Consider the following 138,788-nt stretch of genomic DNA (forward strand, 5'->3'; position numbering starts at 1 on the left):
GATGTCCCTTTTGTGTGTGTGTGTGTGTGTGTGTGTGTGTGTGTGTGTGTGTGTGTGTGTGTGTGTGTGTGTGTGTGTGTCCTTAGAGTGTTTCTGTACCAACTCCAGGAGCCTGTTATTCACCATGACAGCAGAAACAAATGCAAGCACCTGCTCATGACTTATAAATCCTTCAAATGTATAACTCTCTGTGTGTGTATCCACAAAACTTTGTAGACACTTGTTCAAGGTTCATATGTACCTTTTTAACATCCCATTCCACATTTAGTCCCCATATGTGGGGGAATAAACTCCACTCATCTGGGAAGATGTTCCACTAGACTTTAGAGTGAGTTTGTGAAGATTATTGATGTGAGATTTGTTGAGATGCAGTCAGCATTCTGATTCGTTCCCAAAGGTGTTTAGTAGGGTTGAGATCAGAGCTCTACATCAGGCCATTCAAGATCTTTCACTCCAACTCATGTTAAGCATATTTTCATGGAACAGGCTTTGTGCATAGGGGCAAAGGTTTGAAGTCCTAAAAATTTGGTTTATATATAATTTGTGTCAATTCTCACTCCTTAACAAGTCAAAAGACTGTCATGTGCTTCATTCAAGACAGAAAACTTCATTTTGAATACACTATGTGGAAATTTTCCACTTCTACGTGCCAGCAGGTGCCTTGTGATTGGTTAATGTCACTGTGATTGAGAGGGGAGAGAGATATTATGTCATATCGTCACTCGCCAAACTTCAACACCATTAGACTAAACCATAGTTATTATCTATGATCACTAAATAGTGCATAACCTACGAAGACTGCTATAGGCTCAATTACAGATGGTCCCCGAGATAAGATTTTTCTTTAGGCTCTAATGATGACTATATTGATACGACAAGATTGTACAAATATATACAATTTTGCGTGTAATTTTCAGTTTCAAGATTCAGGTTTATTTCTATATTGCTTTCACAATGGACATTGTCTCATAAGTGAATAAGTGAAATGTGTATTTATCCCCTTCTTTCTTTCTTTCTTTCTTTCTTTCTTTCTTTCTTTCTTTCTTTCTTTCTTTCTTTCTTTCTTTCTTTCTTTCTTTAACGTAATTAAAGTAGCAGTAGACTTCTTTTTCTTCTTCTTCTTCTTCTTCTTCTTCTTTTTTCGGCCTCTTCCATTAGGGGTCGCCACAGCGGATCATCTGTCTCCATACCCCCCTGTCCTCTACATCTGCCTCTTTCAAACCAACTACCTGCATGTCTTCCCTCACCACATCCATAAACCACCTCTTTGGCCTTCCTCTTTTCCTCCTTCCTGGTGGCTCCATCCTCAGCATTTTCCTACTTATATACTCCATGTCCCTCCTCTGCACGTGTTTGATAGTCTTCATTAAAAAAAAAAACTAAACATGCATATTGTGTCAATGGAAGGTCCTCATATAGATACAGACGTGTCTGTGTGTGTAGGTGTTACGTTTAATTGCTGACTTAGCAGTATGATGCATTTTAAGAATATGCCTCATCAAGAGTAGGAATTCTGATATTTACAGAACAGTGTGTGTGTGTGTGTATGTGTGTCTGAGATCATACATCTGTGTTTGAGTCAAGACTGCATATATCTACTTTAAGGCATTTCTACACAGTCTGATCTCTAACTGTGATTCCTAAAGTGCTGATTAGAAGCTCCAGGCTGCTCGGTCAGGCCTGTAAGCGTCTATGTTAGGGTGAAGAGGAGAAGGAAGGAGAGAGCGACGGCTTTATAGGGACGAGCAGCATCAGAGATGAGGAGGCTGGAAAAATCTGAGTAATATTTCAGTATGTGGCTACATGTGCCGTGCTGCCAGAAGCACAGAGGCAAGCCACTGGAATGAAGGGGAGGGGGGTTTAAAAAAAAAAGCCACAGCATAAATAAAGAAGCTTGGAGATGCTAAAAAACGCACTCTGAACTCGAAAAAACGCTGACAAAGAAATTCCCATAACTTGCTTCTCTTTAAACGAGCAACCAGCTCAGATTTTCCCCTTATTTTCTTTTTTGTTGGATTTGAATTTGTTTTGATCTTCCCGTCCTTGTCTGTCTAATCTATGTGTTTGCATTTCTCCTAAACAAAAAGGAAACCCCTTCTGCATTTCTGCTTATATTTATTTTTTCCTCTCACGTTTTTCGTCCTGCTTCTCATTCTTCTTCGAGAGCGCAAATTTGAGCGTCGCTTTAAAATGTACGGAATATCAAAACTTTCGAAGGCATGCTGATATAGAAGAATAAGCAACAGCAAAATGGTGGGGTGCAGCCAGATGGAACGAAGAGTTACAGGTTTTTTTTCTTAGTAGAACATCTTCAAAACATGTTCTTTTAATTAACTAGAACTAATGCAACTTGTCATATAAGAGAGAACCTGCGAGCTGGAAGCCATCTTGTTGTGATTGAGTGAACCTTTTGCATTTATTTTCTGAGCACTGAAAATTGTTTCATAGACACGGAGCATTTATAATAGACAAAACAAGAAATAGAAGAACCTAATGCTTAAAATGTATATATATATAGTCCCCAAATTATGATTTAGATGCATTTCAATGACACCATCTTAACTTATATATCGTAAGTTGAGACAGTAGGAGTCTTAAAGAAGCTGATCAGTATTGGGGGGTTTATACTGAATAATTTAACAAATTGCAGCACATACTTTAGCAAAACAGAGCAATTTACCGTACTGTACTGTATAAACTATAAAGTACTGGTAGGTCCTGAGTTACAAAGGTTCGACTTATTTTTTTTTCGATCTTGCGATGACTATAGTGATATGAAGATATTTTGTGCTGCATCAAAATCTTCGCACGTAATTTTGGGACGCTGCCCGGATGAACGCATCTCCAGACTTTTGAGATGCCTTACTCTTACCAGCGGGCACATACCTTTTCTGTGTATTTGGTATCCAAAGACCAATTTTAGCTTTTTTCTTTCTCCTTTTTTCGGTGTCGCCGGATATTAAAACAAAGTGTGTCCGGCTCCGCCTTTCACTCGCGAGCCAGCGCTCGTCCATGTAGGATGGTACTGAAATTGCAGTATAGAACCCCATACTGATCACCATTCTTTAAGACTCCTGGGTAGATAAGGCCATGTCTCGACTTACAATATTTTCAGGTTATGGTCCGGTCATCAGAATGCATATCCATCTTAAACACACGGACGAGCAGCAGTGCGGGTTTGCGAGTGGAGAGTGGCGCATAAGGTGCTACGTTTGCCTGCCGCAATGTAACATATTTGTACCATTTCGTATTTCTATCGTCATCATAAGTTCGATAAATTGTATGTAAAGCCATCGTAAGTTGGGGACCATCTTATATTAATATTAAACACACTTCTATTGTTAATTGCACATCACGTCATGTGATTATAACGGGCTGGATATACAACGTGGGGAGTTTAAGAAACATAATTTGGTTGTAAGCAGAATGCAGCTGTGGAGAAGTTATCTATTTTTACGAAGTATCACCTTCAAATTATCCCCTTGCACAGCAAAACAAAGCTCCCAGCATTTCTGCAAACTTCTGGAATGTGTCATGGAAGTCTTCGCTCCGGCGCGTGACAAGCGATTCGGCCCGAATCTCCGCAATGGTGTCAAAACGGCGACCTTTGAGCCGGATCTTCATCTTTGGGTAGAGGCGAGTAGGCGTCGGTGCGGAAGTGAGATCATGTTGTTGATCCAGCGAGAAACTGATGCGTGAGGAGAGTTTGGTGACTGGGTTCACACGTGGTCAGAATAGCAGAATAGCACCAGATGCACAGCTTACGATGTACAAAGGAAGATGTCTTTTAGCACTCTGGCTTATGTAGGTCGGTGCTCCCTGTGACTGTCCATGCTGCCATCTGTTGGCGTGTTACAGAACTAGTCTAAAACCTTTTTGATACCACCTCGTATGTAGCAGACATCTGGGTGACTGTCCAGCAGTGAAGTGTGTAGGACGGTAGAATTCGGAAAGAACACTATGTACTGATGTGAAGAGATGACCATGTTTGAGTAGTTAATATGAGAAGAAATGGCTCATGTGCACTCATTTTTCTAAGCGATTTCTCTTTCAATTTAATTCACTTCAGTTTTATTTGTATAGCGCTTTTCACAGTGGACAATGTCCCAAAGCAGCTGCACAAAGATATAGAGATTATAAAATTTTTCATTTATAGGTTTAGTGCAGCTAAGTTTATCCCCTATAAGTGTATCTCTAATGAGCAAACCAATGGTTATGTGGCAAGGAAAAACTCCCTGAGATGGTATGAGGAAGCAAACTTGAGAGGAACCAGACTCCAAATGGAACCCATCCTCATCTGGATGGCACCGAATGTCCATTCAAAACAGTTTCATCATTGTTGAGGTGTACAGTTAAGTAATGGGCGCTGAAATGCAGGACCGATCATGCAAACTGCAGTCGTAAGTCATTGTAGTAGTGTTTATATAATTAACAGTCCAAATCCATCCTCATGGTTCCTGCTCGGTAACTTCATGGATCTTTAGGCTGTTCAATCAATCTATGATTGTAAAGACGATGGAAAGCATGCACGGGTACTGAGATTTTGATCAAACTGACAGCAAAACTCATGCTTTCAACTCTTACTGGTTCCTATTCATTTGCTTGCACTCGTTCTTCAATGGAAAGCCTGTCGATGACGCAGGTCCTCGTCCTGTTCTGAAAGAAACTCTAATCTTTGGCGCTTTCAGGAGCTTGTTTGTTGCGGTTCCCAAAAACATGAAGCATGAATCACCCCTTAAGTAGCTATTTAAGCAACCGGAGCTGATGCAGTCGGAGAACAGGTGACATGGGAAAAAAGAAGAAAAAGAAGGCCTATGAAACTCCTTTGCGCTATAATTGTGGAGACCAAATGACACCTCGTAAGAGAGTTATTTGGTTAAGCTCAGTGGCTGTATAACAAACAATAGTGCCTTTGTGACTTGAGACAGTTACGTCGGTGTCCGAAAAGTCAGATTCAAAGCTCACACTCGTCTATATTTGGCAGGATGGCAAAACAAACAAGACGTGAGATTTAATAGAAGGAGCAGGTTGTTGAATTATGGCAGCACAAGAAACAGAATTGAATAGCGCATGAATTAAAACGTCCCGAGTCCTCCTTAGAAAGCAGCCGATACTCTTATTCTTCTAATTTTAACATTCTGGAAATGATGCCCTCATTTCTATTTACACAGCCACACATTGTGAACGAGCCCCAACTGCGATGAAAGTAGCAAATACTCATTTTCTTTCATCTGAACTATTATTTGAGGATCTTCAGCGTTTAATCCGAACTGGAGGAGACGTTGTTGCACATAATCGAATTCGTCTTTTTCTTAGTGGATGAAAGTCATAATCATAATCATATTTGTATAGCTTGAAGGTCTGTGCATTCGCAGGATTCCCAAGCTCACTGTCCCTGACTATTGATTAACCATCTTGTAGGTAGGGTTTGTTATCAGGACACTGGTGAGCGTAGCTTTTCTGCTTTGGCATGGAAAATGACCTTGTGTTTGCTCGTTTCCAACGCTCCAAGGCTAACGGATGATGGATGATTTGCGCTCAGCCAGCGCAGCTGTGATGTCATGAGTGTGGGCTAGCAGGGAGTGGGTGGTACATGATTAACATGGGTCACGCCACTGCGAGAGAAGAGAACTTTTTTTTTTTTAAAGTGTTTATGCATTTCTTTTTTGTGAAGGGACTGATATAGACATCAGGCTTTTTACTACTCTTAACCAAGTCCCTGTTCATGATTGACCAATGATTCAATAATAATACTAATAACAATAATGCACTCCGAGTGCGTGGTGGAGACTAAACAAACTTGCGGTCCACCACTTAATATGTTCTTGAGGGAACTCAGATTTTAACTCAGCTAAAAAAAATATTACAAATATTACAAACCTAATTCCAAAAAGGTTGGGACACTGTACAAATTGTAAATAAAAAAGGAATTAAATAATTTACAAATCTCATAAATAAATATGCTATTTACAATAGAATATAGATAACATCTTAAATGTTGAAAGTGAGACATTTTGAAATGACGTGCCAAATATCAGCTCAATATGGATTTCATGAGAGCTACACATTCCAAAAAAGTTGGGACAGGTAGCAATAAGACACCGGAAAAGTTAAATGTACATATAAGGAACAGCTGGAGTACCAAGTTGCAACTTATTTGGTCAATTGGCAACATGAAGAAAAAAAGAGCCTCTCAGAGTGGCAGTGTCTTTCAGAAGTCAAGATGGGCAGAGGATCACCAATTCCCACATTGCTGCGGCGAAAATCTTCTTCTTTCGGCTGCTCCCATTAGGGGTCGCCACAGCGGATCATCTGTCTCCATACCACCCTGTCCTCTACATCTGCCTCTTTCACACCAACTACCTGCATGTCTTCCCTCACCACATCCATGAACCTCCTCCTTGGCTTTCCTCTTTTCCTCCTACCTGGTGGCTCCATCCTCAGCATTCTTCTACCAATATAATTCATGTCCCTCCTCTGCACATGTCCAAACCATCTCAATCTCGCCTCCCTCACCTTGTCACCAAAACATCCTACATGCGCTGTCCCTCTAATAAACTCATTTCTAATCTTATCCATCCTCGTCACTCCCAACGAAAACCTCAACATCTTCAGCTCTGCTACCTCCAGCTCCACCTCCTGTTTTTTACTCAATGCCACTGTCTCTAATCCATACAACATCGCAGGTCTCACCACAGTCCTTTTAACCTTCTCTTTCATTTTTGCAGATACCCTACTATCACAAATCACTCCTGTCACTCTTCTCCACCCACTCCACCCTGCCTGCACTCTTTTCTTCACTTCTCTAACACACTCTCCATTACTTTGCACTGTTGACCCCAGGTACCTGAATTCCTTCACCTTCTCCACCTCTTCTCCCTGCAACCGCACAACTCCACTGCCCTCCCTCTCATTCACACACATGTACCCTGTCTTACTCCTACTGAGTTTCATTCCCCTTCTCCCCTTCATTCCCCTTCTCCCCTTCCTCATACAATACCACAACTCCTCTCTTGGCACCCTGTCGTACGCCTTCTCTAAATCCACAAATACACAATGCAATTTCTTCTGTCCTTCTCTATACTTCTCAATCAACATTCTCAAAGCAATTGCTGCGGCGAAAAATGGTGGAGCAATATCAGAAATGGAGTTTCTCATAGAAAAATTGCAAAGAGTTTGAAGTTATCATCATCTACAGTACATAATATCATCCAAAGATGCTACTGTAATGGAAATCACAACATGGGCTCAGGAAAATCTCCAGAAAACATTGTCGGTGGACACAAATTCACTGTGCCATTGCCAGAAGCCTGCATCTCTGATGGTATGGGGTGACATGAGTGCGTGTGGCATGGGCAGCTTACACATCTGGAAAGGCACCATCAATGCTGAAAGGTATATCCAAGTTCTAGAACAACATATGCTCCCATCCAGACGTCGTCTCTTTCAGGGAAGACCTTGCATTTTCCAACATGACAATGCCAGACCACATACTGCATCAATTACAACATCATTGCTGCATAGAAGAAGGATTCTGGTACTGAAATGTTCAGCCCGCAGTCCAGATCTTTCACAGAACATTTGGTGCATCATAAAGAGGAAGATGTGACAAAGAAGACCTAAGACAGTTGAGCAACTAGAAACCTGTATTAGACAAGAATGGGACAACATTCTTATTACTAAACTTGAGCAACTTGTCTCCTCAGTCCCCAGATGTTTGCAGACGGTTATAAAAAGAAGAGAGGATGCCACACAGTGGTAAACATGGCCTTGTCCCAACTTTTTTGAGATGTGTTGATGCCATGAAATTTAAAATCAACTTATTTTTCCCTTTAAATGGTAAATTTTCTGAGTTTAAACATTTGATATGTCATCTATGTTGTATTCTGAATAAAATATAAAAAATTTGACACTTCCACATCATTGCATTCTGTTTTTATTCCCAATTTGTAGTGTCCCAACATTTTTGGAATCGGGTTTGTGTGTGTGTGTGTGTGTGTGTGTGTATGTATATATGTATATATGTATATATGTGTATATATATATATATATATATATATATATATATATATATATATATATATATATATATATATATATATATATATATATATATATATACGTATATATACGTATATATATATATATATATATATATATATATATATATATATATATATATATATATATATATATATATATATATATATATATATATATATACGTATATACGTATATACAGTGAGGAAAATAAGTATTTAAACACCCTGCTATTTTGCAAGTTCTCCCATTTAGAAATCATGGAGGGGTCTGAAATTGTCATCGTAGGTGCATGTCCACTGTGAGAGACATAATCTAAAAAAAAAAATCCAGAAATCACAATATATGATTTTTAAACTATTTATTTGTATGATACAGCTGCAAATAAGTATTTGAACACCTGTCTATCAGCTAGAATTCTGACCCTCAAAGACGTGTTAGTCTCTCTTTAAAATGTCCACCTCCACTACATTTATTATCCTAAATTAGATGCACCTGTTTGAGGTTGTTAGCTGCATAAAGACACCTGTCCTCCCCATACAATCAGTAAGAATCCAACTACTAACATGGCCAAGACCAAAGAGCTGTCCAAAGACACTAGAGACAAAATTGTACACCTCCACAAGGCTGGAAAGGGCTACGGGGAAATTGCCAAGCAGCTTGGTGAAAAAAGGTCCACTGTTGGAGCAATCATTAGAAAATGGAAGAAGCTAAACATGACTGTCAGTCTCCCTCGGACTGGGGCTCCATGCAAGATCTCACCTCGTGGGGTCTCAATGATCCTAAGGAAGGTGAGAAATCAGCCCAGAACTACACGGGAGGAGCTGGTCAATGACCTGAAAAGAGCTGGGACCACCGTTTCCAAGGTTACTGTTGGTAATACACTAAGACGTCATGGTTTGAAATCATGCATGGCACGGAAGGTTCCCCTGCTTAAACCAGCACATGTCCAGGCACGTCTTAAGTTTACCAATGACCATTTGGATGATCCAGAGGAGTCATGGGAGAAAGTCATGTGGTCAGATGAGACCAAAATGGAACTTTTGGGTCATAATTCCACTAAACGTGTTTGGAGGAAGAAGAATGATAAGTACCATCCCAAGAACACCATCCCTACTGTGAAGCATGGGGGTGGTAGCATCATGCTTTGGGGGTGTTTTTCTGCACATGAGACAGGGCGACTGCACTGTATTAAGGTAGAGGATGACCGGGGCCATGTATTGCGAGATTTTGGGGAACAACCTCCTTCCCTCAGTTAGAGCATTGAAGATGGGTCAAGGCTGGGTCTTCCAACATGACAATGACCCAAAGCACACAGCCAGGATAACCAAGGAGTGGCTCTGTAAGAAGCATATCGAGGTTCTGGCGTGGCCTAGCAAGTCTCCAGACCTAAACCCAATAGAGAATCTTTGGAGGGAGCTCAAACTCCGTGTTTCTCAGCGCCAGGCCGGAAACCTGACTGATCTAGAGAAGATCTGTGTGGAGGAGTGGGCCAAAATCCCTCCTGCAGTGTGTGCAAACCTGGTGAAAAACTACAGGAAACGTTTGACCTCTGTAATTGCAAACAAAGGCTACTGTACCAAATATTAACATTGACTTTCTCAGGTGTTCAAATACTTATTTGCAGCTGTATCATACAAATAAATAGTTAAAAAATCATATATTGTGATTTCTGGATTTTTTTTTTTAGATTATGTCTCTCACAGTGGACATGCACCTACGATGACAATTTTAGACCCCTCCATGATTTCTAAGTGGGAGAACTTGCTAAATAGCAGGGTGTTTAAATACTTATTTTCCTCACTGTATATATATATATATATATATATATATATATATATATATATATATATATATATATATATATATATATATATATATATATATATATAGATATATATATATAGATATATATATAGATATATATATATATAGATATATATATATATATATATAGATATATATATAGATATATATATATAGATATATTTATAAGGTTTGCGGACACCTGGTCAAAAGTATGTTACGTACAAAAGTGCTTTGACCATCACATTCCACATTTAGTCCCAATTTGCTCTTATAATTTCCATTCTTCTGGGAAGATGTTCCAGTAGATTTTGAATTGTGCTAATGGACATTTTTAGGCGAGGTGAGGAGGTCTGGGTGCAGTCAGCATTTTGGATTCATCCCAAAGGTGTTCAGTAGGGTTGAGATCAGAGCTCTATATCAGGCCATTCAAGATCTTCCTTTTCAAACCATGTAAAACCATATCTTCATGAAGCAAATGCAAAATTTGATTATACCACATATATCATATAATTTATTATATCACATATATTGATATACCACATGATTTTACCAAAGACATTTTATAGTGTGCCTCCAGCTTTGTGGTAACAGTTTTAGAGAAGAACCACAAGTTCTAAAAGGTCAGGTGTCCCAATACTTTTGTTCATATAGTGTATAAATACATGCGTGTGTGTGTGTGTGTGTGTATGTGTGTGTGTGTGTGTGTGTGTGTGTGTGTGTGAGAGAGAGAGAGTCTGGATAATGTCTTTTTTCTCTGAACTATGGTGATCCATCTCACTCACTGTGTTCCTCCAGTCCCACCTGTCTGCCCACCAGGGCTTTGTGGTCACACACTAACCCTTTTTTCCTCTCCGTCTCACTCTGGTCTTTCTTTATGACCTAATCGCTGCTTGGTGCGTGGTGTTGAAGTGCTGCGTAGCCGGTGTGGGTGGACGTCTTGTTCTGTTCGCCTGCTGGAAATTCACACTGCATGTCTGAACAGAGATTTGTTTTTTTTGAGAGCGACTGCGTTGATAACGATTCTGCTGTTTTGTGTGTGTGGGTATGTGGGTGTGTGGGTTGGGTGGGTGGAGGTAGGTGGGTGAGTGACAGAAGGTGTGTAATATTCAGAAATGTCTCGAGAAATGTCATAACTGTTTAAGTGTATACATTGAGCTTCCGGATGTGTGGTTACTATTTGTGTCAAGGTCATGTGTTATCTAGTGCTTTTGTCTCCACCCTACACAGATCTGTCACTGTTTGACTACAGTGCCTACATATATAGAGGATGTGACTCATTGAGTTTCAGGCCTACACACACAGACACACACACAAACACATGCAGATACACCTCACACGTTAAACTCACTACATTTGACTTACTTCCTTTGATCCCAGAGACTGAAAGGTTTACGAGTATCTCTAAGCTGGTTCTTTTATTTTAACAGTTGTCTCATGAAGCTCAATGTCTTTTTCGTCACCTGGTTTATTATTCACTGTGGACACAAAAGGATTTTTTGTCACAGATTCTCACTTTTTGTCACAGATTCTCAACCAGGAAGTGTTTATTATAGAACCTGGCACAAATTTTATTACTTGTATTAATCGAATAATTAACTCCGGATACTCAATGGTTTGTGGATTAAAACACGAAACGGTTTGTGGATTAAAACACAGGGAAATGAGACATGAAACAATCGAATAAATTTGTAGTGTGCTATTTTCATACAACAACAAAACAAAACTTAAAATGTAGCCAAAAACTTGTGTTTTATTTGTAATTAAATGAAACATAGCAGATTTTTTTTTTCTGTTTATAGTCACGTTTAATGTTGCTGATCGTTACCTGAAAATCAGGTCAGTTCTTTTATTAGCAGCTTTACGCAGTCATTTACTTTCACTTTTCTCGTGGAATAAATTAAGCTGTACCTAGAGAGGGAGCGCAAACCGCAATGTCCTCCTTCCTAAACAGGAAAAGAGGAAGGAAACGACTCTTTCTCAGTCTGTTTTATAACTCAGACACTGGAGACTCCTTCCAGACTTACATTTATATTTTATGCCAGACCCTTATCCAGAGCGACCTACAGTTATCTCACTTATACAGCTGAGTATTTGAGGGTTAAGGACCTCGATTTAACCCAACAGCATTTTCATCAGAAGTCCAACATCTTTTTCCCAGAGCCAATCCTTTCTTAAATGAATAAATGTCTTCAAGCAGACATTTAGCAGCTATTCAACACAACTCAAGCTTTATTGTCATTCTTCCACATACACAGTATTTAAACGAACGAAATGTCATTACTAACAGGCCAAGGTGCATAGACTGACTAAACATAAATAAAGAGTAAACATGAAACATATCAGAGTCAAGGTACGATTAATATGAGGTAGATATGATAAACATGAGGTTGAAATGTAAGTAGTGTAAGAAGAATTTATGAAGAGTTAAATTTTTTCCTGGAATTGCTATTTTGAGGCTTTTCCAGTGATGAAATATAGTTGTAAATGTAGAAACTCCTAACACATTAAGATTTATGCTGTTATATAGAAATATCAAAACCTCTTGAGAAATCTAAACCCGAGAATTCAGCAAAGCTGTAATGTCGCCCCCCGTGTTAAGAATGTTGACGGTTCGGTATAAAATGGAACACGTACTCATACACACACGTGTTCACTGTGTAAATTTAGATACTATAACCTCTGTAAAACACATATTCGGAAGATCCTGTGATATTGGATTGGGACGTCATTATACCCTGATTTTTTTTTCCAGCACTTATAAACCTGTTTCAGCGTGGGAATTTGTTTTGCCATCTTGTCCTCGCTTGATTGACTAACATGTCCGGGCAAATGTGGGCAGGGCAAATGTGAGTCTGTGGGCGGGGCTAGGAAACACCGAAAGCATGCATCACTCACTTTGCATTCAGAGTGCTCACAGGTTAAAGGATTTACCAGTAGAACAGGAAGAGTGTGACTGAGAGAGAGAGAGAGAGAGAGAGAGAGAGAGAGAGAGAGTGTTTGTGTGTGTGTGTGTGTGTGTATGTGTGGAAGGGGGATGCGTGGGTACGATGAGTACACCCTGGCCAGTTCTAGAGTGCGTTCTGGGAGTGTGAGTGTGTGTGTTTCTGAGGACAGTCACTCACACATGTCTCTCTGTGTTCTCTTGCAGTCAGCAGCTGTCTCCGATGGCGGTGAGTAACCATCAATTTATTCTTCTCACATCTCCTCTCATGTCACTTGTTAGTTCTTCTTCCTCGCTCACTCTAGAGCGGCATGATTTCTTCCTCTCTTTTTAATTTTTAATAATTTTTCATCAGTGCCGTAATAAATAGTTAGGAGGTGTAGCTTAGTGGTTAAGGCATTGGGCTTTGGATCAGAAGGTCATGAGTTCAATTCCCATTCTCGCTAATCTCCCACTCCTTGCCCAGAAACCTCGTTTGATTATGCGGAGGCTTTGCCAGTGATGAATTGTAGTTATTACTATCGAAACTATGAGCCTATTAGATGTACGCTATAATAGAAAAATCGAAAGCTCCTGAGAAATGAAAAGACAGAATTCAACAAAGCTGTGACGTCATTCTCTTTATTAAGATTGTCGTTAAATGTCGTCAATCGTAAGTGTTAAATGCCGTAAAATGTAAAGAAAGCTTTATTTTAAATTAATTAATATCGAGCAGATTAAACGCAATTCTAATGTCTTTTAAAAGAAATAGCAATGTACAAAATTTCGCTTTCCGAATCCATCTAACGCTCACATGTGACTGAATTACAGTATTACTACTATACTTCTATCTATAAGCCATATTATAGAAGTCTTGTTGTCCCTTGAGCCTCTGTATTAATTATGACTGTATTACACAACACTTACTGTATTTAAATATAATGGCTTATATTAGATGCCGATGTTTTACCTCCTCTAAGAGAGAGTGATAGAGATGAGCTGATAAGCTGATAGTGAGATTCTCGCCTGGATGAAAGGGAACTCATCCCAGGCTGCATTTAAATCGTTGATAGCTCTTGATTAGATGGTCTTTGCTTTTCTTTGTCATGTACAAGCCAATGAGTCGCAGGTTTGATCGGCTGATATATATATATATATATATATATATATATATATATATATACAACCGATCAAACCTGCTCACTTGAATCCTCTTAGTGTCTGGTGTTTAGGTATGAGGTAAGTGTAAATGTCATGTTATGTAACACATTGTTTGTTACGACAAGTACCCGAGTTCCTCCTGAGACTGATTAAGAGGAGTTATTGGCCGCTCGAGACGTTCTTGCCCTTGCTCTCCTCTGCTTCGCTTTGCCCCACTTTCACACCACCCAATTAGCACGTGTGAACACCGTGCCAACATCGGCGTGATCATCGTTAACCGTGCGCCCCAGCCAGGCGCATAACAAAGGCGTCGGGGGAGCGGGTCAGGATCCGCCATGATCCAAAGGCAAAACTGCATGTAGGCAAGTGGTGAAGAGCGAAAACACTGTTATAAAAAGCCTTTTCGCTCTGACTTCCAGTTTCTCCGTTACATGACAAGCTGCATTGCTTATTATTATGAACTGTAAGAGATAAAGAGAGCAGTATAGTTGCTCTAACGTAGGTGATAACAGGGCTTACTTATGTCAGGCATTCTATCACTTTATATATAGCTTCGGGGTTATACAAAGCACCACCCCTACACTGATTTCTTTTTCTATAACACCTCCAAGTGTTATATTTCTTGCTAATTATATTCACCTATGTGTGAGTGTCTGTCTCAGTCATAACAAACATCTCCATTTCTGTGTAGGTGAAGATTCCATCACATTGTAAATCATTCTCAATCTCCTTACTATCAATAGGATCAGTATTTTAGGAAATGTTTAGAACCTGCCCAGCCTTCACTGCTGTATTTATGCATATCAAAGGGTTTTTACTGCAGCTACTAAAAATCATCAATAAGAGCAAATAAATCAGCAACAGACAGATCGGGTTTAGAAAAGCCGAACTGTTTTTTGTGTTTCTATCTGATCGCAGATCAGTAGGAGTATTGAAGTAATGTACAGGTCATGTGGTGACCTTTATAGTGTATTAAAATATTGAGTGTGGGTGAATAGACAAAAAAAATATCTGTGTGTTTTTATTATGAAAAAATACCTAGAGAGGAAGCACAAAATGTAACTTTTTGGAGAAAAGGAGGAAGAAATGACTTTACCACTGACTGTTACACAACTCTGACACTGGGATACAGAGATTACACGAATTAGTACCGAGGTACAGTACAGTGACCAGGGTCATACAGAGGTTTTTCAAGACGGATTCTACTCACAAGGGTCCATCAAAGAAGTTGAGACCTTGTGCTGTATCTCAGGTGCAGAATCTGCTTAAAAAAAAAACAGACGCATGAGTGCTGCAGCATTGCTTTAGATGTTGCAAAAGCAGAAGGTCCGCTTGTCAGTGCTCAGAACATATGCTCACACTGCAGCAAGTCTGCTATAGAAGCTGCACATTGACTACTCTAAAATATATCCACGTTTCCTTTCTATAGTATTGTCCCTTATATTATAAAATGGTTGCTAAAATGTGAGCGGTGTACTCACTTTGAAATACTGTAAATAAATATATATTAAAGCAAAAGGAGCTCCTACCAAGTATTTAAGTACATATACAGTAAATGAAAATACCTTACAGAAAGCCAACAATTTACAAAAATGTTTTGATTGGTCTTATGAAGTATTAATTTTTTTTTAAATAGTGAATTAGTGGATTTTTGTTAAATGTGAGCCAAAATCATAAAAATCAAGAGAAATAAACACTTATCTATCTATCTATCTATCTATCTATCTATCTATCTATCTATCTATCTATCTATCTATCTATCTGTCTGTCTGTCTGTCTGTCTGTCTGTCTGTCTGTCTGTCTGTCTGTCTGTCTGTCTGTCTGTCTGTTCACTGCAGAGTTGCACCAACTATTGCTATGATGAATGCCACATTCTACATTTTATTTATTAATAGTTTAATAAAATTCTGGGGATGGTCTGAGAGACAAGTTAGATCTTGTTGTTACTTGCTGCAATACACAGTAAATCTCTCTCTCTGTCTTTCTGTGTCCCTCTCTGATTAATTTGCTTTAAAAAAAAAAACGCAGTCTGCAATTTCCTCAGAAATTACAGGGGTTTATTTTAGAAATCTGTTTATTATTAGTGTTAGATTATATGGCGTGTCTGCTTAACAAGTCCTTGTGAATGAACTGTTACTATAAAAACACAAATTTATTAGAAGAAGCACATTGATATAAACTCATCAGTATTTGATGCATGGTGGTTTGATTTGGTTTTAGTGTTGGAGGTGATGGAGCTTAGGAATTTGCTGGAGATCTTTGTCATCATCCTGGTGAGAGAAAAACAAGTGTCTGAGTTTGGCGTATTGGTTAAAAATTGGAAGATATATCTCGCTTGTGGATTTACGTTGCAGTCACACATAGATGTCATAGTTTTTTTTTTTTTTTTTTGCAAATGTGTGAGAAAACACAAATTTCTATGTCTCAAAGACTCCCCCCCCCCTTAGTCGAAAGCAACAGATTTACCCCCGGCTGTTACAAATGCTGACACTGGAGACTCCTTCTCTAAATGAAACATATGCTCATTAAGCTGGACAAAAGTTTATGGACACCTGACTATGATTGATATGTGCGTTTGAAACATCCTATTCCACATTTAGTGCCCATTTGCTTTTATAATAACCTCCACTTTTCTGGGAAGATGTTTCACTAGTCTGGATTTTGGAGTGTGCTTCTGGAGATTTGTTCTCATTCAGCTACCAGGGTGTTAGTAAAGTCCTATGCTGATGTAGGTGAAGTAAGGAGGCCTGGGGTGCAGTCAGCATTTACATTCATCCCCAAAGTTGATCAACAGGGTTGAGATCAGAGCTCTTTAGCAGGTCACTTAAGTTCTTCCACTCCAACCCATGTAAACCAGATCTGGCTTTGTGCACAGGGGCATTGCCATGCTGGAGCAGGTGTGCGTCCACCAGTTCAAGTGGGGGGGGGGGGGGATTTTACGCTACTTCAACTTTGTGATAACAGTTTGGTGCCAAGCCACATAATACAGATATCTTAATACTTTTGGTATTACTGAATTATTGAATTATTACTGAATTATTGAATTATTACTGAATTATTATTTATTTATTTTTAGATTAAATGCAAATTTTCTCATATTACCACCATGTTATTGTAATTCTCTACAGTGTAATCACTGGATATTATTAACAGGGCAACACTGAAGCTTGAGATTGTAAATATCTAAAAAAAAATAACAATATTACCTAATCAGCGCCATCTGCGAGCGTGTTTCTTTTTCATAAGAATTGTGAACCATACACAGGGAATTTATCTGACATTTTTCCTTACCCATTCCTCGAAGCAACTTCCTGACTATGTGAATGACCTTGTAACCCTGGAGAGGTCAGCGTACGATCACACTTCTAAAGAAATCACACTTTAATTGCTTGCATATTCGTCAAAAAGTATATAATGACTTCCTGGTGTTTAATGAAAGTGTGTGTAAATGTGTGAGTGGTTAGCATGCTGTTAGAGCGCTATATTAGCCTCCTCATTAACATTGCAGGCTCATGTTGCTTCCGTCATTAATGTTTCCCTCGTCCAGCAGCGTTCAATTATTCAACGTGCGATTGGACAGGGCTTTGTGCCGGACGTACCGTATTTCGTGCAGGTGTGTGTTCATGCGTGCTGCTCGACCGTGGCTGCACCTTCAGCTTTATGTTGTGCGATGTGGAATAGGTGCGTGTACAATTACCGTAGGGGCTTTTAATGGCTAATAGTCCAGCGCATGGAAACGTAAGTGTGATGGTAGGCAGGCATGGATGTAAAGGCCTGGAGTCCTGCTGGCATGAAGTACCTGGTTAGGTGGCATCATACAGGCTCATACCAGCTCTATCCAGGTAAGACTTCCAGAAACAGTTTGAGAAAAGACAGGATCTTGATAGACAATGGGGTGTAAAAAAACATATTATTAGCAACAAACCTATTATTTAATGTTAAAATATTTTTTTTGTTTTTAATATTGTTGCTACTGTTTTTTTATGTTATAGCAAACAGTAATAAATATCATAGCACTTATCCTGTATAATGGAAACTGACAATATTGTCATATTGTGCATGATTTGTATAAATCAGTTACTCCAAATGCAAAATTCCTGTTCTTTTTATAATCTTCTGTAAAATTCAAAGGTTTTGCTTTTAGCATATTAACCAGTAGCAGCATGTCGAATTTTAGCGAACCTTTCACTTGGAAGCGTCACGTTGCAACAAATAAATGGCATCGTTAGTGTTTTCGAATTGTGTGATGTTTTGTTTGTTGTGACGTGTTAAAGATTTTTGCATTTTGGTTCTAAACATTTGAGTGTGTGTCATGGCAGCACTAAATTTGTATTGTGCAGGATTAAGTGTACTTGTCAGTTTTTAGAACCTGGTAGATGTTCATTTAAGAATATTAATAAAAAAATGTTTTCCCCTGAGAAAAACCAAAAACTCATTTCAACACATTTCAATATCCTGAAAGTGGGGATGAGGGAAATCAGTGTTTAAGATGTTAGCAGTGGTGGATGAAGTTCACAAACCATGTACTTGAGTTGAAGTAGAGATATAGTAGGTAGTAAATATGACTTAAGCAAAAGTAAAAGTGCTCCCTTTAAACTTTAAAGTAAAAGTACAACAGTATTTGCCTTCAAATGTTTTTATTCAAAGCTCTATGATTTATTATGACTATAATGTTCCCATTATCATTTTTATCACAAGACCCTTTCTTACTAATCAACTCCGTTTATGTGAAAAGACTCTGCTACTCTCAGTACAGCAATCTATAAAATGAATGATATAAATGAGTCAAACACTGATTGATATCTATTCAAATTACCATGAGCCCAAAACCTTTTGTTTACCTTCTAAAAAAATCACGCAAATGAGGCTAAGGGTGTTGTGGCAAGTCAGAGTCAGGAGTTTCTTCCATCATTTATTCCTGTCAAAATGTTTTGCTGTATGTTCGTGCTAAGTAGATACCACCAAGCGCCAATCAAAACAAGTTCAAAAGTTCAAGTGATTGGCGACTTGCTGTGTTAAGACCTGTTCAGTTTGTATCCACTCAAAAATAAAAAGAAACAATTGCAAAATGTAGTTGAGTAAAAAGTAAGATATTTGACTTTGAAATGTAGTGAAGTTAAAGTCTCCCCTAATGGAAATACTTCAGTAAACTACAGATATGCGGAAAAGCTAGTGAAATACATTTACTTCATTACTGTCCACCACTGGACGTAAGAATCCTGATTGTAAAGCTTTTCAAATCCTATGCCCATCACTATTTGGCCTCTACTTAGTTGTAGAAATTAGATCATTTGGAGTCACTCTGGATAAGGTCGTCTACCGAGTGTCATAAATGTAAATAATAAGACGTTGGCTTGGAAAGTCAGAAGTTTACATCCCAGCACCACCATGCTGCCTCACTGCTTGAGCAAGGCCCTTAACCCTCAATGGCTCAGTTGTATAAATGAAATAAAAATCACTCATAAGAGCGTCTGCCAAATGCCATAAGTGCGAATGTAGAAATCTCAGAAATTAGGAATCATACAACAAACTGAACCATAAAACAAAACAAAAAAAAGAATAATGACAACGTGGCTGTAAACAGTTATTGAACTACGAGATGCAATGAAATTCAGTTTTTTTCTTTAGGATTAACTTGTTACCAAAAGAGTTAAAAAAAAAAACAAACAAACTGAGAAATAAAAAAGTACTGAAGATTGTATAATCGAGCTCGAGGCTTTAGAAATGACAATCCACAGACGCTTCAGTTTGCCAAGTAAAATAATCGCTTCCATCTGGGTATATAAAAGCAGATACTTTTTTAACCATAAAAAGCTTTGAATCATTACCAGCAGGCCTGCAGTGCAACCCCAGCTAACCTAGAGTGTGATAGTTGTTATAGTTATTCAGAAGTGCGTGTGTGTGTGTGTGTGTGTAGCCACTGGAGGTAATCTCATAAAAACATTATACATAATGTTGATTTGGAGCTGTTGCATGGTTTTATCATTTTGGACACTGGACATGATGAAAGGCCATTAGGAGATGTGCTTCTAAATATATTGTGCTCACTGAATAGTTCTCTGTACCATATAAAACATAATAACAGACCTGAAACAAACTGGTGGAAGAGATTGATTAATTTCCGCACAGAAAAAAAACAGTCCAACATATTATAGAACAAGGTTTCTGACACCTGAACGTAAGAACATCCTGTTTCACATAGTCCATGTCCACACTAATAGGTTTTCATTAAAAAAAGGCATTTTTTCCCTCACGGTTTTGGCCTGAAGTCCACACTGAGACGACGTAGGTTTTGAAAACTCATTCTAAAGTTGATCAATTTGAAAACGGCGTTTTTGCATTGCAGTGTGGACTGTAAAAACAGAGGCTTTGTAAAATCGCATTTTTTAGTCATTGGCGCGATGTTTGAAAGAGCCGGAAACTAAGTAAACCCCAGGTGGAAATGACGCAGGTCGAAGTGAAACGCGTCAAAACGAAAGAGTGAACGCAGAGCATTTTTAGACGAAAAATTTGAATCAAGATTTTGAATTCATCCGTATTAGTATAGACGTATCCACAGTGCCCATTTGCTGTTATAATAACCTCCACTCTTATGGGTAGATGTTTCACTAGATTTTGGAGTGAGCTTGTCTTGATTTGTGTTTATTCAGCCACAAGGGTATAAGCAAAGTCAGATACTGATGTAGGGTGATGTGAGGGTGTCTGGGGTGCAGTCAGCATTATAATACATCCCAAAAGTCTTCAATAGGGTTGAGGTCAGTGCTCTCTAGCAGGCCAAGATGAAGATCTTCAACTCTAACCTCTAGTGATATCAGAGTTGAGATATTTTGGTGTTTGTTAGCCTGGCTGCAAAAAGGAGAAAAAGCTAAACGCATGTTCTCAGATGTACACATCATTTGTTTCCTCAAAGGCTGGGCAATGAGGACCTGCTATGCGGCTAATGAGAAACAGAGCACTAACGACTGCCTTGTGAAACTTTTAGCATCTGGTCGGAACTTTCTGTTGGATGGGAATCAATCTAGGCATGTGTTTTTTGTGTTTACTCTCACTAATGATACCAATAACAATATCAGGCTGAAGATTACTGATTATGCTGGCTTTGTGCACAGGGGCATTGTCATGCTTGAACAGATTTGGGGGCTCCTAGTTCAAGTGAAGGGGAAATTTGAATGCTATCGCACCCAAAGACATTTTATATACGATTGTGTACCTCAAACTTTGGGGAAATATAACACATGGCTGGAAAAGCCCCAATACTTTTATACATGTAGTGTATTTTCTTATACATTTGACAAGCCCAGATATCAGAATTTAGAGTTTGTTTTAGGGGGGTTTGATGCACAAGGAGCAGTAGCTATAAGGGAGGCAGAGACTCAGATTTTACTTTTGATCAGAAAGTCATGAGTTAAAATTCCAGCACCACCAAGCTGGTATGGGCCCTTGAGCAAGGCCATTTAACGCTTACCTGCTCAGTTGTATTGTAATGATATAATTGTGATTATAGGGTTAATGAGAAACAGATCGCTAATGACTGCCTTGTAAAATCCTCAGCACCTGGTGGGAGCTTCCTGTTATGGAGAAGCTTTGGATATGTGGAGTTATTGTGAGCTTTTTTTTTACACAAAACCCTACTTACCGGTACATAGGGATCCACCAGTTGCTCACATACAGATTGACCCGGTCTAACAGTGACACAGGAACAGATTGGGACTCTTTTAGGCCGATATTTATCAGGCTTCAGCACTGAAACGTCTGTAACATGTCATCAGTAGTGATTGAGATGCCACACGAAGGTGAACCAGGTGAACATATTTATTCGATCAAACCACGATAATTTTTTCCTGAATTCCTTTAAGGCATTTTTTTTTTTAAGTGAGTAGACTGAGCACACATTGTCCAGTCAAAGTATTATAGGAAATGACAGACAGCCGAAGTGTGAACTCTTTCTGAGTGTAATAAACCATTTCAGTTTAGCATGTTTTTATAAAATGTGGATAAATAGCATGATGTCAGTACAATGTTCCGGGCGTCTAAGTGTGTGTGTGCGCACGTGTGAGCATGTGGTTTGTGTGTTGTGTGTATTTATGTTGACGGTACGTATTGTAGGTATTTGTACAATGTGTGTATAGGATGTGCGTCTGTGTGTGCGTGTGTATATACTTATATTGTGTGTATGTATTTGTATGAGGTGTGTGTATGGGTGTGTGTGTGTGTATAATCTATGGTGTGCATATGTATTTGTATGATGTGTGTGCGTCTGTGTATGATTTTGGTGTGAAAGTGTGTATATGTATTAGTATGGTGTGTTAGTATGGTGTGTGTATGTGTGTATGCATGTGTTGTGTGTATGGTGTGTATATGCGTCTGTGTATAACTATGGTGTGTGTGTGTGTGTGTGTGTGTGTGTGTGTGTGTGTGTGTGTGTGTGTGTGTGTGTGCATGCGCATGCGCATGCATGTCTTGTGTGTATATCTTTGTATGGTGTGTATGTCTACAGTGTAGGTGTGTGTATATCTATTTGTATAATGTGAGTGTGTGAGTATGTTGTATGGTGTGTGTATGTCTTGTGCATGTATATGGGTGTGTCTGTGTATGTCTTTGGTGTGTTTGTGTGTTTGTATAATGTGTATAGTAGTATTCCCTATTATTAGGTTACAGCAATGCATTTAGATATATATTATATATGCAGTATTTTTTTATTTCTTGTTCTTGTCTATCTTGACGTTTTTCAATATTTATTGAGTCTGTTTCAAGAGATTATCGTTGGGAGTGACGAGGATGGACAGGATTAGAAACGAGTTTATTAGAGGGACAGCGCATGTAGGACATTTTGGGGACAAAATGAGGGAGGCGCAATTGAGATGGTTTGGACATGTGTAGAGGAGGGACATGGGGTATATCGGTAGGAGAATGCTGAGGATGGAGCCACCAGGAAGGAGGAATAGAGGAAGACCAGTGAGGAGGTTCATGAATGTGGTGAAGGAAGACATGCAGATGTAGTTGGTTCGAAAGAGGCAGATGTAGAGGACAGGGGGGGATATGGAGACGGATGATCCGCTGTGGCGACCCCTAATGGGAGAAGCCGGAAGAAGAAGAAGATTTAGTCTGTTTCAAACTTGCAATAGTAAACACTAAATACATCTAATATCTCATCTCGCACTAAGTAAATAAGTAGGAATTGTATCAGAGTACATTGTTACTCTGACTTTAAACTCTCTGGTTCTTGGAATTGTCTGGAATCGGGTTTTGTTTATAGCTTTCTGAGAAGTGCTAAAAATAAACCTTTTGTGGAATATTTACTGAATGCTTAAGATTCAGCTGTTATTGTTGCAATTGTTGTTGATGTGCAGCAGCGACACTAATTGTGTACTCGTGTGCGTGTGTGTGTGTGTGTGTGTGTGTGTGTGTGTGCAGAGCTGAACAGTGCCGATCTGAAGGGCTGCGGCAGTGACAACAGCCTGAACAGCAATGCCAGTCTCCCAAGTGTGCAGTGCCACAGACGGCACCCAGAGCGTCGCGTGGCGGCATGGGCCGTCTGCTTTGAGCGTCTGCTGCAGGACCCCGTCGGCATCCGTTACTTCTCAGTACGTCGCAGTTCCAACATAATTCCAACATCTTTTATCCTTCGAATCCCCTAATTCTGAACTTACAGCCTTTAGGAGTGAACAGATGCCATGTTTCTAACAAAAATAATTGCAATTTCAGTAGCTTTATAAGAGATTGGAGAAACGAGCTGGTACTGAGAATGGAATTTTTGTTTAAATATAACTCGGCCTGCTCTAAACATGCCATTAGTGCTTGCCTAAAGAAGAGCACAGCTGGTCTAATGTCTCTCTGCTGGTTGCATGATTAAAGGGGGTGTTGTTTTTCTGACTCGGCAGGAGTTTCTGAAGAAGGAGTTCAGTGAGGAGAATATCCTGTTCTGGCAAGCGTGTGAATTTTTCAGCCATGTTCCAGAAACGGACAAGAAGCAGGTACACAGCTTTCCAGCTTCCCTTCACCTGAAGCAAAGCGAAACGCTTGAGTGAAACTCCCACACAAAACACTTGCCTGAGTTATTCATGTACAAAACATTCTGGAAATTCAAGCTCTTGCGTCTTTCGCGTACTTATAATATAATGTTTTTTACTGCGTGAGTCATAAGTGTTATTAAAGCTAGATGAAATCCTGGCCGTCGCAAACGCCGATCCGCTTTTGACTACGTCATGACCTGTGACCTTTAGTTATCCCAGAAGGCGAGAGAGATCTACAACAGCTTCCTGTCCAGTAAAGCCACCACGCCGGTCAACATCGACAGTCAGGCGCAGCTGGCCGACGACATCCTCAACGCTCCACGGCCCGACATGTTCAAGGAGCAGCAGCTACAAGTACGTAAGAGTCCACACAAAGAGCACTATGCCATTTCAATAAACGCCTGGACCAGAGAGAAGTACGGAACATTGAGTACTCAGTGGAAATGAGAGGTAATTAGAGCTCATTAGACTGCTGCTGCTGTCAGCTTTAGTCCGAAAAATTTCCACAAGGTTTTGCAAAATCATTTTGTTAAATGCTCTGAATATCACAGTACTGCTCGATCCTTCCATCTGATTGGCCAGAAGGTGTTGACACTCTGTGACAAAAGGCAAAAAGTAGTGTAAGTTAATTTAATGTACGGGTGTAACGGTAAACAAAATTCACAGTTCGGTCCGTACCCTGGTTTTTAAGTCCCGGTTCGGTGCAGTTTGATGCAAAACGTAAAATTGCTTGTTGTTGTTGTTTTTTTTTTTTTGTACTTTTTTAACGTTTTTGTTAAAATTTGTGAACATCAAAAGTTCACAAGTTCACTTTTTTTTTTTTTTTTTTATAAAATGCCTGCTTGGTTAAATTATATATAAAATTATATTTTATAATATTTAATCAAAATAGAATATATGTAAATAACATTGTATAAATTAAATTCATTAATGATATAATTATTATATTGGTTAAATTAAGTAAGCGATTAAATCGGCGTATATTAAGTTGTTTAAATAAAATTCAATAAATGAAAAAAAATTATTGTATGCCTCCTTGTGCTTGTGGTTTCTGTATATTGTTCTTCTTTTTTTTTCTTTTTTTTTCTTTTTTTTTTTACAGGGTAGTGGTTCCAGACATAATTACACTATTCTCCTTAACTTGCCTCATATTTTGACTGTGGCTGCTGAATGATAAATGAATGTTCAAATAAATGATGGATGAGAAGAGCTGGAGATGTGTGCGAGCGCTGAACCGGAGTAGTGGTGTTGTTGACAGCACACTTGTGTAAGAGATAAGTGTTAGCATTAAGAAAGCCGCATATGGAGAGACAGTCTGCTGTTTGTCTTCTCACCGTTAGAAGAAGACTTACCCCTCCGACCCTGCTATCACGAGGTTGTGTAAATAGCCTTCCATGTTTTAGAGCCCTGTAGCCGACACTCACAGTGCACATGATGGAACGGAGAAAAGTTTCTGGAAGCCCAGGAGCGATACCCTGGCATGGCGCACTGCAAACTTCACCAAGCTCTTGCTCTGAATGCGAGATTTGTTCTGTCCAAAAAAGGAGCCTCTTATCTCCGAGCAGAATTAGCGCATTCAGAGACCGAGTGTCGGCCATCATCGTTTCTGTACTGAAGGCAGAAAGTCTCCAGCTGTTTTATTGTGTTTGGTACATTCATTTACTCCATTCTGCCTTTTTTTTTTTTTTCATTTCTGCAGATCTTTAACCTGATGAAGTTTGACAGTTACACACGCTTCCTGAAGTCCTTCCTGTATCAGGAGTGTATGCTGGCTGAGGTAGAGGGACGTCCTCTACCAGACCCACACCACATCCCCAGCAGCCCCACGTCCAAACATAGCACCAGCTCAGAGCGCTCCAACCTGTCCACACCCAAGAAGGTACACACACACACACACACACACACACACACACACACACACACAAACACACACACACACACACACACACACACACACACACACACTCTTCCACTAAGTATCCTTGTATAGACCATATTTATTTTATTTATCATATTTTATTTATTTATTTATTTATTTATTTATTTATTTATTTATTTATTTATTTATTTATTTATCATCATATTTATTTAGCTTGTCACCTGTTAGTTAGCTTAATGTAAAACTAACTAAAATAGATACCTTTTAATTATAATAATAATTTGTATTTTATAAAGCGCCTTTAAAAGTAACATTTCAAAGCGCTTTTCAAGCACAGAAATAAAAAAAGACATAAAATAATAATAAATAATAATAATAGTAATAAGAAAAAAAAGTAAAAAAAAAAAAAAAAAGTCAATAAACATCACAGAATACATACAAAGAAATAAAGAGATCATATACAATCTATCCGGAAAAATTACGTTTGTAAGAGCAGTTTTAAAATCACTAAAATATTTGGTGTAAGCTTTGTTTTTTTTAGTTTTGTTTTGTTTTTTTTGGGTGGGGGGGTCAGGGTTTATACTACACAACTTTAAGTATGTTTGCACTCACAGTGTTCACATCGCTGGCTGCTGCCCGCAATATCTATTTGGTTCCAATCTCCATTCTTTCTATTGCTTAATTGTGTTTTCAAGGGGCTCAAGTCCTGGGCTTCTCGTTTAGAGCGTTGACACCTGCCCAAAAGAGCAGCCCAGCAGGGAGGAAACACCTGGTGTCTTTAAATTGCTTCTGAATATCCACACTCTCTAATCTCAGCACAAAAGGCATGATGAGGTTACCCTAGCATAATGATAAATCAGACTCATTAAGTAGTTTCAGCTTTTTCACGCGTTTCTATTCATTTATGCCACGGCATTTGAATTCTCGAACCCGATTGGTCGGAACATGTTGATCAATTTTCCATAACAGCTGCTCTCACAGTAGTGCAGCTGCAAGGTGAATCACTAGTTTGCATTAATATGCTTGCTTTGAGTTTCCATAGTAACATCTTACCCTGGGTCTTGTATGGCTGTGTGTTATTTAACAAGGGTAACAATTGTACAGGACGTCTTTGGATGCGGTATTATAAGATTTTCTATTCTCTTGAACTTGGAAAACGAGCTCCATGAACCCTACTGAACACCTTTGAAATGAATTAGAACACTGACTGCACCCCAGGCCTCCTCACCTCACCTACACCAGTACCCGACTTTACTAACACCCTTGTGGCTGATGAACACAAATGTCCACAAACACACTCCAAAATCAAGTGGAACATCTTCCCAGAAGAATGGGGTAAATTATAAGTCCAATTGGGACTAAATGTAGAATGAGATGCTTAAAAAGCACATACCATGCTTATGACCAGCTTTTGGCAATATCGCGTATGTACGTTCATTTGGCAGACGCTTTTATCCAGAGCGATTTATTTATCTCGTTTATACAAATGAGCAGTTGAGGGCTCAGCAGTGGCAGCTTAGTGGTGCTGGGCATTCTGATTAGAACTCCAACATCTTAACCTTTAAGCTGGAGGTACAGAGGTACGGTTTATTTATTTATTTATTTTGGTTCGGAAGGCATGTGTTGCGGTTTCTCAGACAGTTTCTGTGTGGTTTTTCTCTCTTCCTGGGAACGTGACTTTCACAGCGATTCCATAATTACATTAAATGTAACTAAGAATTGAATTAATGTTGCATAAGAGGAATGAAATACTTTGGGATATGCTGTTATATGAATATACTGTAACCACCATTAGGGTGGTAGCAGTAACTGCAACTGGTGGCTGCACACCACTACGCCCGCTGTTAATTGTTTTCCTGTAACAACACTTGCTGTGTTTTATTATTCTCCTATAATTCAATTAGATGTCAGGAAAGCTGCTAGAACTCAAGCTCACAGAGGTTGGATTATGTTCAGAAGAACATGGTTAGGCCAGATGACTATCAAAGGACAGTCAACAAATCTGATCAAACCCTAACATCCCTGTAATAGAGTCAGTGGTGACTTTGAAATGTAGTGAAGTTAAAGTAAAAGTCTTCCCAAAAGATGAAAAAGCTACATAAGTACTGTAGAGAATTACATTTACTTCATTACTGTCCGCCACTAAGTAGAGTGTGCTGATGATGATAAAGAGGGACGTGGCGTCGTGTATTAAATTACGCAATCTGAACCGGAAGCTGTTTTGCAAAACACAACAATAAGCCCACAAAAGAGACTTTAACCACAGAGTGTTAAATGCAGCACCTTTACACAGAAAACAAAGTTAATTGCAGAAGTCTTCGTTTCCAGGGCCATATATTGCAGGTGCTTTCTCTCTACGCTAACACGATGAAGGATACTAGGAATGACCCGATGTTCACGTTTTCATGGGATTTGAGAGTTATCAGTTTGATCAAATCAGGAAGCAGGGTTGTAAAGACTTGGCCTGAGAAGACTTTCTCCATCTCTGCCTTACATCTCATCATTCCAGAGCTGACAGTGTGTTTAGAGAAAAAGGCTTCTCAGTGTCTGGGAAGTAAATCTCACCCAGTTATCATATGCTCTGTTTGCGAAAGTGATTTAAATAAGGGGGAGAAAGAAAAAATAACAGAAATGATGAACGGTTTTTGCAGGAGGAGAAGAAGAGCAAATCGGTGAAGGCACTAAACGAGGAGTGTAAAGATGAACACAGCGATAAAAAGAAAGGAAGTTTATTCCCCTGGCCCCGGAACCGAAGTTTTGGGAAAGGACACAAAAAGAAAGACCTGGGAGAGTACAGTGAGTTGAAAAGAATGGATGGATTTTGTATTTACATTGTGTGTGTTCTTTTTTTCTTTGCTGGATTTGATTTATTGTGTGTGTGTGTGTGTGTGTGTGTGTGTGTGTGTGTGTGTGTGTGTGTGTGTGTGTGTGTGTGTGTGTGTGTGTGTGTGTGTGTGTGTGTGTGTGTGTGTGTTCATGGTATTGCCTCCGAGCATGATTATTATGAATTTTTTAGGATAATCTCTCTATAGAGTACATAAAAGTGGATCTGAACGAGTGTGTGTGATTATTGTGTGTTTGCTGTCGCTTCAGGCTTTTCAGGCAACGATGGGCGCAGAGAGTCACAGGGTTCTTTATCTTCTGGCGCGAGTCTGGAGCTCGGCAATTCGGCTTCAGGGAAGAACGAGGTGAGGAACCACTAGCTCTATTTCTGACCACACGCACCATCTGCCTGCGGGCGAATAAAGCACATTACCTATTTGTGTTTGATGTGTTACAGTTATGGACTCCTCTGACTGTAAATAAACTCCTCTGACCTACTTTAATACAACATATTCGAGTGTTGACACATTATTTCAATGGGTACAATAAATATTTGCCCTTTTTTTTTTTATTTGCAATGTGGGTACTTGTACCTGCCGATTCTCTCCGAGTATAATTAGAATCCATATTTGTTCATGGGAGATGCAAACATTATGTCTCTCATGCTTGCGTTTACATATGCGAGAGATAGATATTAGAGAGTGACAGAATAAAGAGTTTAAGGAAAAAAATCAGTAAAACAGTGGTCCACCAATCGGTACCGGGCAGTGGATCATTTGGTATTTGCACTGTCTGCGGGTTTTTTATTTTATTTTTAATTTTTTTAAGAAAATGTCCATTTCTATACTAATTTCTTGTACTTGTTTTAGTCACAGCTCCCTTTGATTCTACGTGAGTTGAGTTACATTTTCATTAGCTATATACAGGTAGTTCCCGAGTTACAATAATTTGACTTACGTTTTTTCCATCTTACAATGATGATAGCAATATGACAAAATTGTACAAATATTTGAGATTTTGCGTGACAGGCAACGTAGCAGCGTATATGCAGTGGTGGACGGTAAAGTAAAGAAACAGTAGGTAAAATATTGCTTCACTAAAAGCAAAAGTGCTATCATTAAACTTTCACTTGAGTAAAAGCACAAAAAAAAGTATTTGCCTTCAAAAGTACTATGATTTATTATGGCTATGATGTTTAATTATCATTTTTGTCACAAGACTCTTTACTAAATCAACTCAGTTTACGTGAAAATACACTGTTACTTATAGCACACCAATCCATTAATAGAATAAGATTAATGAGTCAAACACTAATTATTAAAATGATCATGAGCGCAAAAAAATACTTCAAAAAGTAATATAAGCAAATAAGGCCATGGTTGTTGAGGCATGCCTGGTTTAGCGAAGTTAGTCTCTTCCATCATTTCTTTCTTTTAAAATGTTCTGATTGCTGTTGAACTGACGCTGAAGTGTATATTTGTCACAACAAGTTTAAAACAGAGCACGCTCGACCCTGACTGGTGACCTGCTGCGTGTTTGACCAGTTAATTTAATATCCACTTGTAAATAAAAAGGAACGATTGATAACTCAAAATGTAGTAAAAAGTAAGATATTTGACTTAAAAATATAGTGAAGTCCAAGTCTCCCCAAATGGACATACTTAAGTAAAGTACAGACACGCAAACAAGCTACTTAAATACAGTAATGAATTACATTTACTTCATTACTGTCCACCACTGCTGTATATGTGATACGGTATGTTGGGACGCTGCCAGGATGTACGCACCTTCGACCTTGTTAGATGCCTCACTTTTACCAGTGGTCGACAGAGTTCAGCTGTCTATGTGTTAGAGCGTATATTTTTAGTGTTTTTGGTGTTTCAGAGCCCAATTTTTAGCTCTTGTCTTTTTATCCTTGTTGCTGGATGCTGCCACGCACACGCTACATGCCACATGCATATATACTGTGTAGTTTACACATTACGCTACTGTAAGTTGCTTTGCAATACTATATTTTGTTCAATGATGAACAGATTACAATTTACTCCCCCATTCTGATCATCACCTTTAAGTATAGGCCATGTCTCGACTTATTTGAATCGATATTTTTAAGTTATGTATTTTCAAGATGTATAATCGTATATGTATATCGTAAGTCAGGGACTACCTGTATATTTAATAATTTAATAATTTAATATGTATCATTGTAATATAATATGAACGTTGGTACGTTTAGTTATATGCATGACACCCCCCCGACCAAGGTGTGTCCTACGTGAAACTGGTGCAAAAGAGGTTGGGGATTGCTGTTATAGTATACCAGCACAAGCTGTTTTCAAATAAAAGATTGGTCACTCATCTGCATGTCCTTACAGTTCCAGCATTGTCGAAAAGCTGCTATTGAATTATTTCGAAATCCATTCCAACACTTGTAAACCATATTGATCCTTTTTTTTTTCTCCCTTCTTCTTCTCGTTCTTTCTCTGTGTTCAGGGAGAGGTGTCGCGTAACTCCATGTCGTTATCGGAGCGCGCCGTACGTTACTGTAACATTAACCTGCCGGACGGGTCGTGTTGCTCAGTACCCATAAGACCCAGCGTGTCCATCCGTGAGGTTCTGCTGGGCCTGTGTGAGAAACTCTGCATCAACCTGGCAGCTGTAGATCTGTTCCTGGTGGGAGGAGAGAAGGTAACAGCAGAAGACGAACTTTTTTATTCAGTGCTATTTTTGTGTGTTTGATATAAGAATCGGAATACTTTATTCTAATTAACAATTATTTTGATGATCTACTAACCGGAAGAATAAGTATAAAGGTGTATTCAATTGTACACAAGTGTGCTTGAAAAATGCAAAAGACACATATTAAGTTATATATGGTTTATGGTGGCTGCTTGTGAGCATTTGAGTATGAAAGGTAAATCAATTTGTATTGTATTTTGCAGATGACAAGTTGACTAAAAAAATCAATATAAAATATATAACATTGTTTTGATTATTAAAAAAATACAGAGACATTTTGTTCATTTGTGAAGAAATAAGCATCTCAAATATATAATTAATAAAATTTTGTATAATAATGAAATGATATATGCATAAATTAAATGTACAAACATTGAAAACAAGCATTTGAACATAGTAAAGCTGCAGTAAATCATGTTTGAAAACAGATTAACTGTTGTAGTAGACAAATACTATAAACAGAGAATGTAATGGAGAAGCGCAGCGTTTTGATGACTCCATTACTATGTCGCTCTCAGGCTGTTCACCCAACCTGATGCCCTCCAGTCACGATAGAACAGATTACACAATAGCACTTTATTAAACTACACCATTTTCACATAATGAGGATTATGCAGTTTCTGCTTACCATGCTGATGTTTTACCATCATTCCTGACATCATTCCTGACAGTGCTTTTTATTTTCACGTGAGTGTGCATCACTGTGGTACTTCCATGCCACACAAACTCCGCTTTGCATAACTTCCAGGTACAGTTTTCTTTGTTGCGTTTAAAATAAAATGCACTCATGCCTTTTTTAATATAAAATGCTCTCATGCCTTGGATGACTTGGGACGCACACGTTTTCCTGCTCCCGGTTGACCTGTACTCTGTAATTTTGCAAGCGGCTGTGTAGGTTACCGTCACCCTAAACCATAACTTGAGCAGCCCAACTAATTGATAACGGCATTTGTTGACAACGGATTTTATTATCAATTATTAACGATTTTCTTCGAATAATTGTTGCAGTTCTGCTTTATTCATCTCACAGGGAAATGGTTGAGTTGCAGTTGCTCACATTAAAATTAAAGTGAAGATTAAGAAAAGATCAGAGTACAATAAAATATAAGAAATTTTAAATAAAATATATACATTGTTATATGTAGTTTTAGATGTTGTACAATCAATGAATTTCAAATCTTTTTGAGATATACTGTATGTAATGTGTAGCAGCAGTGACAGAAATAGTAGCAGTAGCAAATAGATGGCAGAAAAAGTCAATGATACAGTTATACAAGTAATTGCACATGTAACAATTATTATTATTTGTATTATTATTATTATATATTTTTTTTATTCTGTACTAAACCGAAGTGGATGTGATGGTGTGAGTGTTCCGGGTGTGTTTGCGTGATTCTAAGCGATATCCAATCCTCTGCTGTTGTGTTGTGTAATAATAGTGTGCATTGTCTGTGTGTAAAGCCTTTAGTATTAGACCAGGACTGCATGACGCTGTGTTCCCGAGACCTGCGACTAGAAAAACGTACATTATTCAGGTATACACAGCTCACTCGCTTCAATCTATCGACTTTATTCGCTTTTAGAAATGATTATTCATCTATATTGCAATGTTAGAGTGCAAGGTTTAGCCTGTGGCGTATTAATGTTCTTTATGATGTATTGTAAATAATCAGGGTATTTCCCTGCTCCCTCAGGCTGGATCTGGTGCCCATAAACCGCTCCGTAGGACTGAAAGCTAAACCCACCAAGCCTGTGACCGAGGTGCTGAGGCCAGTGGTGGCTAAATACGGCCTGCACTTAGGAGACCTGGTAGCCAGGATTGTGAGTATCATATTGAATGATCTGCTGTCGGTGTAGTTCAACATCTGCCTTTGATGTTGTTCAGCATTTTTATTTTTTTTTTGTAGATATTAATATAATGAATAATATGAATTTAAATAGCTTCATGACATTTAAGTGGCTGGTGATTTTCTCGTCACTCTTTAAAAAAACTTTAATTTGGGCTCAACTACTTCAATCTCTTTATTGGGTTTTGAATACTCTTACCGTATTTTCCGGACTATAAGCTGCTACTTTTTTTCTCACGCTTTGAACTCTGCGGCTTAAACAATGAAGTGGCTAATTTATGGATTTTTCCTGGATTTTTCCTGGTTTCACAAGCTTTAAGCCAAAAAAACTGAGCCCCATAACATTAATCCAATGAAATTGCAGAGCGGGTTCAGGTGAACCAATGAAACTCTTTATATTAAATCAGATGCGCTCCCACTGAATCGGGCCGCACCACATCATAAATATGGATGAGGTTCCTCTGACGTTTGACCTGCCGCTCACTCAGACTGTCTACAGGAAATGTGAATCATTCGTCATGCTGAAAACAACCGGGCATAAAAAAACACACTTCACCTGTGTTCTGAGCTGCTTTCTTGGTAGGCTACTGTTTAGATACAAGCCGTGTTACAGACACTGTCTTTCGTTAAAGCCTGTGTAAAGTTCATTAGTTTCAGTGTAGACCTGCGGCTTATTTATGTTCAAAATAAAAATCTTTGTAAAAGTCAGTGCGTGCGGCTTATATTTGGGTGCGTTTAATAGTCCGGAAATTGCGGTATGTAATTTTATGAATTAAACAGTTTGGAGAAAATGACTAAATATTGCTATTTTTTTCCCCCACATTAAAATAGACAAAATGGAAAGATAAATGATGTACAGAGAGTGCGTTTTAGTTTTCTGATTGCTGGCGCTTTCCAGAATATTCACATAACAGTTACAGTTTACTCACGAAGACCGACCCACAGGTTAAGATGTAAAACACAATGTTTCATATTTAATTTGACTATTAAAGCAACGTGAATAGTATAGAAATACTTTTATAAAATTGTGAAGCGTATTTAACTGTCTGTTCAGTTAACCTTGTGGTGAACCATGCTTCTGTTCAGAAGAGTTGTTTTACCCATTGACATATTACACACAAAATGTACGTGCCTGCTTCCATCATCATTTTTCCCAGTTGATGATTCAGAGTCAGTCTAATGCTGTTTATAAAGGAGTGTGTGATTGTGTCTGTGTGTGTATACAGAGTGGGGAGAAGGAGCCGCTGGACCTGGGCTTGCCCATTTCCAACCTGGATGGACTCAGAGTGGTGCTGGAGATGGCTGAGCATGGCGCTGCAAAAGGTAAGACATATCAACCAAGAAAATTTTAGCATTTGTGAATCGTTCTAAATTTCACCAGATGCAAGGAACATCACCAAAACTGTCACATATTTTGTTGGACCGCCTTTAGCTTTAATTATGGCACGCGTTCGCCATGGCATTGTTTCACTCTGACTCTGTAGCCACTCTAACTCTGTACTAGACTACTACAGTGTCACTTTATAGTTTATTACTTCATACAATTTCACTTTTTTTATACTAGCAAATGAACACTTTAATGACAATCATACTGGGTCACTTTAATCTGTACTTCTGTCTATATCCATCATGTTTTTTTTTATCCTTTACCTTTATTCTCTATAGTCAGACTATATTTTCATATACCTTTATACTTTATTTTATTTATTTTTATGTTACTTTACGCTTATTTTTATCTTTATATTGTATTTCCTTCTACAAGTCGGCAATTAAAAAAAGCATTTAACTATGTCATACTCTGTATGAATGTGTATGTGACAAAATTAGAATTTAAGAAATGATATTGTGTAACAATAAGAACTGTCATCACAGCTACAAATATAGAGTCACAATTCAAGAATTTTTATTTTTCAAACAGTTATATACAGAATACAACTTGTGGTGAAGCGTAAACCTGATCGGCTGCACAAATAATTGTGCATTAAGTGTGTATTGTAAATGTAAAAAAAGAGAAAATATGAGAAAATATATTAGAAAATAATAAAGTGGTAGTAAAAGTAGTGCAAATATCTTTTGCTGTGCAGATGGGAAGTACAAATTGTATAGAATTTAATAAGGTATGACAATAACAAACCAAAAATAGTAACAGTGACAATGTAATGTGCAAATACAGAATGAACAAGATGAACATGAGTATGATTGTAAAAGAGAACTGAGTTTAAGAGACTATGGGATAAGTTGGATGGGCATGCTCGCATTGAGAAGATATATAAAATTATATATATCATTAGTGGATTAAAGAATTCACCCACAAACCAATGGGAATAAATGACTGGTATTTATTCTAAAAAAGATATAAGATAAAAGTTTATCATTGTCTCCTTTTTTTGTGTCTATACCTGCCTTTAACTCTAATCCTAAATTAATATATTAAGATATAGTAAAAACTTGAATTTGTTTTATGATATAATTAGGAGATATGAACATTTTTTATTTTTTTATAGAGTCTAATCCTGGGTACGAGATTCTTCGTAAATCATTTGTTTAGTGAGGAAAGGCAAAAAAAAAAGTCGCCATCTTATCATCCATTATTCCTTTCTAAATTTGTATGCTTATCTGTTTCAGCTCTGTAAACACCAGGCCCTCTATCTGATCTCATTCTTCCTTCGTTCTGCTCCTCCCCTACAGACAAACAGAAACTGACCTTGACCAAAAGCCACGGGCCGCCACTGTCCGCACGAAGTCAGTCTGCTACAGTAAGCACATGTTATATAGCTCTCTATAACCACTGTGTATGAAAACACACTTTTCTGTCGCACTTGTCTGACTCTTTGGCCTGTGTGGTGGAGGAATCTGTGCATGGCCACCCCCTCCACCTCTTCTCTGTCTTCCTGAGGCTGTGTGTGTATCTCAAGACCCTCTTGGATCTGTGGATGATCTAACCACACTCTTTCTCCAGCAGTCCTACAGCTCATTTGTGCTCTCTGCCTACACTTGAGGTTAATTTACCTGAAATTCTAGCGCGGGATTGCGAAACAACGAGAACTTTGGTGGTGGTGGTGGTGGTTGTCGGTGGTGGTGGTGGTGGTGGTTATTATGCTGTGCTTCGGTGGAGTAGATCTGAATTCATGCAGCGACTGTAGTGGCACTAGAGTTTTCAATGTGTATGTGGATGCAAGTCCAAGAAAAAGTCTACTGCCCCCTTATGAATTAGATCTCCCCCATTCTTAAAGTAGAATTCCCACAGGGCATTTTTCCACTGCTCAGTCAAAAAACAAGAACTGTCCCTAATAATAATAATAAAAAAAAACAACAACAATTGTAGGACATTGAGTTCTAGTTTATTTCCGAATCACTGGAGAGACGGCTTAATGATCTCAGTGATAACACTGGAAGCGACTGATTCATTACCCCTGCATGATGATTCCATGGATAAGTTCAACAAGGATGAAGTTATCAATTAACCAGTTGTTCAGAATGTTTTACCTACAAAGTCTAACATGTTGCTCTGGCTGCTTTGGTGCTATTGGATCGAAGAGTTACGTATAGCATAAGGTAAACCAGACTCGAGTTAGATAGGGAAACAGACAGCTCTGGTGGCACCACCCCCAGCCTACCAATTTGACCAGGTACCTCAAAGCAAGTAAACGGGGCACTTAGTAGTGAGTAGTTTGTGCAGTGGAAAAAGACCCTTAGCAACTTCAGCCCTCATGCACCCATCCCTAACGTGCCCCGTTCTCATTGTGACCACTCAGGCGGAAGACAGATCATCAGGGAAGGCTTCGACTGTCAAAACCAGGGCCCAGGTGGAAAAGCGAAAACAGAAAAAGCTTAATATAGATGAAGCTGAAGGTAAAGTTCCTTGCCCTCTATCTAACCTCCTTTCCTTTCTTTGTACGGTTGTTTAAATTAACTTTATATTGCTTGGCTACATCTTTTGCTTAACCAGTCTGAGCTAATGCTAGCACACCACAGCGAACCTAATACTAATGTTCTTTCACAGAAGAATGCTCTCTCTCTCTCTCTCTCTCTCTCTCTCTCTCTCTCTCTCTCTCGAATAGTATCAATGCATTAATTTGTTTCCCAAACGGTGGTTTAAAAAGCTGTGTTTTTTCGAAACCAGAATTCTTCGAGCTCATATCCAAAGCACAGAGCAACCGAGCTGACGACCAGCGGGGTCTGCTGAACAAATCTGACCTCGTCTTGCCTGACTTCCTGCGCCTTGACCCTGACACAAGTCCCGGAGTCGCCCCTGATCCCCGCAAGCCTCGTCCCCGCTCTAGAGAGAACGGCTCTGCTCTTAGCGCCAGCCACCAGACACAGAGCTTGGATTCGGGTGTGGAAGGGCCAGGCAGCCGGAGAGCTTTTATACCACTCCATAGGAACCCTGCTCCCAATAAGCATGCGACGTTTGGCCCCACCCTCTCCCCTATCTCGCACAGTCACGGAGAATGGAAGCGACAGTGCGGCGGCCAAGCAGTGGAGGAAGAGGAGCATGGTACGGACCTGACGCTGGTGGGTGAAGGCGATATCGCCATCCCTAACAGCCTGCTCCTCCCTCCGTCTCCTTTGCCCCTCCCTCGCTCCCCAGACCGACCCCGCCTCCTCAGAGAGAATGCTTACCAGGACAGCTGGGCCCAGCCAGGTACCTCTCCAGTGTGACCTGTGTTTTTCCTCTTGCACACTCCTCTAATGTTCTTCCTGAAAATCTCCACGTGTGTTCTATCGAGTGCTGTGGACTTGCTGTTGTTCTCCTCTTTGCCCAATCCCATTAAAGCCGCCACTGTCCCTTTGTACATACGTCACCCACGACAAGCACTTTACCGAACTATTGGCAGAGAGACATATATATATATATGCTAACCAACAAGCTTTGATTACCTTCGTTCGAAAGGTTTTGTATGTCCAGTTTGTTTGTTTTGCTGTCACACTATATGACGCACACAAACACGACAGTTGTTTGTCGCTTCCCTTCTACCGGAAGCCCAGTGAAGATGATTGTAAACAGTCCGATTGTGGTTAACTACAACCATCACGCTCTCTTTGGGAGTGTACACATTCTTGCAAAAAAACGAAAGGAATTAGAACAAGTGTAAAGGAACGAATATGAAGCGGTGAGAAAAAAAAAAAAAACGTTGCACCACCTCCTGACTTTTTTTTTTTATTGTTGCTATGCCTGGCTCTCACCTTCTTCTTATTAACCGCTCAAAACCTCAGCTTATTATTCACTTTTAAAAACATATTCGTCAATAACAAAAATTAATATGACATTATGTCTTTATGAGACCATGAAATACAAGACTGGATCCAATGACAAATCATGGATGTGTATAAAGGAGTTAATGTTGGGGAATTTTATTTGTCAGCTAGATTGAAAAAAATCATACGAATTGACACCCATGATAGCATATTGGCTTCCTGCCTAATTGTCATGACAGGCCTGAACAGGTGCAGAACCAGACTGGGGACAAAAGCTGTCGTCATGAGTTACTGTAACGGTAAATTCCTGAATCGAAAGCTGCATTAGAATTCTAACGAGAAGAGATTATTAAGTTTCATCTGCAAATTTCTGACATTTCGCTGAAACAGAGAAAAGCACTGTTCCAGAGGTTGGTTAGTGATTATATTCTTTTTTGAATACAGTCTTTGCTTTACAAGCCTCATATCAAGCAAACAGTGATGGACGAAGTGCACAAACCATGTACTTGAGTTAAAGTAGAGATACACTAAAAGTAAAAGTGCTTTTACTTGAGAAAAAGTATTTGCCTTTATATGTACTTGAGTATCCAAAGTACTACGATATATTTAGCTTCTAATGTTCCTATTATAATTTTTGTCACACGACTTTTATGTGAAAAGACTCTAATGTTACTCTTAGTCATATTATTATGATATTAATGAGTCAAACACTGATTGATATCAATTCAAATTATCATGAGCCCAAAACCTTCTTTTCAACAACTTCACACAATTAAGGCCAAAGGTGTTGTGGCAAGTTCGATTTAGGAGTCATTTATTCAACTGAAAATGTTTTGCTTGCTGTTGAACTGTATGTTCGTGTTAAGTAAATACCACCAAGCGACAATCACAAGTTCAAAACAGTCAAAGTCTTTGGATATTCTTCAGTACAGTTTTTTTAAAAAGCTACTTAAGTAACGTGACAAATGATATTTACTTTAATACTGTCCACAAGCAACTGGTGTGTATTTTCTTCTTTTTCCCCAATGCGTTTGGCGGGAAAGATATACGAAAATAGATTATGGTTGAGGTTTCCATGCCTCAGGTCATTACAAGGTTGAACGAACCTTAAATATTAAAACATTAAATATGAGCATGAGGGCCTTTTCTCTACTTTGTGCCGCTGATGAAGAAACTTGCTAACGTCACTGCCGTTACTTAGCCTGCAGGCTGCCACGAGTAAACAGCTCACTGTAAAACATTTCCAACATCTGCTATCACTTATTTTGTCTGTGTGTGTTTTTAAGATGGTGACACCTGACCAAATACATACATTTGATCTGAACATATTCCTCATAAACCCACTTCTAGACACAGATTAAATCTCTGTGGTGAACACTTCCCTGAATTCCGTTCTGCCTGCTTACAGGATCTCAGATTCCGTTCTTTACACATCTCCAGTCTGTTACCTCCAACAAGCAATTCAACCATGTTTACTCAGTCAACATTCTCTCACCATCATAATGTTATTATGTAATATAACCCAGACGACATTAATTTATACGATTTGTGTGCAGAATTAGTTTTTAACTAAATGGCAAAGAAATACTAACTGTGTACAGGTTGTAGCTTGTATCCGAGGTTGTTAAATCGCCTGCTATTTTGCTGTAGATGCTGAGATGCAATCACGTTTCCTGTAGCAGTTTTTGTTGAGATGACGATCCACTCTGGTCTGTGCCATATTTCTGCAATTCTGTATATACAGTTCAATAAATGTTAGAGCAGACATCTTTTGTTTTAATGTACTGTGTGTTCCTTTTTTCTGGTCTCTGTCTTTTTTCCCTGCACTTTTCATTCCTTTTTACTGTACATTATGTGCACATTGTCCAGAATAAATGCACAGAGTAGGTAGTAAATAGCTGTTTGTAGTAACATGGGGTCCTGTTACAGGAAAAAATTATGATGGTGGTGGTACAGTTTGGCCTGTTGCATAGTGGTAAAAAACTACTTTTACCACCCAGGAATATATAATTTTTCAACGATAGCATGCTTGGGATTGTATTTTTTCAAAAAGACAATAAAAGCAGGTCATCATGTTATCAAGACATAAGCCATTTATCCTGGAGACCCATGTTGCACAAATTAAAGTAAAAAAAAAATGGAACTGGAGACTCCTTACATAAAATTATATATAAAAAAATAGCAAGTGAATCACATAAACAATATAAATCACATACATATACTAAAAATAAAAAGGACAGATTTAATGGAAACCTGTTGTGTCCTGCAGCCTGAATAGAAGCTGCTGTTATTGAATAATAAACAGAACGCTACGGCTAATCAGAACCAAGAGATCAACAGCGCTCTGGAAAAAACGTTTATATTGCATTACTTTTGTAAAATATTTGTCCTGAATCGGAAGAAACATTCTGTGTTACACAAACCACATCACAACTCTGTGCTACTTTCCTAAGGGACATACTTCAGTGTCAGGGAAAATTGTTCATAAACAAATTGTACCTATTTCTGGTCATTTGGCAGTTTCACAGAAATAAACTATAAAAAAATTATATAATAGTAATAAAATATTAAATAATAGTAATTACTATATTTTTTGTTTGCAGGTTATTTCTCACTGTGGAATTGCCACCTATCATTTTCATTATATATAAGCTGTTTTAAATATCAAAAAAGAATTTATTAAATTAATAATAATAATAAAAAAAAATTATATATATATATATATATATATATATATATATACAGTGAGGAAAATAAGTATTTAAACACTCTGCTATTTTGCAAGTTCTCCCACTTAGAAATCATGGAGGGGTCTGAAATTGTCATCGTAGCTGCATGTCCACTGTGAGAGACATAATCTAAAAAAAAAATCCAGAAATCACAATATATGATTTTTAAACTATTTATTTGTATGATACAGCTGCAAATAAGTATTTGAACACCTGTCTATCAGCTAGAATTTTGACCCTCAAAGACCTGTTAGTCTGCCTTTAAAATGTCCACCTCCACTACATTTATTATCCTAAATTAGATGCACCTGTTTGAGGTCGTTAGCTGCATAAAGACACCTGTCCACCCAATACAATCAGTAAGAATCCAACTACTAACATGGCCAAGACCAAAGAGCTGTCCAAAGACACTAGAGACAAAATTGTACACCTCCACAAGGCTGGAAAGGGCTACGGGGAAATTGCCAAGCAGCTTGGTGAAAAAAGGTCCACTGTTGGAGCAATCATTAGAAAATGGAAGAAGCTAAACATGACTGTCAATCGCCCTCGGACTGGGGCTCCATGCAAGATCTCACCTCGTGGGGTCTCAATGATCCTAAGGAAGGTGAGAAATCAGCCCAGAACTACACGGGAGGATCTGGTCAATGACCTGAAAAAGAGCTGGGACCACCGTTTCCAAGGTTACTGTTGGTAATACACTAAGACGTCATGGTTTGAAATCATGCATGGCAATGAAGGTTCCCCTGCTTAAACCAGCACATGTCCAGGCACGTCTTAAGTTTGCCAATGACCATTTGGATGATCCAGAGGAGTCATGGGAGAAAGTCATGTGGTCAGATGAGACCAAAATATAACTTTTGGGTCATAATTCCACTAAACGTGTTTGGAGGGAGAAGAATGATGATTACCATCCCAAGAACACCATCCCTACTGTGAAGCATGGGGGTGGTAGCATCATGCTTTGGGGGTGTTTTTCTGCTCATGGGACAGGGCGACTGCACTGTATTAAGGAGAGGATGACCGGGGCCATGTATTGCGAGATTTTGGGGAACAACCTCCTTCCCTCAGTTAGAGCACTGAAGATGGGTCGAGGCTGGGTCTTCCAACATGACAATGACCCGAAGCACACAGCCAGGATAACCAAGGAGTGGCTCTGTAAGAAGCATATCAAGGTTCTGGCGTGGCCTAGCCAGTCTCCAGACCTAAACCCAATAGAGAATCTTTGGAGGGAGCTCAAACTCCGTGTTTCTCAGCGACATGCCAGAAACCTGACTGATCTAGAGAAGATCTGTGTGGAGGAGTGGGCCAAAATCCCTCCTGCAGTGTGTGCAAACCTGGTGAAAAACTACAGGAAACGTTTGACCTCTATAATTGCAAACAAAGGCTAGTGTACCAAATATTAACATTGACTTTCTCAGGTGTTCAAATACTTATTTGCAGCTGTATCATACAAATAAATAGTTAAAAAATCATACATTGTGATTTCTGGATTTTTTTTTAGATTCTGTCTCTCACAGTGGACATGCACCTACAATGACAATTTCAGACCCCTCCATGATTTTAAGTGGGAGAACTTGCAAAATAACAGGGTGTTCAAATACTTATTTTCCTCACTGTATATATATATTACTGTACATTGATTTCACAGCAAGAACCTCAACTCTATTACTCTATTAACCCTATTACTCACACTGTTTATAATACACCTATATTAGTCTATCTGTTCTCTACTGTTAAACCCATACTGTTTATCTCTCACACATACATACACACACACACACACACACACACACACACTCTCTCTCTCTCTCTCTCTCTCTCTCTCTCCCTCTCTCTTACACAAACACACACACACATTCTCTCTCACACACACACACACACACACACACACACACACACACTCTCTCTCACACAATCACACACACTCACACTCACACACAAACACACACACACACACACACACACACACACTCTCTCTCTCACACAAACACACTCTCGGTCCCTCTCTCACACACACACTTTCTCTTTCTATCAAACCCACACACACTCTATCTCTTTCTCTGCATTAGCTATGCCTGAAAGCCCAGATGAAGTGAATGGCTGCTTAGACCCTCTTTGTTTAATTAGGATGCTGGAATTGGGTTTAAACAAACGCGGCCTGTTCACTTCCTCACTGCTTCTTCTCATCCTCCACACTGTATCTCCCTCTTTCTCTATTCACAGCACAGAGCAAAGGAGATCTCTTCAACAGCAGAAATGTCCAGGTTTTCTTTAAACACACTAGATGATGATGATGATGATGATGATGAATTTGTAGTCTCATTTCTCTCTCTCTTCTCTCTCTCTTTCTGCTTTTTCTCTTTACTCTTCTCGAAGCCTGTTTGTTTGGAGCAGTTGTGCTGAATGACAGAGAAACAGTAACGCTAGGCAAAACTCCGAGCCTGAATTTTAAACGAAGTGGGTTTAGGGCGAGTGCAAATACGATTCAGGGAGGAAATCGAGCTCTTCCTGATGACTTTGCTTAGTTCAACTGGTCGCTAGTACATTTTTTGATACGCAGCCTAGTCGTCAGGGCAAAAAATGAGTCTAGGGCAATTAAATAATAATCAGCCACTAAAAAGCTGCTAACTTTAGAGCTTAATCTTTTCCTGTTGAATTATTAAATGCCATTCAGGCCGATTTATACGCCTTCCTGTGAATAAATGCCGTGTCATATCCCGAATCTATTACTAGCGTCTTCCTGTGCGCTACCAATCCCTTTTTCCAGGAAATTTTTATTGTCAGGTGAGCTGCTTTTTTTATTTTTATCTTTTTTTTTTAGTATCTTGTGATAGACCCAGACCAGATCATGAATGTTTGCTCTTGTTTATACAGTGTGTATTTTTAGTCCATGGCTGTCACAAGGTTTCTTTTTGTTTCGAAAGACTTGTTCCCTCAAACACTAATGTTAAATACTAGAAACATCACATATCGAACCAAAAACCTTAATCTGTCATTAGCATACATTTCAAAACACTTTTGCACTTGTTTAAAACGATTATATAATTATTATTGTATAATTAATCATCTTATTTTAGACATTTTGAATGTTTTTCCAATGTTTGGTGAATGACTTTGACCTGGATGTCATTTTTTAACGGAGCAGAAGTGAGCCCTCTTTTCCTCCTTACCAGTTTCAGGGTTCTTTTAGCTTGATGTTGTATTGCAGTTCATCTCACAGGCTCTAAAATAAATCCTCATTAAAAATTCAGGATTAAACCTGTGTTTTTAAGTTATAAAACAGAGGTGCTGATCAGGTTTCCAGTATCCACATGCATTCAAATCTTACCATGATTATGAGGTAAAAAAGGGTTGGACATGAGACATTTATAGGTTTTTATTAAGCTCCAGGATCTCCAGTTCAATCCTGAAGCTTGGGCTACTGTCTGTGTGTGGAGTTTCTTCCTGTGTCTGTATGGGTTTTCCCGGAGTTCTTACAGTGAGAGAATATGCGAGGTAGATTGTTGACTCTAAATATACCAGGGTGTCTAATCCTTTTCACAAAGGGCCATTGTGAGTGCGAGTTCTCATTCCAACCAAGCAGGTCCACACCAAATTCTACCTGTTTAAATCTCATGAAATTAATTCAGGCTCGTAATTGGTTAGAAGGAAAACCTGCACCCATGCTGGCCCTTTGTGGAAAACATTGGGCACCCCTGATATAGACCCTGAGTGTTAGTGTTAGTTAATGTGTGCTCTTTAACTCAAAGTTTACAGGATAGGCATCATAATGAAGATAAGGATGTGGATTTCTTGAGAAGTAAAATATAGATGTTTCATTGCTTCTTTATCCAAAATAAGTGTATTATCCTCTTCTTCTTACGGCTGCTCTTGTTATGGGTTACCACAGTGGATAATCTGTCTCCATACCTCTACATCTGCATCTTTAAAACCAACCACCTGCATGTCTTCCTTCACCACCTCCACAAACCTCCTCTTGGCCTTCCTCTTTTCCTCCTTCCTGTCACACCGCTGCCTCCACATGACCAAACCATCTCAATCACACCTTTCTCATCTCGTCTTCGAAACGTCCTACCTGCTCGATCCCTCTAATCACCTCATTTCCAATCCCGTCCATCTTCTTCCCTCCGGATTAAAAAAATCACAGCAACTCTGCCACCTCCTGACTTTTAAAAAAGGGGTTGGAAATGAGGTGATTAGAGGGATCGAGCAGGTAGGACGTTTCGAAGACTCACCACAGTCTTATAAACTTTCCCTTTCACTCTTACAGATACTGTTTTATACTAAATATTCTAATCTTTTCTTTACTTCTCTAATGCAATTGCACCTTTCCATTGCCCCCCCTCTCAGCAAAAGAAGTGTATTATAAAGTAATTAAAATCATATAATCAGGCAAATCGCCGATTTACCTGTAGAGCTTCTTGTAGATCCCAAAAAAAGAATTCAAAAAGGGTATCAAAGCATTATGAAGTGAGAGGTAGGTACTTAGCAGAGACATGGCTCCACCTGTTGGACATGGCAAGAAGTGTGGCCTGATTAAACTGCTTCACATCAACAAACTGTCAGAAAAAAATTGTGTTTCTGTACTGAAAGTAAAGTGTTTAGTGTAGTGATTTCATGTCTGAATCGGGTTTTTTTTTTTTTGCTCTGCAAAAGCATTTCACATCGACTCAGTTAATACTTACTTTTCTCACGATTGCTCCGAATTCAAGCATTGCAACGAATGCAATTTCCTGCAGATACACACCACAAGGGGGCAGTGTGGCTAAATCTAAATCCTAGTCCATTTCACCTGAAATAAATATGTATGCACTTCCATATATTACACCTACGCAGACCTACAAACTCAACACACACTCATCCCACAGAGGCTCTACAGGTGAAGTCTTTCATTCCATTCTATGTCAAGTATATACACACACTCCTCATACAGATTTCATGCCAAGTGAAAGGAGTTCATCACCATGTTTGGCATCGGTGTGATTTCAGACTCATCTCGTGACTGGGAGAGTGATGGCTCGGTAATTAATGCAGCACAAACATCAGTCAGTGCCCGAGTCCATTTAGTGACACGCTGCAGTAAATTCGGATGACATTTTCTTTTGCATTGAAATGGATTGGAGCGTCGGGGTTCTTCCTGTCTGTTCTGTCAGTTTCTCTCATTTCCTTCAGCTTTTTTCTGGCCTTCAGGGCAGTGTGTGGATGTTCCTGATGTTGTAGATGAATATGAACATTCCTGCCTGTCTGCTTTTCTGTGTGAGGTGAGTGTGACTAGATTTATTTGATTCCACACACACTGTGCGGCCAAACACTTGCAGGCATGTACTGATTTTTAATTCCATTACCAGACTATTGTAAAGTCAAGTCAAATTCACAACCAAAGCTAAAACCAGTATTACAAAATAAAGATCTATCTTTCTCTGTCTCTCTCTCTCTCTCTCTCTCTCTCTCTCTCTCTCTCTCACACACACACACACACACACACACACACACACACACACACACACACATATATGTTATATATATATATATATATATATCATAACATGACCACCTGCCTAATATTTTGTTGGTTTTATGCCAAAACAGTTCTGACTTATCGAGCATTAGCATTAACAGCCTTAACTTCTTCAGCAATCTGAGCTACATATATCAGATATCTGTTGGATCGGACCACACGGACCAGCCTTCACTCCGCATGTGCATCAGTGAGCCTCCGCCGCCCAGGACCCAGTTTTGGAGATGCTCTGACCCAGTTGTCCAGCCGTCACAATTTGTCAAACTTACTTAAATCCTTACACTTGTCCATTTTTTCTGCTTCTGTCGCATCTAATTTAAGGACAAAATGTTCACTTGTTGCCTGATATTTCCTACACACTAACAGGTGCCATGATGAAGAGATTATCAGTGTCATTCACTTCACCGGCGCAGTGGTCATAAAGTTATGCCTGATATATATATATATATATATATATATATATATATATATATATATATATATATATATATATATATATATATATACACACACACACACACACACACACACACACACACACACACACACACACACACACACACACACACACACACGCACGCCCACTATCTTTCTCGCTCAAACAAGCCCTTTTTCTCTGAAACACATTTGCACACTCACATAAACATACACACACACACACACACACACACAAACACACTCTTTCTCTCTCAGACACAACACACTCTCTCTTTCTCTGAGACACACTTACACACTCGCACACTCTCTGAAACACACATGTACACTCTCTCTCTCTCTCGCTCTCTCTCACTCTCTCTTTCTCTCTCTCTCTCTCTCTCTCTCCAAGAAACACACGTACACACTCGATCTGAGACACACACGTACACACTCGTGCAGTCTCTCTCTGAGACACACACGTACACACTCACTCACTCTCTCTCTGAGACACACACATGTAAACACACTCTCTCTCTGAGACACAAATGTACACACTTACACACTCTCTCTGAGACACACGTACACACTCACACACACACTCTCTCTCTCTCTGAGACACGTACACACTCCCACTCTCACTCTGAGACACGCATGTACACACTAACACGCTCTCTGAGACACACACATACACACTCACACACTCTCTCTCTGAGACACACATGTACACACTCACACACTCTCTCTTTGAGACACACATGTACACACTAACAAATCCACCATGGCTATTAGCTGAGCAAATGCTTCAGTTTAGCACTGTAGCTATACATGTATTGTAGCTTACATACGAAAAGATCGTATAATATCCACAAATTGATAAAAAATATACTTTTTTGCACAAATCTTTTTTCTTGCTTAAAATGGTTGCCAGACCGCATTAATTTATTCAGATCATTTGAATAACACACTGTAGATAAGTTATGTGGTGTTATGTAAACTCTTTGTGCTATGCTAATGAGTGTATTACAATCCATGCCTCCTGAAACGTTTAATTTTCTATACAAACAAGTTAATATGTTTACATCGCTTACATTGCATTCAAATGTTTGCCCTGTTGTGTGATCCTGAGTTCGATCAGAAGCGTCGATCTTGCTTTGCTATCACTTATTAGCTCATTAAGACCCAAAGATGTGCTGCGAGATATATAGTATATTCTATATTCCTCTGAACACTGTACACAAACCAAAGGTAGTAGACTGTACTTTTTTTTGTCACTGGGGCCCACTCTCAAGGGTGCACCTTTAATGTGTATCTTTCTTTTGGAGGTGTATATATACTTTGTAAAATTTATTTCAATTACATAAACTTTCTCCACCTTAGTGATCGAAGAATGTTCTGTGTTTTCAAGACATGCACTATTTCCTCTCCACTAACAGCCTGAATATATTCCCTGTCTGCTCGTGACTGCTTTTTTCAGGAAGAGAACGAAGAAGGCAAAAAGACCGAAGCAGCATTTCCAGACTGTCCCAGAAGAGAACGCCCTCTGCTCCACCCCTTGCTCCTTCCCCTGCTCCTCCCCCTGCCCCTCCTCCTCCACCTCCAAGAGTCAGAGACGGGTCTAAACGCACGCCTCTCCCCAGTCGACAGGTGTTGGACGTGGATGGAGTGTGTGCCGAGGACAGCAGACCTCTGGATGGAGGGATGAAGTCGGCTGTACAGAAGCAGATAGGGGATATGAGGAATCGAAGGGTGAGAATCAGAAGAGGAGTGTGGCAGACATCAGGACAGCTCTCGAACAAAGCCCTGCCTGTGAAAGCTCTCGAACCGGCCAACATTCCAGCCTCATCTGAGAGCAAGCACAAAGCTACTTTTGTCTGATCTCTCACACAAACACACACACACACATAGACACAGGAATGTGATTGGGACCAGTCCATCTTCTGATTTAAAGGAACTTCGACTTAACTGATTGAAACTGATCAATTTTGCTTGCAAATAATCTACTACTGTACATACATCCAGCAAAAAAAAAAAAAGGGTGGATGATTTCGCTCATTTATTTATTTGTTTTGAAGAAATTTTACTTTAATTTAACAAAAATCAGGCAACGAAAGATTTCCTGTCATTAATAAATCCAGACTGAATTAAACAGCAATAACCACGAGTTAGCCAATGACCTCTGTTTGCATACTGACATGATTTAGTTTTTTTGTTGTTGTTTTTTTATGTTGAAATTAAGCTTATAATGTTAACAATATCCAGAAACAGAAACCCGAAAAGAAATCTGATGGGTATTCAGCACTGCAACATTTATGACTCCATCCAAATAAACATCCCGTCACAGAAAACAGACAGTAACCATATCCAGGACTACACACACGTATATTTTTACTCGAATCTTTCAGCTCATCGTGGTTCCTAAAAACCCTCAAAAACTCGATTCATTCCAATTACATACAATTTTATAATAAATCTTGATTATAAATAAATTAGACTTTTGCTATTTTACAATAGGCTTTCTCTGTAGTTCTGTGTAACAAAAATAATTTTTACCAATGAGCTTATGTAACTACAGTAATGAACTCAGTAATTTTTTTTGTTTTTTTTACTTATCATATATTTGATTTTGATTTTTTGAAGGTGAGGGAGGCGAGATTGAGATGGTTTGGACATGTGCAGAGAAGGGACATGAATTATATTGGTAGAAAAATGCTGAAGATGGAGCCACCAGGTAGGAGGAAAAGAGGAAGGCCAAGGAGGAGGTTCATGGATGTGGTGAGGGAAGACATGCAGGTAGTTGGTGTAAAAGAGGCAGATATAGAGGACAGGGTGGTATGGAGACAGATGATCCGCTGTGGCGACCCCTAATGGGAGCAGCCGAAAGAAGAAGAAGAAGAAGAAGAAGAAGATATTTGATTTTTTTAATATAGAGATGGTGTGAATATTTGATCATGACAATTGTAAACCACAGTTATAATAACCTTCACTCCTCTGGAATCATTCAGCAAGAAGAGCAATAGTGAGTTCATGTGCTGATGTCAGGTGAGGTGAGGAGGCCTGGTGTAAAAAGTACCTGAAAATCATACTTGAATAAAAGTATAGATACCTTACTGTAAAACATTTGTTTTAAGGTCCCTATACACATAGATCAATAATCTTAATTTAGTCCTGGCCATTTCCTACCTACTAGCCAGCTACTTTCCCCTCTGACAATTTAACTCTTAAATTCTGTGAAAGTTGCTTTAAGACAATGTCCATTGTGAAAAGCGCTATAGAAATAAACTTGACTTGACAATTGCAGCTACCAACTGGGGAATATGAAATCCAAAAATTTGTACAGCCAGCCAACAGCATCTTTTTGAACCATGTACACTATGTTCATGCTTCTGCATACATTAGCTTAAAGATGCACATAACTGGCTTTTTTATAACTTGACATATCAGGATATTGTGAATGCTTTTTCCTGACTTAGAAGCATGTGGTGAAGTATAATTATACATGCATAAACACATACGGTTAAAAATGCAGCATCTAATTTAATCATTATGATATTATTATATCAGTATGTTAATGCTGCACTCAACCTGATGTCCCGGTAATAAACAGTATGAGTAGAAGAATACAATATTATAAACTGAAAATGCCAAGTATGTGTGCTTCTCTCTTTCTTTCTCTTGTTCTCAGCTGCATGGATTCTGGCCAGTGCCAAAGGTTACTTCTCTGTCACCTGGGCTTTTTTCTATCCCTTTATTCGAGAGCAGATGAGATGAGATAAGAAAGAAAAATGCTGCTGAATGTTATTTAGCGTTTTTGTTATGAATTGCACTCTATCGAATCTGGGGGTCTGTCTGTGTATCTGCCATTTACAACATTTACACACTGTATTCTATGGTAACTAATTAACGTCTAATATAAAAATATTGAAGCATATACTTTTTAATAGAGTGAAAACATCTTAAAGCTGCTTATATAAAACTTACAGAAAGAGTTTCCAGTGTCCCCATGGCTATGAAACAGTAACTAGTTTTTCCACTACAGGAACATCTTCAGGACAGGAGTATCTTCAGTTTTCTTTGTAGCATAAATAAAAGACGAGTAAAAAAAAAAGTTTAGTGAAGGAATGACTATCTTTAAGCAGATAAAAAAAAACACAATGATACATTATAATTGTATTTGCATTGTATATCGCTGTGGAATCAGAGCAATAAAACACTTTGGGATGTGCAGGTATTTTATAAAATAATCAGCTCCTGCATGATTTTCACAAAACTCTTGTTGATAGTTTTTGTATAACAGCATGCTTATTGCTGACTTAAATCTGCAGAAGTGATATCTGCCATACATGAGCTGAATTACCTATAGAGAAAATTGGCTTCTCTGTATGCATGTACACATTTTACACCTATCTGATATTGCAGTGGTGTTGTTCTCCAACTCGAAAAATGAGAACAGTGTTTTTAATTTACCCCTCTGTTACCTCCAGTCACCTTATACCATTTATTAAATCAGCATCATTGTATGGTTAGGATTTATTTAATTCATGGACTTTTAGCATGTAATTATAATTATCAGATTTAGCACTTACATGTGTATTTTGTGTACTGTATATATATATATATATATATATATATATATATATATATATATATATATATATATATATATATATATATAATGTGTGTGTGTGTGACTTCGGCGAGTTGTAATTTTGCACACGTTGTGCTGACGTCCCACGCTTGCTAGGTGTGTGTGTGTGTGTGTGTGTGTGCTATCTGGGACATTGCTGCACTTGCAAAATGGTGGCATATCTATATCTTAAATACAGATCAGCATTACAGCAAGTCAGCAGGAATGTAGAGAAGTGCATAATTGGCATTATTATCAGTTATATAATCATGGTTATGTATTCTGGGTTCATTGCAAAGGAACTGAACACATTTACCGGAATGTCCATAGTGTATGCACTGTGGGGGAAATAAAAAGAAGTATAATAACCTAAATAGTGGACAATGCATATGATATTATCAAGCTGTGGTAGCGGTATGATTGTTGTATTATTTAGTCTGGGAAATTTTAAAATGATTTTGATTATTAATACCTCTATCTTGTTTGTTTAACCTTTATTTTTACAGGCAAGTCATTAAGAACAGGTTCTTATTTACAATGGCGGCCTGACAAGTGGAACAACCACTTAGGGAAAGGGAAGTAGGGCTAAAATAAATACAAAACATTAAAGAATACATACAAAATTAACAATTACATAAATACCTTTTAAAACAAAATTATGTAGAAAAACAACTGCATACTGTATATCCATGAACAAATATGATATCATATTTTTAAAGGTTGAAATTGGAATAAATTTATCCAGTTTGAAGGTAATATCTTAGATATTGCTAGAGTTTATTTAAAAGAATGAAGAAATAGTATTTTATTTTACGTTATTTATTAGATTACATCAAAGTTTAATTTTGAAAAGCCTTCAAGGATGTATTGATTTAATGTTTACTAAAGACACACAAAAATCCCAAATATAATAAATATAATTATCCCAATATATAAATCGAATTATACATTACATGAATTGACAGAAAATAGCATTAATAAAATTTTTCTTATACACCAAACAGGCATAAGTATAGGTAAGCATAGCCACTTGCCTAAAATTGTTTTTGTAGACTTTTGCTGCCAAAACAGTTCTGACCCATCGAGCATTACCAGCATTAAATTCTTCAGCAATTTAAGCTACAGGATCTCGGCTGTTGGATCAGACCACATGGACCAGCCTTCGTTCCCCACATGCATCAATGAGGCTTGGCTGCCCATGTCCCTGTCACTGGCTCCCCACTGTTCCTTCCTCTGCAGACCAGGAACAGCCCACAAAAGCTGCAGTTTTGTAGATGCTCTGACCCAGTCGTACACACATCACAATTTGACTTTTGTCAAACTTTTCCTGCTTCTAACACTAATTTCTTCTAATATGTTCACTTGATGCCTGATGTACCCCACCCACTAGGTGCTATGATGAAGAGAAAATCAGTGATATTTATTTACTGGTCATAACGTTATAATGTCATACCTGATCGGTGTGTGTGCCTGTTCAAACTAATTTTTTGTGATTTAATTCTTCTTAACTTATTCACTGGAGCTGCAAGACTAATGGTGAATAGTAGAACTTTGTCTCAAACCTCTAATGTGGGCATTTAGTGTAGCATATTGACTTATTACAAACATGAGCAGCAATATCAGTGCAATATTGTCGTTCTAATGTCACTAAGCTAAGCTTTTGTCTGTAGCCACTCCAGAGTTACTGTGTGATCTGGAGCCTATCCTGGAAAGACACTCTGAGCTATTAAAAATAACCATTCTACTTACAGCCTTTATTCGGAGGTGGGAGGAAAACCACATAGATGCGAGATGCGAGGGGAATTTGTAAAACTCCACACCGACAGTAACCTGAGCCCAGGATCAAACCCCAGACCCTGGAGCTGTGAGCAATGCCATAACTAGGATTAAAGCTTTTATATTCTGAGCTCCAAATATCACAATGCTGAATGTGTACCATATCAGTCCCTTCATTATAATCTCTGGTATGCTATTTGTCCACTCTTCCATTAAATGCTCTGACTCTGCTCATTTGTTTTTTTCCGGGTGAAATATTTTGGTTTACAAGACAGCTTGACGACTGTTGATTTTCATTACATGACAATATGCTATTAATGTAGTACAACTAGGCACTATATTACAGGTGTTAAATCATTTGGTAGCACATCCATCTCTTAACGTTATGCATTTAGAGATGCTTTTCTGCTTACCAGTGTTCCACTAGGTGGTTATTTGACTTACCACAGCATTTCTCGGCAAATCATGCAGCTATAGGTCAGGAGCTGCAGTTCGTGTTTGGGACTACAGGTCAAGGAGATACAGTTTTGGAGCTGCAGTTTTATGTTAACTTTCAGCCATGCTGGCGCTAAAACATCTAGTCACTTTTCCAGTTCATTGCCTGTATGAGTAAGGATATAATCTGGCACCTGTTGGAGATTTTACTTTCTCTGATTTGTAACAGAACAGTTATAGCTAAAAATTGCACACACTTACTTGTGTGTGGGCTGTTGTACTGATTTCAGACTCCATTGTCTGGGATTTTGAGGAATGTTCACACTAATGGGCTGCTGACTGAGGAGTTAAGTGACTTCAATTTGAAACCTCGAACTAGACACCCTGACCCAAGGGAACAACTGTGAAAACGTCTGTCCAGTCGCCTCGCAGTCTGTTTTAGCACGCAGACATTAAGGCCCCACTGTCTCAGGAAGTGTGTTTGTGTGTGTGTGTGGTTTCTTCTTAAGGGGTCTAAATTGTCACAATGATATGAATGTTTCCTTTGTTGAAAGACATTTTTGATACGATGACATACTTTGTGATATGAAAATCTGAGAAGTGTCATGCTAACATTATGATATGCTAATGAATCTCTATTGACCATCTATTACATTACTGCTAAAGCTAAATTACATAACCCCCCCCCCCCCCACATTGTAATGATTCAATAACAATCGCCATCCATAATAATCTGTAATTGTAGCACAATTATGTAAATGCTTTAACGATGACACTGTAATTGAAATAACCCATAATTCTAAACCCTGCTTGCTCACTGGTCGTCATGGAAACCTTGATACCACTCTACATTTGTACTTAGTTAAATATAAGAGAAATGCTAAACTATAGACACTACTTTCCTGTCAGAATGTGTCCATTGATTAGTATATTGTGTACATTCAAAACCCATTTAGGCATTTGACACTTTGACCTGTTTGTTCAGCACATCCTACAGATGCATGATCAGAGTGAAATCTGGTTAAGTTAAAGGACAAGGCAATACCTTGATTTCTGTCATGTTCCACAACCCACCCAGCTTCTCCTGCTGAAAGAAGCTACCATGGAATAATGTTATAATAATCTCTAGGACAGGGTGTACTTGGTCTGCAGCAGTGTTTAGGTAGGTGGTACATGTCAAAGTTACATCCACATGCCAAGATTCAGCAGAACATCGCCCAGAGCATCAGATTGCTTCCATCAGGTGTCTACATGATGTAAAAAAAAAAGTTGATTCATCAGCCCAGGCCACCATATCTTTCTTTTCTTTAAGATTTAGACTTCTTTTCAGTGATGTAAAGTATTTGAGTAAATGTACATTGTTACTGTACTTACAATTTTTTTTGTTTACTTTACTTTACATTACTGAGTATCAAAGTTATAAGCAACTTTGCCTCTATACTCAACTACATTTATGATTTAATTTATGTACTTTTTACTTCATTATATTTTAATTGACAATGAATATTTGAACCACAAAGTACACAAACCATGTACTTGAGTTTAAGTAGAGATACTTTACTCTGTAAAATATTACTGCAGAATAAAAGTACAAAAGTATTTGCCTTCAAATGTTCCTAAGTATACAAATTACCATTTATTATGGCTATTATAATTATCCTATTGTTATTTTTGTCACAAGACTCTAATGTTACTCTTAGCGCACCAATCTATTAATAAAAGGATATCTAATAAAAATTATCATGAGCCCAAAATCTTCTTTTCAACAACTTAAAAAAAATCACGCAAATCCATCGTTCATTGCTCTCTATATGTTCTGCTTGCTCTTGAACTGATGCTGAACTGTATGTTAGTGAGAAGTAGATACCCCCAAGCGCCAATCAAAACCAGTTCAAAACAGAGCGCGTGCTCTTCCCTGATTGGTGACTTGCTGTGTGTTTGATCAGTTAAGTTTGTATTCACTCATAAATGAAAAGGAATGACTGATTTCACAAAATGTAAAATGATATTTGACTTTGAAATGCAGTAAAGTTAAAGTTCCCAGATGGACATATTTCAGTAAAGTACAGATACATGAAAAAAGTTACTCAAATACAGTAACTAATTACATTTACATTGTTATTGTATTATAACAAGAGCTAATTGCTCAGCACTCCCCCACCCCATCTTCTGCCTGTGAGAGACGTTTTAGCACTGCTGGCTTCATTTTCATTCCAAAAGGACTTGAAGGTGCATCAAATCACAGTCAGCTCTATAAATGTATTTTTAATCCTATCTAAAATGATTCACTTTAACTTTATTTGTCCATTAAAAACTGATAGCACTATTTATTTGATTTGTTTGATCTTGGTTTCATTCTGGCATGTTTAAGAGGCTGTTGTGTTGATCTTTGGTTATTGTTGAGGTGTACAATTGAATTTGTGTTTTAGGAAATAAAACCTCACAAATTAATTGTTTTTGGTTTTTCACTAACATGTGTCTTGGAGTTTAGGTCTAATGCAGCCTACGATCAATATGAGTGAAATACTGTACTAAAAAGTACTGTTCAAATCAGATAATCTATGACTTTTTAGAATTAGTGATTTTTAAGTATGATCAAGTATGATTTTCAGGTGCTCTCTTGACACCTCTGCTTGTTTCCTGGATAAGCATTGGCACTCTGACCAGTCTACATCTAAGCAATCCTTCTATCATCGCCAACATTATCTTTTTCAATTCATGCTTCATTAGCTCTTCTTTGGGATTAAATCAGATGAGCTAGCCTTTGCATCAATGATCCATTAGCCAACACCAGGTTTTTTCTTTGTACCCATTTTTGGTAGGTACTAACCACTGCACACCAGGAACACCTAGTGTTCTGACTTGCCAATTGACAGATTCACTGACCCAGGTATTGCCTTGCCCTTGTCAAAGTCTCTCAGATCCTTGCCCATTTTTCACACTTCCAACCCAACAACTTTGAGAACTGACATTTCACTTGTTCACTTGTTGTTAAAATATACCAAAGCCACTGACCGGGTCCACGATATAATAAACAATATTGACTTCACCTGTCAGTGGTATTAATGTTATGGTTCATTGGTGTAAGTGCTGCTGTGCTAAGTTTGTAAAAAGCTACAGGAGGAGTGAGAGCAGTGTACACCATGTGCACACAGCCATTAAAGTTATTTTGAACCGGACATAAACACTCACTCTCCTGCTCACTCCCTCTTTCTCTCTCTTGTGTGCACACACACACACACACATACACACACACAGCTGTCAGGAACCATGACACAAGATGACCGATACAGTGGTCGTCGAGGGACAAGTGAGACTCAGAGAAGGGAAAAAGGTTTCTCTAAACTATTATTACCACTTTTTGAAGGGGAATCATTCAAGGTTGGGGAGAGTACCTGCTCCAGGTGAGACTTTCACTGTCTTTCTGTCTCTACAGTGGAAAACCAGATGGGTGGTCCTGCGAAAGCCCTCTCCAGTAGCAGGTAAGCTAAAGGCATACGTTGTCAACTGTGTGTGTGTGCGTGTGTGTGTTACAGCATTGTCGATCGTTAACAGTTAAACACGTGGTTCTTCAAAATAAATTAATAAACAAACAAACAAACAAACTAACTAAACGGTTTAAACCAAAGATTGTGCAATTCCCCATGAGGTATTTATACTCCGCTTTCCCCTGTCTGGTATTTCACCTGGAATCCCAGTGATGTCAGAATGTCGCTGTGGCAGTGCGTGCAACTCAGAGCACTCGCAAGACAACCCAGGCCTGAGCTTTAAATGGAGAAATTTACAAGGAACTCATAAAATATATCTGATTCTATATGATGTAGTAATAGTGCCGGATTTTTGCATTACTACACTGTTCTATTATAATGAGTATCAAAAAGACAAGTAGTTTAACTCCACATAACTGTATCTTTCCCCTTTTCTGTTTATCAATAATTCTGTATATACAATTTTAAATGGGTTATTGTTATATAAGCTGTAGTGCTGCTTATCTCTGTGATTTCAGTAGAAATCTTATGAGTATTTGTTTTACAGACTTGAATTCTTATGCCCAAAAGGGAGAACATAAGGAAGAACACATGTTGAACAAGTCAAAGTAGTATATTTACCTCTAATAGCATGGCCCAAAGAGTGTTAACCCTCTTTGATAAAAACACAATGATAAAACTGTAATGAATGGACATTCGATGGCACCCAGATGAGGATGGTTTTCCTTTTGTGTCTGGGTCCTCTCAAGGTTTCTTACTTTTACAATCTCAGGGAGTTTTTCCTTGCCACAGTCACCAATGATTCGTTCAAACTTATACAGTAGGCAACAAGACATATAAATTTTTTTATACAAAAATTATTTTTAGACGATAGAAAATTCGCTTTTTCGATTGTCTACAACAGAACTGAGATAAATCTTTATCAGGGTCTTGTTTGTACAGGACAGATATTATCCAGTTTTATAGTATCAAATTGTTCAAGTCTCACAAAAGCATGGAGGAACATTGGACCCGACCACAGAATTATGATTGCACTCAATCTAATATGTTATAACAAGAACTAATTGCTGGTAAGTTTTTCTCTTAGGAGTCTTTGATAAAACATTTCTGGAAGGAGACTCAGTAAGTGACAGTAAGTTCTCCATCCCTCCAGTGGTCAGTATGAGAGGAGTGCACTGAAAGTACCACATTTTAACTGCTCTAATACAAGATACACAAATTTGTATGGTAAAAAAAATGTGTATGCCAAAAACATGCACATGATGAATAGGATGTGTTGCTTTGCATGGTTATCACTTGGGGTGTACTCACTTTTGTTGGCAGCTATTTTGACAATAATAGCTGTATGCTGAGTTACTTTTAGAGGACAGTAAATCTGCATTGCTATAGAAGCTGCACATTGACTAAAATATATACAAGTTTAATTTCTATAATATTGTTCCTTGAGAACATATAAAAAAAATTGTTGCTGAAATGTGAAGGGTTTTCTCACTTTTGTGAAATATATACAGTGAGGAAAATAAGTATTTGAACACCCTGCTATTTTGCAAGTTCTCCCACTTAGAAATCATGGAGGGGTCTGAAATTGTCATCGTAGGTGCATGTCCACTGTGAGAGACATAATCTAAAAAAAAAAAATCCAGAAATCACAATATATGATTTTTAAACTATTTATATGTATGATACAGCTGCAAATAAGTATTTGAACACCTGTCTATCAGCTAGAATTCTGACCCTCAAAGACCTGTTAGTCTGCCTTTAAAATGTCCACCTCCACTACATTTATTATCCTAAATTAGATGCACCTGTTTGAGGTCGTTAGCTGCATAAAGACACCTGTCCACCCCATACAATCAGTAAGAATCCAACCACTAACATGGCCAAGACCAAAGGGATGTCCAAAGACACTAGAGACAAAATTGTACACCTCCACAAGGCTGGAAAGGGCTACGGGGAAATTGCCAAGCAGCTTGGTGAAAAAAGGTCCACTGTTGGAGCAATCATTAGAAAATGGAAGAAGCTAAACATGACTGTCAATCTCCCTCGGACTGGGGCTTCATGCAAGATCTCACCTCGTGGGGTCTCAATGATCCTAAGGAAGGTGAGAAATCAGCCCAGAACTACACGGGAGGAGCTGGTCAATGACCTGAAAAGAGCTGGGACCACCGTTTCCAAGGTTACTGTTGGTAATACACTAAGACGTCATGGTTTGAAATCATGCATGGCACGGAAGGTTCCCCTGCTTAAACCAGCACATGTCCAGGCACGTCTTAGGTTTGCCAATGACCATTTGGATGATCCAGAGGAGTCATGGGAGAAAGTCATGTGGTCAGATGAGACCAAAATAGAACTTTTGGGTCATAATTCCACTAAACGTGTTTGGAGGAAGAAGAAGGATGAGTAGCTTCCCAAGAACACCATCCCTACTGTGAAGCATGGGGGTGGTAGCATCATGCTTTGGGGGTGTTTTTCTGCACATGGAACAGGGTGACTGCACTGTATTAAGGAGAGGATGACCCGGGCCATGTATTGCGAGATTTCGGGGAACAACCTCCTTCCCTCAGTTAGAGCATTGAAGATGGGTCGAGGCTGGGTCTTCCAACATGACAACGACCCGAAGCACACAGCCAGGATAACCAAGGAGTGGCTCTGTAAGAAGCATATCAAGGTTCTGGCATGGCCTAGCCAGTCTCCAGACCTAAACCCAATAGAGAATCTTTGGAGGGAGCTCAAACTCCGTGTTTCTCAGCGACAGGCCAGAAACCTGACTGATCTAGAGACGATCTGTGTGGAGGAGTGGGCCAAAATCCCTCCTGCAGTGTGTGCAAACCTGGTGAAAAACTACAGGAAACGTTTGACCTCTGTAATTGCAAACAAAGGCTCCTGTACCAAATATTAACATTGACTTTCTCAGGTGTTTAAATACTTATTTGCAGCTGTATCATACAAATAAATAGTTAAAAAATCATACATTGTGATTTCTGGATTTATTTTTTTAGATTATGTCTCTCACAGTGGACATGCACCTACGATGACAATTTCAGACCCCTCCATGATTTCTAAGTGGGAGAACTTGCAAAATAGCAGGGTGTTCAAATACTTATTTTCCTCACTGTATATAATATATATATATATATATATATATATATATATATATATATATATATATATATATATATATATATATATAGAGAGAGAGAGAGAGAGAGAGAGAGAGAGAGAGAGAGAGAGAGAGAGAGAGAGAGAGAGATAGATAGATAGATAGATAGATAGATAGATAGATAGATAGAATATATAGATAGAATGGAATAGAATAAGATGTAGGGTATTTTCAAATAAATGTAAGTGGTATTGCATTAATTTCTTCCACAATGGGGGCCGCATTTAACTGTTCATGAGGTACATTGCCAGGGTGAGGAAACTTGTGGCTCGTTGTCTTGGTGTTTGGTGCTCTGTAGCATTGGCTAGAAAAAAGGATCATTATTTTCTGAGCTCTTTGTCCCACTCTGGATGTATACAGTTTTTAAAGGGTGGGCAGGTGAGCGCCAATAATCATTTCAACATTACTGTGCACCACAAGGCAAAGTGGAGCATATGGTATATTCTCTCGTCTATTTATGTAACCTGTACACTAATCTGGTAACAATCATTTAAACTGTCACCTTTTCATTTCTTCCCAACAAGAAACAATCAATGGATTGGTACAAACACTATGTTGTATGTAAAAGTGCTTTTAGACTTTCATTTGAATAAAACAAGATGCCAGTGGTTGGTTTGCATTCACATGGGCTCTTCCTGTACAAGAATGCAGTTCTTTGGCGTTTATAATGGCAGAATGTTTTAATGCGAGCTTTTAGGAAATGCCCCGAAGTCCACAAAATTTGGGGGTTTGGTCACAGGCTATGTAATGAGTCACTCAGTCTCCAGCTGTTGCAGTAAATCACTCTCGCTCTCTCTGAAGTGCTTCATATGGCAGTTGCTTGTATGTCTATTCATGCTGAGCTACAACTGCACACATATACAGTATATATAGACCATCGTCCGAACGTTACACTGATGTCTCAACGGCTTCACTTTAATTACATGCTGGCCTGCACAAGACATTTGTGTAGGAGAGGATTATTATAGACTACAGGTGCTAACAAGCTCTTATAACTGTACCAACAAATGCTGGCAAAGCGGGTTGAACATTATTAATTTGTTTGTTTGTTGTTGCCAAATGTAAAAAAAAAGATCTTGCTTTTTATAGTTTTGAATAAAACATAAGGGTTTCTTTTTCCTTTCAATATTTTTTATGTTATCAATGCAATTTTGCAGACATTAAAGCTTTGAGCAAACCGTAGATGCTCAGTAACAAGAATTCTTGATGTTTGTCAGGATTTAAAGCCTAGGAATACGATTCTTATCAGACACTGTTCCATGACATGACTGTCACATGTCACTAATCACTCACACCTGTTCCTTGATTTGCAAATATTCTGCGCATGTCCCAGCTTTCACAGCAGTCTTCGTCTCACATTTGTCTATTCATGCTTCCCGTTGTGCTAAAAGTGTTGGTTTGCTTATGCTCACATTTAGGTTTCTTTAGTTCTTTGTCCATTTTTCGAGTTATTTTGTGTTTTTTGTTTTTTTTAGTGTCTGTGTTTTATTTTTCTGTATGTGACGCTGATGTCAGAAAGAAATAAAAAGTAGTAAACTGTACCCAAAAGAATTGAAGACAGAGATAGTGATGACTTGTTGAAAGAATTTTTCATATGAAAGCTGCGAATGAAAGTGAAATGTCAGATCTGGATTTCCATATTATGATGTTTTGTATCGCTCTCTAACAGTAATTTGTTACATCATTAAAACATTTCAGTAAAATTTGGATATTTTGCATTATACCATATAAAATATTGTTTATTTCTGAATTTGTGTGTTTGTGTGTTTGTGGCAGACTGCTTGTGTGTGCTGGTCTATAAGGAACGCAGTAAAGGCCAGCGGGAGAAGAGTCAGCTCACCCTGGGTGATATCTGTGGCTTGGAGCTCCTGCAAAGTTATGAAGGCGTGAACTTTGCACTTACCCTGCTCTGTCTCACGCAGTCCGTTACACTCGGCTTCGACAGCAGGGAAAACCTCCTGGCCTGGGACACACGCATTCGCTACAGCCTTGGAGAGGGTGAGAAATCTCCGCACTGATATGTATATTTGTATATTAAATGTATATTAAATGTATATATATTTAAAATGTATATTTTAAATATGAACTCTTTATACAGATTTCATAATGGGGCAAACAGTTTTTATATGCGCTTGGCCTAGAGTAGATTCTTTTCAGTTTTTGCTTATTGTAGATAAATTTCTTGTGATCCCAAAATGCATTAGAAGTGTGCTCAAAGGAAGGTTCAATGGCAAGCTATTATAACACAACACAAACTTCTGTCCCTCCATCTTCATGTACACTTCTTTTTAAAAAGAACACATCCACACACACACATGCAAAGATGGAGCACATAGCAAACATCATTTGTGGTTGAGAGGTCTATATTAAGTCACTCCCCTGAATGCCGGTCAGGTTGTGTGTGACGTGAATGCACTCTTGAAGTTTAAAAATATGGCCTGCTAAAGTTGACAGCCTTCTGTACGTTTCTCCAGAAAGTTCCTTTGCAAACTCCTCCCTTAGTTTTAGAAGTTAAAGAAAACTTGTTCTTACACACAGGGTCAGCTCAGTACATTTCAAGTGTTTTAGAGTGCTTTTGACAAAAGGAGAACATACTGAACTCATTCTCATGTCTGAATCGGTTAGCTGTCAGAAGGTTGCGATGGATTTGAACAGGCAAAATGGGAAGCACAACACACACGTATCTGTTTCAAACCTTATTAATACATTTTTAAAAAAGCCTGGAAATTCAGTTCAGTTCAGTTTTATCCGTGTAGCGTTTATAACAATGGACGTTGTCCCAAAGCGGCTTTACCGAGATAAATAGGTTTTGCAATTGAAATGTATACGTTTAATCTCTATAAGTTTATACCTACTGCTTAAGCAAGTGGTGACAGTGGCAAGAAAAAAGTCTCTCAGATAGAATAAAGAAAACCTTAAGAGAAACCAGACTCGAAAGCGAACTAATCCTCATCCTCATTGTCCATTTATTATAGATTTATCATTGTTGAGGTGTAGTCTTAAATGCAGAACTGTTTATGCAAATTGCAGTCCTACATTGCTGTAAAAGCCTGTTTATATTAATGACAGTCCAAATCCATCCCCATAGTTCTTGTGCAACTCAGTAACTTCATGGATCTTTAGGCAGTTCATGTGGATCCATCCTTATCTGCACAGAGTGGTCTTAAATTGCAGAGGACTCCATCCGAAAATAGGGCATCAGGATCAAAAAGAAGAAAGAGACATGGTTGCTTGTCAGTAGTACCTCAGGAGAATATTTAACTCAAAATAGAGGGGAGGGGAGAGAAAAGGAGAAAAGGAGAATAGAGGGGTGTTGTTGGGTGTTGATGTGTTGTGACTGACCAATGATGTGAACCAAGGTGATGCTGCCATACACCCTGTATTGTTTTGTGTGGTATGTGGCTGCATAGGCTTGTTATTATGTTGAAAAATATTTATGTGCCTTAAAGATCTAATATTTGGCCAAAAGTGCGGATCATGTATGACAAAAAAAAAACCATTGGTATTAATAACGACCTTGCTGTTATATTAACCTCCACTCTTCTGGAAAGGGTTCCATTAGATATTGGCACATAGCTGTGGAGAATTGTGTTCTTCAAGAACCTGGACACTAATGTTGAACAAAAAGGTCTGGAGTATCAGTTTATCCCAAAGGTTTAGTGGGCTTGTGGTCAGGGCTCTGTATAGGACACTTATGTTCTTCCAGTCCAGAATTCTCCAACCAAACCCTTAATGGAGCTTGATTGCACACAGGTTGATTCTCATAATTGAACAGTTTGGAACACAACACAGTTTATCTGTTTATTATAAGATTCTGTAGAGTCATACCCAAACTTTGGACCAATTACCAACTGAACAAACGGATTTATATAAGATGAAGAGATCCTTTCATTGAAAATTGATCCACACCGTGTAAAACATCTGAATTGAAAACTCAGCAGCTTTGTATGTAGTACTATTGTCCTTGTGCCATATAAAAGGGAAAGTCTTCTTTTTTTTTATATACATATTTTAGGATCCTAGACATCCTATATGTGATGGTATATAAGGCTTCTACAATGCAATAAATCTGAATATTATGGTAATGTGGTGAGCTGTGATAAATGATGATGCAATTATAGTGACGTGGAGTATATGTTCATGACATACTTAAACACATCCCAGATAATGAGTGTTTCTCTCCTGCTCTGTTGCATTTTAAATTTCCACGTCCTTCCCTGTCTCTATTTGTTTGTGCGTGTGCCCTGCTGACAGAGTGATAAAAGATTGTTTTGCGTGAAGCGCAGTGAATATTTCCCACGATGCTCGAGCTCGCTCATCAGTCTCCTTGCCTCCGCTGTGCTCCCTCGATATATGACAGCTCGCTAACTTGCCTTACATTGAGCATGATTGATGAGTCAGTCAGCATAGTGGACTACTGTTGCCCCTCTCTCTTTCTTTTTAAATATGTGTGGGTTGGTAGACAACAGAATCATCATCAGGAAATAAGCTTCGTCTTTGACTTATGACAAAGTCACTTTAAAAGCAAGTTATTGAATATACCTTTTTTTTTGAGCATGCATCCTGATCGTGATGAACGTTTAATGTCCTAGAAACCTGTTTACTGCTTACTTTCTCACATATTATTTCCCTGCTTTTTTTTTATTATAAAAAATGAACTCATTTGGCTTGAATGCCTTTAGGTACAGGAGAATAGCACAGAACTTTGAATCCGTTTACTTTGGCAGATTTAAATGAATATCACAATCCCAGTAATGCAAAAAGCATCGCTCTAGCTTGCACTGTATTTATTAAATTTTCTGAAGTGAGATTAGCATAATGCATAACATCTCTGTACACAGGACTTCTGCAGCATATACAAAAATCTTTAAAAGTCTCCTCTGTCTCACAAAGTCTCAGAAGATTTCTCTTCTTTGTTATCATCTTTGTCTATTATACTTTAAGTACAGCGCTGGTGCTGTAAGGTCTGAATGTGATGATTCTCAATTCTACAATATATTTCATGCCACATCCTTTGTGTTATATTTTAGCTTTGGAATAAATGTTAAAAACATGCTGCACATATTAAGCATATCTTAATGAAGCGCACTTACTGCATCCAAAGACATCCTATACAATTGTGTGCCTCCAACTTTGTTGTAACAGTTTGGAGAAGAACCACATGTGGCTACAGATGTTCGGTGTCCCATATCATAAAATACCAATAATTTTTGCAAGTAACATTTTTAATGTTGGTAATGTCTTTAAAAATATTTTATGAACTCTTCAGTGCTAATCTTCTACTAAAAGGTTGCTTCTTTTTCAGTGCACAGGTTCAGTGTAAACATCCAGCCAGGCACTAAGCTGGAGAGCGGTGCAGCCTCCCTGCATCTGTGTAATAACCTGCTTGTTATAGCCCGGGACATCCCTCCAGCAGTTATTGCGCACTGGAGACTGACTGACCTGAGACGTTATGGAGCAGTGCCTAATGGATTTATCTTCGAGGGAGGGACACGCTGCGGCTATTGTGAGTTCTTTTGTGTGTGTGTGTGTGTGTGTGTGTGTGTGTGTGTGTGTGTGTGTATGTGTGTGTGTGTGTTTTACGTATAAATGCCACTGCTGTAGTACTGTATTTCTACGGCTATTTTTGCAGTTTCCTGGAGTACAGTACCATTTAGAGTACCCCATGAATGTTGGGAAATCCTCTTTGTGATAAAAATGTTGTGGGGTCTTGCAAGCTGCTCCCTGAGCTCATATATGAGTAATCTCATGCCATGAGTAATGACAAAAAGCTTATTACAGAAGTCTACTAATAGGTAGTAGAATATATGTCTTGAAAATGTCAGCTGAAATATGACGCCTTTCCTTAGGGACAAGCATTTATTACTCCAAGAACAGAATTGATTTGTGAAATGAGACATTGTTTGACTGATCAAATGGAATTGAACTTGTCCTGAAGCTCTTGTGTGGTTATTTTCTACGATTCTATCCTTTACGAAATGTTATTTCTGCTTACAAGTGTCTTGCATCAGGTTATTACACCTGACATTCTTCTGTATGCATTTGGTATAAACCAATTATACCCTGCAGTACGATTGGATAGTTGTTGCCATGCTAGAAATTGTTTGTTGTACTGAACTGTATGTGTTTATTCAGTTCAATTCTGGTGATAAATTACATTGATTAGTGCAAATGCTAATAGGCAAAGGTGCAGGACTGCATTACAGGACATTACAGGACAACGCATAAGGAATAGAACACTTTTATAACAGCACATCCAAAAGCGATTTGTTTGTTATTTGGCAACATAGAACACCATGTCGTACTTTTTACAGTTTATACAGTAGTTTTGTTTAATGTTGTGGACAATTAAGGGAAATGGTGTTGATTATATTATAGTAGCTTTAGAGAGCTATTGCTCTTTTTTCACTATTGAAGTTAATAGGACAAATAAACATAGCTTGTTGTGTTACCGAAGAACCAGAACATTCATACTCCTCTGTCCTGAAGACTTTCCTGTGGTGGAGAACCTTGTCACTAAATTCCTTCCATAAATGTTAAATAAAAATCTCCTAAGAGATAACTCCACCATATTTTTTCTATTGTTAAAATACAAGGTTTCTTCATTTGTGTATTATTTGGCTTAGGTTGTTGCATTAATATAAACTCAATGATTGTAATTGTTGCAAGAACTATTGTCTGGGTTTCTGTTATAGAAAACGATTCTTTGTGACCGTTCATATAAGAGAATTGAACAGTGCTCTGTGACGTTTAACATTCTTAATGAAGGCTCTCTCCTAAGATTACCACTGCTTTCTCTCTTTTTTCATGCAATCTCAGTGACATTCCATGTAGTGGAAGTGGTGGAGGTTCCCTGTCAAGAGTCCAGAGCGAAAATTAGACACACTTTCTGTCACTCCCATCTTTTCTCTCGCCCTCTCTTTCACTAATGTGCGATCTGCTCCAGTGTGAACTCAACATTAACACTACTGCAAAGCCCACCAGCTGTCTTTTTGGCTGAATATGATGCAGCTGTTTATGAAGTTCCGTTAGACCTTAAAACCTGACTTGTATACAAGCCAAACTATCAAATAATAATAATAATAATAATAATAATAAAAAGATTTTCCTATTGAGGTATCTTTTAAAAAAAAATTTTTTGCTGGTGATTGAGGTGTTATGTGGTGCATGTCTTGAAAGCTCAGCTGTTGAATCTGGCTATGTAACAGACTTGGGCTAGTTTTATAGGTTTGGCATGTAATAGTGTGTGCTAACGGTCTTTTAACAGCTGCAGATGTTGAAATATAAAGGGACGTAGAGCCATGCTTTTCAAAGTAAAGTCTATGTAACATAGCCATGGGTCTGACTGACTCACTGTCTGACCCCCATTTTTAAAAGGCACACATATGAAGAATCCTGAGATAAGAATGTATCCTGAGATGACAAGACAGAAGGGCTATTTTGTGCGCTGACTCAAGCTATGAATCAGTATATTGTGATTCATGATCAGGTTTTCTGATTCATGATATTGTGACTAGGCACTGGTAAGCATCTGGCTCGCTACACATTGGGACACGCATTACTGCTACTGTGAATAACTTCCAATTTCCTCATCAGTTCCTCTTAAAACCTAAACATATAAAACGCATATTTAGGTTAAAATTTGGCTAGATGGTGGATTTTTTTTTTTTTTATGAAAAAAATTTATTATAGAAAATAAATAAATAATCAATTAAATAAATAAATTATATACATATAACAGATTGCCAAATAATGTTACACTATATGGACAAAAATATTGGGACATTACCAGCTATATGTGTTTTGCAAACTGTTACAATAATGTTGGAGGCACACAATTATATCAGATGTCCCTTGGATTTTCCCATTACCTGAACTGGGAGACCCAAACTTGTTCCAAAATGACGATCCCACTGTGCACAAATTGAGTTTCATGATATGGTTTATATGGTTTGGAGAGGAAGATCTTGAGTGGTCTTCTCTAGAGCGCCGACCTCAAACCCTATTGAACACTTTTGGAATGAAATGGAACGCTGACTGCACCCCAAACCTTCTAACATCACCTACATCAGTACATGACTTTACTAACACCTTTTTGACCGAATAAGCACAAATCTCCACAAGCACACTCCAAAATCTAGTGTAACATCTTCCCAGAAGAATGGATAATATTTTATCGGCAAATGGGAACTAAATGTACAAACTTTTTGTCCAAATAATGTATATAATATAACATTTGCGGAATATGTGAAGAAAATAATTTTACTTTGCTTAAAAAGTCGGGGTCCCTTACGAGGGAAATATCAAGGTCCGTGACGTCGGAGTGACGTGGGGCCGCCTTCCCGTGGGCTCACCACCTGCAGGAGGGACCGTAAGGGACGGTGCTTTGAGGATTGGGCAGTAGTCGAAGGCAGGGGCCTGCTTAGACTTCTGCCCCTGCGACCCGAATTACGGATAAGCGGGAGAAAATGAATGAATGAATGAATGAATGAATGCTTATAATTAATATTTGATCAAAAGACTTCATGAAAAATATTCTAGTTAACTTTGTTCAGTGCTTCATTCAATGTTTTTTTGATGTACAGAATCAAAAGTTTGCAGCAGCCTTTTTTCTTCTCTATCATTTTGATTAAAGGTTATTTTTCCCACCTTTGCCACAAAACCTTGTTAATTTTTATACTTCTCAGCAAGTTACATGTTGGCCTTTCTGCCTTCGGTACTAATGGGGGGTTTGTATCTTCCGCTGCCTACCTTTTTTTTTCTCACCTCACAACCTCCTCAAGAGCAGTGAAGCATGATACTTTGACCCTGTGCACACAGTGTGAAATTTGTTAGCTTGTTTCTGGGGGCTTCTCTTCACAGCTCTAATTATATGCTCCACTTGTGGTGGTCTTGCTCGGATGACCTGGACCTCATTACAAATTGCATACACTTCCAGTATTTTCGTACTTTTTTCCACAGTGGGGTTTGTGAAGAGTAATTGCTTTGGGAAGTTTCCGATCTGGTACAACATTTTAATGTCCATTTTCATCTTTTTTAAGTAGGCAAACTGTAATGACTACAACCAGTGGTGAAATCCAAAGAATGTTTTTAATGTGAAAAAATAATGTGCAGTTGGTCCAAATTTTGTGCTCAGCGTAAGTTTTCTTTTTATGAAAAATATTGCTACAAAAAGTCTCTTGCCTCAATATTGTCCTCCAACATTGGCCTCTCATGGGGAATTATAGTGTTTTCTAATGGTTGAATTAAATCAACATTTTTTGTTCTACAATATTTTTTTTAACTGGGGTTTTTAGCTTCTCAAAATGCAGATTATTGTAATAAAAAAATAAATTAATAATATGTTCCGAGTCATAGCTCTGCACAGATCATTCTACATCTATTCAATTAGTCCAATAATTCGGTGTCTTGCTACATTAGCATATAACATTTGTATAGTCAGATTAGTCAAGGCAGGATTGAGAACCATGTGAACCACAGTGAGCTTGTGAATACTCTTAATTGAGGACGGTCTATTAAAATGTAAATGTACCTGTATGGCTCCTATCATAATTTAGCATGTCAGCTGTCACGTTTCATTTGAGTCGGGTAAAGCATATGAGGGATTGGTTGGCTGGTAATGAGCAGTCATTGTGATGAGAATTTAAAGATGCTTCCTTTCTGCTAGTGCACACAACTGTACAGAAGTGAAATAGTGGAAATGGGAACACGACCACAGAATTGAATTAGACGTGCAAAAAGCTGATGTGACATTATATTTTGATATTGGATTTTTATTTTTGTTCTGTTTTGGCAGGACCTGCTCAGGTAAGCTTTAAAAAATGTCCAAATCCGCAGAGATAGCTAACATACTTAGCATTGTATCGCTTGATGTCTGAGCTTCTGCACAAATGTTAACCTTTTCATAAAATAAAAAAAAAGAAACTCATTCACAGCTCAATTTTATTTTAAAATTACAGTATGTTAAATGAAACTAATACTGTTTGTAGTTGTTATGCAATCATTTGACTTCATGTTTACTGCCCCATTTAACTTCCATCAAGTTACTATTGTACCTGGTGATTACAATTTCTCACTCTATTAACATTTTTCGTGGCAGCAGAAATGGGGGATAGGTTGGACTAGTTTATTAAAGTTTTACAGTGCATCCGGAAAGTATTCACAGATCAAGTTAACATTTAAGGTTCAGCCTTATTTCAAAATGGATTTATTTCAATATTTTCCTCAAAATTCTACAAACAATACCCCATAATGACAACGTGAAAGAAGTGTGTTTAAAATCTTTGCAAATGTATTACACTAACAATTGAGCTCGGGTGCATCCTGTTTCCACTGATCATCCTTGAGATGTTTTTACAATTGGAAAAAAACAGTTTCCTTTGTTTTTGGGGGCTTCTCTTCACAGCTCTAATTATATGTTCCACTTGTGGTAAATTCAGTTTATTGGACATGATTTGGAAAGGCACACACCTGTTTATATAAGGTCCCCACAGTTAACAGTGCATGTCAGAGTACAAACCAAACCATGAAGTTCAAGGAATTGTCTGTAGACCTCTGAGACAGGATTGTATCGAGGCACAGATCTGGGGACTACTAGAGCAGGCTGCCTGGCCAAACTGAGCGATCGGATGAGAAGGAAATTAGTCAGGGAGGTGACCAAGAACCTGATGGTCACTCTGAAAGAGCTTCATCGTTTTTCTGTGAAGAGAGAGCAACCATGGCACATGACAGCCATGCACTGTACATCAAATGATCTTAATTGACCAAATCTCAATGTGTAAGTGATGTTCAGATATTGCAAAGATTGAGATTGGGATAACAAATACATTTTTTGTGAAGTGATTAATTGATGTACTTCTTAATTATCTGTGATATTCTTGTGACCCTTGTTACCCTTATGCAAAGTCTGAGGAGGTAAAGATGTTCCAAATATGAGGTACTTTAAGTTTTTTTTTTTTTTTATGTATATGTGCTGGAAACCTGTCAAGCCTGTTAACGAAAGATTACCTCAAACACTGTTGAATATACTTGTCTAAAAGCACCCAAAATGAGTAGAGAAATATGGGCAAAATCGCCAATTCTATTTTGCCAACCTTTTTGTCCTTATTCTGTCCTGCACTTACTCATTCCACCACAGCACAAGGAGAAAGAGGTTGGCGAAACAGAATTGGGATCAGCAGAGAGATGAGAAAAGTAGACAGGACTACAAGAAGATGTGGCAGCAGGTGAAGAGGGATGTGACAAAAGCCAAGGAAAAGGCATATGAGAAGTTGTATAAGGAGTTGGAAGGAGAAAAGGATTTGTACAGATTGGCCAGGCCAGGACAGTGTAACAGCGGTGAAGTGTGCAGTAGGAACGACAGACTGTCTTAAGGTGGAGGTTGGACTGCATCAAGGATCGGCTCTGAGCCCTTTCCTGTGTGCAGTGGTGATGGACAGGTTGCCAGACAGGAGTCTCCGTAGGCTATGATGTTTGCAGATGATATAGTGATTTGTGGTGAGAGTAGGGAGCAGATTGAGAAGAGCCTAGGGGGGTGGAGGTACACGATGGAAAAAAGGGTAATGAAAGTCAGTAGGAGTAAGACAGAGTTCATGTGTGTGAATAAGAGGGAGGAGTTCAAGTACCTGGGGTCAACAGTGCAAGTAATGGAGAGTGTGTTAGAAAAGTGAAGAAAAGTGTGCAGGCAGGGTGGAGTGAGTGGAGAAGAGTAGCAGGAGTGATTTGTGATAGAAAGGTATCTGCACGGGTGAAAGGGAAAGTTTGTAGGACTGTGGTGAGACCTGCGATGTTGTATGGTTTAGAGACAGTGGCAATAACTAAAAGACAGTTAGGAGTGACGAGGATGGACAGGATAAGAAACTAGTTTATTAGAGGGACAGTTCATGTAGGAGGTTTTGGAGAGAAAATGAGAGAGGTGTGATTAAGATGGTTTGGACATGTGCAAAGGAGGGACATGGGATATATCGGTAGAAGAATGCTGAGGATAGAGCCACCAGGAACAAGGAAAAGAGGAAGACCAAGAAGGATGTTTATGGATTTGGTAAGGGAAGACATGCAGGTAGTTGGATTGAAAGAGGCAGATGTAGAGGACAGGGGGGTATAGAGACAGATGATCCGCTGTGGCGACCCCTAATGGGAGGAGCTAAAAGAAGAAGAAAAAGAAGACTACAATTATTTTGATAATTTGTAGTGTCTGGCTGATGTGGCAACGATTTTATTAAAGTCTCCCTCTGGACATAAATCATACTACAGCAACCTTTAAACAGGGAATGTGACAGCATTGAAAACACATACACCACTTTGTCCCACTAGATTTTGGGCTGTACTTGTGGAGATTTGTGCTCATTCAGCCACATGGGTGTTAGTAAATTCGGGTACTAATGTAGGGTGAGGAGGCCTGGGGTGCAGTCAGTGTTAAAGTTCATCCCAGTAGTGTTTGATAGGGCTGAGATAAGAGCTCTACAGCAGGCTACTCAAGATCTTCAACTCCAACCCATGTAAACTATATATTTATAGAGCTGGATTTTGTGCACAAGGGCATTGTCATGCTGGAACAGGTTTGGGTCTCCTAGTTCAAGTGAAGAAAAAGAACGTAATGAAACAACATCCAAGGACATCCTATACAATTGTATGTCTTCAAGTTTGTAGTAACTGTTTGGGGAAGAACCACAAATGGCTGAAAAAGTCATGTTTTTCTAAACTGTGAGTGTATTTGTATATTTGGTATATATGTACATGTAAGGAGACTGTTGTCCAAAGATTTAGCTTAAAATATTATTCTTTCATTCCACCCAAATATAAATGCTTTATCATAGTACTGTGATATCTTCTGGATATTGATCTGTATTTTCTCTAAAAGATCACTTGAATTATTACGTCAAAAATTGCTAAATCAACTTGCGATCATTGTCAAATGTGTAATGGTGGAAATGCACAGCAAAAATAAAAAAGACAGTATGCAGTCATGAGATTCTGCTCAACTCAGCAAACTGCTTTTGTCACATACATGGTCACATGTGCACACACTGTGACATGGAATTGTGCAAGCAATTTAGTATCAGGCACGCTTGGTGATTATGCCAACTTGGAGTAGGATCCCAGATCCCTTTCCAAATTTGAGTCTTCACAAACTACTTTACTGACCTTTTAATGTCCATAGCTCAGCAAGCCTGTTGTCCACTTGTCATCCAGGACATCCACGCTGCTCAGAGCCAAATAGCATTCTGCTTCTGTGCTAAAATCTTGGCTAGATGTTTTGTTCAAAATTGTTTTGTGCTCCCTGAGCTGCTGCTGTCTTTATAAAGAACAAGGTGCAAAGTTGTGCATTATAGTGGATTTAATTCTCTTCAAACCACACAAGGGATGCAGCAGAATCGATGCTGGTCTCAGGTACTAGGCAATATGTGAAGTAGGCATAGTGTATAATGTTTTCCTATTGACCAGTGATATAACAGCAATCTTGACTGATTTCAGGATATAATAATAACAAATAATTATTATCAGCCACATGTCCTTGATCACTCAAAGCTGAATCACATTGTCTGGCACATTCTTACATTCTTCATAAGACTCTTTGTCTCATGTGCGTATTGTCTGTTGGTGCTTGTTTTTCCTTGATGTCGTCAGCATCTTGTTCAGACTAGATATTTTTTGTTTGTATTAGCTTTTTTATGTTTGCGCTATAACTAAAAGGAATATCGCTCCTTCCATGACACATGAATAATGATAAAAGCAAACGATGACAACTATATTGTTTGAAAATATCAGCAGCACATATTATAGCATTTTCTTACAGTGAAAAAAGGTTGTTAAAAACCATTACATTGTGAGTGTTTAGGGTTAAGAGTTAAGGCTATTTAACCCTCTCTGCTTCAAAGGGCGCTGTATCATGGCTGTGCTCTGACTTCAGCTTCATACTAGCCTGGGAGATGCAAAGAAATAATTTTACTGTGCTGTAACATACATGTGACAAATGAAAGAACATCTTTTTTAAAAAGATAAAAAAAATAAGTGCAAGGTGCACTGAATTGTTTGCACAAAGTAGAACTGTTAAGCAACCTTTTTCTTTTTAAACCTGTGACACTGCACACTTGACCTTGTGCTCATTTTCAGTATTCATACTCACAGATACTGCACTTGAATCCACTGCTCTCTCACTCTATATTAAAGATACTATTTAAACATCTCACCTTTAAGAGTTTAATGTCAGCAGCACATAACAGCATCTAGCATAGGCACTAAATAAAGTTTTCCATGACACCTTGATAGCTTAATTGTAAGTAAGAATTCCTATTCGTACTTAAATAAATGAGTTTCAGATCCCTAGATACAAGACAAAGGTCCTTCACACAAATAGAACCACATGACATCACTCCTTTACCTCTCCTATTGGTTGTATTTTTACTTTCCCAAAGCGATCAGTCATGGCACTGTCATCATATATCTCCATACTTGACATCATTCTGATCATTACTGTCATGTAAATCTCTCAACTTGACATCTCCATAACCATAACTGACACAATATGCACACATCATTGGGTCTTTAATCATACATTTGTCTACGTGACAGCAGCGTGATGAAAGACAACCTCTTTATCTTTACTGAAGACGAACTTGCACTGGCTCAGGATAGAGACAAGAGAATAGAACATGCTGGAACGAAGGGGTCGCTTGTATTTACGGGGTGTTGATGGATTATGAAACCGGCCGCTTAGGACGTTGTGGTTATTTTCGTAAAGGCCTCTTACTCCTATAGTCGAGGCCTCGTAGTCTCCATGGTGATGTTACGGGATCTGGCAAAGCTATATTTACTTGATGCAAGAGTGCTGGAACTCTGGGTCTCATTAGGCATTGGGGGAGTCGTAATTGCGCTGAGAATCTGCAGAGTGACACAATACACCATGTTTTCTTTCTGTAAAGTTTCTGTCTTTGCAGCTGGAAAGTGCTTTCCAGATCATTGCTCCCAATTGTTAGAGTTCCAGTGTTATAAATATAGGTTTTTATAAAAGACACAATATTTTATACAGGGCTCTCTAGTTTTCTAGCATGCTCATTATGGTCAATCAGCAGTGCTACAGATAAAAAGCACATGAATGTCAATGACAAAGATATTTAACAAATGACCCTTACAGCCCTAAATCATATGTGCTTAAACACATATTATCTGGCAACAGGTGTAGGTGGACGATAAACTAATTAAGCCTATATATAGATTAAGTACACAGGACTGTTAAATGCTTGATTTTGATTTGTCAGATGGTTTAGTTTAATGTTTATAACAGCAGCTCTGCCAGCAGTTTGCCCATTCTAATACTTAAATGTCTCAGTAGTAACGTACACAGAACTTGTATGATGGACTCCAGTGTCAGTTTTTTGCAATAGTCCAAGCTGAAACTTCCACAGGAGAATCTTCAGGACTGGCAGATCTGCATTGCATTCTTTACCATTCAGTAAAATTAAAGGATGTGGGGTTTTTTTTTTTATATCTTATCAATCAGATTTTGAGACATTGGACTTCTGATCAGAAGGTTGTGAGTTCAAATGGCAGCACCACTTAGCTTTCATTGCTGAGCCCTTGAGCAAGGCCCTTAATCCTCAATTGCAGTTTCATAAATTAGATAACTATAAATCGTTCTGGTTAATCGTTTAAATCAAATTTCATAAATGTCAAAAAAGAGGAAAAGAGAGATTTGGTAATGAAATGAATGTTGATAGCTGCTATTATGCTGTTCATTAAATGTTACATTAGGATGAAAATGAAAATAAAATATTATATTGTAGAATCAATTCCAAAACAGGCTGCGTTACATCACCCTATTGTTGATTCTTACACTTATAAGGAAGAAACTTATATAAAGGCACTAAACTTAAATGCACTTTTATACAACTTTATAACAGCTTTATCTCAGTAAAGCTGCTTTAAAACAATGTCTGTTGTAAAAAGCACTATATAAATAATAATGTTCTTATCCTATTACCATGATAGTATCCTAAAAGCGTGTTTGTATTCTTTATATATACACACATCTATATACCAAAATCTAAGATTTTAATGAGCTCTAGATTTGTTTCAGGTAATTGATGTTCATTTTTAAATCTAAATCTAAATCTACAATAAAATGGCTTCCTGTGAACCAAGCAGTCTGGTTAATATACGTACTATGGAAACAGCCCACATTTAAGTCACTATGGATTCACACAAAGTCAAGTCAAGTCAAGTCAAGTCAAGTCAAGTCAAGTCAAGTCAAGTCAAGTCAAGTCAAGTCAAGTCAAGTCAAGTCAAGTCAAGTCAATTTCTATAGTGCTTTTCACAACAGACATTGTCTCAAAGCAGCTTTACAGAAATCAACAGTTAAGGAGAATAGTGTGCTTTTTCTACAGTCTTATACAGTCATTGTGGTTATAAAACTAGGAGCTACTGAGCAACTCATAAAATAGCGCAACATTTGCGATCATCACAGATCCAACACCAGCTTCTCCATGCCAGAGCCTTTAAACACACCAGGAGGTCCAATGTCAAAACTCCACACGTAAAGTGGGATCCAATTGGCACTGGTACGTTTTTAGATGGTAAGGGATGTTTGTGAGTTCGGCATCTACTTCTTTAAAGGTCCATAATTTTCATGAGGTGGGACATGACTGGGGCTGGAGCAACCTCAGGATGCCTCGGGATGGGGAGAAAAAGAGAGGCAGTGGAGAAAAATTTGCGTAGCTGCTGTTCATGATATTAACAGCACAAGATGATAATGTGCATTTGATTAGATGTACTGGAGCACAAGTTTATGATATGTGACGTATGTTATGTGCAGGCTTTGCTTAAAAGATACGTTTTTAATCTGCACTTAAACTGGAAGAGTGTGTCTGAGCCCTGAACACTGTCAGGAAGACTATTCCAAAATTTAGGAGCTAAATGTGAAAATGCTCTACCGCCTTTAGTGGACTTTGCTATTCTAGGAACTACTAGAAGTCCAGAGTTTTGAGATCTCTAGGAGCGTGACGGATTGTAGCGTGTTAGAAGACTGGATAGATACATGGGAGCTAAACCATTTAGTGTTTTATAAGTAAGAAGCAGTAGTTTGTACTCGATTCGAAACTTAACAGAAGCCAGTGTAGGGATGATAAGATTGGGGTTATATGATCATATTTTCTCGACCTTGTGAGAACTCTGGCTGCCGCATTCTGGATTAACTGAAGCTTGTTTATTAATGATGCAGGACATCCACCTAGTAATGCATTACAATAGTCTATTCTGGAGGTCATGAACGCATGGACGAGCTTCTCTGCATCAGATATAGATATGCTTCATAGCTTAAAGTCAGCATGAACTATGTCTTCAGTCATTCATTAAACTTTCTACTGCCTAATATAAATCATTACGTCATCATCTCTACTCTTGCCAATTTAGGGACTTGATTCCATGCTTTGGCCTGGTTCCCTTTAAGCATACATGATCAATCTTACCACATGGCATTGAGAAGTTCCCCTTCATCACCTTACAGTCCAAAAATGGAGTCCCTCAGGGGTAAGGACTTGGTCCACTCCTGATTGTCTTGTATACAGACATCATTGCTTCCCAGACTTTTTATAATCCCGGTGACACTATACGCTTTCTGATCAATTTAATCAAAAAGCCATACAAATTTCTTCTTCATAACATCTGAAAAATATAACATTTCCAGCACTTGTGTTATTTAGTCTTAACTACTAAAACTTTCTTTCTACAGTATGTTCTTCATATGTATTATTTTCTTCCCCAAGCATTCAGTATTCTGCTTCACTCTCTTATAACCCCTAAGGTCTCTGTACCACATCATCATGTACCTTGGTTAACAATATGCACTGGTACAGCAACTCAGGTCTTTAACCTCAATATGCCTGACATGTTCTTCTCTTAAGCCTGAACATTCTTGTAATGCTCAAACTCACTGCTTCAGTGTTCTGGCTGGTGTTCTGTAGTGTTCTCATTATAGATCAAAAAACAAGCCTTGATGTCTACTTGGGATGGTTCTGTAAAAGTAAAATGGAAGGTTTTTAGAGCTTTGGGAAAGTAATAGAGGCCTCTTACTTTCCCAAAGCTCTAAAACCTTCCACTTTAAGCGGTCTCTAGGAAAACACTAACATTCTACACATTTCCTTTGCATCAATCTTGTTGCAACATCTTTATTTGTTATTTATTTGTGTTATTATTTATGCATTAAGATGTTTCTACTGATTATTTTGTATTGATTATGCACTTAGATAGAAATTGTTTTTGTGTAATCATATAAAGCACTTTTACCCCATTCAGGCATCAACATTGATTTATTCAGGTTATGACTCATTGGTTCTTTAAATCTTTATACTTTCAGTTCTTGTAAGAATTTCTATTCCCCTTTAGACACATTTCTGAATGCTACGCACATGAAGAGTATTATAACACTTTTAAATCCAGACATTTCTGCACTAAATTGCCTAAAAAGCCAAAAGTTAGTCCCCCTATAGTTTTTTTAATGTATAAAGACCACAAAATGAGTGAACCTTGCAATAATACAGTATAAAGCAATATTAAGAAAAATATAATTGAGAAAAATAAGTTTTGTTATGACCTCTGCCACCAGGCCTGAAGAAGTTTGTGTTTGATATCTGAATAGATAAATTAAGAAGAATGTGCTTCAAATGAGATGCAAATGTTACCAGTGATACTTTATAGCCCTTAAGTTTAGCATTCATAATGCATATTAATGTATCTGTGTTACCAGTGATAATCTGTAAAATCGAATAAAAAAACCCCTCATTCATTAATTCATGATAAAAAGGCATAATTTTGTCTTCAACTGGTTGATATATACTTCCACAAGTGTTCTCGTTACACAACTTCCAGAAGTGTACTCTTTAATACAACTAAATGTGCATACATTCACTTTTATTGATGCAAGAATTTAGGTATAATTACATATGAGTGCTTTATATATATTGCACCATATATTTTTTGTTTAAAATAGATTGGAACCGTCAATGTATTCATTATTACTTTGCATATATTAGATTGTTGTAATGTATTCATTAAAGCAAAATATAAAAAATGAACGCATAATTATTCAAAGATCAAAAATCTAGGGTTTTGTATAGGAGCTTGCCCATTTTTGTAGGTGTTATAAGGGTTACTAATACAAACCGTTATGAATTAAAATTCTTTATCCACATTTTATGTGTGTGCACTTAACTCTATCTAAAAAATCCTCATGTTCCTAGATGTGTTGTACTGTATATTGCCACAGGGTCTTGCAGGGACATATTTGATCATAAACTGAGAAGTGGATTGAAGGACAATGAAAATTATTCGTCTTGTAGGTGTTTAACGATTTAGAACAATAAATAATTTATGGTTAAGAGAAGATAATATAATATGGAGAGAAGGTAATAGCATTCTGCCAATTTGTCAATGTCCAGTTTGTATTTTCATAGCATGCATGCACTCGGCATAGCAGATTGTGTTAATGCCTTTGGATCGACAACGAGATTAACCTGACCATGTGACTGCACAGTATGGCAGTACAGTGAGTCTTGACTGATGAGTGTGTTAACGAGGGTGACCTCCAGTGGCCCGTTTTCACAAATATGGGAATGTGGCCATTGCTTAGGGGTGTGGAATCGAGGCCCACAACATAACTGGGATCCGATCCAATCCATAGTCTACTCCTCTAATTTTGGCTTTATACTGATACATTGCTTGTGAATGAACAGATATTGCCTTCCAAATACACTATATGGACAAAACATTTGTGGACACTTGACCATTAGGTTTGTATGTGGTTATTAAACATCTTATACCACATTTAGTCCCTATTTGCTGGTATAATACCTCCTGTTGTGTACTGATGTTTCAGTTCATCACAAAGGTCTTCAGTGGGGTTAAGATTAGCTTTCTATAGCAAGATTTGCCTCTTAACTCGTCTCAGAGCTCTATAGCAGGTCTTCCACTCCTCAAAATTTTTGAATATGCAGACTATATCTTTGTAGAGATGGCTTTGTGCACAGGGGCATTGTCATTCTGAAACAGGTTTGGGTCACCTAGTTTAAGTGAAAGGAAAGTTTTCGGATCCAGAGGAATCCTATACAATTGTTAACGATACTGTTTAAATATTAAGAACTAAGCAGGAGGTGTGCTAGCTTGCTAGCAGGAACAGACATAAATAGAGCTACCTTATATGTACAAAAGGTTTGGGACACTTTTTTAGCCCTATGTGTTTTTTACCCCAAAATTGTTTCCAGAGGAATCCTATACAATTGTGTGTCCCCAACATTGTGGTAACAATTTGGAGAAGAACCACATATAGCTGGAAAGGTCAGGTGTCTCAATGAATATATATATATATATATATATATATATATATATATATATATATATATATATATATATATATATATATATATTCATCCTTAGTCACCATCTAATCATAAACACAGTGGTGTAAATTAAGCTAGATTATATTTAGATTTAATCAAAACAACTAAATTACAGCACCCATTTTTGTTTAAGCATATATTTGTTTATGCAAATACAAATATCGATATTTGGAGTACTATACTAGACACAATAAAAGTGTAATTTGTTGTACTTTGTCTTAGCTTCATCATCATTCCTTAATATATACATTTTATGTAAAATGCATGATAGTGTGCAGTCTACAGTTTATACACGGATCTTTACACATGTAGTTATTTTCGAATCAAATCAAATTTTATTTGTCAAATACAGAGTACAACATGCAGTGAAATACATTTTGCGACTGGCCAACATATAAATAGAAAAAGTAAAAAGAAAATAAAAAATTAAATGTAAATAAAAATATATAAAATATAACTATGAAGTATTAAATATACAGATAAAAAATACATACATTTATATACTAACACATTTATATTCTATAAAATATATATACAAGAATTAGACAGAAAGGGTGGGTGTGTATATGACAAAGATATTGACAGAAGTCCATATTAAGTGTCCCAGTGTGATTGTCAGTAAAGTGTTATTGTGCTGTACGGAAGTGACACTGAGGTGTTGCCAGTCTTGTGTTAAAGTGACAGTTGTGCAATTGCACAAAAAATTGGCAAAAAAGAAGAAATTGTAGATTTTTTTGGCAATGTTCGAGTCATGTTCAGCCATAGCCAAACATTGTTCTGTGTGGTGCCTTGCACTGACCTGTGCATTTATTGTCCTGAGTAATGAAATTGACCTTCATAGCTGATAATTATAGAGATATAATTCCTGATGTACATTAATCTCCTGGTAAAAACTATGCTGTGTTAATGTCATTCATTGTAGTTGCAATCCTTATTGAACTGAATGCCATTATTTAAAAGGGAAAGTGAATTAAATGATTGAGCTGTCTCTGTCTCTCTCTCTACTTCCTCAAGGGACTGGTGTCTTCTTTCTGGCCTGTGCAGATGGGGAACAGATCAGCTTTCTGTTCGACTGTATCGCTCGAGGAAGCTCTCCGAGGAGAACACCGTTTGGTTTGCGCCCCTCCCTATCAGGTCCATACTTCGTGTGTGTGTGTGTGTGTGTGTGTGTGTGTGTGTGTGTGTGTGTGTGTATGTGTGTGATACTCATTCTTTATTCTAACACCGTGCACTTTTTGATTATTGATTAATGAATTCATTAGTAAAAAAAACAATTAAAGCTAGTTTATGTAAGAAATAGAACACTTGAGGGCTTACTGCTGTGGAAGAATAATGAAAGATGAGCTGCTATTACCAACCCAAATTATTATTTTCCAGTTTGGTCAATTTATATACTGTACCATCCTGAAACAAAACAAGTCCAATAATGACTTACATTGTCACAGCTATTAACAATTGTCCTATCACCAGCATGGAGGAGGGGTCGCTAAATGGTTTAGATGTTGGATTTCTGATCAGAAGGTTATGAGTTCAAATCCCACCACCTTAAGCGCCACTGCCATATCGCTTTGTATAAAAGCATCTGATAAAATGCCAGGAATGTGAGCATGCAACTGTCAAAGTATTTGGATCTGAAAACCTGCATCTCCTTACACAAAACTTCATATTGACAATAAATGTTAGCACATTCATTATAGCCATTCCTATATAATCTATAATATAAATATTTTTTAATAAACCTGAGATTTGCATTCCAAACAAAACTACTGTTTCGAAACAATTAGTTCTGAACAATTAGAGTCGAGCATTTAACAGCACAGGCATCAAAGATCCCATATTAAAGTCTAGAAATTACCCAATGTGGTTACAGATACGAGTGACCTAACCTTTAGAGCTCTTGGATCACTGTCATTAACAAAAAAGCTCAAGCATTGAGCAGTGAAGTGACCGAAAAGGAAAACTGTTACACATGGGTGAACATGTCACTTCTGAGAGCACTGTGACACACTCCAAACAGTTAAAATAGTGCAGTTTATGGCATTATTCAGATCTTTTTAATGACAGCGCTCATTGATACTACTCAGCATACTCAGGTTAGCTGCCCTTGCACTCTTTGTTAAAGATACTGTTTAAACATTAAGAACTAATCAGGAGGTGTGCTAGCTTGCTAGCAGGAACAGACATAAATAGAGCTACCTTATATGTACAAAAGGTTTGGGACACCCTACTTTTCCAGCCCTATGTGTTTTTTCCCCCAAAATTGTTGGAGTCATACAATTGTATAGGATGTCTTTAAACTGGATGTATTTTAACAATACATTTTCCCTTCACCTGAACCTTGAGACCCAATCCTGTGCAAAAAGCCAGTGCTATAAACATGGTTTACATGGATTGAAGTGGAATATCTAGATTGGCCTGCAATATAGCTGTAAGCTTTGGGATGAAGTGGAATGCTGCACCCCAGGCCTTCTCAACTTACATTTAAACCTGACTTTACAAAACACTTGTGGCTAAATGAGCAAAGATCTCTATAAAAACAGTGGAACATCTTCCCAAATGAGTTGAGGTTATTAAAACAGCAATGGGGACTAAATGTAGAGTTGTTTTTTTAAAAAAAGCACATAGGAATTTTATGGTCAGGTGTCCACAAACTTTTAGTTTAATAGTGTAAATTAAATGTTATTATTGTTTATTTGTTGTGGGTTTTTTTTGTTTGTTTTGGTATTAAATATAAAAAAAATCCTCTCAGACTACAACACATGGTATTGATGCAGCCCAGACAGTGGCTCCAGACATTTCTTGATAAAATAAAAAGACACTTTAATTAACTTTCATTGATTCGTTTATTCATCGATTCAATATGCTGCATAGACTACAGCAGATTAAAATCAATGGTCATAATGTCATAATTATAAAATATATATAAAAAAAAGATTTGTTCCACACTCCTGTAGTTCTTTAATGTTTTGGAAAAGCTGAGAACTGTTTGTTCTCCTGTATAAAACAGCCATCAACTATTTGTCATAATCCAGCTCTTTGTATATCTTGCACATTTCTCAATATATATCGCATTATTACTGAGGCTTGAATCAATCACATTTGTCTGGAAATTATTATTATTATTATTATTATCATTATTATTTGCTTTTTTTTTTATTCTGCTCAAGTAATGAAAAACTCGTTGCTCTTGCATTAGCAGTGTGGAAGTCACTATTCAGGTGCAGCTCAGAGAGAGATGTCAAGAAGCAGCTTGGCGCATGAATTTAGTCAGGATTAATGGTCTGTAGCTGAATGAGCAGAGAATGAAAGGTGCTGTGTGGAGAAAGCTTTTTTTGTGTGTTGATTCTCTAACTCACCTTGAGCACCAGAGTGGAGTGATATAAACCACTTGCAGTATAACGGCTCACTCTTATGGTTTTTGTATCAGTACACCACAATATTTGCTTTACAGCCTCATACTTTTAAAGCTAATGAATTTCAATAGCACTTCATAATTTCAGCAGTGTGCATTACAATGAAAATCAGGGATGCATAATGCACAATTTGACTGAATAGCAATCATGGCTACTTAAATAGTTGAATTATATAGTTTTCTTTTACTATAATTTTAGCATAACGGGAGGTGGTAGCTTAGTGGTCAAGGCTCTGAGTTACTCATCGAAAAGTCAGGAGTTCAAGCCCCTGTATCAGCAAGCTCATTCTTGGCCCTTTAACAAGGCACTTACAATTTTGTTAGGTAGGGATGCTGTGTCATGGCTGGCCCAGCGCTCTGACCCCAACTTCCTAATATCACTGCGATATGCAAAGAATTATTAACTGTTTTGTTAAGGCATTGATGTATAGCAACAGGGGTCGTTGTTAAAAAACCTTTAACAAACTCAGTTTAGCTTAAAGAGGCACGTTACAAGGCTAGTCTAAACACGCTAGCTTGCTAAGATGAAATCTAAAAATTGTGTAAAGCAAAGCATTATAAGATATTATATAATTAGAACAGTAAATTTATAAAATTGCATTAATCTCCAAGTGAATTCTTGGTGCATTCCCTTGTTTATAGAATTCTTATCTGGTAGTGTTGCACTAGGTATTTTTTTTTTATCTAAAAATACATATTTCTAGATTATAAACCTGTATTTTAGCATTACTTCATTATTTGATAGATGCCATAAAAAAAGAAACTATAGGAAATAAATAGACATATAGAAGGAAAGGGGAATTATACATATACTAGTATGGAGGCACACCAATGGATGCTAGTTTAAACTGAAACAAACAGACAAAAAGCTTCTGTATACTGAAAATGAAAGGCATGCTGGCTCTTGTGACAGGCTTACGAGGCAGGAGATCATAAGGTGTGTAGCCTCCCGCTTCCAGACTACAAAGCATAAAGAACCTAAAAGGAAGATAGGGGCAGCATGGAGGTGTTAGCATCTCCCTCTCACAGTGCCAGGTTCTTAGTTCAAACCTGCCTTTTTAAGTATTTTCCCCATGTCCATGTTGGTTCTGGAGTTTGCTGCCTGCAGGTTTGTGCGTAATGTTTTGCGATGGATTAGGATTCCATCCACATTGTATTGCCAACACATTCCTAGCATTCCACCAAGTGAAATATTGATGTACACCAGGATCTAAAACATAAGTCAAAATCAAAAAGGAACAAAGGCAATAAACATAATTTATTAATTTATTCATCTTCAGAAAGCACTTTATCCTGGTTAGAATCATGGTGGATCAAGAGCAGAATCCTGGAACCCTGGGAATAAGCCAGGAACACACCAGAAGCATTACAGGGCCGCTTTGTTTGGATAAATAAAATAGTCACGATAAAGCACATTTTTACACCCATACACTGTGACTCTTTTTTCAAGAAAGTTTTCCAGTATATATTAGTCATATACACATATATACACAAAATTGCTTTCTGTAGTAACAGTGTTATTTAGTTTGCCTGTGGTTGGATCTAATACAGCAGCAGTAGCGTTTACTACTCTTCACATTAAATCACTTTAATGATCATTAATGAGTTGTAATGAATGGTAATTAAATGATTTATAAAGGCTTCCCCAGGCTTAGTCTGACTTAACATCTGTATTATTCATGCCAGTCTCCTCAGCATGCACCAGACAAACAATACACTCTGTTTCCTCTTAAATTCTAATCCTAACACACTCCTGATATTGTTGTAAGAAATGATTGAGCTGTTTGCATTTTTTTAATTATCTTACATCAGAGATTTTTAGTGGAGGATCAGTTGGTGGTGAGAAATCTGTGAATACTGGGTATACTAAATTAGTATCATTATTAAAAATTAATATAAAACAATTGTGGATTCTTTATTTGAACAAGAAATTCGCAGTGCTTTTTTTTTTAGGGTTAAAAGTAGCACTAGGGCTATCACTAGCACTGGCTCCTTAGCTAGGGCAGCGGGGAGCACGTATTCTGGCTCGGGAGTGTGTTTGTACTCTTCTCGCAGGTCGTCTCACATTTTATTTGTCAGATTAGCACGCCGCCAGCTTTACGTATTAATATATGATGTGACGAAGGACGTTTGCCAGGCAGAACCCTCCCCTGATGCTTCGCATAGCTCAGCGCACTCGAACGGGATCAGGTGTCGAGTGTCACAGGCGGAATCAAAGCCACGGAGAGCCGCTGCATAAAGCTGATCATTGATGTTTGCATTATAAAGAGATTCTAGAAATATCTATTTACAGTCACTTATATCCGCTTACAGTTACACATGAGTCATAACAGCCAGGGCTCAGCAGAGTGGCACCACTGACTCATTTATTTTGTTAAGTTGTACAGGAGGTGGAGTCATATTTTGACATTTGCTGTTTACTAAGTGGGGTGGTCCTCCTGTTTGTGTGTGTGTGTGTGTGTGTGTGTGTGTGTGTGTGTGTGTGACTTTATATAAGCAATAATAAAAAAGAAAGCTCCTTTTTAGTTCGGATTTGGTACGATTTTATTTATAGTGCCCAATTCTAAAATCTGGCTGGATCAGAGGTGTTGAATAAGTTTCTATAACCATAGCTCTGATAGGTTTATATTAATGTGCTAGATTTTATATGGTATTGTTATCTATCTATTTGTCTGTTTGTCTGTCTCTTTAATTTACATTTTTTAAGCTGAAATAATTGAAAAAAATCACAATGACAAGTATCCATACCCTTTGCTACATATACCCTGTGCATCCAATTTCTCGGGATCTGTACTTTGGTTTCTATTTTGACACATGGCTGCTTGGAATTTAATTAAATTTTTTATTTGCACTGTGAAAAGGCAAGAAACACACACCTCAGAGACTAGTACTTAAAAAAAAAAAACAAGAAGTGGAAGTGGTAGCTCAGTGGTTAATGCTTTGGGTTACTGATCAGAAATTTGGGATTTAAGCTCTGGTATTGCCAAGCGGCCACTCTTGGGCCCTTGGGTAAGGCCTTTAACTATCTGTGCTCCAGGTGCGCTGTATCATGGTTAACCCTTTGCTCTGACCCCAGCTTCCCACCGTTGGGATATGCGAAGAAAGAATTTAACTATGCAGTAATGTATGTATGAATGACAAGAAATATGCACCATTCTTTCTTTCAAAGACTGGTTAGCCAGGTCCAAAATCTTTTTCCATTGTCAAGATTCAGGTTTTATTGCCACACTGCAGAGTTGATGGTAATTGGGTTTATTGTAGCTTTACAATCTACAGAGTGCACTAAACCATGCAGTACAACAAGGTAAAACATCTTGTGTGTTACAGCCTTCTGTTATGTTCAATGATGGAATGCACAAGCACCGCCTCTGCCTCGACCTCGCCTCAGCCTCGCTTTGCCACACCTGAGAGTTTTCAGCAGTGTCTAAAGATAGATTTCAACTCCGTAGCCAACTCTGGCCCAGTCCACAGCACTTACACAGCTGCAGTGCCAATGGGCACCATCACTTCTAATTTCACACCAGGGATCCAAAACACTGCATAAAGCCAAGCTTAGGCACAATCAAACACTGAAGGCTAAGAAGCCCTTAGATCAGAACTCATCAACCTTTCCGAAGCACTTAATTTGGCTTTTCCATATTCCTTGGGAATAAAGCTGAACTACAATTGGCAATCTTCAGAAACATTGAAATGGCCAAAACATAAAAACTAATAAAAACATCAAACATACATAAAAAATTGAGTAGTGGCAGCATAAACACACACAAGTGTACTAACACCCTGCATTAGCTTGCCTCATTGCCTTTTATTCCTTACATCAGACACACAAATGATCAAATGAGGAGTCTCTGCAATAAAATAGGGGTAAAAAATTTATAAATATTAATAAGTATCTCAAATTAAAGAAGAACAAATCTGTAAAACACTTCAAGAAGATTCAAATAAAACTATACATAAACAAACTTATTGATACACTGTATATCTATTAGGGGTTTAAAGGTACATGTATTCACACCAACGTTTTTCGGTACAGAGCTTTCGGTTCTGTGCACATGTGCGGAACATAGTTAAAATCTGAGTTCCTCTAGAACGTTTCAAGTGGTGGACCGCAAGTTTGTGTCTCCGCCTTGCACTTTAAACGCATTTTATTTGATTATTATTATTAAACTTAAAAATGTACACAACAATGCCAGGGGTATAAAAAGAAAGAGTTAGTGTCACTGTGGCTACTCACTCCGTCCTGCAAATAAGATTTGTTTTGCGCATGCAGGAAAACGCTAAAGAATAATTAAATAATAATAAATAATTAGCATTAGCCGCTAACCGGAAAGTGGCTAGCAGGTAATGTTAGCGCTGTGGATTCTTTAGCGTTTTCTGTCCAGCTTCAAGAAGTACTCTTAAAAAGGAGGAAATCCTGACAATTCCACATTGTATTGTATTGGGAGTGAATAAATGAAGGATGGAAGGAATGAAGAAATTTGTTAAAGAATGCTGAAATAAGAACAGAAGTTTTATTTTTTCTTTATTTTCCAGATTTAATTCTATTGAAGGGACCATAGTGATCCTGGATAAATGATTTATAATAAGGCAGAAGAATTCATGAATTATCTAAGCTTTTTACATTATGGGGACTTTGGCTGGTCTCGATAAACAAAAATAAACAAGCATTTTCTGAGAAAAAATATAGAAAGGTTATAGTTGGAGTTAGATCTAGGCCTAGCATAGAATAAATAAACTGCATTAACAGTGATGTTGGTGGAAGATTCCATATTTGTGTAATTGTATATTTTCTAGGTGTGTTATTAACTGTTTCTCACACTTTCATACTTATTATTTATGAATGTGCACTACTGTATCATGATCCTATTATGTGTAGTTTGAAAAACTGTTTCATGACTATTGTGTGTAACGGGAATATCTGTTGATGTATAAGCTTACAAATTTTGTAATCTTTATTAATAATAGAACAAGCTGAAAGTTGTATATTTTCTATTTAGTCTCGGTCTGTCGGTTTTCTATGTTTTTACCTCATTCAGCTTCAGACAGTTTAAACAGTGATATGTACTTAAGAAGCTGCACTTTTTTTTGTTTAGGTGTTTAAAGGAACATGTATAGTCATCCAGTTACCAGGAAGCAGAAACTAATATTGCATTAGAAAGTGAGTTAAAAGCCTATTGCAAAGGCTAATGTTCTTCTAAAACACAAGACACTAGCCATTTGTGACCGTCCATACTGTTACCTGTGCGGTATCACAGTGGTGCGTAACACCCTCTGAGGAAAGCGTTATCAGCTATATATACCTCTTTTGCATACATGACCTCACATGCACAAAATGTATGCCTGGTGCTGCTTTAATTGATGGACAAGAGTGAGTATGCTATCGTTCCCTCTCTGTGAGCATAGGAAAATGAGCTCTCTTGGTTCCCAGGCACTGAAATCAGGTTTTTATTTCTCAAATATAAAGTAACTGACTCAAAATACTGCATGCTTTAATAAATTAAACTCCATAATCTCCTGATTTAAACTGTAGTTATTGATCTTACCGTACACCTGGGCCCAATGCTTAGGTTTGAAAAGAATAATAAGTGGTAGGAGGCGGTAACTCATTGGTTAAGGCTATGGGTTACTGATCGGAAGGTCGGGGATTCAAGCCCCTGGTATTGCCAAGCTGCCACTCTTGGGACCCTTGAGTGAGTTCGTTAACCCTCTGTGCTCCAGGCACACTGTATCATGGCTGACCCTGCACTCTGACCCCAGCTTCCTAACATTGCTGGGATAAGCAAAGAAATAACAATTTACATGTGGGTTTATTGAAGTATAATAAAAAAAAAATAATTTTAGCTGTCTTTTGCACTCAACTATTCTTCTTATCCATAGTCAATACTATGATAATTTCTCTATTCCAATTCATCTGCATTAGAGCACTGCCACAAGTGTGTGTGTGTGTGTGTGTGTGTGTGTGTGTGTGTGTGTGTGTGTGTGTGTGTGTGTGTGTGTGTGTGTGTGTGTGTGTGTGTGTGTGTGAGAAAGCGAGAACAAGAGAGAATGGGGAGAATAGCAATACATTCCTTTGGTCTGATAGTAAGTGAAGCTATTTGATTTTTTTTTAGATCTCACTGCTCATGCTTCCTCGGTTGAGGAGAGGATTACACAGGAAGCCAGTGAACTGGAGAAGCGCCTCAGCATGCTGTCAGTGTGCAGCCGACAGAGCAGCACAGGTAACCCCCCCAATACAATTATACAGTACAATATCATCATATACTGTACATTTCATAATCATGTAAATTTATACAGCAAGCCCAAGTTCTGGGTACTTGGATTATGTTCAAAAAGCTGCACTGAGTGTATGTGATTTTTTTTATTTTATTTTAGCAAAAGAGGTCCTTAGTTTTAAAATGATCCTTATAAAGTTTTATAAGAGAATAACTATGTAATAATATTGACAAAATATACCTATCTTGTCACTATTTAAAAAAAGTTCTCTGTACTGGTCACATGTACATTACAACACAGTGAAATACTTTCTTTAGACATCCCAGTAATGTTAGGAAGCAGTGATCAGAGCACAGGTTCACAAAGAGTTAAGGGTCTTTTTCAAGGGCCCAAGAATGGCAGCTTTGCAATACTGGGCGCCAAACGATCTACTGTAAATTTAATACAGTTTGGGACTTCAGTAAGTTTGATACAGAATGAATTGATCTGGCAGCCCTGATACATATTTTCATCGCAGGTTTGCATGTGATTCTTCAGAATCTCTTTTCTAATTGGTCAGCCTCCCACTCCACAGGAGATGCCCGCAGTATCTCAAGCTCCTCCTCTGATACCAGCCACTCAGATGCCAGTTTGAGCAGTCGCTTAGCAACATGGGCTGAACCAGTTCGATACCCCACTCCTATAGAACCCTCTGTGTCAGTGTCAGGAGCAATGGGTTCAAGGCCATCAAGTGAGGAGCATCATGAAGGATTACTTCGCCCACCAACTAAACCGCCATGCCCCAGAGGATTACAAGAGGCCGGGCGTCAGAGCTCGACTGACAGCGGCATTGCTACAGGAAGCCATTCGTCCTACTCCGGAAGCTTCTCTTCCTACACAGGCAGCTTAGATACAGCACAGGGTGAGATTGAGGAGTTTGGCTCGGTGATGAGCCTCACACTGAACACAAATTCCAGCACAAACCTGACTGCAAACCCCAACACTCCAACTCCAACTTCCACTTCTAACACAAACCCCAGACTTCCTCCACAATTCCAAACAGCCAGCATATTAGCAAGCCCTGCTCCTTTATCACCAGGGTACAGACTATGTGTTTGCCCCATCGCTGGGGTATCTGAGGTACAGGAGTTGGAGTACCAGGTACCCGCTCAGCTCCTGCAGCACTACGACACCCCTCGCAGATTTATTCAGCCACACCCACTATCAGAGCCACTGGGAAGCACTGTTTCTTCCAAACTGACTGCAACTTCGAGTGTGAGCGGTGATGGATTTCTACCCCCCATGCAACGACACGTTCTCTGTCCTGTCTGTGGAGGAATCAAGGTAGGGTTTCAGTTCTCACTTTTACATCATCCTGTCTGCATTTAAGTACTACTGTAAGTCATCATGAGAATAGAGAAACTAAAGCCAGTCCTGGATGCAGCACAATTGATGAGAATCAGCACCATACCAAAACTTCAGTTTAAATTCCTGTTTTAGATGCAAGTGGAATCACAAACTACATTTAAACAATGACTTTAAAATGATGCACTTTTTATAAGTACTTCTTGGTAACATACATTAAGCATTAACTGGTTGTGGCAATAAAATTCCACATTCCTTTTTTTTTTTTTTTTTATATAAAATGTAATATAATTGACCATATAATTAATGCAAAATGCCCAACCCTCAACTAACAAACAAAAAATAAATATAAAAGAATAGATGTCTATATCTAGCATTTATGTAGAAAAAACTTGGATCTGGCATGATCTTTGGCAACTTTCAAATATTCTGCAAACATAATATGATTAATGAACATGGGTTTTTTTTTACTATGCGACTTTGTGATTTGTATATATTATATCCAGAAATTGTTTTGCTAAAATAACTGTTCATGCTCCAGGCTTTTTAATGAATTCCATCTAAGTATTATTAGATATTGATTAGTTTATTTTTCCATTTAATCTCTTGCTTGTTCTCCTTCCAAATTGCACGTTGCAGAGTGAGGGGGGATGGGAAATGTTTCTTTGTACAAACTTTTAAGGCTTTACTGTTACACTTTTTATATAAAATGTTAAAAGAGTTGCACTCTTTCATCGCAGCCGCTTTTACCTCTGTGACAGCCCTTCAGGAGGTTTCACCAAACAAAACTCTTGCCTGAATTTAAACAAGGTTGTCATCTTTTTTTATTTTTTTGCCAGCTTTTGTGATTTGTGCGCACGTTAATTAGCATCAGAAATGACCTTGTGTTTCACAAACAGCACTCCAGGTGTTAGATTATGCTGAGAGAAACGTTCACTGGCTCCTGCCTGGTTGGAACAACTGGCCCACTGTGAAAAAAAATCTGAATACACTGTATTAGCAAAAAGATACTGAACTATGTTTTTTTTTCACCTCTTCATACTTTTTTTTTTAACCTGCTTAATCGAGATAAAAACGTGAATAGTATTGACTTTCCATGTTTTCTGTATTTTCCTCCTTTAAGGCTTTTCATTTGTTCTGCTTAAACCAGCAAGCATGTAAGCAGTTCAGTATCATATGATCAGAAAAATACTAGTGCTGCTATATCCAATAAATCAAGGCTAGCAGAATCGAGCAGATTAGCATTTATGATATTATTTTACATGCATTTTTGACAAAAGCATGCTGACAAGCATAGCTAAGTACACAACTTAGCAACCTACATATGTTTTATTTTTTTTGTCAGGTCAGTATGCTAACTAGCTAAATATCATGAAACATTGTCACTCCCTCCAATTTATAGGGTATAAAACACAAGAAGTTGTGCAGTTAATGAAAAATAATGAATGATGTGAATCATCGACGGCGTCATGCTGTTGATTGTTTTCCGTTGACACCAGTGTTCTATTCTTCTTAGTATTTTCCAACATTTTATTTTTTGTTGTTCAAATTCATGAATGCATCATGCTTTCTGACTTTTTAATATTTTATTTGATATAAATTTTTTTTTTAATTATTATTATATTTATATTATTAAATTGGCTCACTTGTTACTCTTTCTTAAACTTAAGAAAAACACATGCAGTCCCTATTTTTGTTTCTTTTTTATATACTTATAATGAACAAAAGTATTGGGAAACATGACTTTTGTAGGCATATGTGGTCCTTCCCAAATTGTTGCCACAAAGCTATAGGTAAAGAATAAAAAATGTTGGTGTTCAAGCTCCATTATCACCATGCTGCCACTCTTGGGCCCTTGACCAAGGCCCTTAACTCTCTGTGCTCTAGAGGCAGTATTTAAGGGCTGACCCTAGGCTTTGACCCCAGCTTCTTAACATCACTAGGTAATGCAAAGAAAGAATTGAATTGTGCTGTAAAGTACATATACAAGTATAAAGCGTCTTTACCATTAATAACCTCCAATCTTTTAGAAAGATTTTTCTGTAGATTTTGGAGTGTGCTTGTGGAGATTTGTGCTCATTCAGCCACAAGGGCTTTAGTAAACTAAGGCAATAATGTAGGGTGAGCAGATCTGAAGTGTAGTGAGGGTTCCAATTTATCCCAAATATTCTGTTTACCTCTGGAGGGCCCCACGCTCATGCCCTCAGGTGTAGCTATAGAAGAGCTGCTCAGTTCAGGTCTTGTTTTTTTTGATAGAGTAATGCAGTTATATACAGTTATACCCAATAACAGTCCAAAGCCAATAAAAGAAGTTTTATTTCTGGAGAAATATGAAGCAAATATATAATGCTACCACTTCCTATACAAAATAAGACACTCTATATAAATGGGTAAGTTTGTGGTAACAATCTGGGGAAGAAACACATATAGGTGAAAAAAATCATGTAAAATGTCATATGACACAATACGATAAAAAAAAAAAAAATCATAAATTAATAATAAATTAAACACTTAAATAAATAAATGGAATGAAATTACAATTTCATTTAAAACAGTCTTTCAGAAAGCATAAATGCCTCTGTCATGAAAAATTTCCTTCAAGGGAATCCACAAATGTTAAAACTATGGCTGTCAAAATGAACTCGTTAATAACGCGTTAACGCAAATTTATTTTACCCGCACTCATTTTATTATTGTGCGATTAATGCAGCGCGTATTTCTGTTTAAATATTTTTATAAAAAATATTAATAAATGAATATAAAAGAGGTGTCATTTCTTTACTCAGATAAACACTATCATTATAATAATAATTTTTAATCATTAAACATTTGTTTTACTAATGCGCCAATACTAGAATCAAGCACCAAAAATTCGCAATAAGCACATATCCGGCAATTAAAACCATCCGTCTGGAAACATAGCAAAAGTTTCATTTGTTGTCCTGATTGTTTACATAATTTAAAACACCATCATTCATTTAAAACATTTACAAGAATATTTTGTCTTCATGTTCTATGTTGAGGATGGTTTCACTAATAATAAACATACATTTGCATAAAGCATCTATATTTGTCCATGCCCATGTTGATTAGAGTATTAAAAATTAGTGAAAAGTATTAATTTCAGGTACATTTACAACAGATAAAAATGTGCGATAAAAAAGTTGTGATTAATCATGAATTTTAAATTTTTAGTTTTGGAGCATAAATTCAATCGCTTATTTACAAGTACAGGTAAATAAACTTGTACTAAAAATGTAAAAATAAAATGGCATTAAAACAAACCTGCTTCTCGCTGATGTCAGAGCTGCTACTATAAAAAAAAATGATCATCAACACCTTCTGACTAATCAGAAGTGATAATTTTGCAGTGAAGTGACAAAGTAATCTACACATATTATGCACATTGAATTGCTTTTCTTACTCCCAAACACGACTGGAAATGTGCTCTCGCATGTATTTTAATGAGAGACCATTTAAATACTATGATGTAATCCTTTGATGCTATGATGTTACCCCCTGCAGATGGCGATGCCTATTCCACACACACGTTCCTCTCATGTCCCTGCTGCACTAGGTAAGGTTTTTCATTATCTTATTTCAGCAGAAATAGAATGTCTTTTTTTTTTTTAACTGGCTGTTATTGGGTAAAACTGTCTATAACTGCATTACTATTTTAGAAAAAACAAGGCCTGAACTGAGCAGCACTGCTACAGCTCCACCTGAGGGCATGAGTGTGGGGCCCTTCACAGAGGTAAACCATATTTGGATCATTGTTTGTTTTGGTTGAAACTAACAAGAATGTTAGATGATCTGAGAAGAAACGTGAGCATGAATATGAGTTAATTTTTGGTGTTAAAAGAATCAAAATAATCAAATATAAATACTTGTGTTAAGGCTTTATTTAGAGCTTGTGTTAAAACATATGCATGTGCAGTTTGTTCTTGATATTAGATAGGAGGGCTGTCTGATATCTCTCAATGTCTAGACTGTAAGGCTGAGCCATTCATTATTTCACGAAGTCTCATTGGTGTGACAATAATAAGGAAATGATTACATGCATGCACAAAGACAAAGTGGCTGCTGCATCAAGATTTTCCAAGTGTTTGAAGTCAGTAAATCTCTACTGCCATGTTTTTGCCCAGAAGTATCAGCACTTTTGTTTTATGCGCTAAACCTAAACGGTTCTATAAGATTTTGTCTTTTGGCTCTTTTTGTTTTCTCCTTCAGAGACATTTTGAAAGAATCAATAATCCACAATGTTTGCATTCATTACATTCCTGACAGGTATTGTATTATTGACACGTGCACTTTCACGATTAGCGCTCTGATGCGTCTGGAAAAAATCAGCACAAATGATATCAGCCAAAATATATGGAGTGTCTCTAGAAATCTCTGGACCGAAAATGGCTCCAGCCTTGCGTCTTCGCATTACTCTGTGTCTTTTTCTTAAGACCACAAGTAGCGCTTTTGCACTCATTTTTTTTTTAACACAACAATCCCAAATAATCTGCCTTTCAAATTTTGGTGATTGACCTCTGTTGAGAATCTGATGCTAATTAAAAAGTATTTTATTGTGACTAAGTAAATCTGTGCAAGAGGCTTAAAAGCAACATTTATTACAATATAGGGCATAAGGGTTGGTGTTAGAGACTTTATTATAACTCAAGCATGTGATTTATCTTCACAGGTCGAGCAGTTCAGCCGATACGATCTGTTAAGCGGCCAAGTACAGCAGAAGTGCTTTCTGGAGACCGAGGGTGAGTTTGTAGTTCCACAGAGTTTGCAATGTCTTCTGCTCTTTGAGAAGTATGACTGGAATGACAGCCCTGTAATTTCCTCTCATCAGGACATTCATCAGCAGTGCCCACATCTCCCATGATCTCTCTAAGGCTTTTCAGACACTCATCCTTGTCTGGTAAGTCTCACGACCTGCCTAGTCGTTTGAGAACTTCGGTTTGTTAATAGAACAAAAGGTCAGCTTTGACAGATCATTAACTGGAGTGTGGGTTTGCTTAAGGGAGACTTGGTTGTTATAGGCGCTCGGGTGAGATGTAAATGTCTGACTGTGGTGTATTCTGTCTGTTAGATCCCACAGGCCGTTTTGAGAGTGTGGCTTTTCTCATGAAACCGTTCAGAAGAACAGAATTCAGTCTGCTATAGCTGACTGTGTGTTCAGTACTTTTAAGTGGTGATCAGTAGAGGACTGCTTTCTAATATATATATATATATATATATATATATATATATATATATATATATATATATATATATATATATATATATATATATATATATATATATATATATATATATATATATATATATATAATTATTATTTTTTTTTATCTTGTGTTACCATGAGGAAAAACTCCACCCTGAATTACGTTTGCAATATTTTTAAAGTTGAATAGGAAAAAAATAAGTGTTGACCATCTTCAATATAACTGATTAACTTGCTGTTAGATTAAAATAAATAAAATATTTTCTAGACAGTTTCAGTATCATTTTAATGAGAACTGTAATGACGATATAATGGAGATGTCAATTCAAAAGTCGGACACAAAGACCCTGAATGCAATGCAGGCGGTCTTAAATGATGCGGTTCTTCTGAGTTGCGGCAGAGACTCTGCTTGGCTGGAAGATCGGCTTAAAGATGACAGTAGTGACAGTGGTTTTATGCTGTTGACTGATGCTTTGAATGACGATTACTGTGTGGATTGAGTGTACAGGTGAGAAAGTTAAACAGATTAAAGGATTAAAGCACTGCTGATTCCCTTTGTGTATGTTAAGCAAGGACTAAATTCAACTGGCAAGGTATTAACAGGTATAACAACATTGTGGCTAATGAAAAAAATACCATAATAAACTGAAATAAGAAAAAAGATCAGATGTTTTGTTATACATATAAACAGATGTGTCATTCAGAATGGATACAGATGCACTATCTATTCGGCTTACCATGTGACAGCAGCACAATGCAAAAAATCATGCAGGTCAAAAGCTTCAGTTAATGTTTACATCTCAGAACAAAACATGGGAAAAGGGTGATCTCTGTGACTTTCCCCATCACGTTGTTGGTTGTGCCAGAGGGGTTCTTCTGAATATTTTATGAATTGCATATCTCCTGTGTATTTCACATAGTGGTGAGACAAACAAAAAAAATACAAGGACATTTGTTCAGGGAAATAGTCCAGAGGATTTTTTTTTCTAGTCTTTAACTCTCTAGTTTCTCAGTCCGTACCCATTATTGCGTCCGAATCCTGGCTGATAGTAGTGATAGCTGTGGTTGTAGTTCATCCTTTTCAAATCCTTTTTTTATTGTAGAGATTTTATTGTATCACATTGTTATAGAATTAAAATGCTTTAAACGTATAGTAAATGTTTGTATTGTATAGGTATTCGCTCAAAGCCAGTCAAGTTAAACTGATGCTTGTTGAATGGTCACTTTCCAAAACCAGTATTGTGTGTGTTTTGTATCAGGGAGATCATCAGCTCTGTCAGGAGACTCAGGGTCTACAGTCACAAATCGACTTCAGGGGGAATCGGTGAATTACGTCAACATCCCTGTTAGTCCCATGTCTAAACGACAGTTAAACTACATGGAGCTGGACCTACTAGATGTACAGGAGACTGGCCACACCATCAGAGGTGAGCTGGACAATATCACAATTATAATACACAGTTAAGTCACAAGTATAGTCAATATGCCAGTAGTGATTGAAAGCTTCTAAATAGTTGTTAGTGTGGTACAGAAACTGTATAGTGTTGTACAGGATACTTGAAACCTTGGAAATAAATGTTTTCCAAGGTTCATCATGCTGTATAATCACCCAGTTTTTATTTATTTATTTTTTAAATCATATCCATCCATCCATCCATTACAGGGCATGCCACACTCCAACCTCATGAACTGTTACCATGTTCTAGCATTGTCGGCCATCAGGGCCAGAAAGGCCTCCTCAGCTGGCCTAAACTAATTAGAATCACTGATTTATGTTTTAATATCTCTTTGTCCATGAATATGCATTAAATTATTCCCAGCAGTCCATTCTCTTCATTCCATAGGTGCCAGCGCAACCGTCTCTTTACGTTGAGTTTCTATCCAATCAGATTGCAGCAGTCACATCACGTGTTGCCGGGGTCACGGTATCTGTCAGGCAGGACACCACTAAAAGCCTAGGTGTCAAACGCACGGCCTGCCACCGTGTTACAGTTACTGCAGGGCGGCTTTTCCTGATATTGAGTTTATGCAGTGTTCACAAAAGATATCACTATACACACTTGCAAAGCTTGAAGGTGTGTAGCTAAAATTGCAGCCTCGATTCTACTAAGGATTGACCCAGGGGCTAATTACTCCTAAAATCAAAAATAGATAAAATCTCATAGTTTAAATAGGATACATTGTGTAAATTAAACCTTAAAAATCCCAATTAATCTATTTCAGGTCCAGGTTGTTAGTGTGGAAAAGGTCATGAGGGTGAAGGTTCTATAGATCTTGCAATTAAGGCTGGAACACTATGTGAAAAGTTCAAAATGTGTTAACTATCCAGCTCGGGGAAAACATCATTAATGCTTAGATTTTATTTTCTCCATCTATTTAAAACATAACTGCTGTAATTGGTTTGGGAATCTTGGAAAATTTTATATAATAGAGCCTTGGACTGGGCTTATTCTGCTGACCATGAGAGTTTTAAGAAGACAAGAATTATGAATTTCTTGAATGTCAATTGGTGAAACCAGTTTTTCAAACAAAGCTTTCATTGACGGCGTATTTTTCCGAACCAATCAATTATTTCAGGTGCTTTCTGGTTTTTTCGTCGATCATCCTGCTTAAATTGTTGGCTGAATTAAAAAAAAATAAAAGAAGTGGTTTCCCCACTGTATGGATGAAAGCACCTGTTCCTTTCTTTCCTCTTCCAGCACTGACAGAGTGGTATTAACAGTATGTTTTCTTTTCCCCACTTTGTCTGATATACTTTTTTTGGCGTATTTCTTGCTGTGACCTGCTGCTCTCCCGTGTTTTAGCACCATTATCTATGACCTGAGTTTTTCCATTCACCACATTTTCAACACTTATATATAAGCTTTATATTCTTGGTACTTGCCTTTTGAAAGTGCTGTTGGTTTGAAGTAATTAAGATCACCATTTTGTGTATACAGGGGCATCAAACACTAAATACGCACAGATTGACCACGCTGCCACTGAGACGGCTCAGAGAGTAGGAGCCCAGCATGCACAGGGCAGAGAGGAGAGACTACACGAACTGGAGCAGAGAAGACGAGGAGCGCTGAACTAAGCTCATACTGAACACACGATCCCTGAACCAAGTACCAGCATTTTTCATGACATTCTCTAGCACACAGGATATGACCTATTGCTTTCTAAAACTCAAATAAAAAAAATGGAATATTCTACCAGGAAACTGCATTAAGTGCACATGAAAAAAACAAAGTCATCCAATTTTGTGGTTTTATATATTTTATTGTATTATTACTTACTGTTGAAGTATGCCAAGTACAAAATGAGACTATGCATTACTATTAGTTATGGTTTTGATGTAAGTACTCTTGATAACTTGTAAATATTTGACCTTTTTTTCCTTCAAATGACCAACTTTGTACATTTACAGATTTAAGTCTCAAATGTACATCACGTAAGATCCTGTGTTTCTTTTTTTATTTATTCATTTGACATGTCTATCTTTAGTGCAATAAACATCCTATTCAATAATTCAATGACACGAGATTCATTGTTTAGAAATAATGGTACATCCCAGATTTGTTCATTGGTAAGTATTCACTAAAGGAAACAAGGTGTAAAGAATGGAAGGGGAAATTTATTATTTTTTTTACACAGCTATCACGTACTCCCAAGACGACAGCAGAATTTACTGTACACCCCAGACAAAGTACGATTCTGCAGGGTCACACTGACTGAAGGACTACAGATTGAGTCACAGGTGAAATCATCTATGGCACAATAGCTGGATTCAACCACAAAGTCATGCAAAAAAAGGGGTGTCTAATCTTATCTTTGAAGGGTGGGTGCAGATTTTCATTCCGACCAAACAATCTGTTTCAACCAATTAAAAATCAAAAGATCTTCACTATCAGTGGACTATGAATTGGTTGGAGCAGTAAAAATCATATACACTGACCCTATACTGACTGAAGATATGATTAGAGTCCGGTGCTCCTGGGCAATGTGGTCAGACAATGCAAGACAAGCTTATTGCCAAAGTTGCTACTTTATAAGTAATAACTTTTCTTGTTAGTATTTGCAAAAAAAAAAAAACACCATAAAAATTTAAGCTGTTAGCAAGGACACTCAATTTCAGTCAATTTCTCATACAGAGGATTTTAAAAGGTACAAAATAGGGAGACCCTAAACCGGACATCTAACAGACTATGGTCAGTAACTCAACCCCCCCCTGGGAAAGACAAACATAATAAAATAGGACCCGAGTGAGAGATTCTCCTGTATGTAGATGTGGACTGTGTAGAAAATTACTGAAGGATTTAATAATGCAGTAGACTGGCCTTAATACTGCAGTGTCAGTTAAAAGGTAAACACCCTCCTGGAACCAATTTTACCTTCTACATGGCTTGTGCACTAGGGAATGTCACGCCAAGAAGTATGTACTGCACTTTTAGACGACGGTTCTTATGCAAATCAGTTTGAGCAAACAGACCCACATCTAGCCATCCATCTAGGAAAGCAGATCTGCTCACAAAATATACAAGAATGGTCAGACAACCAAGGGACATGGCAGTAGAAATCATCTTATAGGATGTAGGACTCTGTAGCATAGGCGAGAAGAATCAGCAGTAAAGAGGAAAATGCATACTAGTGATAAGGGCAGATGTGAGCCTGAAAACACATTTAAATAGGGCTGTCCTGCCAAGGAGTGCAATAACTGGCAACTGGCCACTTGCTTACGTGGCACTGACAAAGCAGTCCATATGTGTAATCCTTTGAGATCTGGACTAATATATTCGGGTGCAGATGTCGCTCCTGTAAACGTATGTGCAGTCTTGACAGTGCATCTGCTGCACCACTGCATTACAATGTGGTCTCAGTCAACCAGCACTCGACATTATCTGGAAACTTTAGTAGAAGTTAATGCAGCCTCTCACCGAAGAACCATGTGACCTGCTTTGGTCCAGGGAGCACTGCTAAAAACGCACTGAAACCTGAGCACTGCATTGTGAACGGGAACACAGCAGCCAAATATGACAGTAGCTTGTTGCCAGTGCACATTGGATGAGACCAAGTCACCTGTATAAACCTTGAAAAACCACACAGTTCTGCATTTCTGCATGTTAACAAGCCTGCAAAGATACAATTCCGTTGTAATCAATGTCCATAAAAACAAGGCATAACCCATCAAATGCATACAGATGTGTGTTCAGGGCTTGTTTTCATTGCAAGGTGCATCTAGAGCTTTCATTCCCAACCACCCCCATCCTCTTAGGTTGGAAAAAGGGCACAAAAATCCTTCCTCCCAACTTCCCAATCCTTCCTCCCAACAAGAGGTGTGAACATGCATGTGTACATCCGATAGGCTTTGGTAGATTAGACTAAGGTCTATTTGGCATGCTGGCCTTGTGCTTTTTGCAGTAGGCCCAAAAAATAGCCCTGCCACATATGCCAAAAGTCCACAGGGCTCATTTACACATAACAGGCTGTTCAGACTTCAGCAAACATACTTTACTATGTATAAAACCCACGTGGACAAAATGTTGCACAATATACTGACTGGAGTGCCCCAAATGTCTGGAATAAGGAGTGAATAAACTACCAGGCAGCCTGGAGGGACTGTTATAATACCACACTTTTTACAATGACCAATGCTTTACCTAAGCAGTTTTCAAAACATGGCCGATTTGCCAAAAAACGAGCACCACAATTGCCTGATATCTGAAAGCCAAGTCACAGGAGCAGTGCAGAAGATCCAGTGTTATGGGATCAGCTGCATCGAACCCGACTCTTTAGAACCCAATCTTCAGCGTGTAGATCATGGCTTCTGTTATAAAGATATGCAAACTGGCAAGACCAGAATCAGACTCCTCTCTAGATAATGCAAGACTGGAGTTAAAAAGTGAAGCTTTTTAGAAAAAAGTGCACAGTTTGTAAAGCAATCCTTTAAAAGACTGCTGTAATTAATCCAAATAATATTATAGAACCATTAAGAGACCATTATTGTCTTGATTTTCCATACACAAGTGCTAAAATTGCTCTGGCCTCATATGTGAATCACTTCAGATAAAAACATCTGCCAATCAATTATATACAGTCTAGATTTCAGTAACGGAATGAACAATTGTCTTTTATTTACAGAGATTACATTATCAAATAACAAATGCAAAAAAAAAAAAGATGAGCTTTTTTGAAAGATTTCTAAAACTCTGAAAAGTACCAGTGAATCAAATATTGCATTCCAAGTTTAACCTGCACCCCTCCTGTGGGAATGCCTTCAGCAGCTCAAACACTCACGAATAATGACTGCACATAAAATACACCATACTGTACATATGCTTTTGTACCTAAACTTTCAAAAAGGGTTTTGCTTCCAATCAAATACAAACCATGTTATGTAATTTCTTTAACAACAAAATTAATCAGTGCTGTGGATTTCAAATGTTCTTGTGAATATTAAAATTATTTAAACAACCTTTTAAAAAAGAAAAAAAAATCAATGAGTGCACCCACACTATAATCAATGCATTTGGAATGAAGGATTTTCAGTGTAGCAATGGTGGGAAGAGGAGGTCGTGCTCAGAGTTCGTTGTGCTGCAGTCCGTTTTGGGAGATTTTGTTGGTTATATCCTGCAAATGCTTCTTCATCTTGCGGGGAAAAAAAAAAAAAAGGTAAGTTAATAGTTAAGAGTGGCATGTTGCTGTAATCATTCGGCATTCAAACTTAAGGTAAAACGATCTGTGGACCTGTGTTAAAAATGACTTACAAATGATTAATTATTTTAGGGTTTCTTAAAAAGACTTTTTAAGACCTTTTTACGATCATTAAGAATGAAATTCAAGACTGATATCATGACAACAAAAACACAAATGTGTTGCTAGAAACTGGCTTTAACCAAGCCAGATATAAAAAGTTTTTCATGCCAACTATCGCTAAACTTCTCCAAAGCATAAAAATAAATACCAGTTTTGTGTCTGTGGTACAAGCCGAGAGAGATTAGCAACAGTAACAGAAAGCTGATTGGCTGTTGCATGTTTTTCTTATTTGTAGTCGTAATACAGTGTAGAGAATGATATTTGGACTAAGGAAATAAAGACCACCACCAAACAAACAAAATGCTGCGAGAGCATTTCAATAAGCATTAGAGGAAGCTTTAGATGGACATAAGAAATGTTAAGCCCTGTTTAAAATTAACTGTTTAGAACAGCAAATTTAAGACTTTTTAAGGCCTAAAATTTAGATTTTTGATTAACGTTTTTATGACTGCAGAAACCCTGTTATTTATTCATTATTCATTGCAGGAGGACAATAACAAAACCTGCAATTTATTAATCAATAATGGAGAAAGACTCAAGACATACTGAAAGCTCATGTGTGTGTGTGGTTTGTTATGAGAAATGAAGTCCTACCTTGTATCCGATCTCTCGTGCTTTCTCGGCAAGTGTGTTGTATTTCTCCTTATGTCTCGAGATGTGTTCCTTATCGCCCATGGCCTCGATGTGCTGCAGTTTCTGATGTGAATACTCCAGCTGTTCCTGGTAGTGGTGGTGCTTCTCTACTTTTGTCTCAAAATGCTTCAGCTCCTCCTAAAACCGATTAAAAATATATATAATCACGTAGTTACAAAAGGCTTCACAGTGCAGCTGCTTCAAGTAATGACACTGACATGCAAGTTTGCTGGCGATGAAAGACGAATCCCTTCAAATTCTGTGGATTTACAAGCTCTCATCATTATGCTGCACGAATTAGTCACATTGAGACTATATAACCTCTAAACCTAAGCTCCAGACAGTCGTTCGTGGAGGAATCCATGGAGACTTTTTACCTACAGTATAAAAGGATAACTGCTTTACTCATTGCGAGGCTCAGAATGTGATTCTGGAAATCTTTGCCAAATGTTCTCAAATCCATGTTTTCAAGGTTGCACTCTTGTTAATTGTGATAAAAAAAAAATCTTTTGTAACATGAAAAAGAAACCAAAACAGAAGCATTTTCTATTGTGACGATAAGCGGAGGCGAAGAGAAAACTAGTTTTTTACTATCACTCCTGTACACTACGTATCCCTAAACTTTTAATTTTTACTTTTTCTTCTTTGCTCATCTTAATTTGTCACAATCTTCGCTTTCTGGCTTCGCCATCTAGCAGCGGCGTTTCGAGCTTGTACCTTAATTTTTTGCTCGTAAAAAAACTCGTACATTAATGCACTCGTAGGTCAAGGTACCACTGTAGAGGCAAAATAGTATTCTGTAAGTGCCGTTTTATTCGAGTTATACACTATTGCACTGAAGAAATGCCTAGAATTTTTTGTTTCATTTACCAGTTTCAACTGTTGCTACGTGGCTCTTGTAGCTACTTAGAACGTTTACTACATTTAAGTTGTCACTTGATCAGACTGATGTAGCTAAAACCGAGAGCTCAACATCTGGTTCCATGTCAAAACAATGAAAATCTGATGACTCGAGCAGCCTCGTGGGAGTTACTACACAATGCAATATGTTCATGCATTTAATTTGAGGTGCCAATCAGAAGGGATTCTACAAGCTTCTCCAGGGCAACGATCAGTGCTAATTGTGTAAAAAGTCTGTTGACTGGTGGACCATGTTTTGACAGCAGACATCAATAAAAATCCACTTTCATATTAGCACAGAGGTGCAGTGGCATCCATCTGGCCTACAGTTTGAGAAATGAGCTTTAAACTTAGCTCATACTTTATTGACCACACCCCTAAACCTTTGTTTTGTGCAAATGCATCAACCATTTATTATTATGAGTAATAGCTATTTCAGTAAATTAGGCTCTGTCCTGTTAAAACTGAGTAGCCATATCGTTTTAAAATTTCTGATTATTACTCAGGTACGGACGGTTTTTTTACTGACGGTAGTTTTGTGAAAAATGTAAGTACACAGAAGCATGGTTTACTTCCTATGCAAAAGAAGCTCAGATATTAAAGTGGGTGAATTGCTTCTTCAGAGGTTTATGTTCTGGGCAATACTGGAAAAAGGATATAATCAGTTTATGATACAGTGGCCAGAATGTAAACAACAACAACATCCCTTTCCTATAGTGCAACCTATAGTGCAGTTACTTACCCGAGTTGCAGGAGAGAAGAGTAACAATGCCACTGAGACAGTTTTACAACTTTCAGTTTAATGTGCACTCGTGTGCTTTTTTGGAACTTTCTTACTGAACTTGACGTCTAAACCCCAGTGTTGAATGTTCTCATAATAATAAAGTTATTCACAAATATATTTTCTTATTTTTTTGCATGTTTGTCACACTTTAATGTTTTAGATCATCAAACTAATTTAAATATTAGTAAAAGATAACAAGTAAACACAACATGCCGTTTTTAAATGAAGGTTTTTATTATTGATGGAAAACAAAATCCAAAACTACATGGTCCCGTGTGAAAAAGTGTTCCTAAACCTAATAACTGGTTGGACCACTCTTAGCAGCAACTGGAATCAAGCGTTTGCGATAACTTGCATTGAGTCCGTTACTGCGCTGTGAAGGGATTTTGCTCCACTCATCTATGCAGATCATGCCACAGCATCTCAATAGGATTCAGGTCAGGACTTTGACTAGTGGTCAGGACTTTGACCACTCCAAAGTGTTAATTTTGCTTTTCTTCAGCCATTCAGAGGTGGACTTGCTGGTGTGTTTTGGATAAATGTTCTGCTGCAGAACCCAAGTTCGCTTCAGCTTGAGGTCACGAACAGATGGCCGGACATTCTCCTTCAGGATTTTTTGTTTTGTTTTTGGTAAACAGCAGAATTTATGGTTCTATTTAATCACAGCAAGTCTTCCAGGTCCTAAAGCAGCAAAGCCCCGGAGCATCACACTACCACCACCATATTTTACTGCTGGTATGAAGTTCTTTCTGAAATGTGGTGTTTCTTTTACGCCAGACATAATGGAACACACACATTCAAAAAAGTTAAACATTTGTCTCGTCAGTCCTCAAAGTATTTTCCCCCAATTTTTGGGGATCATCAAGATGTTTTCTGGCAAAACTGAGACGAGTCTTTTTGTTCTTTTTGCTCAGCTGCGGTTTTCGTCTTGGAACTCTGCCATGTAGACCATTTTTGCCCAGTCTCTTTCTTATGGTGGAGTCATAAACACTGACCTTAACTAAGGCAAGTGAGGCCTGCAGTTCTTTGGATGATGTTGTGGGGTCTTTTGTGACCTCTTGGATGAGTGGTCACTGTGCTCTTGGGGTGATTTCGTTTGGTCCGCCACTCCTGCGAAGGTTCTCCACTGTTCCATGTTTTTGCCGTTTGTGAATAATGGCTCTCAGTGTGGTTCGCTGGAGTCCCAAAGCTTTAGAAATGGCTTTATGACATTTTCCACACTGATAGATTTTAATCACTTTCTTTCTCATTTGTTTCTGAATTTCTTTGGATCTCGGCATGCTGTCTAGCTTTTGAGGATCTTTAGGTCTACTGCTTTACTTTGTCAGGCAGGTCCAATTTAAGAGATTTCTTGATTGTAAACAGGTGTGGCAGTAATCAGGTCTGGGTGTGGCGAGAGAAATTTAACTTAGGTGTGATAAACCACAGTTTTAACAGGGGGCCCAAACACTTTTTCACACAGGGCCATGTAGTTTTGGATTTTGTTTTCCCCTCAATAATAAAAAACCTTCATTTAAAAACTGCATGTTGTGTTCACGTGTGTTGTCTTTTACTAATATTTAAATTACTTTGATGATCTGAAACATTAAAGTGAGATATATATATATATACACACACACACACACACACACACACACACACACACACACACACACACACACACACACACACACACACATACATATACATACATATACATACATATACATATACATATATATACAATGAGGAAAATAAGTATTTGAACACCCTGCTATTTTGCAAGTTCTCCCACTTAGAAATCATGGAGGGGTCTGAAATTGTCTTCGTAGGTGCATGTCCACTGTGAGAGACATAATCTAAAAAAATAAATCCAGAAATCACAATGTATGATTTTTTAACTATTTATTTGTATGATACAGCTGCAAATAAGTATTTGAACACCTGAGAAGGTCAATTTTAATATTTGGTACAGGAGCCTTTGTTTGCAATTACAGAGGTCAAACGTTTCCTGTAGTTTTTCACCAGGTTTGCACACACTGCAAGAAGGATTTTGGCACACTCCTCCACACAGATCTTCTCTAGATCAGTCAGGTTTCTGGCCTGTTGCTGAGAAACACGAAGTTTGAGCTCCCTCCAAAGATTCTCTATTGGGTTTAGGTCTGGAGACTGGCTAGGCCATGCCAGAACCTTGATATGCTTCTTACAGAGCCACTCCTTGGTTATCCTGGCTGTGTGCTTCGGGTCATTGTCATGTTGGAAGACCCAGCCTCGACCCATCTTCAATGCTCTAACTGAGGGTAGGAGGTTTTTCCCCAAAATCTTGCAATACATGGCCCCGGTCATCCTCTCCTTAATACAGTCCAGTCGCCCTGTCCCATGTGCAGAAAAACACCCCCAAAGCATAATGCTACCACCCCCATGCTTCACAGTAGGGATGGTGTTCTTGGGATTGTACTCATCATTCTTCTTCCTCCAAAAATGTTTAGTGGAATTAAAACCTAAAAGTTCTATTTTGGTCTCATCTGACCACATGACTTTCTCCCATGACTCCTCTGGATCATCCAAATGGTCATTGGCAAACTTAAGACGTGCCTGGACATGTGCTGGTTTAAGCAGGGGAACCTTCCGTGCCATGCATGATTTCAAACCATGACATCTTTGTGTATTACCAACAGAAACCTTGGAAACGTTGGTCCCAGCTCTTTTTAGGTCATTGACCAGCTCCTCCAGTGTAATTCTGGGCTGATTTCTCACCTTCTTTAGGATCATTGAGACCCCACGAGGTGAGATCTTGCATGGAGCCCCAGTCCAAGGGCGATTGACAGTCATGTTTAGCTTCTTCCATTTTCTAATGATTGCTCCAACAGTGGACCTTTTTTCACCAAGCTGCTTGGCAATTTCCCCGTAGCCCTTTCCAGCCTTGTGGAGGTGTACAATTTTGTCTCTAGTGTCTTTGGACAGCTCTTTGGTCTTGGCCATGTTAGTAGTTGGATTCTTACTGATTGTATGGGGTGGACAGGTGTCTTTATGCAGCTAATGACCTCAAACAGGTGCATCTAATTTAGGATAATAAATGTATTGGAGGTGGACATTTTAAAGGCAGACTAACAGGTCTTTGGGGGTCAGAATTCTAGCTGATAGACAGGTGTTTAAATACTTATTTGCAGCTGTATCATACAAATAAATAGTTTAAAAATCATATATTGTGATTTCTGGATTTTTTTTTTTTGATTATGTCTCTCACAGTGGACATGCAGCTACGATGACAATTTCAGACCCCTCCATGATTTCTAAGTGGGAGAACTTGCAAAAAAGCAGGGTGTTCAAATACTTATTTTTCTCACTATATATATATATATATATATATATATATATATATATATATATATATATATATATATATATATATATATATATATATATATATATATATATATATATATATATATAATTACTCATCCTGTTTACAAGATGACTCATTCTTGGTAGCTCTTCTCCAGAGATCCTTCCAAAAAATCCTGGCCCTGAAATGAACCTTAGTGTGTGAACCTCAGTGCAAGTGTTTACCTTGAGAGAATCAAGCTCATCCTCACTGAGATTAGATCTTCTGGCCATTTCCCACAGCTCTATAACCCTGGGCTCCTTGAACTCTACGGGATCATAAAAACAGAATTCAATTATGATGTCAGTATCCGTAAACGTTAAACAGTAAACACAGCATGCTCACATGCTTAATGCATTGGTTCCCTGGTGGCAGACAGCGAAGACAGTTTAATTACACAAAATAATATAAGAAAAGGGGGAAACCCCCCCCCCCCCAAAAAAAAAACCATTGTCGCTGTCGAAGCCTTCGTGTGTGATTTTGCGTAGACGCTCAAAGCCCTGGTTCAGGTCCCTCATCTTCTGCTTAAGGTCTGTGTGTTTCTCGTGAAGGCTGGGCTTCTTCTCCTCTCCCTCCAGTGGAGAGATCACGTTCTTATGGATTTCTGACAAAAGAAAGACACAGGGAGGAGAGAGATGGAAAATAACAGTGATGTGAGGCTACATAAATAAAGAATAGACCACATAGAAACGTGGGCATTTAAAATAAAAATTCTATATGCATTAAATAAAGTGATACAAATTAGTTTATGCCTCTGAGGCAGCGAATGCAAACAACTCTATCCTGAAGACTTTCTCGAAGCAAAAAAAAAATTATAGCTTTGCTTTAAAATTGAAGTTGAAGAAGTGCCGACACAGGAGACTCCTTCCATAATCTTCGAATTACTAAAAACTTCAAAGTTCAAATCCCTAAATATGGAGCATTCTTGTTGCATACGGAGCATAGTTGTTACTATAAATTTATAAAATTGGAACTACATTGCTGCTGTAAAATCCGACCAATCAGAGTTGCAATTTAAAGAGCACAAAACATAACAGGCTTTTAGTGTACCGTAATTTCTGGACTATAAAGCGCACCCTTGTATAAGCCGCACCCACTGAATTTTACAAATTGTTTTATTTTTAACAGAAATAAGCCACACCTTGTGTATGCACTGAAATTAATTAACTTTACACAGGCTTTAGAGAAGAGAGTGTCTGTTACACGGTGTAACGGGTGAAATATGTTGTGGCTCCTTTAAGAGCAGAGCGGCATTTTGGGAATAGCACGTCACTGCATTCTTCCTGTATTACTGCACATGTGTGCGTGTGAGACTGAGGATTATGTGCTCATTATTTTCTGATGCTTATTTCTGAATTTCTTTGACCAACCCGTAACGCTGTTGCCAAGAAAAATAAAAAAGCACGAGTTTTGGAAACCTGTCTGTGCTTATAAGATTTCATTTGCAACTGGAGTTAGCGAGCTCTCCCTTCACCCAGACTCAACACGTTACAACGGCTTGTATCTAAACAGTAGCCTACCAAGAATGTCATTGTTCACGGCCTTCCTCCTTCCTTTCACAACTACTGTATTTCTCTCTGGAGTTTATCTTTTGGCATCGTCGTGTGTTTAAAAATCAACACCGGTAGAAGTTTTTTCTCCCGAAGCCGTGCAGCTCAGAACACAGGTGAGATGCGTTTTTTTCGTTTCCGTTCGTAAATTTCATTGGTCTAATGTTATGGGGTTCAGTTTTTTGGCTTGAAGTTTGTGAAACCGGGAAAAACGGAGGAAAAATCCATAAATTAGCCGCTTTGTTGTTTAAGCCGCGGGGTTCAAAACGTGGGAAAAAAGTAGCGGCTTATAGTCCGAAAAATATGCTAATTCAGGAGTATTTCGGGGACCTGGCAACCCCTCCCTCTAGTGAAGGCCTGCCCAGAGAGATAAAGTTTAATTAACCATATTCAGCTGTTTTATTACATGCTTCTAGAATTCTAAATGAATCTCACAAACAGCGTAATTATTCCCTTTATTAAGTTATTGCTCTATTATAATACTGAAAATTTTTATCATTTAAAAAAGTAGACCTTTATGGTTTCGCTAACTTACTTTCTCAAATTATTCCTTTGCCGCAATGTTTTATTCATGTGAAAAACATGCTCATCCGTCACATGAAAAAAAAATACCCAAATCTATGCAGCCAAGTTTAGGTTTAAAAATACCAAATAGCCCTGAAAATAATATATATACTTAAAAAAAAAAAAAAAAAAAAAAAAAAAGGCTCCAGTTCCATGTTTTTTCCCATTGAGGTTAAAGGGTGAGAAAAAAGAATGTATTTATTTAACACTGCATTTAGTCTATTCCTTGTGTGTCAAAGCGATGAAAAGTAATCCGCAGTTCAGCCCACATAGGCTGCCGCTGTATGAAGAGTTTTCATAAAGTGAACTCGGTATTGATAAATGGCTTTAACTATATATTTTTTTTTATTTATTTTTAAACAGTGCTTACACAATACAAAATTATTTTCTATTCTGGTGTAATGAGCTCACTTAAAGTCACTTAATATGCACTTATGGTCGAGGACATTTCGTGAACACGGCTTCACTGGCCTCTTCAAAAATAATACATTTTCGAATTATTTTTTTTTTTAATCAAGGACTAAACATCATCTATCGTGTGCAGTACTGCATATTCATTCTTCAGCGTCAACTGTTTTGGTACTGTAAGAATTTACAGACTGCCTCAACCCAGATAATCCCTACAGTAATCCCTCGCCACATCGTGATTCAGCTTTTGCAGTCTTAATGCAATGCGGGTTTTTACATGGCACATCTCTCATTTTGTTTTGTGGGTTTTTGCAGTATATAGGTAGTATTGTTAAGAGTTATTGTAATCATTTTTTTGCAGTAAAATAAGCATTTTCTAGCCTAAAAAAATTAAGCTTTTAGAAGAGCTGTAATGCTCTTCTTGGGTATGCAGTACATTTATTTCATCATCATGACCTTCATCATCATTAGTACTGCACACTTAATTCATCATAATCTTTCAAGTTGTATAAGTGAGTACCCATATCGAATTTGTTATGTTAAAACGAAGTAGGTTTGAGAATATTGAAAGTGTTTCAGAGAACGGTTTATAAAAACATGAGTTTAAAGTAATTTAAATCGGTCTGGGAGAGGCAACGGACCATCTCCAACCAAAAGGTGTCCGAGACCATGATTATCTTTTAAACTAAGCCTGACCCGACCAGCAAAGGTGTAAATACCGGTGACTACCACCTTCTGACCTCCGGCTCGATAGTAGCATCACTCAGCCATGTGTTTCTTTCCTCATTTCCTACAGTTAATATACACGTAAAATGCTAAATCCAATTTACACTTTAAAGGGAAGAACAGTATAAAATGTCTGGGCAGAGTTTGTTTTGTATTTTATATTTTTTTACTCCGATGAACCCAAAATACTTCATGTATTTTGTCATGGCTACACCGTTTTAAACTTAGTTTTCATTTAGATCATCGTTGCCCTCACCTTTTCTTACAGTTTCAGCACCAAACAACTAACAGAATCAGAAACTAAAATGATAATGACATTACACATTCAATACCTTCCTTTAATGCAAGCATTTCTTTAATACTGTACCAAACAAATGCAGTTCCTATTTTTTAGCCCCCAAAACTAAAAAACTTTCAGCATTTACATGTACAGAAAGCGCAAGTGCTTAGTTGGCATCTTTTAAGCGATACAAGATGAGAAATCACAAATGTCTGATGTGGATGCATTCAGGGTGTCAATTAGTGAAGTGTTTATACTGCCTGTAAATCCGTCAGTCATTCGAGATTTAACGTCATTTGACTTATGACATTTTGTGCTGGATATTTTTAACGATAAGTGCTCCACGCAGAATATCTACAAGAAATACATAAAGACAGAACTGCTTGTCATGTTCATGATTTAGTAAATATATACAGTGCAGACCAAAAGTTTGGACACACCTTCTCATTCAAAGAGTTTTCTTTATTTTCATGACTATGAAAATTGTAGAGTCACACTGAAGGCATCAAGGGCTATTTGACCAAGAAGGAGAGTGATGGGGTGCTGCGCCAGATGACCTGGCCTCCACAGTCACCGGACCTGAACCCAATCGAGATGGTTTAGGGGTGAGCTGGACCGCAGAGTGAAGACAAAAGGGTCAACAAGTGCCAAGCATCTCTCGGGGAACTCCTTCAAGACTGTTGGAAGACCATTTCAGGTGACTACCTCTTGAAGCTCATCAAGAGAATGCCAAGAGTGTGCAAAGCAGTAATCAAAGCAAAAGGTGGCTACTTTGAAGAACCTAGAATATGACATTTTTCAGTTGTTTCACACTTTTTTGTTATGTATGTAATTCCATATATAATTCCACGTGTTAATTCATAGTTTTGATGCCTTCAGTGTGAATCTACAATTTTCATAGTCATGAAAATAAAGAAAACTCTTTAAATGAGAAGGTGTGTCCAAACTTTTGGTCTGTACTGTATATGAAATAAATGAATGGAAATGAAATAAAATAAATGTTTGTATACTTTCTATGAGCCCAGGTACCACATTGTCCACAGCCTGGTACCAGTCCGTGGCCTGGTGATTAAGGAGCCCTGTACTAGATAAACTTCAGACTTAAGGTTTTGTTACACATTTCACAAAACGTGCTGCAGTTGCTTTAGAACGTATTAGTTTGTTGTGTGTTTGTTGGTTCTGTATTTTGTGAAGCGCTCAGCTCACCCTCGGTCCGGCTCACTGTGTCAATCATGATGTTGTATTCGTGGATCTTCTCCTTATGATGCTCAAACTCTTTGCGCAGACTCTGCAGCTCCTCCTCAGAGAACTTTCCTGAAGTCATGGCCTTAAAAAAATGTAAATTAAATAAAAAAAAAAAAATTACATAAAGAGAGAGAATGAAGAACATACAAACACCTCAAAAAGGACACTCTTCCGACAGTATGATTCATGGCGGAGAGAAACTTTTGCTTAAAACTAGGGATGCAACAATACAGTTAGCCCACGGTTCAATACATACCCCGTTTTTTTAACCACGGTTTTCGGTTCGGTTCGGTTCTGATGGCTTAACACATAAAAGTGTTTTTTGTTATTCTATGCTTAGGCAATAAGAACAGTAAGTGGTTAAGAAGAAACAAATAAAAACGATTTATTGCAATACTCCTTTATTTTACTTAAAAGCAAAGAAAAGTCCACTGGTTTCTAGTGTTTTGTATAATATAAACATTTTTTATTTTAAAATTAACAATGACATCTCACAGCTGCTGGTAGCCCATGTACAAACTGGGGAACACACAAATTCCTAAACATATTTGGCCTCCTCAACTTGCATGTATTCACTGCGTTTGTCAACTCTTCTGCCAATGAGCTCTTGTATGACTTTCATACCGGGGACGTGTTTGGAGTACAGCGCTTTTCATTTCCCAATCCGACATGTAGTGAACAGTTACAGTGAGGTAACTCACGGTTGCCCGCCAGGTCCAACCATCAAGCACTGAGCAAGGCTCTGTGCTTGAGCCAATTCGTACACAATACTGTTACATGTCTTTTTATAGAGGTCGGTGCTGAAAAAAGTGCGACACGGTAGTCTGTAACGCGGATCGAGTGTTTTTATAAGATGACAAAAGCCCGCATCTCCAATTACCGAAAACGGCTGCAAATCTTTGGCAATGAACACCCCCACTGCCTTTGTTATTTTCATGTGTCTCTTAGGACCAGTTGGGTATGTATGCTGGAAGGATTCGGCGAGAGACTGTTTTTTGGAGGACTTTATTACCAGCTCTGCTATCCTGCCTTCAGACATTGATATTGCTGGGTGATGGCGCCGCAGATGTGCAATCATATTGGAAGTGTTTCCGTTTGAGTAGGCTACACGTGTAAAACAATGCTTGAAGACAGTAATTTTTTTGTTTTCCGTTTTTTCTTCCTCGGCATTATACTCAACAGCAAAACCGAAATGTCTTCACACCACAGATTTAAAAGACGCCGGCGCCTCCTCGTACTGTAGCCTCACTTCACCACCGCTCGCCATGTTTAAGTGTGGAATGATGGTTCAGCGCCCCCTAACTTTAGAGCATAGTGATTGAACATTTACTCGCGGGGAGGAGTTTCCTCCTCTCAGCTCGTAGACTTACAGGCACACACAAACAGTCAATTCGGAGAGAAATAAAAATTACAAATTATTTAAACGTAGAACCGAAATTCACAAGCACGTATTGAACCGTGGATGTCGTACCGAACGGTTCAATATTATATTAAGAATTGTGGCATCCCTACTTAAAACAAAACAGAATGAGAGAATTAAAAGTAAGCTTAAGGAGATTATGACTCACTTTGTTCCACAGTTTTTCCAGTCTTGGGTCTCCAAATATTTCTCCCAGTTTGGAATCATGGTCTTTAAGGTTGGCGCTATCCAAGGCACGGTTGTCTTTCTTACCGTCCATTCCGTACTTGGCCAGGATGACTATGAAAGCAAATATTCTCGAATGAATGAATTATGCTATTATATTTACTTTTACACTTATACACTTTGTAGCCTCAGAATTTTCGAACATGCTAGAAAGTAGACAAAACCGATATGACATATGGAGCCTAGCAACAGAAAGAAAACAGCTACACTAAAACCTATATAATTTTTTTTTTATAATAGGCAGCCCCCTTCAGTCCCACCCACTTTGTTTGCGATTAGCTCTTAAAATAACTGACACACGGCTATAGTAAGAACAACCTGAAGTAAAAACGCATTCACATTTTGCATCCCTTTCCCTTAAGTTTTTAAATTTCCTTGGTTTTCCTGCTGCAAATTTTTTTAAATGTGTTCTGCTTATTCGCTTTTTAAAAATGGAGGTCACTTCTATGGTTTTTTCAAAAAGCTGCCCAAGCACTGGAGCGTCAAATCGTATCGTTGTTTTGTCTAAAAGGAGTATTTTTATACAGACGATGTCGCATATGTATAGAAGTGGTGGGACACGGGGTAAGTTGGCCAATAAAGAACAAGGCAAAAAGAAAAGAGCTAAAATTGCTTACGCGAGGGCTGTTACTGACTATCACATTCGCTGACCATCATCTGCATGAAAACCGCTTGTTTAAAAAAAAAAATAAAATCAACGGGACAATTTGACGCTCCATGCTTGGGTAGCTTCTCGGAAAAACTTGATGGGGGTGGTCAGCTCTGAATGCTTTTTCAAATCCACATCCACTTAACTGAATTAGTCACGGGATGTTAAATAAAAAAAAGCATTTTTAAACGTTTTAAGTTTCAATGCATTACATAAACGATATCTAAATCAACATTTTGCTACCTTTTTTGCTATACCTTTGGTACAGGATGCACTTCGAAATATACATTGAAACCACCTAAGGGCGCTAACCGTGAGTTGAAAGGCATTTAGGACAAATAACATTTAAATGATCATTTTGCTTCCACTTCTGCTTTTACATGTTACACATATCAAATCGATTTGGGTAATAGATTTCTATTTTAAATTTTCCAACTTATATAGCATTAAAATTAGCATATCATTTACATATTAAAACTACTGTTGGAAATGGCAAGAATTGTATTATATAATTTAATTTTTATTTTCATTTTGCACCAAACTTTGCACATATACAAATGGAAAATGTAAATACAGAAATACATTTCCAATTTCAAGATTTGCCATTTTGCAAATTGCATTTTAAAATGAATTATGCTTCCATACACTTCAAGTACCGCCTGCAAATGTTATAAATAACATGTAGACACTGGAACCCTCTGTAGCCTTAGTGATGACAATCATTTGCTCTACTACTGCAGAGGGGGCAGAGGTTTACTGGCTCTGGTGGGAGCCAATATAAGAAGTTATTGATTCATCCTTGAACACCTCATGAATGACGCCACAGAAATCTAATCATTAATCACACAATTAGGTCATTACAGCCTGGGATGTAAGAAGAAATATTGGGTTCTGTGACAGGTTAATTTAATTCCCACACCTTTCCCTACTACGCAGTATTGTCACTGAATTCGGTATTCATGAGTCTCTGGCTATTTTAAAGCCTTGTACTGTCTCAACCTTCTTAAAGAAGTACAAAAATAAACAAAGAGAAACAGCGAATATTTGCGCTCTTACTGTTAAAGTTGCGCCTGAGCTTGGCCTCTCTCTCGCCGTCCTCGTCTAGTCCCTCTGCCTTTAGCTTCTTCCACTGAAGCTCATCTTTCTCCTGAATTTTCAGGTCACTGTGTAGCTCAGACAGCCGCCTTGGGGCGAGCTGCATCTGTAGGAAGGAAAGGAAGATAAACAAGGACCATGGGGAATTTAAAAACAGCAGATTAGCTCTGACAGCATGACAATGTAAGTGATTCTTAACTCCTGTCCTGGAGGCTTGCTGTGCTGCCAAGTTTCATGATTTCTCCATGTCTAACGCCTGATTCAGCTCATGAGTGAGATATCAAATCTGCGGTGTGTTGGATTATGTTATTTTTGGCAAGCAGCAACTTCAGGAGGTCTTGTATAAGATATATATGCACTACATACATCCTTCATCTCATATTCTATTCAGTGGTTATTAAAGTATAAAGTATAGCCTGTGGATGGGGAGGACTGCGTTATCAGCTGATTTTACTGATCGATCACAGACATTTACACCACACACTGCAGCTACAAAGCCAACAGCAATGTGGATGACCCCCACACACCCCTCACACACTTTTCACTCTCCTACCAATCTACTGAAGCATTCGGCCTCACATTCAGACTGTACTACAGTTTTTTTCCTCAAGTCTTCAGGTTTCTCAACACAGAGAACTGAACTGGAAACTCACATGCACACACACACTCAGCTGTGTTACTGAACTGCTACAAATCTAAACTCAAACACACACTCATTTCACACATCCATGTCTGCATTACCTATATATTATTATTTTACAGAACTGTTTAAATGCTGTTTTTGCACATCCATTTGACTGCTGCTATTGCTGTGCAACCTTTTGTGTTTACACTTTGTGTTGATTTACAAGTACACTCCTGTATACAGCTCTCTTTTGCACACTGTATACGATACAGTAGGTTTACTAGCAGTGCTATTTTGTGTTTTTGTCCTAAACTGTCGTGTTGTCTGTTTGCACCAGGTTGCACACAATGCAGTTCATGTGGCGAGGACACTTAAGTCCTTAACTCTGTGATCCGTTATGTATCTTTATGTTGTTTTATGTAGCACATTTGTCAATTCATTGTGCACTGCATCAGCTATAAATGGTTGAAATGACAATAAAAGCTTCTTGACTCTCTTGAAAACAGTGCACACAATTTGTTCACAATACAGACTTCTTTAATGAATATACAAGCTGTCAAAAATATATTCACACAAGAAATTAAGTAAGGAACAGTTGATTCAAATATATATATATATATATATATATATATATAAAAAAACAGTACAATGAAATGTATTGCTTAATGGTTACACCTCTGGTGTGTGTTATTTTTCTTGTAAGTCAATGGCCCATAGTCAATTATTTTGCTTATACCCCATTTACCACACCTCAAGTCGTTGTTTAGATCAGGGGTCGGCAACCTTCACCACACAAAGAGCCACTTGGACCTGTTTCCCACAGAAAAGAAAACACTGGGAGCCACAAAACCCTTTTGACATTTAAATTGAAATAACACTACATGTAACGTTTTTTTTTTTTTTTTTGCCTTTATGCTATGTATAATCAAACCATAATGTGTTGCATTTATTAAATCAATGAACTGAAGAGAGAATGAAATTACATTTCTGCATGCAACAAAATTTTTTTTAACCCCTTAAAAAAAGACATTGGGTTGAAAGTTACTTTCAAGTAAAATACTCAATGTCTATTTGAGTCCTTCTTGTATTTATGAAAAGAACGCCGAACATAAATTATCCACCGGCAGCAAACCAAAAATGCCGTCCTCTTCTGTGTGCCGTCAACCAAAGTTTAAGAAGTCGCGTGCCGGTGGGTGTCGCACATTAGCGGTTGTGACGCATATGAAGAGTGACAAAAAACTTTAACACGTTTTATTTAGATTTTACAAGATCACCAAAATCTTCAAATTTAGAATTACATTTTAAAAACTAACGTACTAAAATAAAATACATTTTAATTAAATACTCATTTATTTTCCAAAGCCACAGGGAGCCGCAGAAGAGGGATGAAAGAGCCGCATGCGGCTCCGGAGCCGCGGGTTGCCGACCCCTGGTTTAGATGTATATCAAGATACTGGTCAGGTTTTTGTACAAAACAGGAAAAATGAGGAAGAGCTTCTTCCCGCACCAGTTTGAGTCCTTACCTAGAGGCAAATTAAGGACTAGAACCTGTACTCAAATGTACAACACCCACACATTTCAAACTGCAAATCCATGCACTTTGTAATTCAATTTCACACTTTATCTGCCTCTACGAATGGAAATGCTGCTACATATTTGCATATCAAAATATTCTATTTTTATTATCGTTTATAATTCAATAATATATTGTATTTTATCCCTCTTCATTTTTTTTTATTCTTAAATGTTTTATCATTTCGATTTTCATCCTTCAATTTGTACCCTTTTTGTATGCTCTATTTGACAAAACAGAGCATTTGCAAGAAATTTTTCAGGCAATGAAAAGAAGCAAGAAAACGGGGAAGATGAGGACCAAAGATGCAGTGGTCACCAAAAGAATCTTAATGCAGAGGATGGAACACATGTGTATTCCCTTTAAAATCTGAAGCAGTGCCCTAAGCGAATAACTGGCCAAAACCAGTGGGACGCAGGTACAACCATTTACTGTCTGGAAAAGTCAGAGGGCCAGAAGTGGTCTTCAGGAAGAATTGCAGCCAAAAAGCCAAACCTCTGACATGGAAACAAGCCTGAGTGACAACTATGCATAACAGAAACATAGGAACTCGGGTGCAAAATAATGCCAGCAGGTGCTCCAGAATGATGAATCAAAATTTGGCTGCACGTTTGACTTTAGCAGAAAAACAGGCTGCTTGCTGAAGGGCTTACATCCTTAGATTACCACACAAGATCTGCGTTTAGTTCTCCAAGATGTGTGGAACAACCTACCTGCTGAGTTCCTTCAAAAACTGTGTGCAAGTGTTCCTAGAAGAATTGAGGCTGTTTGGCAGAAAAAAGGCCAGTCACACTGAACTTTGATTTGGACGTCTGTTCTTTTACATTTCAAAAACAAACTATTATCAAACACAAGCAACCGGAATACAGCATTATAAAATATACCAATGAAACTTTATTACTTTATGCATGTTGCTTGATGAGACAGTCTTGAGAATGAGTTTAAAACGTTCTTCTTTTGGCCATTTGTGTTTGCACAGAAAAAAAGAAAGAAATTTATTTGTAATAAAATAAAACAAATAAAATAAAGCAAACGAAAAAACTATCATTAAATATTCAACTAAATATATAAACTTTTTGAATGGATTCATGTCTGTCCTTTATTATTTACAATGTTCCAACATTTGTAAACCTTTTTTTAAAGGGAAGGTATGGACAATTATTATTATTCCAATTTTATTTGCATCTCTACTGATTTTCTTTTTTACTTTTACTGAGGTTTGGTTTCAACACGTTCCATTCAAGAGTTCAAAACAATGGACCCCTGTAATAAATATCTTTATTTATCATTATTTAAACTTGTTCTTTTCTACACACACACACACACACACACACACACACACACACACACACACACACACACACACACACACACACACATATATAGTATTTCAGTCACGAGACTCTCACCCTGTTCGCCTTCTCCCAAACCTGGTTTAATTTAGCGATGCGAAACTCCACGGCGATTTTCCCTTCACTCTCCACCTTCTGCTCATTCACTTCTCGGGAGTATTTCCCCGCCATTCCTCCCACAGCGAGGCAAACGCACAAAAACAAACCATACACCTCCATGTTTCAACCAATTCAAAGCAAACCGCTCAAACAAAACAAACAAGACACGGAGAAAAGTAGCTGTGCGCTTTATACATTTATCCTCATCCCGGAAGCGAAATAATCACATGCTATTATCTCACGGCTGCACTGCCTTCTGGGAAATGTAGTCATTAATCTCTAGAATTTTATTTTTTTTGTAAGGCGACAGAGAAAATAAAAGACTACAATTCCCATAATTCTCGGCAAAGCCGTTTTAACAGTAGCAGAGATTTGAGCAAATGAGAAGGATCCACGCAAAATAACGGGAACTGCTCTTGCACAATGATGAGGAATGAAATATGAGCAGAGATTAAAACAATGAAGATAAATATAAACTTTAATGAAGGATTGTACATGTTAATAAAGGGTTACAAACGTATTTTTCTGATGGACCATAACCACAACGCTGACTGGCAGCATTCATATTAAATTATATTTCAGTTTTTTTTAATTAACCAAATTAAAAGACCAATGAATGAATGAATAAATGTTCTATAATAATGTAGTAAATCTATTTAAAGAGCTGGTGGATGAGCCTGACTATTCCTGTGTACATAGCAACTCATTTTGAATAATAACAGCAACATAATTCAATTATTATACCTATGAAACAACAGCCATTTATTCTATCTGAGAGAACACAAGAAGAACCAAACACTAGCATGAAAAACCTTTTTCAAATGGACAAAGGGAATTTCAACAACAAAAGCGATGAAGATGAAAAGCCTGCAAGCTCGGTGATTACACACACAGCAGAGTCAGGGGCTTCAAGGGGCCACAAGATCCCCAAGACCAAGAGGAGAACAATGAACCACAAACCAGTCAGTTACCAATATTAGTAATTAAGTAAATGTAATTATTTTTCTAATTCTACTAGTTTCTCTATACTCTAAATATTGTTTTGTTGGTTTTATACATTACTTGAAGATTCAAAACACACTAACACCAATCTACCAATATCAAAGGCTTCTACTACTCTTATCAAACCAGTGGCAATATGCCATACGCAAACAGTTTGCTTTCCATTAAATTATTTAATGTAGAAAAAAAGACAGCTCTCAAGGATCACGACAATGTGTCTTCTCATGCTCTATGATTAAGCACTGTAAAAAAGTAATTAATGAATTAAAAAACAAAAATTGAAAAACACTATAACTTTGTGGATATTTAAATGTTTTAATTTAAGAATTAAATGAAGATTTGTATCAGTTAAATATGCTAATTTCGAGGTGCAAATGCATGATGATTTACTAATTAACTACTATTGCAGTATTTAACTAAGCTAGCCAGTTTTCTTAGCTACGAATGACTTTAACTGTCTAATCAAATATTCAAGATCTAGCTAGTAAATATTGCAGATGTTCATGGATTCAGGTAAAATAGCATAGCTGCAACAAATAAACAAGCAACAATTTTCCAATAGTATTATAGAAGTAATGATTACTTTTCATGAGAAAATATTGGCACTAACTTTATTTTATTTGACTCAATTCAAAAAGTTTTTTTTTTTTTTTTTATACTTTAGACAATAACTATACATTGAGTTATGTATAATTTCTGAGTATGTTTTTCACCTCTTTCAGAATCACATACACACACGCATACATACACACATTCACACATCCCATTCATACTGAAACTTATTCAGAGTGGGAATTATAGTATATTGTTTAGAAAAAGCCAGAATGGTATAACTGTGTTGTGTTGGGTTCAATTGAAATGGAATAGCTTTGCTAGACTGTCTGGTTCAGAACCATTTTTGTTTAAATTATTTTCATATTTTTTTGCATATTATCATGATAGAGTCAAGCTTGAGGCAGGGTAATGTCTAAAGTCTAATTTTTTCTTTTTTTTTCACACACAAATTTCAGGGTGGTAGCAGTTACTTCATTTGATTTCTGAATCTAACTGGCCTTTGTGGCTTTTTTAGTTATATATTTAGATTAATTTATGTTGTTAGTTCAGAGACAGTTATAGTAATACATTTTATTTGTAATTTAATATGTAGGGACATTTGCTAGTGTATTTCTACTGCTTAAAAAGGTGTGTGTGTGTCATTTCCCTGAGGTAATGTTAGATACATAATATGTAGTAAATTTTCCAATCTTTAGTTTATATCCTGGTGCCATTTTCTCCCATTTTATTGTAAAAAATACAGGACTGTTCATTTTTCTTTGACGTTGTTGGGGAACATGTGGGAAATCGGTTATATTAAAAACATATATTTGAAACAATGCTTTGGGGTTTTCAAAAGTGTAATGCCTCTGCATCCAAAGGCATCCTATACAATTGAGTAAAAGACTGTAGTATATAAGTAACATCAAACTCTCAACTGCTCCATTTTCTCCTGAATATTAGCACTACCTTCAGCCTACGGCTCAATAATGGCTGATATATTTAGTGTAACTAAGCACTTGAGAGATATTGCTTAATTAAAAGATTTTATCACTTGATTTAACATAAAATTTCACTGAGCTAATGATTAACCTTCAACAGCTTCATTTTCTTGTTAAGCTAATCCCCTTGAAAATACGATACACATGACCTTCACTGCTACACCACCAATCCCCTCACTACCCACACTCACATATTTTAGTTAACCTTCAGTCTTATGTTGCATCTCTCCTACTACTGATTAACAGCTGCAGTGAGTCTGACTAACTTTAGTGTTTAGTGTTTACTGTAAACCATTTCAATTTAAACAATTGGGTTTGATAGGATTATACTACAAAGCCTAAGTTACAAAACTGTGTTACATCTCAGTTTAAAGTGCAGGTACTGTTTTAAGTAAAAACTTAACACAATAAACACAACGATGAGACAAAAAGTGCAATGAAAAGTGAGGACATATACTTAGTAAGTGAGTACTAATTAGCAGTAAATGTGAATCGGTGCAAAAAACAAGGGTTTCTGGGAGACATAGTCCTATGGTATATGACACTCAATAAAACATGAAGGATGCCAAGAATATAAAACATAAACTAAATGTACATTTATTAGCAATAATTCCAGCTGATTATAGCTGCACTCATATTAGTTATACAGTACGTTTCAGAACTCAAGCAGCACAGCTTGATTTCACTCATAATTAAATAAGAAAATGGCCGTAATTGCAATCTAGCCTATTGTACAGTTTGTTTATAGAAAACGAGACATCAGTGGTTTGAGACTGGCGTTCCATTTCCACTATTCTTTTGTGTTGTTTAAAGCCTTGACCATTTTCTGAGCCTTAATGTGCAAGACACATCATAAAGCAACAATTGAGCCACTACCTCACAACATTCATCAGCTTCATAGAAATCTTCCACAGCATTCATGTTTCCTGACCTTTAGAACAGAAACCACCAAATTACTGATCACAAGCTATCCACACCCCACCAGCACTATTAAACCTTTACATCTTTCTCATCCCTTCATTCTTTTCATTCTCCTCTTCCATTCTGGATTAGTGAAGCAATTTTGCTCTGATAAAGTAAACACCTATTCTACTTTGCATCCTAAAATCCTAAACATAAACTATAAATAAAATATTAAGAAAAGGGTATACATCAAGACACATTTATCAGACAATTCCAGAATGCAGAAATCTATCTTTATTTTGTGTCAATTAAATATCTAATTCTAATGCCATTGTTGCTATAGTAACAACTCCCTCCTTACTGAGCTATATAAATATACAGTATACTTATTTATTTATAGTAGGTTTCTATTTAACATTTTTTGAGTTATATCCTGGATCGTAAGTTCTCCTACATATAGAAGTCTTTAGGACGCATTGTGGTTTCTTTAGCTGTAATTATGTTTGTGAGAGGGTTTTTTTTTTCCCTAAATATTCCAGAACATTAAATGTCACTATAATATATGAAATATATGTGCTGTATATATGTAACTACAAATTAATAATAAAGCATCATGTTTTTAATAACTAAAAACACCGAATAATGAAGATTATTGTTGCATTAGAAGACATTCTTATAAAACAGTACATTTTGGTGTGCTAGCAGTGGATAATAATCAACTTTGGTAACAGTAACTCAGTTACAAACATGCAAATCACTGACACTGGAGACTCCTTTCCTAAATGTTAAAAACTTCAGATATTTCTCTCCTAGGACATAAAACTCACCTTACAAAATTTTTTTTATTATTATTTCACCAAACGTTATCACATTATAACAGCTGGAAAAAAGAGTGTCTAATTCCAAGTCCAATTTATATATACAGCACTTTAACAATACATATTGTCACAAAACAGGTTTACAGTAAATAATAAATAGACTGGGAATATAATTTTCTAAACCATAAATTAATTCCTATAAAATGAAAATGGCAAGGAGAAGCTCACTGAGCCTATGTTAAGAAGAAACCTTGAATACAGCATAAGCATACAGACTCAAAAGAGAGCCCATCCTTATTTAGGTGATGCTGAATGTCTATTCTTTAAAGTTCTATTATCAATGTTTCTTAAAACGAAGAAAAAGAAATAAAACATGTAATTTAGAAACTGTAAGACAAAAAGTCATTTTAGCTGAGTAGTGAAAAACAGTATTTCCCTAGATTATGTGGGAAACTGCTGGCAATGGTTAAAATGCAAAGTAAACATCAGTTTATTATTATTTTGTGTAGCACCTGACATGCAAGTCATTGTCTACCTAGTTACCCTTGAAACAATAATAGAAAGAAAGCATTTTTTTTTAAATCTGGGATTTTTTGTAGACCACTTGGTTTAGCTAAGGATGGTTCCACATGAAAAGCCTAAAGATCCACTAGGTTACTGTGGAAAGTAAAACTCAAAAATAGATTTGGATTATAATTAATTTAAACAGTCTGTTACAATGATTAGGGTTGCAAGTACAATGGTTTAAGTTTTGCATTTAAGTGCACATTAGTGACCAGTTTTTAACTGCAATGATTAAACTATAATGAATAGAAATTTGGTGTCACTCAGATGAGGAGGGGATCCCTTTTGAGTCTCCAGGTTTCTTTCTCAGACCATCTCTCCATTGGCTTGTTTATTAGGGATAAACTTACAGCTAAACAATTCTGACATTATATATTTGTAATCCATCTAGAAAATCAGTTTTAGAAAATTGTGTTAAAAGCACTATACAAATACAATTGTACCGAATTGGATTACTGAAACTATCTTACCAATCAGAAAGCAGAGTTTAACAGCAGTGGGGCATAAATAAATGTAATTTATAAGATGTAAAATATCTCCTCATAGTGTTATCCTAAATTTAGGAAATGTATGGGATTTATAGATGTGGGAAATTTACAATGTTTTGTAATTGTCTTTTCCAATCTAGATTTAAGAGAAAATAATACAAACACTTTAGAATAGCTATTTTGAAATAGCTATTTTTGTACTACACAAGATCCAATTTAGCAGTTGTCATGGATACCAAACCAGATAAGATAGGATTACAGTTAGGATGATAATCACAACATGGTAGTGTGTTGTCCAGGCCTGGGTGATGTATTAGAGCCATAATGTGAAGTCTAGCACTGTCTCTGCACTTATTCATGGCTGCCTGCACTTTGTAGTTAAAGTGCCATGAGACCACCTGGGGTGACTTTTTACAGAAAATGTCCATCTAGACCTTAAATGTATGAATTTAAAATCGGCAGTTTGTGCGGTTGATAGCTACTAAATTTCATAATTCATACATTTGCAATTAGATTTTTGTTTGGTATAAAATTGCAGAGTGGGATTTGTATAGTAGGTAGTCAAAATATTTAATTTGTGGCAATGTGTGATTTTGAGACAGGCTTAAAGAAAGAATTACTACAGAGGACAGAAATAGAGACTACACATGGTCACTCTATAGCTACAGTGTTCATTATAGAGTAATACATGACAGATTGTACGTTACATGAAACTAATTCACTCTGGGGTGGTGTGATATGGCACAATCCGAAGTGTAATGCCACTAAATGGATTATTTCTGTACTTCTTCTTCTTCTTCTTTCGGCTGCTCCCATTAGGGGTCGCCACAGCGGATCATCCGTCTCCATACCACCCTGTCCTCTATATCTGCCTCTTTTACACCAACTTCCTGCATGTCTTCCCTCACCACATCCATGAACCTCCTCCTTGGCCTTCCTCTTTTCCTCCTACCTGGTGGCTCCATCTTCAGCATTTTTCTACCAATATAATTCATGTCCCTTCTCTGCACATGTCCAAACCATCTTAATCTCGCCTCCCTCACCTTGTCACCAAAACATCCTACATGTGCTGTCCCTCTAATAAACTCATTTCTAATCTTGTCCATCTTCGTCACTCCCAACGAAAACCTCAACATCTTCAGCTCTGCTACCTCCAGCTCCACCTCCTGTCTTTTACTCAATGCCACTGTCTCTAATCCATACAACATCGCAGGTCTCACCACAGTCCTATAAACTTTCCCTTTCATTCTTGCAGATACTCTTCTATCACAAATCACTCCTGTCACTCTTCTCCACCCACTCCACCCTGCCTGCACTCTTTTCTTTACTTCCCTAACACACTCTCCATTACTTTGCACTGTTGACCCCAGGTACCTGAACTCCTCCACCTTCTCCACCTCTTCTCCCTGCAACCGCATCACTCCACTGCCCTCCCTCTCATTCACACACATGTACTCTGTCTTACTCCTACTGACTTTCATTCCCCTTCTCTCCAGCGCATATCTCCACCTCTCCAGGCTCTTCTCAACCTGCTCTCCACTCTTACCACAAATCACAATATCATCTGCAAACATCATAGTCCAGGGAGACTCCTGTCTGACCTCGTCCGTCAACCTGTCCATCACCACTGCAAACAGGAAAGGGCTCAGGGCCGATCCTTGATGCAGTCCAACCTTCACCCTGAACCAGTCTGTCGTACCTACTGCACACTTTACTGCCGTCACACTGTCCTCATACATGTCCTGCACCACCCTCACATACTTCTCTGACACACCTGACTTACTCATACAATACCACAACTCCTCTCTCGGCACCCTGTCGTACGCTTTCTCTAAATACACAAATACACAATGCAGCTCCTTCTGTCCTTCTCTATACTTCTCCATCAACATCCTCAAAGCAAATAAGGCATCTGTGGTGCTCTTCCTCGGCATGAAACCATACTGTTGCTCACAGATGGTCACCTCTTCTCTCAGCCTGGCTTCCACTACTCTTTCCCATAACTTCATGGTGTGACTGATCAACTTAATTCCCCTGTAGTTACTGCAGGTCTGCACATCTCCCTTATGCTTAAAGATCGGTACCAGCACACTCCTTCTCCATTCCTCAGGCATCCTCTCCCCTTCCAGAATCCTGTTAAACAATCTGGTTAAAAACTCCACTGCCATCTCTCCTAAACATCTCCACGCTTCTACCGGTATGTCATCTGGTCCAACCGACTTTCCATTCTTCATCCTCTTAATCGCTGCTCTCACTTCCTTCTTACTAATCCTATCTACATCCTGCTTCACCAACTCCACATCCTCCAACCTTCTCTCTCTCTGATTTTCCTCATTCATCAGCTGCTCAAAATACTCCCTCCATCTTCTCAACACACTCTCCTCACTAGTCAACACATTTCCCTCTCCATCCTTTATTGCTCTAACTTGCAGTACATCCTTCCCAGCTCGGTCCCTCTGCTTGGCCAATCGGTATAAATCCTTTTCTCCTTCCTTAGTGTCCAACCTCTTCTACAGTTCCTCATATGCCTTTTCCTTGGCTTTCGCCACATCCCTTTTAACCTGCTGCCGCATCTCCTTGTACTCCTGCCTACTTTTCTCATCACTCTGTCGATCCCACTTCTGTTTTGCCAATCTCTTTCCCCTAATGCTCTCCTGCACTTCCTCATTCCACCACCACGTCTCCTTGTCTTGCTTTCTATTTCCAGATGTCACACCAAGTACTTTTCTAGCTGCCTCCCTCATCACTCCTGCAGTAGTTGCCCAATCATCCGGCACCTCTTCACCACCACCAAGCCCCTGTCTGACCTCTTCCCTGAACCTCACACTACACTCTTCCTCCTTCAGTTTCCACCATCTTATTCTTTTTTCAAACCTTACTTTCCTCCTCTTCTTCTTCGCCTCCAAAACCATCCTACAGACCACCATCCGATGCTGTCTAGCTACACTGTCCCCCGCCAACACCTTACAGTCTCCAATCTCCTTCAGGTTGCATCTCCTACACAGAAGATAATCCACCTGTGTGCACCTTCCTCCACTCTTATACGTCACCCTATGATCCTCCTTCTTCTTAAAATACGTGTTCACCACTGCCATTTCCATCCTTTTAGCAAAATCTACCACCATCTGCCCTTCCACATTCCTCTCCTTAAAACCATACCTACCCATCACCTCCTCATCACCTCTGTTCCCTTCACCTACATGCCCATTAAAGTCTGCCCCAATCACCAATCGTTCTTTCCTAGGTACACCATCTACCACTTCATCTAATTCACTCCAGAATCTTTCTTTCTCCTCCATCTCACAGCCAACTTGTGGAGCATAGGCACTAATGACATTTATCATCATCCCTTCAACTTCCACCTTCACGATCATCACCCTATCAGAAACTCTCTTCACCTCCACTACACTCTTACTGTACGCTTCCTTCAGAATCACCCCTACACCATTTCTCTTCCCATCCACACCATGATAAAACAGTTTAAACCCACCTCCAATGTTCCTGGCCTTACTCCCTTTCCACTTGGTCTCCTGAACACACAACACATCTACCTTTCTCCTCTCCATCATATCAGCTATCTCTCTCCCTTTACCCGTCATAGTACCAACATTTAAAGTACCAACCCGAACCTCTACTTTCCTACACTGCTCCTTTTCCTGCCGTCTCTGTAGACGCCTTCCTCCTCTCCTTCTCCTCCTTCGGCCAACAGTAGCCCAATTTCCACCGGTACCCTGTCGGCTAACGATACCTGTGGCGGTCGTTGTTAACCCGGGCCTCGACCGATCCGGTATGAAATTCTCATTTGTGATCCGCATATTTGATTTGGCACATGTTTTACGCTGGATGCCCTTCCTAACGCAACCCTCCCCATTTACCCGGGCTTGGGACCGGCACTAAGAGTACACTGGCTTGTGCCCCCCTAATGGCTGGGTTAAATGGATTATTTCTGTACAAACACATAAAATGTGTTATTGTATTTGATTACAATGTTTAATTTATTAATTAATGGCACACAAAAGTGTTTTATGGTTAATAGATATATTGTAATGTGAAACATTCAAAATATAAAGTTCCTATTACAAAAATTAGACAATATAAATATAAGATGTATTTTTATAGTAATTCCCATGTACATTGGTTTCATTTGATTGAATTATGTATTCATACACCCATACATTCAGTCAAATTTAGGACTCTCACTTGACTTTAACAGCACATGACCACTGAGCTATCTGACTTGTGTTATCAATGTCATTCTATATCTTTGTTACTGTAAGTGTCAACCTACTCTTGAGATATAACATTTACATTTACAACATTTGGCATACACACTTATTCTGCGCAACTTAACAAAAGTGCTTTGACATTTTAATAAGTCTCACTAAATATTCTAATGCTGGTTCACTAAGACACAGGCTAAGAAAACCATCAGTCAATGTTGGGAGAAAAAAATATTGTTATTACGCTCTAAAGTTAGTTATGAAGTTTTTTTAAGAACCTCTGGAAGAGGTTGGTCTGTAGATGTCATTTGTAGACGGCAAGAGACTTATTTGTTCAGACATCAAATAGAAGTTTGTTCCACCACCTTGGTGCCAGAACAGAGATGAGCCTCGAAGCATATCTTCCTTGTACCATAAAAGATGGTACTATCTATCTATCTATCTATCTATCTATCTATCTATCTATCTATCTATCTATCTATCTATCTATCTATCTATCTATCTATCTATCTATCTATCTATCTATCTATCTATCTATCTATCTATCTATCTATCTATCTATCTATCTATCTAGCACTGTAACTGTTAAAAAGCAATGACACCCGAGACTCTTTCCATAATTAAAATAAAGCTATTCACCACATGAACTATTACACGTTTATACACATCATTCAATTCACTTGAACCCATTCATTGTTAGTCTTAGATTATGTGGTCTTCTGCTGTTGTAGTTCCTCCACCACGTGGTTTGATGTGCATTGAGTATTTTGAGATGCTTTTCTGCTCACCATTGATGTAAGTGAATTTGAAGTATTATAGACCTTCTGTCAGCTCAGACCAGTCTGGTTATTCTCCTCTGCTCTCTCATTCACACCCTTAAGACCTTCTCAGAAGTTTTTTTTTTGTGTGTGAAAATCCCAGAACCCACACCCATGCAAAGGTTAAAGGCACAGAGATCGTAACTTTTCCCTTTCTGGATTTTTTTTGTGCTAAATATTAAGTAAGTATTTAATGTTAAAAAATTTGAATGCCAAAAAGCAATCCAAACACATAGTGACCAGTTCAGCAATGGTGTAATATGGCTATCAAGGTCACCAATGCAGAAGGTCACAATTGATGAGCTTCCCCTGCTGATTTGGTTATTTTGTTTATTCATGTGTCCATATTTTCCCATAAAAAATTTGGACTGCTTTGCTGTGTGTGTGAGTGTGGCTGTGAGTGTTTGTGTGTGTTTTGTGTGTGCTCTTGATGTGTTCTTCTGTTGGAGTCTTCTATCTGTGCAGTCATCCTAATGAATGCACTCAATCACAGGAAATAGACAAAACAGAGTCATTAAGGCTCTGAAACATCTTATCTCATGTCTCATGAGAACATTTAAAGCTGCTGTCCCCAACTCATTTATCTTCATTTAAACAAGAAAGGAACAAAGTGTAGCCTGTCAGAGTTTAATCAGAACACCTTCGCTAGCTCAGAGACATCGCAAAAATCAAACCAATCTAATTGAATCCAAAAGTCAAATACAGCAATATATATACTTTTGAAAAACTACCAAATAAAAACATTTAATAAAATGCAGTGCATTACATAAAGCTTATACTATGCTTGAATACCCAATTCTGATTTAACTTAATGCACAGCCTATTAACAATTGTAACCATAGTAACAATGCTCCCCTGCAGAGGCAAACACCATCTGATGCACAGTGGGAAGTTATTTGTTTCCTACATTTTTCTACACTAGCTGTGGATTATCCCCTACATAAATCACTATAAGGTGTACTGTTATAGGAAAGTGATGAATCATGAGGTATTGTGATGTAATGCAAAGTCACAGTTTGCAAATAAATTAAATGTCGATTATGTTACATTAGTAATTTTTTTATGACAAACACTTTAAGCTTGGCTTCTACCCTTTAGTAAGGCTTATACCATGTGTTATACTATGTGTGTTATACAGTACTGTGTCATTCAAGTCCCTTTAATTCAGCTAGCGTATTTGTACAAGTACATTAAATATAACCTGATTTACCCTGCAGCCAGAACTACTATCAGAGCTGATGTTAGGAATTACTCAACACCAAATGTCCAATCAGATCTTAGAATTTAACATTGACCTGATATAATGCAACTAAAGGGTCTATCAACACTAGATGTGCCATTTTGGGGGGCAGATGAACCCAAAAACAAACATAAAATTTTTTTTTTTAAACATATGAAATAAACTAGGGTTCTTGAAAGGTTCCTCTTTTAGAAAGATATGAGCAAGTAATTATCGGATCCTTCAGGAACCCTCTAATCTCAAAGACTGCACCTTGACTGCAGAAAAAAGGCATGCTTTTTTTTCATTGTATTTAGGAAGAAGTTTATATATACATATATTACATTTGATGTCAACGTACGTAAGGAGATCATGAAAAAAGCCATAATTTGGCTAAATAAATAATCTAAAAAGAAGTGTCAGTGTGTATGTTTGTTAAGAATTTTTTTTTTTTTTTTTGTAAACAAGTCTTTGCCTTTTAGAAGAAGTTCCAGAGCATCTTTATGAATCAAAGTACTGTTGACAACCCTTACACCTCACTTATCTTATTCTTTTACACCAAGAACTCTCCAGAGTTATCTCAGATTCCCATGCAGACGTCCCACAGCAGTTACGGGACCAGACGCTAAAGCCAGAAGAAGCAACCCTCTAATCAGTCAGCAGGAGATGGGAGATTTATAAAATCTGTCTGGTTTCTTCGAACAACAGAGAAGCTTTTCCTGGAAGACATGCTGTCTGATAATCCCAGGTATCTCAGCAATAGCCAGCTGAAGCCTTCTGAGTACTGGAAGGAAGCTGCTGCTACACTGCCTGAATATCAAGGACCATGGCGACCTGCTCTTTTCTCAAATACATTATAACTACCCATCCCAAAAGAATAGACCTTTAATCATTTAAATCTCAAAATGTTAATAACTAAAACTCTACCAAAAAACTATTATACTGTAATGAATATTTGATGACTAAACACTATTTCTGTCCTGTATTTCTGTATATTTTGATTTGAAGTTAAATAAATAGAACAACGTCCATGAATTTAGTTACTCGTGCAACTGCTCTTGTCTTTTCACTCACTGATCCTGTGGTCTGACTGGCCACGTCTCGTATTGTTTTACAACCGAACACGTGTGGATGGTGCTCAAGTGGCCTATAAAGGTCACAATGTCCAAAAAGAATTAAATAAAGGAAAGAGCCACACATAACACACAGATGTACTCTTGTGAAGGTACTAGCACGCCCTTGACAACGAGTGATAAAGTCAGCGACAGACATCTAGAACCCATCACTCACATTGTCTCTCTCTCTGACACACACACAAACCTACTGCAATAAGGTTTAGTCCTTATGCACCTTTTCACCCTTTTATTCACAGAAAATAATTCTCATGAATAAAAGCATCTTGCTCTTATAAATGCAAATGCAGGCACATGATCCTTTATTTCTGTCTAATTTAAGGCTCCTAGCTGTGCTAAAGGCATTCTCCTGCATATTTTAACCTAACTCTTATCCATCACATCTATGCTTTATGTGTGATTAGCATATACAAGTACTTCATCAGTATTCGCAGAACTGAGAAAAGCGAACTTGTTTATTTGAAAACTGACTTTTAACGGAGGTCAGTAAGTGACTTACTTGAAGCAGTCGATTAACAGTTCTTTTATTCTAACCACTCCTGCATTCTCATATTTGACAGCAATGCTGGCTGCAATTCAGATCACAGGTTTATAGCATGGTCTATCTAAATACTTGATTCTGATTGGCTTAAAAGTGTGCCTCAAAAGCACTGAACACACAGATAGTTCAGGTCGGATTTGTTTCGTTTCAATTCAGTTCAATTCAATTCAATTTGTATAGTGCTTTAAACAATGGACATTGCTCCAAAGCAACTTCACAGAGATAAAGAGGTTAAAACATTAGAATGTATACATTTAGTTGATAAAGGTTTTTTCTTTAAAGTTTATCCCCAATGATTGAACCACTGGTGACTGTGGCAAGGAAAACATTTCCTGAGATGGTATGAGGAAAAAAACTTTAAGAGGAACTAGGCTCAAAAGGGAACCCATCCTCATTTGAGTGGAATTGAATGTCCATTCATTACAGTTCCATCATTGTTGAGGTGTACTGTTCAGTGTTGGGCGCTAAAATGTGTATCACCATTCTAAATAAATGCAGTGCCTTATATACACAACCATAACCATACTAACATGCAGTCACAGTCACATAAAGATTAAGACAGTTATTGTAAACCCTTCTAATTTATTATATTGAGTTATTGGGTCATTTTGATTGTTGTTTAATCGGCATGGTGTATATGATTTTGAGTGAGAAGTCAAAACTCTCACACACACAGTCTCTGAATATGATTTAGACCAAGCAGAATTCTATATATGTATAGCTTATAAATAAGTAATGAAAATTATTTGTTATTTTTATCCATTTTTGTTTTGAATGATATCGATAGTCACTTTAACTTGTTATAGTAGCTTTAACTTGTTAATGCTGGCACAGGGATAATTTTTCCTTACCCGTAATCATTTAAAGTATCTCCTTGAAGGCAACAAATGGAATCGATAGTGTAAGGGATAAAGAGAATAATTAAAGCTTTCTGTTTTACTTTCAGTGTACAGTATGTCTATCATCTGCCTCGGTGTCTTACCTACAACTGCATTGCTGTTTTAACCACTCGAGACAATTCACTTTATTTTTGACACTCTTTCCAATTTCCATACCATGTATTCATATTGGACATAATGTTCTTGACCAAATTCGATACACTCTTTAAAAAAATATGTAGTATTATTTTCCCATGTATTTTTTCTGTGTATTCGACACAACAACTTGTTTTATTGTTCTGGAGGCACCAAAAGCTTAGTGCAATTCTGCAGCATCATGGATGAATGGACTCACTAGAGCATCATTGTCATATGCATATAAATAATGTCAATAGGAATCTAAAAAAAAAAAAAAAAAAAAAACGCCAATAACTACCATACCTATTATTTAACACATTAAAATCACACACTTAATTTGTTCACTTTTTACATTTGTTTTTATTAAATACAAAAACACTTTCAAATCACATGAGCCAGTAATTTTATTCACAATAGTACATAGAGAACATAAATGTTTAAACTAAGAAGTTTGACACTTTTATGCACAAAATGAGGTTATTTCAAATTTGATGGTAAAATTTGCAGGTCTCGAAAAAGTTGGCAGTTGACAGTAAATCTGTACTGTTGTACTCACAAAGATAGAGATACTATATATATATATATATATATATATATATATATATATATATATATATATATATATATATATATATATATATATATATATTTACTGTATATATTATTGTGTATATATATATATATATATATATATATATATATATATATATATATATATATATATATATATATATATATATATATATATATATATTAGATTTGTTAGCATTATGCTATGTTAAAGTTATGAAAATTAAGTAGTGATCATTAGAATATGATAAAATAAATAAAGCATGTCCTCTTAGGGCTTCTGTATGTGTGACTCTTTTCTAAAATGATTACTGGTAGGTGTAATGGTTATAGTCCTGAATTTGAGTTTGTGAGGTTCTATATGTTCAGAATAAAAAAATAAAAAAAAACTCCTCGAATACAAAAATTCCCCTAATACAATTTGATTTTAGTAAAGTTTTTGTTAGTTGTTCACTATAAGGATTGAATCTAATTTTATTCTGTGTATTATACATTGATTTGTCAGAACATTGGCACCATCCACTACCTGGATTCACAGCAGTGATATAATCTCCTGAGAGTCAAAGGTGAGCAGAAAGCTGCAGGAGACCTGCAAAGGTTTGTCAATGCTCTTTTATTTATTCAATAACCTCCACACCCCTACACCAAGCTGCCAATGACCTTTCCTTTCACACACTTGCTTGCTGATGCTTTGCCTGCTGACCCCTCAGAAGAAAAACAATTGAGTTAGAAAAATATTGCTCTTTTCATATATATATATATATATATATATATATATATATATATATATATATATATATATATATATATATATATATATATATATATATACACAGTACAGACCAAAAGTTTGGACACACCTTCTCATTCAAAGAGTTTTCTTTATTTTCATGACTTTGGTCTGTACTGTATACAGTGAGGAAAATAGTTTGTATTTTTTTTTTCAATTTTTTTTCAATTTGTACTGTTTCGTACAAGACAAATATATATATATATATATATATATATATATATATATATATATATATATATATATATATATATATATATATATATAAGATAAGATAAACCTTTATTCGTCCCACAGTGGGGAAAGTTCTAAATATATATATATATTTGTCTTGTACAAAACAATACAAATACAAATGATCAGATTTAATATAATTACTGTTGGTTTGCCATGTGGGCAGTACGTATAAATGTTTTCAGTAATACCCAATAAATATCTGACACTTACAGAGAGAGAAAAAGATGAAAAAGTAATTGAAAGTAATGAGCCATAGGTCAGGGTGATTCTACTGGGTGTAATTAGTTTCTGAGATGCCCCAAAGGCTGCATATACTGGAGTATATCCATGAGTTTAATGACCATAACAAGCCTATAGTAAAATGGGCAGCATAACATAACTAACATAACTAAGAAATCAAACACGTGTGTGTTTTGTTAAGAGAAATTTATCAACGGTGGGGTGGGTGGCATATATGCTATATCAAGAGGGTTATTACCAAACATTTTGTTCCAGTTTCTGCACAGCAATCTAATATCTCTGACCATTTTTCATTCATATTCCGTATCAGTATCACATTCTGTATCAGTAGCATCACATTTCTAGGGTTGAGGGCTCTGTGCACACTACACAGATTTCCATTCCCCCTTCCACCTCCCAAACACCACCTGTATAGTTTTGCTATTGGGTAATTCTTATTCCACCCTTTACAGCAGCAGCATGGTTCCTAAAATTATTATTTAAACATGCTCAACAGAGCAGTCCTCTGACTCAGTCTTTAGTAGTAGCATAGAAAATTAATCAACCAACGCCAAACCAATCTGCAGTCCATTTACACAAGTAAACTCTTTAAAAGTGTTGTCATGGTTGAAATATAATACTTTATCTGGTTTTATATTCTGAACCATGGATTGTGTTGTGGATAGTGTGCTGGTGGAGATTATAGCCATCAGTGTTAATGTGAAGGAAAAAGATTGTCAGTATATATCTAGCAAAATATAGAGAATCAGCTTATTCTTCTCAAACATAATCGAGAAATAGCTTAAAAATCTCACACATTGAGTCCAAACTCTGGGTGTTCACTTTTATTGGAAAGTTTCCACCAGCAGTTTTATTCAACTTTGTTAACCCTGTACATTTAGTTGAATTTTGGAAATTTCTTGCTACAAGTGAATACTTTTTTCAGTATTGTCAGTTTGAAGCAAACATTGTAGTGAAGTTCTACTTCTCTAAAAAACAAAATATTGTCATTGATTGAACGATTCATCCACTGATGCTGGTGATAAAACTGCCAATGAGGTATTGCCTTTTCTAAATCCAACTCTTAACTGCTAAAAGATCCCAGATAAGCAACACACTGCACCGACATTGCAGTAAACCTTCTGAGCTCCTGGAAGGCTTGAATAATTCTGCCATAATGAGCTGTCACACATTTAATTCTTCATAAGACTCCTTAAAGTGCTAAATGAACTTTTTCAGAAGACAGAAGAGAGCTTTTTGCTACCGAACTC

At 37.7% G+C, this 138,788-nt stretch overlaps 3 protein-coding genes and 3 long non-coding RNA genes across 8 annotated transcripts in view; 3 read left to right on the plus strand and 3 right to left on the minus strand.

Annotated features, from left to right (window-relative positions):
* Nucleotides 1-40,214, plus strand: part of rgs12b (regulator of G protein signaling 12b) — a 90,280-nt gene extending 50,066 nt beyond the window's left edge. Inside the window, exons 5-18 of one of the 2 annotated variants that reach the window (XM_083538583.1) lie at nucleotides 12,998-13,019; nucleotides 23,345-23,514; nucleotides 23,812-23,904; nucleotides 24,154-24,297; nucleotides 25,643-25,822; nucleotides 28,474-28,618; nucleotides 28,916-29,010; nucleotides 31,139-31,333; nucleotides 32,846-32,919; nucleotides 33,079-33,205; nucleotides 34,458-34,554; nucleotides 35,920-35,987; nucleotides 36,987-37,083; nucleotides 37,355-40,214. In XM_083538583.1, coding sequence (XP_083394709.1) covers nucleotides 12,998-13,019; nucleotides 23,345-23,514; nucleotides 23,812-23,904; nucleotides 24,154-24,297; nucleotides 25,643-25,822; nucleotides 28,474-28,618; nucleotides 28,916-29,010; nucleotides 31,139-31,333; nucleotides 32,846-32,919; nucleotides 33,079-33,205; nucleotides 34,458-34,554; nucleotides 35,920-35,987; nucleotides 36,987-37,083; nucleotides 37,355-37,893 — 2,046 coding nt within the window. In that variant the 3' untranslated portion in view covers nucleotides 37,894-40,214. The remainder of the gene's footprint in view (nucleotides 1-12,997; nucleotides 13,020-23,344; nucleotides 23,515-23,811; nucleotides 23,905-24,153; nucleotides 24,298-25,642; nucleotides 25,823-28,473; nucleotides 28,619-28,915; nucleotides 29,011-31,138; nucleotides 31,334-32,845; nucleotides 32,920-33,078; nucleotides 33,206-34,457; nucleotides 34,555-35,919; nucleotides 35,988-36,986; nucleotides 37,084-37,354) is intronic. The other variant, XM_083538584.1, reaches the window with a different exon arrangement.
* Nucleotides 32,998-36,541, minus strand: LOC310724649. The gene is made up of 3 exons (XR_014533129.1): nucleotides 35,403-36,541; nucleotides 34,027-35,307; nucleotides 32,998-33,404 (listed from the first exon to the last, which is right to left on the minus strand). It is a non-coding gene; the product is annotated as an uncharacterized lncRNA (long non-coding RNA).
* A 5,326-nt stretch (nucleotides 40,215-45,540) lies between the features above and the next one.
* On the plus strand, nucleotides 45,541-49,252 carry LOC310724634. Its single transcript, XR_014533115.1, has 2 exons — nucleotides 45,541-46,420; nucleotides 48,569-49,252. It is a non-coding gene; the product is annotated as an uncharacterized lncRNA (long non-coding RNA).
* A 7,891-nt stretch (nucleotides 49,253-57,143) lies between these two features.
* dok7b (docking protein 7b) lies at nucleotides 57,144-103,198 on the plus strand. Of its 2 annotated transcripts, none has more exons than XM_083538720.1 (13): nucleotides 57,144-57,263; nucleotides 57,366-57,411; nucleotides 62,354-62,575; nucleotides 65,883-66,083; nucleotides 81,979-82,098; nucleotides 90,487-90,594; nucleotides 91,149-91,912; nucleotides 95,459-95,510; nucleotides 95,614-95,687; nucleotides 96,624-96,693; nucleotides 96,783-96,851; nucleotides 98,417-98,584; nucleotides 100,097-103,198. In XM_083538720.1, exons 1-13 carry the CDS (start codon nucleotides 57,210-57,212, stop codon nucleotides 100,231-100,233), a joined length of 2,085 nt encoding a protein of 694 aa, XP_083394846.1. In that variant the 5' UTR covers nucleotides 57,144-57,209; the 3' UTR covers nucleotides 100,234-103,198. The 2 variants fall into 2 exon arrangements, with proteins under 2 accessions (XP_083394846.1, XP_083394847.1); XM_083538721.1 differs by having other exon boundaries at nucleotides 91,164-91,912.
* On the minus strand, nucleotides 100,398-121,696 carry lrpap1 (low density lipoprotein receptor-related protein associated protein 1). The gene is made up of 8 exons (XM_083538811.1): nucleotides 121,403-121,696; nucleotides 117,757-117,901; nucleotides 115,975-116,105; nucleotides 114,368-114,488; nucleotides 110,082-110,237; nucleotides 109,819-109,901; nucleotides 104,547-104,723; nucleotides 100,398-103,784 (listed from the first exon to the last, which is right to left on the minus strand). Exons 1-8 carry the CDS (start codon nucleotides 121,562-121,564, stop codon nucleotides 103,716-103,718), a joined length of 1,044 nt encoding a protein of 347 aa, XP_083394937.1. The 5' UTR covers nucleotides 121,565-121,696; the 3' UTR covers nucleotides 100,398-103,715.
* Nucleotides 121,697-128,186: 6,490 nt separating this feature from the next.
* Nucleotides 128,187-138,788, minus strand: part of LOC310724648 — a 91,793-nt gene continuing 81,191 nt past the window's right edge. Inside the window, exon 3 of the long non-coding RNA XR_014533128.1 lies at nucleotides 128,187-128,210. This is a non-coding gene — a long non-coding RNA (uncharacterized lncRNA). The remainder of the gene's footprint in view (nucleotides 128,211-138,788) is intronic.

Source organism: Silurus aristotelis, assembly GCF_946808225.1.
Source record: "Silurus aristotelis genome assembly, chromosome: 4".
NCBI lineage: Eukaryota > Metazoa > Chordata > Actinopteri > Siluriformes > Siluridae > Silurus > Silurus aristotelis.

What these genes read in the sequence shown, in the direction of transcription:
- dok7b (XM_083538720.1), top strand. Translation starts at nt 57,210, where the DNA reads ATGACCGATACAGTGGTCGTCGAGGGACAAGTGAGACTCAGAGAAGGG. An exon ending in TCGCTACAGCCTTGGAGAGG is followed by an intron (nt 62,576 to 65,882) that starts GTGAGAAATCTC and finishes CTTCTTTTTCAG; the next exon opens with TGCACAGGTTCAGTGTAAAC. An exon ending in GACTGGCCACACCATCAGAG is followed by an intron (nt 98,585 to 100,096) that starts GTGAGCTGGACA and finishes TTGTGTATACAG; the next exon opens with GGGCATCAAACACTAAATAC.
- lrpap1 (XM_083538811.1), bottom strand. Translation starts at nt 121,564, where the DNA reads ATGGAGGTGTATGGTTTGTTTTTGTGCGTTTGCCTCGCTGTGGGAGGA. An exon ending in TTTGGGAGAAGGCGAACAGG is followed by an intron (nt 117,902 to 121,402) that starts GTGAGAGTCTCG and finishes TCCTTCCTACAG; the next exon opens with ATGCAGCTCGCCCCAAGGCG. An exon ending in AGGCTTCGACAGCGACAATG is followed by an intron (nt 109,902 to 110,081) that starts GTTTTTTTTTTG and finishes ATGATCCCGTAG; the next exon opens with AGTTCAAGGAGCCCAGGGTT.